This window comes from Paroedura picta, chromosome 5 (assembly GCF_049243985.1).
Source record: "Paroedura picta isolate Pp20150507F chromosome 5, Ppicta_v3.0, whole genome shotgun sequence".
Classification (NCBI taxonomy): Eukaryota; Metazoa; Chordata; class Lepidosauria; order Squamata; family Gekkonidae; genus Paroedura; species Paroedura picta.
This window is the reverse complement of record NC_135373.1, coordinates 63,230,086-63,374,264: the sequence shown is the minus strand read 5'-3', so window position 1 is coordinate 63,374,264 and position 144,179 is coordinate 63,230,086. Positions and strand designations below refer to the sequence as shown.

The 144,179-nt window shown below is 43.2% G+C and overlaps 3 long non-coding RNA genes across 4 annotated transcripts; 1 reads left to right on the top strand and 2 right to left on the bottom strand.

Annotated features, from left to right (window-relative positions):
- Positions 1-25,600: 25,600 nt before the first annotated feature.
- LOC143839064 (uncharacterized) lies at positions 25,601-88,914 on the bottom strand. The gene is made up of 3 exons (XR_013231571.1): positions 88,885-88,914; positions 55,748-55,809; positions 25,601-26,125 (listed from the first exon to the last, which is right to left on the bottom strand). It is a non-coding gene; the product is annotated as an uncharacterized LOC143839064 (long non-coding RNA).
- LOC143839063 (uncharacterized) lies at positions 69,422-123,512 on the top strand. The gene is made up of 3 exons (XR_013231570.1): positions 69,422-69,592; positions 120,732-120,819; positions 122,449-123,512. It is a non-coding gene; the product is annotated as an uncharacterized LOC143839063 (long non-coding RNA).
- LOC143839062 (uncharacterized) lies at positions 94,867-99,558 on the bottom strand. 2 transcript variants are annotated; one of them, XR_013231568.1, is made up of 2 exons: positions 99,518-99,558; positions 94,867-95,146 (listed from the first exon to the last, which is right to left on the bottom strand). It is a non-coding gene; the product is annotated as an uncharacterized LOC143839062 (long non-coding RNA). The 2 variants fall into 2 exon arrangements; XR_013231569.1 differs by lacking the exon at positions 99,518-99,558 and adding an exon at positions 98,254-98,347.
- Positions 123,513-144,179: the final 20,667 nt, after the last annotated feature.

Genomic DNA, 144,179 nt, shown 5'->3' with positions numbered 1-144,179 from the left:
AAGGCCGAGCGTCAAAGAATTGAGGCTTTTGAACTCTGGTGCTGGAGAAGACTCTTGCGAGTCCCTTGGACTGCAAGGCGAACAAACCGGTCAGTCCTAGAGGAGATCAACCCTGACTGCTCTTTAGAAGGCCAGATCCTGAAGATGAAACTCAAATACTTTGGCCACCTCATGAGAAGGAAGGACTCCCTGGAGAAGAGCCTAATGCTGGGAGCGATCGAGGGCAAAAGAAGAAGGGGACGACAGAGAATGAGGTGGCTGGATGGAGTCACTGAAGTAGTCGGTGCAAACTTAAATGGACTCCGGGGAATGGTAGAGGACAGGAAGGCCTGGAGGATCATTGTCCATGGGGTCGCAACGGGTCGGACCCGACTTCGCACATAACAACAACAACATTTAAAGATGGTAACATAATTAGTAATTATGAATGTTGAGTCATTTGATGATTAAATAGGCTTTCTTTTTTTAAAAAGTATATAATTTTTATTTCAAAAAGAAAAATGTACAACACAATACCATGTTACATCACTTTTGTTGTTGTTATTCCATTTTGAAATATATAGGCTTCTTATTTCACTTCTTTGGCCATTAACCTATAGAAACTAGCACGTATACTGGAGCCTCACGTTGCTGTTTAACTGTAGGACAGTTTATCCCCTTTCTGTATCCCTCCTAAAAACAGTTTTCATGGCCTCTCACTCTTCTCTATAACTCTGTATCTTCCAGTTCTTAATATTTGTATTAAAAGAAGTTTTGGAGCTCTGACCTAAGATGATCTCAATCAAACTAGGTACTGCTTCTAAGGCAGGGTTTTATAGAGGGAAAATGTTGTGGGAGTTTGATAAGAACACCATAGAGGGAAAAGTGTCTCCTTGGCATTCTGGTAAAGAATATTGGAGAAGACAGGCTCACAAGAGTACTGTGTGTTTGGATTAAATGTGTCTCAGCCATCATTGGCAGGTCAAACACCATTTAAAACTTGCTACAGTTTCAAGAGTATGCACTGTTTTTGCACCTGTGCAGCTGCCATCATATAAGAATTAGCAGCAATCATCGTAAGGTTGGACTAACAGGACAACAAGTATGGTAAAAAATGTACTCTGTCATAGGTTTTTTTGCCAAAATATCACAGCATTGCTCAGGCATCACAACTTGATGATGTCACTTCCTGTGTGCACGTGAAGTGACATCATCACATTTCTGGCAATGTATCCTGGGCCTTCCTCTCTCTCCTGGTAAGTATCCCACTCCAGCTAGCTTAATGTGGAAGGGCTGAAGTCAGGTGACCTCTGCTTCCACCAAGGGAATTGGCAATTCTAACATGGATGACCTTGTCCCCAGTATCCAGGGAAAACATCTAGTAGGATGCAGAAGCCAGGTCTCAAAGATAGGAAGGAGGCCAGATCAGCATAGTGGGATGGTTGCTGTCAACTACCAGCCAGTTTGGACTGAGATGGCCTGCGATTTGGCCAAAGGGAAGATCAAAGAGGAAACTCTAGGAGACTGCAGAGACAAGGAGAAGAAGGCCCAACTTACCTAGAGTAGGCATGCATACATGGCCGAGGTGGAACAGCAAGGTCAAGAGCTGGATGGGAGGTGTAGGAGCAAATAATGTAACTCAACAGAAGCTCAGCACAAAGGCAACTCTATAATTGCATCACCAACAGCAGGAAACTAATGATGAATTGACAGTGTTCTCAAAATGCTGTCTGTTTCTCTGAGGGTTTGTGTGTCAGCAAGGGCCTTCAGCCTGTGCCCTGCATTCTGCTAGTGCACAGGTCACAAGATGTCTGCTCAGAATGTGGTGAATGAAATTGAAGTTCACATATGGCAATGTGAGAATTCAGGATCCAGTTTAGAACACTGAATTGAATGAACCAAGCTTTAGGACTGAGTTGCTGCTGGGAGAAAGTGCTTCTACAATACAACTTAAAAACACTTTTGAGCATTCAAAAAAGCAATTTCCTGAGTGTTTGAAAGTGCTTTCTCTCATTTGCAACCAAATTGTGATTCTGATTGAGGAGTATTCTCTCCTTTTGTAGATGGGTTCATCTGGCAAAGAAGCCCTTCCAAACATAGAAAATGCAGCCCTGGAAGCTGAAGCCCAGAAGGGCATTTATTGCAAATAGTTGGAAGAAAGAAAGAGAGGAAGGAAGGGAGGAAGAAAGGAAAACACACACACACACCTGAAGTGATGAGTGGAAGGGAGGTCATTTGTCTTTTTGAAAACATTACTGTCCTACAAAGTCCAGCACAAAAATTCAACACAGCACTGTTAAAAACTGATATAAAGAGTCCACTACAGATCAAACTGCGAATCATCAGGGTTTTCCGCACATTGGGCATTGTAGCGTAAAGCCTGCTGTATCGCAAAGCATGAGAAATAATCATGACTCACTGGCACTCCACACTTTTCAAGCTGCCTTGCATATTTCTGGATGCTTTTTCCACTTTAGTCTTGTTGCGCTTTGGCCTGCCTCCCAGTGTCAATCACTTTGGCCAGCCAATCCCCTCCCGGCATGGCTGATTGACAGATGGACTTCCAGCGATCACTGTTAAAAAAAAATTAAATAGAATTATTCATTTAAATGCCTATCTGAATCTTCACAGAGGCACAAACAATCTCAACCGAGGTGCATATCCACCTATTTGTCGCTCCAGGCTGTTCTCCATTTTTAAAAATCACTTCCCATCCCCTGGAGGAAGGGAGAGGGAGGCAGGTGCAAGAGCAGGACATTGGAGGCGGATGTAGCGCTTCTTCACCTCCATACCTTTCTTTTGCTGGTGGCCTGCTGGTTGTCCACTGAGGGAAAGCACTTTAAGCTTGGTGAATCCACTTTATGTGATTCCCCAACTAGCACTTTAAAATGGCAGATTTAGTGAGCAGTTTGCTGGCCAGACACGGAAGGTTGGCGACATCATGCGGCGTGCCCAGAATATAGCATCTTCACAAGGTAAGCATTTCACTATATTTATCAAATGAAGAAAAGCCCATCATTTAGCAGTGGTGTCTGTTTGAACCCTGAAATAAGGTAAAGGAAAAGGTATCCCCTGTGCAAGCACTGGGTCATGTCTGACCCTTGGGGTGATGCCCTCTAGCGTTTTCATGGCAGACTCAATACGGGATGGTTTGCCAATGCCTTCCCTAGTCATTACTGTTTTCCCCCCAGCAAGCTGGGTACTCATTTTACCGACCTTGGAAGGATGGAAGGCTGTCAACCTTGAGCCGGCTGCTGGGATTGAACTCCCAGCCTCATGGGCAGAGCTTTCAGACAACATTTCTGTTGCCTTACCACTCTGCGCCACAAGAGACTCTTGAATCCTGAAATACCTGTGTTTTTTTCTGTGTTTTAACAGTTCAAAGCCAGATGATCCAGATCCTACCCTAAAAAGAACCTCAAAATGAAACCTGTTTTCAAAACCCATTTTCAACTTGTACAGATTTTAAAGTGGTACAGGACACGCTCCCAATTTCCCATTGTGTATTTGAAAGCAGGGTTTCTCTTTTTTTTACCCTTTAACTTAATGAGAACAGAGGTTAGGAATGATTTGTTATGAGTATATAAAATTTCCTTGTGTTCTGCAGATAGTAATTATCCTGAGGGACAAAATGGCTTGTTGAGAGGAATGTGCTGAAATGTGCGTGTATGTGGGGTACGCATGTGTGCATTAGGGCGGACACAAATCTCATCATATTTCTACTGCATTTAATCATTTCCATTGGACTGGTTTTTGCTTTTTAGTTAATTAATTCCCCCTCTAATACATGCCAAGTGATAAAACACCCACATGTCAGCAGTGTTGGTATCCAATTATCTTAATATCTACACTTATATTGTAGAAAATGTTCTGAGCATGTTAATTGTTGTCATGGGAGGGAGAGAAAATCAAGGGATGGAGATGAGGAAAAGTAAGGGATGAGAACAATGAAGTGAAGAGAGTGAAATGAAGTTAGAAAATGAGAGAAAATGGAACTGAACTAACAAACTGATAAGCATCTTCAATTAATCACAAAATCAAACAAGGCCGTATATCACTTGATGCTGACATACAAGCATCCCTACCGACTGTACCAGCCAAGATGATCTCTCGTGGCAGCCACACAGACACTTTCCAATAGCAGCAATGGATTACAAGGCCTAATTTCTCGAGTCCCAAGTGGGAGTTCGGAAGGACACCAGAACATCTGGCACCTTGTTAATCCTATTTGTTTGGAGACTGAGCAATATGCCAGCTCACTCCCTTGGCACAATTCACTCTATTACCTATATATAAAATGGCTGACATCTTCAAAATGCTAATGAGAGCTGTGGCGGTAAATTTTCTTGTTGGACTGCATTGTTGGACTGTAGCCAGCTACTGTTGAATGTACTTAACAGATTGTGAAATATAGTCAGTGCACAGCTATAAAGGCACTTACTGCTGTATGTTTGGCTCTCTGATCAGGAGAGAAGGGGATGAATGAGTGGGTGACTGGCAGGGGAGAAAGGGAGGGAGAAGAAATGGGCAAGAGAAAGGTAAGAATGCTTAAGGCCAAGTGACAGGAATGCTTGATTATGTGGTTCAGTCATTGATAAGGGGAAGTACAGATCTCCCTCTCACAGAATTGTGACTAATCCTGCTAAAAACAATAACACTTAGCCTCCTTCCCTAATCTCACATGGCTATTTCCTTTCTGCAGTGTAGCACAGATGGAAACCAGTAAGACAAAAAGACAAGTCAGGCAACAGTCCTTGACTAGGCTGCTGCCTTGCTCCATAGTTTACTTGGCATACTGTTTAGCCAAACCTGGGTACATGAAAAAATGAAAGGATTTGCACCAGCCTCTTGCCATGGTGATATTTGTCCTTTAAAGCAGGGATAGTCAGCCTGTGGTCCTCCAGATGTTCATGCTGTAGTCCACGAACATCTGGAGGACCACAGGTTGACTACCCCTGCTTTAAATGGAGGGAAAGACCTTCTTTCCATGTCTACAAAGCATGCCTGAAATACTTTTATCACAGAATGATAATCTGGAATCATTCTGTGGCAGGGTTGACACACAATTCAGCAAAGCAGATGCAATTCTTTCACTGGTATTTCCCTTTTGAAAAAAGAAAAAGAAAAGCAAGCATACCATGGCATTGATACTATGGTTATCCCAAAGGAAATGCCAGATCTTAGCACTGTTTGTTGTTGTTAGGTGTGAAGTTGTGTCCGACCCATCTCAACCCCATGGACAATGATCCTCCAGGCCTTCCTGTCCTCTACCATTCCCCGGAGTCCATTTAAGTTTGCACCGACTGCTTGAGTGACTCCATCCAGCCACCTCATTTTCTGTCGTCCCCTTCTTCTTTTGCCCTTGATTGCTCCCAGCATTAGGCTCTTCTCCAGGGAGTCCTTCCTTCTCCTGAGGTGGCCAAAGTATTTGAGTTTCATCTTCAGGATCTGGCCTTCTAAGGAGCAGTCAGGGCTGATCTCCTCTAGGACTGACCGGTTTGTTCGCCTTGCCGTCCAAGGGACTCGCAAGAGTCTTCTCCAGCACCAGAGTTCAAAAGCCTCAATTCTTTGACACTCGGCCTTCCTTATGGTCCAACTTAGCAGAGTTTAAATACACAAGAAATCAGCAGCACTAAGCTCCTTAAAAGAATAAAATAAAGAAACAAACTATGTAGAGAAATAGGTGAGAGAGACCTAGCTGTCTAATTGTAGCCTTCATGCAGTCTGCTGTGGTCTGGAGGTGTATGCCAATAAGGGTTTTCTGAGTCTGAGTCTGTTCTGGAGGCAAGCTGCAAGGAAGTGTGCTCAAAGGGAAGTCTCCAGGAGAGCCAGTCAGGATACAGGGGAGGGTATTTGAAAAGACATCAGGAAGTTCCTACATATCTCCTCCAATGCCCCCATTGGACATTACTCTCAAAATGCTGACTCATGCACACTATAGCTCTTGCATATTCCAACAAGCACTGCCCTTGAAAGAACACGTTAATAGTCTAAAGCAGGGGGGAGGCAAACCGTGGCTCTCCAGATGTCCATGGATGACAATTCCCATGAACCTGTGCCAGCCCCTGGGTTAGATGTATTCCTAGATCCAGGCCCCTTGCTGGATAAGGCTGTGACCAGAAGTGTCTTTTAACAACTTTGACAGGTTAACCATCTGCAGCCTTTCCTGGGATAAAAAATATCTGGTCACTGTGATGCATGCTAGATTAGATTACTTCAGTGTGTTCTATGTGAGGCTGTCTTTGAGAAGTGTTCAGAAACTACAAGTTGGTACAGAATGCTGCAGCCAGGATGCTGACTGGAATACATTAGAAAGATCATACTACTCCAGTCTTGGCCCATCTACACAGGTTCCCAATTCATTCCTGGGCACAAGTGCTGGCCTCCATGTTGAAGGCCTTATATAGTTTGGAAACAAGATACCTGAAGGACCACCTAAACCCTTTGTAGACCAACCTGCCAACTATGGTGGTCATTAGAGACACTGTTTTTCATATCTCCAGCTTCTAAGGTTAGATGGGCATATCTGAAGAAATGTACATGCACACCGAAGCTTCTAACGTGAATAAAAAATAGTTGGTTTTGAAGGTGCCAATGGACTCAAACTTCGTTCACCTGGGTGAAGATTTTCTTGGTCATGGCACAAAAGCTCTGGAACTGTCTTGCAAGGGCGATTTGTCTGTCCTGTTGTCATGTTCCACCAGTGTGTGAAGACTTCTTTGTTTCATTTCACACTGCCTCCTGCCTAACCAATGCTGTTTTTTATATTTTGTATGTATTTTAACTATGTTTTAAATAGTTTTAATAATGTGTGTTTTAGGGGAGCTGTTTTTGAGGGTTTTAAAATGTGATTTTATCATGTATGTTTTAAGTTGTTCTCCACCTTTGTGCCCCTTGTAAGGACAGAATGGTGGGATATAAATTTTGCAAATAAATAATATATTCAAGCACTTGATTTAAAGCATTGATGCTAATGATATAGAATTTGAGAACTAGCATATGCTTATCTTAGGAAATCAATTAATCAACGGTGGTAATTTTAAAGAGCAGCCGCCAGTAAGGGTGGCTGCCGATTGATGACACAGCCAGGCTGCCAAAGCAAGGCATGATGGCTCTGGAAGTGTCCATGCTGGTGGCGTGCATTGCATGGCGTGAGGGGAGGGGCCGGAGGGTGCTTTATAAGGTGCCATGTGGACCTGGCCTGGCCTCTCTGCCTAGACCAGCATCAGGACCGCTTCGCTGTTCTGTGGCATGGGAAGCAGGCCGAGGTGGTTCAGAGGAGCTCGCCTTGGGAGCCACGGGAGAGTTTTTCGTCCCCCCATCACCTAGTGGCACATCGTGGTGACACGGGATGGGCTTGGCCGGGGGCAGGAGAGCCGACGCCCAGATGACATGCCCTGCACGAGGCATGCTCAGGCTGCTCAGGGTGGGTCCAGGGAGGAGGAACACCAGGGCACCCTACAATGGCCTGTGGGAGGGGTGGCGCTGGAGAGCAGTGGCACTGACTAAAGGGCCAGTATCATGTGGACCTGTGCAAGATGGGCAGAGGCTGTTGTGCCAGCCCAGAGGGGCTCTTAGAGTATGGGACAGCAGCCTGTGGATGGTCGTAGGTCCAGACGGGGCAGTGGCAGGGCCAGATCACCTGGCAGCCAGTGGTGGGCCTCTGAGGGGAGAGGGTGATTCAGGGATGAGAAGAACCTCCAGGGGGGCCTAGCAGAGCAGAAGAAGTGAGAGAGGACCTTGATTCAGACAAAGCCTCCACAGGAGAGTCTGACCAGGCCAGCTCCCATGCCAGTGAAGGGAGGGGGCAGCTGGCAATAGCAAAAGGGTGTCTGAGGGGATCACTCCCTCCAATGGTCTTGAGGGGTAATGAGGCTGCTCACAGCAGTAGGGTGCAGCCTTAAGAATCCAAAGGGGAGGAGGCTGCCTAGTGGCCAGGCTATGCCAGGATGGTTGCCCAGCTTACAGGGACCAGTTCAGCAGTGAGCTCTGGCAGCAGCTTTGCCTCTGAGGATGCAGGAGGCACAGGAAGCAGTGCAGAGTCCAAGAGCCCTGGGTGGGTGGGAGTGCAGTGCAAAACACAGCAAATGTAAAAAAGAAAGAAGAAGTGGAAGTAGGCTCACTATAGCTTTTCTTCTTGTGAGTTGCCTTCATGGGAGGAAGAACCCAGGGATGGTTGGTACTGGATGGAAGGAGCATTTGTGCCCAAGCTTCCAGGCTGGCTGCACAAATGGAGGGAGGAGATAGCACACCTTTCAGATGAGGAAGGGGTGGTGCTGAAGGATAGGGAGACTCCGGGGTGCTACAGGGACAAGGAAGCACCTCCAGGCATTCACATGCTGCCAAGTTGCAGGAACATGTCCTTGACAGGTACTTTGTGGATGTCTTTGCTTTTGTGAGGGGTCAAGGCAGAGGGGGGGGGGTGACACTAGCTGCAGGTGGGACTTGAAGAAGAACAGGCCCCAGTATGAGAGAAATTTTTCTAATTGGCTGTGGGGATACGTGGAATATATGGCTTTAATCACCGTGGCGTACCCCCAAGCGGGAGTGGCATTTGACTCACTACCTTTCTCATGTTTTGGAAGCCAGGGAGATGGCATAGGATGAGGCAGCTTACAAATATGATTGGGAGTTTTGTGAGCTGGCCTTGCACAATGCTTTGGTAAGGTGGGACCTCAAACACCATGATTCATGGATTATGCAAGTGAGGTCCTGTGTCAGGCAGCAAAAGGAGAAAGCTAAGTGAAGCTGGATCCCCTGCTGGACTGGTTGGGACGTTATCCCGATGTGGGAGCCCAGGTATATTTAGCAAAGGGCTTCAGAATCCCTTTTCATGGTTAAAGGGTATCCACATCTTGCAGTAACCTACAGTCATCAAGGGAACTGCTTAGGATCATGGCCGATATGTTGGCCAAAGAATGCAAGGCAGGGCAGGTGGTTGGTCCCTTCAGGCACCCTCCGATTGAGGACCTGAGGTCCTCCCTATTAGGGGTGGTGCCTAAGAAGGCCCGGGATCAGTATAGGTTGATACACCACCTATCCTACCTGAAAGGGGCCTCTGTTAATGATGGAATTGCTCCTGAGCTGACTACTGTCAGGTATGCCTCTTTCGATGTGGCTGCGGACATCATGTGTAGCTGCAGTCTAGGTACCCTCCTTGCAAAGCAGTCAGCATTCTGACTCTTGCCTGTCCTTCCCATGGTTTTCTGCCTGCTCTAGTTCCAGAATCACTGGTACATAGATAAGGCGATGCTCAATTGCCTGTACAGCTTTTGAGGCCTTTAGTACATTTCTGGAATGGGCAGTGAAGGCTAAAGCAGGGTTTATGGAAATAATCCACTAACTCGATGATTTCTTGATTGTGGGTTCTGGGAGCACAGCAGCCTGCGCACTTAGGCTGCAAGAATTTCAGGATTTATTGGGGGACCTTGGGGGTACTGCTGGCTCATGGAAAAACTGAGGGCCCCACAACCTGTCTCACTTTTTTGGGCATTAAGCTGGACTCCATCAGAGGCACATCACGATTGCCTGTGGACAAGTTGTGGACCCTGCAGGCTTTAACTGGTACCATGAGGCTGCACGCTCAAGGAACTGCAGGTCATTTTGCAGCATTTGAACTTTTCCTTCTGGGCGGTAGCTCCTGGGAGGGGCTTCTGCACTATGATAGCCCACACAACCTGGGGTTTGGTTAAACCGCGTCACTACATCTGAATAACAGCAACCTTGAAGGCTGACCTTGGGGTATGGCTGGAGTTCCTCCAGGGTTTTAATGGGGTGTCCATTTGGCAGACCTCGTTGACACCGGGCAAGGCTCTGCAAGTCCACTGCAATGCAGCTGGCAGCCTGGGTTTTGGCCTATATTATGAGGGCCACTGGTATGCTCAGAGGTGGCCAGACTGTTGAGGCCCAGAGGTCAAGAGGGACCTAACCTTCCTTGAATTCTTCCTGATATTAGTTTCAGTAGTGATATGGAGGGAGATGTTTACCAACAGGATGGTGCTGTTCTGATGTGACAACCAGGTAGTGACGCACATCCTGAACAGACAGATAGCCAGAACAGAGAGGGTCATGCGGTTAGTGCAGTGCATGATCATCACTTGTTTGGCTAATATCATCTCCTTCAGGGCTCAGTACATCACCAGGGTGAACAATGAAATAGCCAATGCCCTCTCTCAATTACACCTTGAGAGATTTCACCAGTTGGTCCAGGGGCATGCCAGGACCCAGAGGAATTCCCAGAGGAGCTGTGGATGCTTGGGAGCAACTTATACTGGAGGGCTCCATGTCTGTGGCTACCTGAAGGGCCTATAAAGAAGCAGTCACCAGGTTTTTGGACTTTGCCCGCAAGGCAGGAGTAGTACATTTGTGGCCCCTCATGAGGATTGGGAGGTGGCAGTCTTGGGCATACAGGACGTATATCTGCATGGACACGGGTGACTAACCTATGGCTCATTCCAGGGCTAACTGTCACCATCACCAATGTATTCATAATGAGGCATAGTATCCTCTTCTGGGCAGGAGAATATGCGGCGAAGTCCAGATGCGGTCAGGACTTGGGGCTGGAAGATTGTTTGCATATCCAGTGGTTGTGCATGGCCTGACATGGCAGCCATTGCTGAGCATCATATTGGAGGCAGTTTTCTAGCAGGGAGCTCTGGTGGTTCTCATGATTCATCTGTGGGAGAATGACCTTCAGCGGATGTCTGGCCTGCAGCTTATCCCCATGATTGCTGCAGATCTTTGGGTGTTGGCAGAGCATTTGCCTCAGACACAGTTGGTCCAAATTGCTGGACAGGTGTATTTGGTATGATGCCATATGCCCAGAGAAAGTGAACTGAAAGTGAACTGAACAAAGTTAACAAGGCAGTTCAGAAGTTAATGGCGGAGATTGGGGGAAGATGGTCATTTGTCACTCAGATATAACTTTCTACTTGGCGCCATTGTTCAGATGGGATGGCGTACATTTATCCAGTTTGGGGGTGTGACCTCTGATTTCATAGGATTTGGAACACTCCTCTGGAATAGCACAAGGGCTACAGTGGGCTGGTGGGAACAGGTCCAGCAAAGCCCCATCCATTGGAGGATTAGGGAGCACAAGGAGGAGCCTGTTTGTCAGGTAGCCAGTCTGTACACTGGATTCTCTGAGGTGTTGCGGGTCTCATTAAGGGACCGACTGGTAAGAGCACAGCTGATCCTGCTGGGTGGCCAGGGGCTCGAAGCCAAGGAGCCAGATGTGATATGTGTCCATGACTCCTGGTAAGGTTGCTTCCCATATGAAGATCCTCAGAAGCAAGGGACTGGCCTTCCCAACTGGGAAAAGGCGGTCCCAGGGCACCTCGGGCTCCATGTTGAGTTCAGCCAAATGGCTGTGGGGTGCGGTTCTCCTCCCACGTGCCCCAAATTTGGGCAACCCTCTGCTATGGGTTGGATGGAATAAAAGGTTGTGGCCATGTTAATGCCATTCCTGAAAGTCATGTCTTGTTTGACATCAGCGCCAGCCTGCAAATCAATTATATTTATTGTCATATGCAATAAATTTAAAAGAGCACTTTTGTTGCTTCCCAATGTATCATTAACAAATTAAATAATAATGCAATACTCTCTCTTGCACTGTTGGAGAAATAACATAATGGATATCAATAAGCAAGAACTGTATCAAAGGATTTTCTTGTATAAATTAGTGAAAGCAATTCCAAGATAAAATTGTCATCCTGTGGTTCCAACAGTGGCACTTTAACCTTTAAAAATAGAAGCTATGTTTACTGAATGGAATCTAAAAATGCTTAGCTTTGCAATTAAGCAGCCGGGATTTAATTGAAAGAATCTCCCGGGAATTCTTAGTGGAAAATGAATAGACCAATGAGCAAAATAGACCATACAACTGAAGTAATGTAATATATATATATACTATCATTCATTGTGTGTGTAATTCCAGTCATGAATAGATTAGTAGTAACATGCATTCTAGTGCAATTTCTTGCTGTACATCTAACACAAATGACACACTAATAGCTGCCCATACTGCAGTGGGGCCGGCCTACAGATGACCTTGTTATGGTTGTGCTTTTGGAAATGATGCACTGGGCTATTTTGAACAGAAATACCCCCTTGTGAGTCCGTTGAATTCAATAACAAGATGGTGTAGCCCTGCTTAGGATCACAATGGTAGGGTAATCCCCCTCTGCCCAATATCATAACATTAAGAATGCCCCCTCTGCATGCCTGCTTGAAATGGTGGAAGAGAACAACGTGCTTTACACGCGACTCTCTTCCACCTGTCAATCAAGCCAGGCAACCAATCCCCTTTCTCAACCTTTTAAAGGACCCGTGATGCCCACTAATTTTAAAAAAAAATTCAAACCTCCAATGAAACGCCTATGCATCTAATCATAGATGCATAGTCATGGATGCTTTTGGAATGAAACCTACTATGGACTCATGAGTCTTGATACTGAAAAAAAAAAATCTAATTCCTGATTACAGGGGGGGGGGTTAGAGAGGTATGTGACTACTTGGGAAAACTTTTTTTTTTTTTTGCTTTGCCTGCATGCTTGTATACCTATTGATTGCTCCAGGCAGTTTGCTTAAAAACATTCCGGAGAGAAGGGATAGGGAGATGGGTGCGAGGGAAGGACATTGGAGGCAGAGATGTTGCTAGTGGGTGTGAGGGTGGGACATTGGAGGATGTTGCTAGTGGTTTGCTGCTTGGACACTGGATGTTGACAATGTCATGCAAAATGCCAAAAATGTAGCGTCTTCAGCAGGTAAGCTTTTCACTATATTTATGGCATGCTATGGAATTCCCATTCATGCTATGGAAAGTCACTGGCCCAATCATACTCTCTCATCCTATCTTACCTCATGAGGTTGTTGTTAGGATAAAATGGAGGAGAGGGAAATGATGTAAGCCATTTGGAGTTCCCATTGGGGAAAAATAACTTAAATGAATAATTTAAGCCTTGTAGCCCTGAATAGAAAGATAACCCTGTTCCTGAATCCATGTTTCCTGAAAGAAAATAATGCCATGAACTTGCAAAAACTTTAGAAAATCAGTGTCACAGAGCTTATTCTTCCACCCCCACCCTCCAAGATTCCAGAAACAAAATGCAGGCAAATATCTATAGCACCTTTTAAAAGCCTTCCTAAACGTCTCAAATGTAAATTTTGCTGAGCGTAGAGTTTTCCTGTATATGAAAATTGGGTGGGGAGGAGCATACATCAGGACCATCTCGAGACTCAGCCCACAATTTTCAGCATCTGACTTCTGTATCATTGAAATGGAAACCTGCTTCTCATCCCAGGGGCCCATGCTCCTAGGAACCTATTCAAACAGATCTGAAATGCATATCTGATAGTTCTTTTGACTATAAAACTCAGTATCTCTGAGCATCTGAAAGCCACATTCTATTCAAGTTAGTGTTCCAAGGGTATGCTGCTTCCTACTCTTTGATTCATTGTAGAGAATGCATGAAGAATGTGGTGTTCTTTTTAATACAGACAGCAGTGCAACTGAATAAAAAAGATTGACACTGAGCAACATAGCTCATCTATATGTTATTCCTACTACTTTTCCTTTCAGAAGATATAAATTGAATAGGAATACAAGAAAGCCTGCCTCATTGACTGCTGGGGATTTAGCTTTAAATCATAATCTGACAATTGTATTGAGAATAGATAAGCTTTATCCAATTGAGCACTCACAATAGGGCATATCCTTGTAAATATGAGATCACATTGCACCATTCATGAATGACATTTTGGCCATAAGGGCAACTATCAGGATTTCCCTTTTTGGCTCCTTATGAATTCAGTCAGGGATTGCTTGTGTTGAGTACAAGATTTGCAGATTTCATTTGGCATGTTATTTTCTCTCCTGCACTGAATTTATCAGCCCCCCCCCAAAAAAAAAGACAAAATACAAATATTTCAACAAGTCCAAAACAAAATAAATTGACATTTTAGAATTATGGCATAGTCTCTCTGTCACATACACACTTCCCCTTACCAGAATGAATGAACATAGAAATGTTTTTTTTTTAATTACCAACTCTGTAGCATATTCACTTGTCTTGCAATGGTCTTTATCATGAAATAGGGATGTTCAAACTGTGGGGAGGTGGTCATCGTACAAACAAATGCTCTGTGATCATGCTGAGTCAAAACTGTACCTTATGATCCCTGTAATGGAGGATGGATTGTCTGGGAAAACCCCTCCTTATACTATCTAGTTTCTAGTCTGTCTGTCTGTCTGTTAATCTAATTCACAGAGTTGTGGTGAAGATAAAATGTGGAAGGAGAAGCCATGTATTCTTCACTGAGCATTTTGAAGGGAGGGAGGTAAAAAAAATGTACTACATGGTTTCATATCCTCCAAGCTACAAAGACTGCTAAAGTACCCACATCTTGCATTTCCTGAGGGCCTTTTCGCACGGGGATCTTTGTTGCAAATTGTTTGCGGAATGAAAAATTGCCATTTAAAATAGTGGAATTCGTCGTTATGCATACCTGCCTTTGTAGTGGAATCAGTTGCGTTTTTTAGCGTTTCCCACAGGCTTCCGGTCTCGGCAGAAATCGCTAGAAAGGAAGCGCTATTGCCAAGCTCGTCCCGCCCCTGGCCGTCAAGCAGCCAATGGGCAGCCGTTAGCATGCTCCCAAACAGCCCCTTTCCCTTTAAGAAAGGTTTTTTTTAAAAAAACAGACCCATAGTAACGAATCTAGGTAGATTCGTTGCTACGGAGAGACCCATCCAGCTGCCTAACGTGAGCTGTCGTTTGATTGTATGATCGTTGGCACGCTGCCTCGAGTGATAAAAAAAAATCCCCCCCCCTCTCACGGGCCCGATTTTCGGCTGAATTTATGTGTAAAAAATAAAGGGACTTTATTTCAGCAAACGGGCTTTTATGTGGTTTGTGCTTAGTGACTAAAGGTGAAGGACTGAAGCCAGGGAAGCCTCTAAACAGAAAGAGGCTCGCTGGTGCGTTTATCCCCGCTCGCTCGGAGAAAAAAAAATGGCGATCGCTTCGCCGGAAGTTTGGAGGAGAGAGCCAGGGGAAGGGACTTTGAAGAACCAGCAACAATGGTAACGCACAAGTCTTTAGCGCTACTGTTGCAGATTGGTTGCAGGAGTGTATCGCTATCCGGAGGGTGAATCCACTTTTCTGGATTCCCCTGAAAGCGCTACAACGAAGCGCTTTTTGCGGGTCGGTTTCAGGATTGTTGCAGATTGTCTACGACGTCGTGGGTTATGGCAAATTAGTAGCGTTTCCAATTAGCAACCATTGTGCTATTTTGAAGCCGTGCGAAATGGCCCTGATTTTTCACGTGTAATTATTTATTTATTATTTAGATTTATAAACCATCCCAACCATACAACCATAGGTAGCTAATTTGTACAGCTTAAAGATGGATTCTATAAAAAAACAATAAGTCATCAATTTCTAATGAAATCAGGAGTTCAGAAATTCCATGGGAGCCCATCTCTACATATCTCAAAATCCATATGCTAAGACCCACTGTGATATAACAGAGACTGGGACAAGAGTTCAAATCCCCACACAACTATTAAGATCAGTAGGTGACTCTGACACAGTCATTTTCTCTCATCCTAACCTACCAGACACCATTGTTGCAAAGATTATAGGGAATGCCCATAAATTATTATTATTATCATCATCATCATCATCATCATCATCATCATCATCATCATCATCATCATCATCATCATCATCATCATCATCATCATCATCATCATCATCTTTCGATTTATTGCCCGCCACTCCCTTACGGCTCGTGGCGGGTTACAACATTTTAAAACCCCCAATAAAATCCATTAAAATCCCTCAACAACAATTACAATATAACATTATCGGTTAGCAAGCTAACCTGGCAAGATAGGCTAATCAACCTCCCCCTCCTACTACAAGCAGGTGGAGAGGGGATACTGATGGTACTAATCCCCAATCTCAATCCCAGGTCCCGGGTCCCGGGTCCCCAGGGGGGGGCATAGATGTTAGCCTCGGCCTCAACCGTAAACCTGGCGGAAGAGCTCCGTCTTGCAGGCCCTGTGGAATGATGGAAGATCTTGCAGGGCCCACAGCTCTCCCAGGAGCTCATTCCACCAGGTAGGGGCCAGGACCGAAAAGGCCCTGGCCCTGGTCGAGGCCAGGCGTGCTTCCCTGGGGCCGGGAATGACCAGCAGATTTTCTCTCGCAGAACGTAAGGCTCAGCGGGGGGCATAGGGCGATAGGCGGTCCCTCAGGTGTGTGGGTCCCAACTCGAGTAAAGCCTTGAAGGTTAAAACCAAAACCTTGAACCGGATCCGGGCAGCAATTGGCAACCAGTGCAGCTGCCTCAGCACTGGCTGAATGTGGGCCCTCCAAGGTGTACCAGTGAGGACCCTGGCAGCTGCGTTTTGCACTAGCTGGAGTTTCCGGACCAAGGACAAGGGAAGGCCCGCGTAGAGTGAGTTACAGAAATCTATTCTGGAGGTGACCGTTGCATGGATCACTGTGGCTAGGTGTTCGGGGGACAGGTAGGGCGCTAGTAGTCGGGCCTGGCGAAGCTGGAAAAATGCCTGGCCCGCTACTCTTTTGACCTGCGCCTCCAAGGTCAGGGAGGCGTCAATATTCACACCCAAATTCCTGGCCTGGGATGCGATGGTAAGGTGTGTCTCTCCCAGGGTGGGTAAACGCGCTTCCTGTTCCCGCCCCCTACGTCCCAACCACAGGACCTCCGTCTTGGAGGGGTTGAGTTTCAGGCGAACCATTCTGTCACCGCTTCCAAACATCTGGCAAATGGTTCCGGGGGAGAGTCCGGGCGGCCGTCCATGAGGAGATAGAGCTGGGTGTCATCAGCGTACTGGTGGCAACCCAGCCCAAAACTCCACACCAGCTGGGCCAGAGGGCGCATAAAGACGTTGAACAATGTGGGAGAGAGGACCACGCCCTGTGGGACTCCACAAGGAAGTCTGTAGGGGCGCGAGAGCTCATCTCCCACTGCTACCCTCTGGGTCCGGTCCTGGACAAAGGAGCGTATCCAGCGTAAAGCTGTGCCCCGTATCCCCGTTTCAGCGAGGCGGTGGACCAGTAGTTCATGGTCCATGGTGTCAAAAGCGGCCGACAGGTCCAGAAGAACCAGCACTGCCGACCCGCCTCTATCCAGCTGGCGACGGAGGTCATCCAACAGGGCGACCAACACCGTCTCTACCCCGTGGCCAGGTCGGAAGCCAGACTGATATGGATCGAGTGCCGAAGTTTCTTCCAAGAATACCAGGAGCTGGTCTGCCACGGCCCTTTCAACTACCTTGCCCAGGAATGCCAAATGCGACACTGGGCAGTAGCTGTCTGGGTCCAGCGTGGATCTTTTCAGGAGAGGGTGAACCACTGCCCCCTTCAGCTGCCCAGGGAACTCCCCGGAATCCAGGGAGAGATCGATGATATCCCTGAGCTGGCCTCCTATCCTCTGGCCACCTCCCTTGAGGAGCCAGGATGGACAGGGATCAAGGGGGCAAGTGGTCGCCCTAACCGATCCTAGCAACTTGTCCACTTCGGGTAAAGAGAGCCATCTGAAGCCATCGATATAATATATATAATATAATAGACAGATGCCTTAGCCTTAGGGCAATAGTTATTTATTTAAATGGATCTGAGATCCAAACACCTACAGGACCAACTTTCTTGCAGGTGATGATCTCAGCAAGGCCTTAGAAACATGCTATAAAGGAAGAAGGAAGCCAGAAAGTCACATTCTACAGATAGTTGAGTACTGAAATATCTGTGGATATCCCAATAGTTTTAAAATTGTATTTATTGTTAGTTTATTGTATTGGTTTTTTAGTTTCTGGAATTCATCTGTGAGGAAAGTAGAATATAAATGAAGTAAACAAAACATATGAGTCAAGCTAAACAACCAAATAACATGGGACCAAATACACATCCAATACATAAACTTTTCAGTTTCTCTTATATTGCTAAGAGCTAAGTCAGTAAAGGAGATTGGAAGCAGTTCACAATGTTAAAAGTAAGTCAGAATTACATCCCATTTTATTCAGTGGAGCAGACCAATTTGACCTTTTCAGAATTTAGAAGCTAAGCATGGTTAATACTTGGATGGGAGGCCCCCAAGAAAACCTGGCTGCTACACAAAACAAGGCAATGGCAAATCACTTCTGTTCATCTCTTGCCTTGAAAACTCTGTGAGGTGGAACTTCATGAGATCACCATGAGTTGGCTTGTAAGGCAATGGCACACACTACTCCCAGGAAAGTTCTGCAGTCTTCATCTATCTTCTTAATCCCTCAACACAAAATCAAATGCATCTTCCATAATCACCTATCATTGCACACAATTTTGTACACACATGGGCTGAGTCTATGAACTGAGGTACTAATCTGATCATTTCATAAGAATTTCCAGCAAATGCTTTTAAAATCATACACGAGGAACTACTATTTCAGTAAAATTATACTTTCGTTCCAGGGGCTATTCCACACACTTCCAATACACAGGAAAATCCAGCTAGAAAGCACATTGAAAGTGCATTATCCTACATGTGTGGAATGAGCCCAGAACTTCATTTACTATTTCAACTTGCATTGGACAGAGGAGAGCAGGAGAGACTAACATTAACAGACAGCCTCAGATACTTATGAAGAATGACAGCACTGGTGGGGAATTGAGCAGACACAAGATGGAGGATGAGAAACCAGAAACCAAAGAATAAGCATGTGTTGTAGAAGGAAGAAATCCATCAGCAACATAATAACATACACAAAGATGTTATTATTTGGTGGCTCAAGAGCTGCACAAGATTAGTATGTACTGTTCAAGAATTTGGAAATAAACACTCACCATTTTCTATAATCAAGCAGCTTAAATCTGAGGAGACAAGCATTTGGCTCCTGTCCTAGAATGACTACAATTTTTCAAAAGGTATAGAAGTTAGACAGCCTGTTGGATGATCCTGAAAACAGCTCCTGTAGACCTACTGGGGGTGGGACTGTTGAAAAAGGCAGATTCAGCATGTTGTGACACTCCTCCAAACTTAATGAAACATAAATGTGCTATCTTAAAGAAAGCACTTGCTAAAGTAGAGGAGAGACTTATGTCTAAAGACAGACAATTGGCAGCATTGTCTTTTCTGGCTTGCAGCTCTCTAGAATGTAAAGCCTTTCGCTCCCCTCTTCCTGTTTCACCAAATATGCGGGTTATTGAATCTCAGTCTTTTCTACATGCAAAGAGTATGCTCATCTAATTGAGTTATGGCCCCTCTCCTACGATACAGCAACCAAATGGAACAATTCAAGCCTGAGGCATGTTCACTTAATAATTATTTTCTCTCCCCAGAATGTTATGACAACATCAGTTCTCTGAGGGGGATACAAATATTGCATCCCAGGCATCCTTAGTACACTACAACTCCCAGGATTCTGTAGGAGATTGCCAGCTAAACACTAGCAAGTGGTGAGAGGCTTGGGTGAGTGGGCACATTTTAAAAGTTGTCATTTTACCATACAATTTTAGTGAAATCGTAGAGTGTCTCCCTGATGCAATGACATGACTTCTGGGGGTCATACTGGAAGTGACATCATACCATCAGAGTAATGATGATATTCACAGACTTCTACCATTGTAGTTCCACTTGCTGTGTTGCTTATACAACCTGAGCTCAGACAATTTGTTGTTTCATTTGGGTTTTAATTCTGCAATTCTAGTCATATTGCATTTTTTGTTGAATGTTCCATGGTGTCTGATCATACGGTTTTATATTTTGTAATCTGCCTTTAGTCTTAACAAGGAAGGCAATAAATAAATAATTTGCCAGTTCCCTAAAGTCAAGAGCCCCCGGCCGTATTAAACCCATGAGCAATTTTGAACAAGCAGCAAGCAACCATTGTTGCATGGTGGGGGTAGGAATTACTAACCACAAAATGACTGCCGTAGAGGTTGGGACCAATCAAAAAATATTATAATGTTAGCTCAAACATTCTCTTCTCATTGAGGTAGCTGTTTCTAAATGGGTACTTCTTCCAGAAGCACCCTTCTTCATTGAGATGGAGGAATGCCAGGAAAGGCTGTTAGTTTGGGGGAAAGAGATTTGCATGCACACTCACATCTCCTTTTCCTTTGGGGAAGATGGAAGTGAGCACCATTAGTGAGCACCATGTTAGGGATCACTGCCTTGCATCAACAAATGAAGCCATGTTCCATGTCTGCGGCTTTGCAAAGGTTAGAAATATAATTATAAGCATCCAAGTCTTTACAGTGCATACCATCTGGAATTCCCTCTCCTGAGAGGTTCAGCTAATCCCCTCATTACATTCTTTTCACCAGCACATGAAAACTTTTCTGTTTAATAAAGCAATTTAGAAATTATGCTGCTAATTATTTTGAACTAGTTTTAATGGAAATGTGGTGGTGGCTGCCAAAGGGATTTCAAACACATTTGCCTTTACAAATATTCATTTGGATTTGGGGAAGGGTATTTGAAGTGAGGAAGCAGTCCAGTAAAGAAAGTATTTGGTACTTCTTCCTCTGTCACTTAATTCCCCTCTCCTGAAAAAGCTTTAGTTTTTTTAAAAAGTATTTAGGCCATGTAATATACCTTAGTATAAGTTAAAATAGCTAATCCAGGCTATCCCAACCAGGATTTTGTGAAACCCTGGGCTTTCTTGATGGCCCTCGAAGGGTTTCCTGAATGGATGAGAGTTAATTTATATATATAAATTAACTCTCATCCATTCAGGAAACCCTTCGAGGGCCATCAAGAAAGCCCAGGGTTTATGACATTTATTGGGTGATACCACTATATATGGTCAAGTTGATCTACCTCCTCCTCCCAAAATGACCAATGATGGGCCTGGAGAGGGTGGGAAGAGGAGGACCATGTACACAACTATGCTTCCCAACCATATTCTGTATGATCACATCACTTCAGGGGTTTCTTGAAGCCTGAAGAACCAGATTTTTCTCAACATTAAAAAAGTTGAGAAAGGATGATTTAATCCCTTAAATATATATAAACTTAATATGCACTGTGATGTACTTATATGGCAATACAATTCTGCTGAATATTTGATATCAAAATCATCAGGGGGATTTGGGGGAATCAAATTTCAGCTTACTCTGCATATTACAAATTTAGATCAGTATAGTCTCTATATGTGTCCCAGATATGGAGGGGCTCAATGTGAATGGACAATTGTAAAGCAAATTTGGATTCTCCCAAATTTTTCAGCTTCACCATTTTGTGTAGGAACTCCTCATTTCTACTGTGTATATCTTTAGGAGTATTCATTTCCACAGTATTTTCTGTTCCCCTAGAGTGAATAGTTCCCATTTAAATCAATCTACTTTTAGCATTATTTCTATATTAGTTTACATATCAATGATGCTTAAAAGTGCATGAGAGCCAAATTGTAAACAGCCACATGAATTGACACATGAAAAGACACATGTTGTGACATACAAAAACAAAAAATAATAATGGAAAAGACATATTCATACATCTCTAAATTTGAGATGCAGCACACTCACACAGTGAACAAAGTTCTTGCTGCAGAACATTGGCTTTGATTTAAAGTCGTTGGTCCTCTTTGTTGTTTTCAAGAAAACAAATTTTGCCATGTTTAAAGCAGAACATACAAGCTTCCATATTATGCTTCCTAAGAACTTTAAATCTGGTGTAAAGGGCATGACCTTACCCAATGCGATCTCATGGCAAGGATGATATTGGAACACATCTTGCTGTTGATACTGGCTTCTTGAAATATTCATCTGCCCTCAGGCAAGGCCTGTAGGCAAAAGTCCTCAAGTGGATTGCAATCACTAATGATCACTTCCTGCTCATCCACTCTTCTTTGCCAAGGCCCTGTTTCGCGACAGCTTTTATGAGGTTTAACATTTGACAGACAGCTCCCTGATCTCTTGAGTTCAAGGATATTCCACATCAAATATTTCCTGGAATAGCAAATTAGGGAAATGGTAGTTCCTATACACAAACATGTATATGTATTTTTGTATGTGAGACCTATTTCACCAACCATGACATACCCTGTTAAGGAAGCGCTCACAACACGTGTGAGTATGCATCCATTTATACAGAGAAGTATTTAGTTCTACGTTATATGAAAATAATTAAACAGAGATACATTTCATTGAGTCCCTGGAGGATGTGCTTGGTTACAAAGGAGAAAGTGCACAGCACAGTTCTGCTGTAGCTAGTTTGGCAAGAAGCAACCACATACAAGCCAACAGTAGTAGGAGATGCCATTAAATCCTGTGCTCTTTTCTCAGATTTAAAAAGGGGCCTGCTCTGCAGTGAATAGCAATGAGGAAAGTATCAGCAGACACAACAACTCAAGCTTCTGCAACTTCCATAGCTATTGAGGAAGTCATGGCTGTGCCATGGCAGATGGCAACAACCTGTCACTTGAGAAACAGAAGATAGCAGGTTTCCAGTACTGCCTCAGCAAATGCCAGGAGTCTTGCATATGCTGCTAACACTCCCTTGAGCAAAGTTTGAAACCTTCTACAAGCCTAAGGAATTTTCCTTCATCTTAAGTGGTTCTTCCATTGGAGTAGGAGCCACTTAAAGTGAAGAAACCATAGGTTACAAGAAGGCCTCATGGAGTATGGTTAGATGGTTAGGGTGAAGGGCCATGTCCAAACTAACCCATCACTGGTTTGTGTGGTGGAGGGGGTGGAGAAGAGCTGTCTGTGGTGCTGAGCAGCATCAATCAAGCAATTCATTCTTGGAATGGTTTGAGAGCAGAGTGAGGGAAGGCTTAAATAATCTCTGCAGTGACCCATTATTCACGGGCTAGAATGCCCGCTGTGCTGCCCTAGCCTGGCACCCGCAGGGTTAGTGCAAGGGCAAGCACGGTTGCAAAGTCAAGCAAGTTCAAAGCACGTACCAGAGAGTAGTCAAAAGTCCAGTCCGGGTCTTATCAGGAATTGCTAGTGGATGAAGTCCGAAAGAGTTGTCGTTTATCTTTACCAAGGTCAAGCCGGGAATCTGTGGAGCATTCAATCAAAGTGTAGTCTAGTCGGGTGAAGCAGGGTCAAGCCGGGAATCAGTCAAGCAGAGCAGGAAACCAGTCAAGGCAACAGGTGGACATGTGCACAAAGTTGCAGCCACACTGGGAAGCTCTTCAGCTGTGCTTAAGAACAAGATGAGCTGTCACACCAAGTGGCTGCACCTGGCACTCAGCCTTCCTCCGAATGAGCGCCACCTGACCCCCTAGCCTGTTGCTGTAATCTAAGCCGAGCACTTTGCCTGCGTGTTGCCAACGTTGTCCTCCTGCATTCCCTCCTGCGCTCTGGAGATGAATCTGGGCTGTTCAGGGGTGTTGCTGCAGGCTGAGGTAATGCTGGTGCAGAGGGCATGGTGCTTGTCTGGCTGGGACCTGGTTGTGGCTTCCTATCAGGACTTGCCTCTCTAAGCAGCACCCTGCTGCTTTGCTCCAGCTCCTCCACTTCTTCCTCCAAGGGAGCTGGCAGAATGAGCTCAGGCAGTGGTGCAAAGGCACCCTCTGGAGACAGGGCCATGACACCCGCGCTGGCAGCAGCAGGACTTTGGGGGAAATCCCCCATAATGCCCACTGCCACCGCCAGCGCGGGCATGTCCCAGCCCTCGCTACAGAAGGCCCGTGTTAGGCAAACGCAGGAACTTCCACAGCTTCCTGGTTATGCCGGGTGGCGGCAGGGGCTGGGGTGGGCCAATGCTTTGCTTAATTGACAGCGCCGGGCCTTTTGGCCTGCCCGGGACTGACCTACAGTGTCCCTGTAGGGATACCACATGCCCCTGCGGGCTCCGCAGAGCTGGCAGGGGCAACCTCCTGCCCCGCCAGAGCATGTGGAGGGGGCCTGCCCCCCACTCCCTCCTGGCCCCTCACTACCTCCCCCCCCCAGCTGCTGCCACTTACCTTGGCTGGCAGTGTCCTGGGCCTCCTAGCCCCGGCTCAAAACGCGTGCGCGCTATGCGGGGACAACCCTGCATGCCCTGCCCCGTGGGTACATGGGGAATGGCATGGCGGCAGCATGTAGTAGCTGCCGCCGTGCATAAAGTGTCATATGGAGACTAGGATAAGTGACAGCCATGATAATGCTGGCTGGATGTGGAGCCAGGGTGGGTCATCCCCAAACAATGGTATTATTAGAAAACTGTTTGTTAGCAGCAATTCTTGTTAAATTTGATGTCTCTCTTGTGATTTGGTCTCATGTTTCTCTCACATTTGGTCTTTTGTGTTGATCAGGCCAGGTGCTAGTATAGTTCAAGATTCATGTTCATCAGACACATGATCACAAAACTTGTATATATGGAAGGAGAAATCCCAGGGCTGGTAGATCATATGATCATATGATGTGCAGGAAAATGTCGTAATCATTGTCCACAAAACTCCCCAAAGCAATTGTAGCACAAATTAAATGTACCTAAACTGCTCTCCAGTCATCATGAATGATAATCCAAGGTAGTTACGAAAGGCATCATCTGTTATTCTAAATTGTAATCTGTTAATATTATATCATTGGCTTCTACCAGCCCGCAAGATCTTTAACGTTTCATTTGGTGTTTACTTGCTGACCCTCTTTCTTTGTTATAATTTGTTTAATTATTGTTTTTAATTTGCGTGTGTGTACACATACACGCGTACACACACACACACATACACACATTGGGTAGAAGAGAGCCAATTTGGTGTAGTGGTTAGGAGTGCAGACTTCTAATCTGGCATGCCAGGTTCGATTCTGCGCTCCACCACATGCAACCAGCTGGGTGACCTTGGGCTCGCCACAGCACTGATAAAACTGTTCTGACCGAGCAGTGATATCAGGGCTCTCTCAGCCTCACCCACCCCACAGGGTGTCTGTTGTAGGGAGAGGAATGGGAAAGCGACTGTAAGCCGCTTTGAGCCTCCTTTGGATAGGGAAAAGCGGCATATAAGAACCAACTCTTCTTCTTCTTCTTCTAAATGGCCACCTTTATGATCCCTCCTCTTTTCCATGACAGAAAAGTGGGCTATTAGTTTAAATATGGTTTTAATACTTATCATTTATTGCATTTATTTTAAATATCTAGTTTATACACAATTTGATGTTTTTATCCTATTATAATTTATCCTGAGTCTCATGAGATATGGTGAAAAATAAATGTTTTAGTAGTAGTAGTAGTAGTAGTAGTAGTAGTAGTAGTAGTAGTAATAGTAGTAGTAGTAGTAAATACTATGAATAAAATAAATGAAAAAGCTACAGCTCAATTGGTATTAGATTTCAGAATGAATAAGATTCATTTCAAAATGTGGTTTTGTTGAAATTTATATCAGTTTGCCAAAATGGTTCACTTGCTCATTCACAAGTTTTTACCTGTTACCTAATGCTAACTAGCCACTTGGAAAAATAATCCAAGATAATTATTCATCTGGAAGACTGGAAATAAGCAAATATCAGGTGATTTGATGTATTTTTATTTATTTCAGTGATTATTCCTTGCTTTTCTCTCTTGTGAAGACCCGAAGGGGCTTATAATACCGTTCACCTTTCCCAAAAATGTCAAACAGCTGTCATTGTCCTTGCATGTTTCTAAATAGCATTATCTCTTTATTGAAGTTGGGGGGAACTGCAGCATAAAATAATCTGACCTGTTTGGTCAAGACCCTAGGTGATCCCCTATACTTTTATCAATTATCAGATGGACAAACTATATTAATCTACTCTCTCTGGATGCTTCTTCATATTATATCTGGGGTGGATTGTACTGTTGAGTTTGCATGCTTGTGGACTGCTGAGTCAATAGACCAAGCTGCATTGAAAATCTGTACCTGCTGCCATGTTTCCCCACTTGCTCATGTCTGTAACAGTTCATCATTCTGCATCATGTTCATTATGCTCCACTGAGCTATAAAGAAAACCCCCTGTACTGCAGCCAGCATTGACTGAATGGCTTTTAAAAATGATGAGCTCAACTAAATTGCTTGTTTGCCAAGATGAGACGTATTCACACAATCTTGCGAAAGTTCATCCTGATTGTGAAGCATCCTTACTCTCACGATGACGCAGATCTTGGCCTCTTCATTAGCACTTGGAGAACTGTTGATTCATGCTCTTGAATCTTCTCATGTGACCTGCTCACCAGAGCATCCTTAAAAATCCTAAACAGAGGTTAAAGGAAAAACAAAACCCATGCTTATGAAGTATAAAGGTAGGCATGACTTCAGTTCATTGTGTCCTCAGGAGAGAAAGGTGACATAATTACTGAAATGTTACTATGAAAAGTGATAACTCACAAAGCTGTTGCCCATATTTCTCATTAACACCATTCTGCTGTTAATATTTAAGCCCTGTTCACAAGATACAATGAACAAATATATAGTTCATGTGCAGTGTATACTTGATTTGTCTTTCTTTCTATGTGCATTGAGTCATTCTCATGTTGTATTCAATGCACATACAATTTAATATGTAATTGAAACTACACATTTATCCACGTGCTGGTTCCCAGTTTCATTAGCTATTTATTTATCACATGGCAGAGTTACAAATCAGAAGCAACTACTGTAAAACACATATCCAATTGATACAATGGATATATAGATTGATTGGGCAATCCCCTTAAATACTACTAGCTAAATTTTCACTCAGTAACAGCTGGGGAGAGCTAAGTGAACAAGCAGTGGCTGTTTCTTATAAATAAATTGTATGCATGTGCAGGCAGATGTGCATGGATTCACTGTAACAAGTGAAAAAATCTTCTGAGTTCCTGCAAGCATTATGCTGTACAGAGAGAAAAAAATAGGTACAATTTGTAAAATTCAATAGCAACCTTGGGATAATTGTTCTTTCCTTTTACCAAGAACAAGCAACTGATTCACCAGCTCTTTCATGGAAAGATCAAATAATTTTTTCTCTATGTGAAAGGAATTCCTTTCACTTAACAGAAAGAACAAAATAAATCAGAGACATGTTGCACTACTCACTAACTCAGTTTTGTGCAATGGCAAGAATGGCTAGACATAATTGTACTGCATAACTTTATTTAGACATAGCCACATCAACACATTGGTGGCTATTGTATTATTATTGTGCTATAGCCACCATTCATAACTGGATCATCTGAAGAAAATCCTTTTATAAATGGTTACTATTGTGAAACCATGACTGATTATGCACAGTGTTGACTGTGCTGGGCCGTCACCAATTTCTTGTGGTGGAGCAGCATGCCTCACTGCTTCCTATGTACGTACAGGGGGCGATTTCCCCCCAGCGCACATCCCAGAGTTGTGTATGTGCATGCAGAACTCCAGAGTGGAAAGGTTCCACAACACTTTGTGGGGGTGGGGTGGGGGTTACTTCCACACGGGTGGGATTGCATAAAGAATGCTCCGTTCAGCTCTGCAGCACTGTGAAGCCAAACGGGACATATTCTGTCCCTGCTAGGGCAACATAGCTCTTCCCTGTGTGCATGGGCCTGACCCAGCATGGCCATCAGTCACAGTCACGGAAAAAAAGGGAACATGAAAAAAAATCAGTGTTCCCTTGCCGTGGGGTATCAGCAGCCCTAAAGCAGCCCGGGGCTGGGAGGGGGCTGGGCCAGCATTGATGTTTTGCACAAGTGGGAATTTGCCATGCTGCCATACAAGCACTAGCCCTTTCCCACCTGTCCATAATTGGTCCATATGTGGATACAGCCACAATATGCTAAAATTGAACTCCAAACCATGATCTTTCATCTATCTTTCTTTATAGAATTCTTACTTTTAAAATATACAGATCCATTCCATCACAATAAACTGAGAAAAAGTTTTTAGGAACTTTGAACTGGATCAGAAATTGGCAGCTAATGGTACTGTAGGTAGGGTTACCACATCCACTGGTCTGGGCAGGGGTTCCCCACTTTCTGGATGCACCTCATCTCCCAACCCCTCCTAACTTACCATAAACTGGAATAATGCTGCATTTTAATGCAATGTGCTGATATCACCCAAAAGTAACACTGACATATTGAGGGGTGACACTCTGGTTTTGGGGCAAAACTATGGTTTGAAACAAATTCTACCATTGAGTTTTGTCCAAAAGCCAGAGGGGTACCACCCCTGAGGTCTCCATCATGCTGATATTACTTCCAGATAACGTTAGCATGTTACATCATTCCCAGAAAGAACCTTCATCTCCTGATTGCAACACCAGTAGACCTGGCAACCCTAATTGTAGGCCATTTTGGTTGATACCACTACAGAAACCAGGAACCCACCAACTGCTCATAATGGAAACACATGCTACCCATTTTCCTCTTTATATATGTAGTTGCCATGTTGCATCAAAGAACAGTAATATTCATGTCTACCATACGCAGAGAGCCTCAATACATGTAAATATGAAGCCCAAAAATCGATTGTATAATTTTAACTATACTGATGTTATTATATATTACAAATTCCCCTTACAACACCTGCTGGTGAAACACTTAGGAAATTTTTGGAAATTTAAATGAGTAATAAAAATATTTTTACCTGATTTTGTACCATCAGCTTTGGCCTTATGTTTTATCTCCAAATATACATTGCACCATCCAATTGGTTTGGGAGGAGATATTGTTTAGTGTGCCTGCAAAGCCATTGTGACCATCCCACTGCAGCCCTTTGAAGGTGTTTTGCAAATCGGCAGCAATGTTTCAACTATGAATCTTTATTAAGCCACACTGCCCCAACCATTGTAATTAGCAGTGATTAGTTTGACTTGGGAAATACAGTGTTGTGCCAAGCATGAAAATTATATGCGATTCAACTGCCTAGGGCATGGAGGAGACAGGAAATGAAAGTCCAATGGTGTCAACACAATTGCTGGAATGATGCCAACCAAGGTAGGGTTCATGCTTCAGGGAAGCTTAAAACACGAGGGAAATTATAGTGACTTGAACCATGATGCAATGGACGTGCCTGCAAGTAGACAGAATGCTTTTCTAGGGAATTTGGAAGAAATGTTGAAAACTGTCAAGATGCAACATGCGAAAATGTTAGTTATCTCAGAGGAAAATAAACCATCCTAGACCAAATCCCACTCATAACATTAACAGTGTTAGTGTTATGTTTCAGAGATGTCTTGCCAGATCCTCTTCCCAGTTACAGTTTAGACATCGATTGGTGCACAAGTTTACTCTACCGGGCATGCTGTCAGGCCAAAGTGAAGCTCGCTCTTCCTTTCTTCCTTTCTTCCTTTCTTCCTTTCTTCCTTCCTTTCTGCAGGAGTGCTAACTGGATTTTCAGTGCCTATTTACTCCAGTGGACTTAGAAAGGCATAACTCCGCTAAGAAAGGCCCTGACGATCATTTCCAGGGCTGATAACAAATGTATTTCCACCTACTGAGTTGGGAGAAATCACAAGGAAGCCAAAGGGAAGCCAAGGAAACAATGTTAAGCAGGTCTACTGAGAAGTGATCCCACAGTTGATACATAATTCACAAGCAGGCTTCAGTTTGGTTCTCAACAAATGGCCTGCCATTCCTTAGATTGAGATAATATTGAGCATTTGCATTATGTCATACTTAAAGTGTCAGACTAAGGCTCTACAAACAGAGATAGATAGAAGACATGCACTAAGAAAGAAGAAAGTTTTGCAATGTCTATGATATTCACACCCTCAAAATGGGTGCCGAAATGTAAGCCCTTTAAGAACGACTGAGCATGTGAATCAGCATGTTAGGATTGCTTTATGTGTTGCATACCCCTCAAATAAACCATCCCTGCATAACTGAACACTATGTCCATATTACAGCATGATTTGTACATATTGTTTATGGGGGGAATGATCCATGAAAACCGTCATCTATCACTTGCAATTTTCAAATCAGTGCACAAAAATAAAGGTAGCCTTAGACTTCATTGTATTAATACAGGTAGAGTTGAATAAAAATTAAACTATGTGGGTGTTTGTGGGGGGGGGGGGAGATCTTTCATTTGATTAACATGCTGGATCAGATGGCAGCCTGGATAGGAAAGCAGCAAGAGATAACTTTAGGGATCTTGCAGTGCAAATTTAAGCAAGGTATAAAACCGTTGACTTCACAGGAGGTAGGCAGGTATAATTCTTCTTAGAATGGCACCGGGTGGGGAATAGAAGAATGAAACTTTCAAGCAGCGTCCCTCCCAAAATAACTGATTTTCATCAATACCTCAAAGAAATTATGTGTACGTCTGAGTCTTTCTTTAAAAGTACTTGAGACTTGAAAAAAGTGCTGTATTCCCTGTAGTGTTCTACTCAGGTCTTATTCTAAGAGGAATTGGAGAACTTTAACGGTAGGAATTCTGGCCAAAAATGGCAAGCACTTGTATATGTCAATCAAGCCATGTTCTTTCATACAACTGGGAAGATTCTGAATGACAAGCAGTTACAGTATCAAACTTAGACCTGTAAGACCCATGTTCAAACCTCGACTAAGCTGTTGTACTTTAACCTTGGCCCTTGGCTGCTAGCCTGTAGCTGTATTGGATCGTCTCTGTGGAATCTAGACCAGCCCATGATGTTTAGTGTACTTTTTGTTTCACTTAAATTTGTTTACATTGCATTTTGTATGTTGTAAGCCACTTTGGGTCTCAATTGGGGAGAAAAACAGGATAACAAATACCCTAAAAGGGGGGGGGGCATCTGAGCCATGGGCGCAGGTTCCATTTGCTGCTCAGCTGTTTCCAGTTTAAACAGCTGAGCTGTGGGCTCCTGTGGCTCTGTTATTTATACTGGAAACAGTTGAGCCACAGGCAAAGGCTCCCCTATGGTGCAGCTGTTCAGGACACAAACCTGGGCAGAGTCTGCACTTACTTTGTTTATTCCATTGTCAATCCTGTTGAATTCAGATCGCTTTGAACTCGGATCTTCCTCTCCCCCACCATCCCCATTGAAACAGGAAAGTGTTCTGCATGTGGTTAGGGTAGTTCAGAAGGGGGGGGGGAGTCAAGCCTCTTTCTTTCTTTTCTTGGAGGGGGGGGGAGACAATAGAAAAAGGCAGAGAAGGGAGAAAAAATCCAGGACCGACAGAAGTTGAGAGAAATTAGGGGCTTCTCCTTTAAGGCAAGTCTGTCACATGACCACCTGTGGCCAATCACAGGCCCTCTACCATGGAGGAGAGCCCAGATTCAAAACAGCCTAGTTTCTCTAATCTGAATCTTGAAATCTTGGGCATTAAAAGCACTCTAAGATATCACACAATAAAGGTAGGGTCACTCGGGATCAATCCTTCTTGCTGCAGAAGGAAATTTTAAATCGCCCCAAATCCAAACGGAAATCGCATTCTGTGTAGAGGGCAGGGACTGACTCGACCTGGAGTTGGAATAAAAGCTCCGTACAGTTTACACCCTGGTTTGGTTTGCAAGCTGATGGGGTTTTTAGTTTGGTTTGTGACCCACATTTTTATGTTTCATGCTCATTCCAATTGAGATTATCAATTGAAGGTCCAAATTCTGTAAGATTAGAGTTTTCCCAAAAAGCTTTGTTGATAACGGTCATAGATATTTTTTTCAACTCTTACCCAGAGTTGCAAAAGGACCCATTGTCCTAGTTGTACAATCTAGACCAAGTTGACACCTTATGTTTGTCATGTCTTTGATGGTCAAATCTTCACATGCATTGAAACATTTCTCAACACTTATTGTGATCAAAGCATTTCTCAATTCATTTATTTGATCTTGTTGCTTCATTGACAAACTGGCATAACATATAATATAGGGTATGAACTTTGACACACTGATACATGAGTTAAGAGTTGCTTGGGAGGGCCTCCCAACTGCGAGATAACTAGAATCTAGTGTAAGGATTAAAAGTCCACATGGTGCCATAACTCATGTGACAGTCACCTTACTCAATAAGTATAAAATATTGTAAGAAACATAGATGAATGAAAAGAGGTTATGCAAAGGATGCCACAACAGAAAATAGGAGTTTCCAACAGAAATGATGTGAATCTTCAACTGGTTCCCCACACAGGATTAGGCATGTGTGCTTTGAATCGCTTTGGTCAAAAAATCTCCAAAGCAGGGCTGCTTCAGAGACAAATTGACTGAATACAGTCCGGAACGCAAAATCCCTTTAAAAGACAGAGTTGGAGTGGCTGAAGTGTGATTTGGTGCACTTCAAATGAGCCCTTTGACCAGCAGCCATTTAAAATTCAAAGGTACAGACAAGGACGGAAACACAGACAACTGGAGCCTGAACACTGCTGCTCCCTTTTTTCCACCAGCTGTGAAGGAGGTATAATGGGAAGGCACACCCGGTACCAAATCACAGAACTGCAAAGACAGTGGTGCTTGCAGCAAGCCGAGAGGAACCGTACCCTTCCCAGCTCCTGCGAGTCATGCAGACTACATGCCGACTCACTTGAGCAAGGTAAAGTCTCCTTCAGTCCGGCAAAGTTCCCAAACAGACAGCTTCTCACTGCTCCTGCAAGAGCTCTCTGGATTGGCCTCTCAACATTACAGCAGCTGAGGAATGGAAAGGTGATGCAGGCTGTGCTTGCACACACATATCCCACACTATGTTTTAATCAATTGCTGTTTTTTTTTTTTTTTTTTTTGCTGCTGTTGTGGTCTGGGTTGGCACTGCTTGTTGTGCCTGGTGCTGCTATTGTTAGAGTTATTCTTTTTAAATTCGTTGTTGTTGTTGTTTTCCCACTTTGGATACTGTGGTTCCCTGGGTGGGTGGCTTGCTGTTCTGCTCTGGTTTGCTACTGCTGTTGTGGCCTGAGGAGGGGGGAGTTGAGTTAGAGGCTCTAAACTTTCAGGGTTGCTCTGGAGGCCTCTTCTCTAAATTCCTCCAAAGCTTCAAGAAGATTGGGCCAGGGGGTCAAATTCTAGAGGCTCCCCATCCTACCTCCATTATATCCAATGTTAAGAAAAAACAGTGAGAAATTCTCACCACTAAAAGTAATGGCCCATTATGTCCTATGATGAGAGTCTGTGTTTCATCATGCCGAAGCAATCCAGGTTTTTTGCTTAGCACACATGCCTACTTAGCACACATGCCTACTCAGGATTAATTACAAAATCTTAGCATGATTTGCAAATGTGTTTGGAGAACAATGTTATTTCTTATGGTAGTTGGGTTTGGTTCAAACAACATATCTTTTGCAAAGATCTCCCAAAGAGTTGTATTGGGGAAAAGGAATCTATATTAACACAATCACAGTACATAAGGCTTTGAGGAAGATGTAGACCATGAATCAGAAAAGGCGATTCATTTTGATTTGGAGTGTGCCTAACTTATAAGTCACAAATGATCAGAAATTTTTAAGAGCTAGATGAACCAGTTTGGTTTGTGAGGTTCATGATGTGAAATAGCAGCCCTAACCAGCATGCCAAAGGCACCAAACTTTCAAGGGATCTTTTTGCTGACTCTCCTACACATGCTGTCCAAGTCTGGTGATGGTTGAATATACAGGGTCTAAGTTACAGCCCCCCAAAGAACATGCCATTGTTTCCAACTGGGGGGGGGATGAGCAAAAACAGCAAGGGCAATAGAAGCCCAGCAGAACAGAATCAAAGACCAAAACCTCTGCAGTAGAAACTGTGGGGGCATTTTTGAATGCCCATTAGAATCTGTGCCCCTCTGCTAGTCAAACCAAATGTGACTAAGGTCAAATCACAGAATCTCAGCAATAGAAACTAAAGGTGGTAGTGTGTGTGTGTGGGGGGGATTTTTGCAAGGCTAGCAGAACAAGTGTAATATAGGCCCATTATGCACGGCCGCCGAAACGGCGATTTTGGGTCACATGGAAAACGCGGAGGGGGAAGACGCGATACACACCGGTTATGCACAGGGCGGGGCGCGACGGCGGCAAAACCCAGAGTAACCGATTATGCATGCAGCGATCCCAGTGCCACTTCTGCTTGCGCCCCGGTCACCCGGAAGCTGCGCTTTCTTCCGCGTTTCGCGAACGCGACTTTTTTGGTGGCATGCACCGAAGCTGCGGCTGGTTGCAGCCAGCACCGTGCGTTATCGGTGATTTTAGTCGCCGCCATTCCACCCCGAATGTGCGCTAAACCCCCCATGCATAATGGGTCATAGTAGGGCACAGCAGAACCTAGTGCCATTGTGACAATGCCAGCTCAACATAACTGATATCTAGTTCAGAATCAATCCAAACTGGGGTGGGGATTTCAAACCCAGAAGAAACTCTGCAATATTCTAGTGCCTGGCAGAACCCAGTACCTACGTGGGAATGCCAGCTCAATCACAATCCAAGCAAGGGGGCATTTTTGCAAACCCAGCTGAACTAGTACAATGTACAGCCTAGCAAGAGCAGTGCAATCACAGAGTATCCAGCAGAATCCAGTGCCACTGGAACTGCAAGCTTAAAAGGACTGAACTCATAGCATAGAGTCACAAATCCAAGCAAGGTGCTGGGACTCCGCATTTTCTGTGCAAGAAAATAGGAAGTGAACACAAAAAATTCTGACAAGGTGTGTGTGGGGGGACCCTCTTAAAACTGATATGACTAGTTTGAAACTGAAAATAGTGTTTCCAAGGCTGGAGAATTCTGCCTCCCCCTGTTGCTTTGAAGTTTGGTAAACATTTTGAGTGGAAACTGAAAATATATCCATTTATGAATCAGCATAAACCTCCATGAACTGCTTGAGAGTTTGTGGAAAGTTTGTTCCAGTTGACCTGCTATAAACTTCAGTTTGCAAACCAAGCTGATCCTTGAACATGACCAATGCTGAAATTGTTCCTTGCTCTGTGAATATCTTGATGGCATTCCATAAAGTCAAGAATCATGAATTTTTTTCTTTTAAATTTAGCAACCTGGATCCAAACAACCAGTCAAGCCTTATTAAAACACAAAGTGAAGTCCCACCAAAATAATTTAACAAAATTTACCCCAAGAGTTCTTGTTTTAGGACAATATACATGATTGCATACCAGGAAGCCTATTATTATAATATTCAAATACTAGGGGCAAAGCCCGTTGTCTCCAAGAATACAACGGGCGCTAGAGCTTGGCAGTGGGAAGAGGAAGGGGAGGAGTTGTCCAGTCTGTAAGGGCATGGGGTTGTCATGTGTGTTGTGTGGGAGGTTGTGGTGGCGTGGTGTCAAATGAGGCCATGGGTGTGGAGATATGGGTGTCAAGAACCTGTGGTGTGGAATGTTCGTTGATTGTGGGAGAGGACTGACCTTTGGGAATTGTGGCATAGTGGTTACAGATGAGCTTTCCAGAGCCATGTCCTCAGATATGTGAAGGGAAAATCAGACTGGAGACTCTTCTTAGGGGAAGATTACATGGCAACCAATTCCCCCCAGTTCTGCGTCATTTCCCTTCTTGTGTGAATTAGGCCACATTCACTGAAATGCCCCTCTGCCCTAATACACATAGGGTAGTCACAGTACACAGGTGTCCACCCTGTTCCTTCTGCCTCCCATATTTTCACTGTTGGTAAAAGGTTATGTGCCCACATGCTTCTTTCATGGTTGCTCCTTAGAAGAACGGATTTTTGTACCCTATTGCTTACTACCCAAAGGAGTCTTAAAGCGGTTTACAAACACCTTTTCCATTTGTCTCTCCACAATAGTCAACCTGTGAGGTATGTAGGGTTGTGAGAGATCTGAGAGAACTGGGAATGGGCCGCAGTGACCCAGCAGGCCTCAGGTGTCTCAAAGCATTTTCCAATCGTCTTCCCCTTCTCTCCCCATAGCAGACTTCCCATGAGGGAGGTGGGGTAGCGAGCCTCACAGGGAAGCTGGCAACCCTAAGAGGAAGACTGTCTGTGCACAGCAGTCTTGACCTTAGTAAGGTTTTTAATACTGTTTTTTATTTGCCAGGCCAAGGTTATTTGCCAGTTACCATTTCAGTGACGATGTGTCTCCAGACATTTACTTGTTCTCTATTTAGTTTCAGGCTGTAAATATTTATTTAGATCTTCCTGCACTTTCCAGACTCACAGGACTGATGCTGGTCTGCCTGTCTGCGCCCCAGAATACAAACAGTTGCTGATAAGGGCTGGCCATAATCCATAGGCCAGGAGGGACACTCCTGCACCACTCCCTACCAACTGCAGGCAAAAATGGCTCATTTGAAGGCTGAACTCTGAGGCATTGTACGATTTTGAAGTCCCACCTCCAAACCTCCAGGAATATTTCCAACCCAGGGGTAGCCAACCTACAGGTGTGGCCTGGAGAGCTCCTGGAATTACAGCTCATCTGCAGAGTATAAAGATCAGCTTCCCAGGCAGAAAGGGCTACTTTGGACAGGGTTGTGGTAGAGAAGAAACATTTAAGGCTTCCCACACAGGTTGTTGTTGAATTGAAAGATTTGAGGCCTACTGCACAGGGTTGTTGTGCAGATGAAACAGGAGACAAAAGAGCCAGCTTCCTCTGCAGAATAACGCTGTGCAGTGGCCTCAAATCTGCAGAGAGTTGCAAAGAAGAAAGACACATGGCTTGGCTGTGTCTAACCCCCAGCCAGAGCAGTATTTTAAGTGAGAAGGGGCTTTTCTGTAGCCTCCCTGTCAGGCAACTGTTTGGCAGAAGGGGAAAGTCCCCCCCCCTCAAAAGGAAGGCCCTCAGGCTCCCCTGTGTTGCTCTTGGAAAGGCCTCCTTCCCTCAGTCCGGGCCTGTCAGAGGCTCCTTCACAGCAGGCCTGAAGGGGGGGGAGGGGGAGCACTCTGCCAGCTTTGTCAGGGTTCTGAGGCAATTTTCAGTTGGACATGACAGTTAGGTCAGCCTTGGGGCGAAAAGGGCTGGCTCAACCTGTCCAAGCCTCTGTTCTCATCCCCCTTGGCAGCCCTGCTGACCTCCTCTCCCTTTGGTGGTCAGGAGCAGACTGGCAGCCAGACTGGGCTGGGTGAATGGAATTTTGGTCTGTCCTGGTGAGGGGCCAATAGGAAGGCACTTTGCGCGCCTCCCCATTGGCTGCTTGGCCCTGGATGGACACTCGGAGGGCCCAATCAGGAGCCGCTTTGCGGCTCCTGATTGGGCCCTCTGAGTTTTTATCCTGGACAGGGCCCGCCCTAACTCCTCCCCAGGCGGCCTTACTCTTTTATTTAATAGGACCCTGTCCTATTTAAAGATGATTTCAGCATTGCATACCTGAGCAGGGCCTATACCTTTTTATCTCTGTAGATTGCTTATTAAATGATAATACACTAACAGACTTTGTAGGTGATGGGGAATGTAAACACACCCACAACAGGTGTTTTCACATTTGGAATCAACAGAGGTTCCGTAAAAAGTATGGTTGGTGGTATAATTACTGCAAAGAAGTTTGGATTCAGATACACTGATTCCCCAAACTTTGTCAAGTTAAACAGGACAATTTAAGAGGCCCAATAATATCATGACAAAGAAATGGTAATTTAGTGATTTTGGAGGTCTTTAAAAAAAATAAATAAAAGGCCTCTCAAAGAAGCACATTGGTCCTCAATGAGGGCCAGAACTTTTTCTGTCCTGGCCTCCACCTGGTGGAACGAACTCCCTGAAAAGATCAGGGTCCTGTCCGATCTCCCACAATTCTGCAGGGCCTGAAGAAAGGAGCTCCTCCACCAGGCATTTGCCGGAGACCCATCACGGGTCCCCCTCAGACATCCCCTCCCCACCTGAACCAGTATGACCTCCCTAAGGGCCTTAGCTAAGTTCCTGTTATATTGTTGTTTAATATCACTGAAATTTTGTTATTTAGATTGTTGTTGTTGAATTTGTTTATGTTATATATTAATTTGTTCCATGTATCCCCCACATTTTGTTGTATGTAAACGGCCCTGAGCTATATGGAAGGGTGGTATAGAAATCAAATAAATAAATAAATGTAAGCCACTGTTTACTGAGTTTATCCAGAAATCTAGTATTGTTGAGGAGTTAGTGTTAAACTCCAGTTCAGTCAATATTAAACTGAATTCTCCTTAGCACTCTGTTCTCAAGTCTTTCTGCTCAACCGATGCTAACCAATCAAATTCCTTTGAGTAGCCCGTCACTCAAAGGCATTTGTTGCTCTGTGAGGCATTAATCCTTCATAGTCCTTTACATGTTTATACAGCACTTATGAGCTTTTAAAGTGCAGTTCATCACTGGTGTCTTTTGTAATTTCTTCCTGAATTTTCTAAGTACTTATGTTTGGTAGTTTCCCACCAAGTCTTCCAATATGCAAGTTTGCCCTTTCATCTGAATAGGGCACTACACATATTTTCTGTTTCAGTATGTTCCATATAAATCTCATGTAGTGCATAGTAAGGATATTTCCGCACATTAGTAAAAATAGCATTACCCCAGCAGAATGGCAAAGTGCAAAATTTCATTGTGCTTCCCAGGCCTTCCTCATCTTTTGCCATCTCGCCTTTATCTGCTGCCTTTTCGCACATTTCACCCTCCACATCTGCTGCTGGAAATGGTGGAAGAGGGCAACACACCTTATGCACATCACACTTCCGCCTATCAATCAATTCAGGCAACCAATCCCCTTTCTCCATTTTTGATGCAGTTTAAAGTTCCCGCAAATGCCCGCTATTTTTTTTAAACAAAAAATCCATACTTATCCATTGCAATGCCTATACATAGAATCATAAATGCATAGTGCCTTTGAACGCCAACACTTATTTTATTTCTGGCACTGCCTAAATATGTGTCCACCTATTTATTGCTCCAGGCATGTCACAATCTTTAAAAAGAAAAGTAATTCCCTTTCCAGAAACAATGGAAAGGGTATAAGGGTAGAACGATGCGGATGACTGTAGCGCGTTTAAGCCTCTATATGTTCCTTTTGCTGGTTGCCTGCTGGTTGTGCACTGCTGGATCATGCTTTTTAGGTTGGTAAATCCACTTTATGTGATTCCCGAACTCATGCTCTAAAATGGATGGTGTAGCAATCTGTCAGCTGGCCAGAAACTGGATGTGGGCAACGTCATGTGGAGCAGCCAGAATATAACACCTATCCTCTGAAGCTTAAATGTATGTAGTGCCCTATTAAAATGAAATGATGACTGTCAGGATCAGGAGGATCATAGATAACATTAGGGACGGGAACAAACTGAACCACAAATGAACATTTGTGACAAATTTTGTCCTATTTGTAGTTCAGGAATGAAAGTCTTTGAAAGGTTCACAATCACAGTCTTCCATGAATAGTTAAGACAGTTCATAGGGATCATGTTTGTTGCTGACCACAGCAGAAATCAGGGTTTTTTAAAGGGACTTTGAGTCCCTTGAAAACCCTGCATTCTTCTTCCTTTTAAAGTTTAAAGTGACTTCACAAGAAAGTCAGAAATGGGGAGCAGCCTGTTCAGGGTCATGAACACTTCAACAAGAGAAACCACAGACATCACCTGATTATCTGGGAAAGCTCAGGCACTTAATTGCCCTCCTTCCATCACCTTAGGATGCCCCCTGGACCTCCCACTTGGAACTCACCCAGGAGCCTGGTAGTAGAGGAGGGAGGCAAACAAGGAAGGAGACAACTTCCATCTGGGAACCATATGAGATAGGCATCCTCTATGGTCAATTTACTTCCTGCTGGGCCCAACAACAAAAGATACCTGAGCTGGAGTGTCCTCCTTCTCTGCTGGCACCACCACTGCTGCTGCAGCCTGTGTTCATAATCTTGCTGCTGCTGTTAGGCTTGCCATAGTGATCTCCTCTGCTAACCACCTCACTTGACAACCCCATCTCCACCACCAGCCTCTTCCTCCATAGGGTGAGCTCCCAATGTGAGCATCTTAAGGTGACAAGGGGAGGGGAGGGGAGCACCTGGCTCTCCCAAATTGCCAAGTGATGGATGAGGTCTTCCCCTGTTGAAGTGATGCAAGGATCCCCATTTCTTGGTTTTCTTGTGTAGTCCCTTTGAATTTTAAAGGACTTGCACAAGAAGGCCTGAAACAACTGAGTGGCTGGGGGCATTTTCACTGCTTAGCTATTTTTGCTGCTTTCTGAAAACTACCCTTTAAAGGGATTGCAAAATATTTAAATGAGCTTTCCTGGTCCCACAAACCATGAACCAAAGCATTTTGTCAGAGAGTGAATTGGTTTGATTCATAATTTGGCCACGAAACATGAACCAAACTGCATTTTTGTGGTTTGTGCTCATCTCTAGGTAGCATATATGCCCACTATACATGGTTAGAGTTTTGCAAAGATAATAACTGAAAGGGCACCTTAGAGAGGGTCTGTCCTAAGTTTCCCTGCCAAACTTAATTGAAGAGTCAGCATCTGAACCAGAGTTTCTTAACTCTCAGCCCAGGACTTGAACCACTATTGGCTCCAGTCTCCTCCTCTGATCTCTATCCTAGAAATAAGGAACAGGGACAGTGTTCTAAGAAGTGCAATAAGCATTTCATTCAAATTAGACAAGGGAATGCAGCCATATAATGTATATATTTGATTCCACTTTGATCACAGGAAGAGAGGATGATACACAGTCCTAATCTGCTTCAGTCTTAATGCCCATGCTGAGATAAGAACACCAGCAATATACCAATGGGTAAGTAGTGCTGAAAATGGCTATGTTTATGAAGCTGTACATTCCTGTGGAATGGCACAGCTGAGAAGCTGCCTTAAATGACACCGTTGAATTGCTGCAAAAACTCACACATTTTTCCAAGGCTGCTAATAGGGCTAATGCCATTTGTGGGAGCTATAAGAACTCGTTTCTTGCAACAATCCAGGTGACAGATTGCTACATTCCTGGAGTGACTGTTGGAGTATCTTCTGCTGAGCAAAAATATAACTCTGGAAATTTAGAAGGAAAAGGAATGCAGGGAGCACATTATTTCCATTAGGAGAATTACAAGTATGACCTGTTTAAGAATGAAGGCTTTTAAACCAGACATTGTAGCAGGGCCTCTATCATTAAGATTTATTTCCCATTTAGAGAGTCCCCATGCAAAAGGAGAGCAAAGGAAGTGATGAAAACCAGCAGATTGACTGAACATAGAAAGCACATACTGCTTTCCTCCCAAGCTCAGTCTAACTTGAAAATTTGCTTTCAGTATAGCTCAGAAAATGAGTTGTTCCTATAAAAAATATTTTCTTAAATGGCAGAAATGTGCTGTATATATAAATGATTAGATCCCACTAGGTTTCCTCATCAGTCTTTTCTGATTTTCCTCCTCACTGAAACTATTTTATATAACTTTTGTCCATCTGAGGCACAAGATCCCAAACATAGCTTCCTGGCTAGTCAAAAGAGGTCCCTTGTAATTTGTTCACCAGTACAGAACCTGTGAAAGGGTTCAAGTTCTTATTCTGATGGCTGGTATTTCCAGTTACATGGTCCCTACTAACAGGGGTCCTTGACCTTTGGAGATCAAACTCCAGTCAGAGTCAAGACTACTGTGTCAGTAGTCTTATTCATATATGGTAGAGGTATTAATTAGAGCCTGCAAGCTTCTGGCTCATAAAAGGAGACAGGCATTTTCATAGAATCATAGAATCATAGAGTTGTAAGGGGCCATACAGGCCATCTAGTCCAACCCCCTGCTCAACGCAGGATAAGCCCAAAGCATCCTAAAGCACCCAGTTCCCTTTCTTTCCTTACACTATGTTATGCACCAAGCATCAGCATTCTGGGCATCATATTGCTTCTGTGGATCAGCAAGGATGGAGAAATATCTGTCTGCATGAAAGCTCACTGGATCCACTCCATAAGAGTCCTGTTCTCCTAGCCACATGCAGGAAATTGGGATCCAGTTCATGCACTCTTCTTCTCTCTTCTGTCCTCCTTTTTAAAATCTCCTATCCTAGTCATGATTCACTTTAACAGTTGTATAGCATGATATTTTTGTTGACCATAAAATCATTGTTAACATTATCTATAATCCTGTGTAACCAGTTTGCAAACCCATGACAAATTCTGCATGGAAACTGGAGTGGTATGGTTTGTTATTGCTAGGACTAATGAAGATGCAGTAGCACACCTGGAGTGGGCTGACTTCAATATTTCATATTAAACTTACCCACATGGTCCATGTTGTACTTACATATCAAGAATAAACACAAAGGATTTCTAGTAAGGTATAACTAATTTTTGTTACATGATCCAGAAAATATTCTTCCAAGATCCACCTGATCCAGCACTTTTTCTAGAGTACCACCATCCCAACAATAACTAGACCTCTATCTTTTGCTCGTCTCTATGCTGTATCATAGTTAAAAGATGAGAAACGTTAAATCTGCACTGGGTCTCATATGTGAGGTCTTTTCTTCACACCATTTTGTACAAATGTATTCCTAATGTACATATATATAGTTGTCTGTGAAAATATTAGAAAACTAGATATTAAGCCCGCTGTGGGCAAAATACAGCGGGCCCTAGCATGATGGATGGGTGGAGGGATGGGGTGAAGGAAGGAGGAAAAGGAGAAAGAGAGACAGAAAGACAGAAAGAAAGGGAGGAAGATAGAGACAGAAGAAGAGGGAGAGAAACAGGTAGCCAGAAAGAGGCAGATGGAAGAGAGGGAAGAAGGGAGAAAGGGAAAAACAAAAGGAATGCTGGGAGGAAGGGAAGGAAAGGGCAAAGGGAATGCTGGGAGGAAGGGAAGGAGAAAGGGAATGCTGGGAGGAAGGGAGGAACAGAGTAAGGTAGGTGGCCTTGGGACCTTCTGCTGGGCCCAGGGGCAGGCTTGGCTGCCCCAGGGCCCGGCAGAAGGCTCGGGACGGGGGCGGCGGGCTTTGCGGCCTACTGCCGGGCCCAGGGGCAGGCTGGGCTGCCCCAGGGCCCGGCAGAAGGCTCGGGACGGGGGCGGCGGGCTTTGCGGCCTACTGCCGGGCCCAGGGGCAGGCTGGGCTGCCCCAGGGCCCGGCAGAAGGCTCGGGACGGGGGCGGCGGGCTTTGCGGCCTACTGCCGGGCCCAGGGGCAGGCTGGGCTGCCCCAGGGCCCGGCAGAAGGCTCGGGACGGGGGCGGCGGGCTTTGCGGCCTACTGCCGGGCCCAGGGGCAGGCTGGGCTGCCCCAGGGCCCGGCAGAAGGCTCGGGACGGGGGCGGCGGGCTTTGCGGCCTACTGCCGGGCCCAGGGGCAGGCTGGGCTGCCCCAGGGACCGGCAGAAGGCTCGGGACGGGGGCGGCGGGCTTTGCGGCCTACTGCCGGGCCCAGGGGCAGGCTGGGCTGCCCCAGGGCCCGGCAGAAGGCTCGGGACGGGGGCGGCGGGCTTTGCGGCCTACTGCCCGGCCTAGGAGCAGGCTCGGCTGCCCCAGGGCCCGGCAGAAGGCTCGGGACTTTGGGAGTGGGCTTTGTGGCCTTCTGGCGGGCCCAAGGGCAGGTGAGCCTGCCCCAGGGCTCGGCAGAAGGCTCCCTGGGCGAGGGGAAGCCGGCCGGAGGACTTACCGCTGGGGAAGGCTTCTTCCTCTGAGCGGCAACTCCCCGGCCGGCTCAGGCGAGGCTGGGCCAACCAGCCAATGGGGAGCCGCGCTTTGCGCGGCTCCCCATTGGCTGCTTGGCCCTCGAGTGACACTCGGAGGGCCCAATCAGGAGCCGCTTCGCGGCTCCTGATTGGGCCCTCCGAGTTTTTATCCCGGACAGGGCCCGCCCTAACTCCTCCCCACTTGCCCTTACTCCTTTATTCCTCCCGCTCCTCCGGAGCGGGGGGAGGGTTAAAGATGTTTCAATTCCAATTTTGTATCTTGGAACAGATTCTTAAAAATTGAAGGTTTGTAGTGTATGTCCTGATAAATGCACTAAGGCAAGTGAACTATATATATGTGTATAATGAACATGAACAGACCAGTTTATGAAAAGAATTCTGTTAACTCCCAGAAGCTTTAACCAAGATATAGGATAAGCTCCTATTTAAAATGTGCCATAATACATGACTTTGCATTAAAATTGCTTTAAGTGCATTAAAAACCCTTGGAGCACATCACACTTCTGCCCATTGGGCCCAGATGCTCAGATGTATTGGTGTCATTAAACAATTTAAGGACTGCTTGCACAGTCTGTACCAACTTCATTTACCCTGACCTAAAAAGTAGAAGAACTTGAGAGTGGAAAAAGGAAAGCATTCATTAACAAACCACTGACCTTCGATGACTGAAGCTTTTCCAAAGGCTGTGTCTATCTTGCAATATATTCAAACAGCAAACTGTGTAGAATAAAAGTGATAAGGAAGTCTGATAATATATTGACAAAAGACGTCATAAGCACCTTGGCAGATATGTAGAGGGGATGGAATGGAATAGAAAGACACCATAAAAAGCAAATTCATGTACTAGACAAGTAAGGACTTTCAGAAGTTACAAAATTGGCCTTTAAGAGCTTTCTGCACCTAAAATTTAGGGATGGGCTGTGTCTTAGTGGTAGAGCACCTGATTTCCATGCAAAAGTTCTCAGGAACAATACCCGGCACCTCTAGTTAAAAGGATCAGGTACTAGGTAATATGAAAGGCCTGTACCTGAGACCCTAGGCCAGTGGTCCCCAACCCCCGGTCTGGAGACCAGTACCGGTACCCCAGGCAATGGCTTCCAGTCAGTGTAGACAGTAATAATCTTGAGAGCCCAATAGGCTGAGTCAGTAGACTTCATGAGTGTTTGAAATATGATGTTCTGCTAAAGTGACCAAAACTAGTAATAAGGCCTGTTCTGACAATGGGCTCTAGAAAACTGGAGTAAGGTCCTCTTGGGGATGCTGGCAAGCAGAAGGGAAAGCAGTCAGAGGAAACAGGAGACAGGAGACCGACTGGGGGGTGAAGTCTCTACTGAAAACAGAACATTTCTGGCCTGTGGGCAAGCCACAGAGGCTGCAAAGTCAGATGGTGGTAGTGACCTTCTCTCTGCCTTTCTGCTTTTCCGCTTTCATGGAGAACACATTCCCAGGGGGACCTGCAGTGTAGCAGCCCATTCTTGCTCTCTGCTAGGTTGGCAGGAGGAGACCTGGAGAAGGACCTGCCAAGCAACACTATATACTGTTCCCTCCTGATGCTGGCCCCAGGACAGGAGCCATCTCCTTAGGCTTGACAGTGAAGGCAAAGCCAGACCTTCCCCACCAGCAAGGGCTCTTTGTCTGTCTGTCTGAAGTAGGCCTAAGGGCTCAACAGCCTTCCCCCAGGTACCAGGCCAACCTTCAAGTGGCCTCCCTTTGCCAAGTAACAGTAGTGGCGGCAGCAGGGACTACAACTCCCAGGGATCTGTGGCTGAGCAGCACTGGGCCCCACCAACACAGCACAGCCTTTCTGCCTAACGACCCAGAGTGCAGAGGTGGTCAAGGGTACCCTCAGCTTGGGGACCAATCAGAGAAGACTGTAGTACTGCATGCCCACTCCATGCAGTGGCCGCCCCACCTCTGCAAGTCTGCTCCATTGAATTGCTGCCACTGCCCCAGGAGCCTGGTATGACTGGCCTGAGCCCAAAGGCATGGAGTTGTCTGATTTCCTGCCACTGGGACAGCTGGTGCTTAGTAGGTGATCCCGTTAAATTATTATTGTTATTACTGCTGTTATTGTTACCTGTTACCATGTGTTAATTGTATCCTCCCTGTTTTCTGTAAACTGCCCTGAGCCCTCGGGGAGGGCGGTATATAAATATAATAATAAAGAAAAATAAAATAAATAAATAAACTGGCTTGGCAATCTCTCATTTTCTTGATGTGCCAAGTCATTTCCATCACAACTTCTGTTGCATTTCCCACTAGGGCTCCCCTAAAGACATTTTCACATCAGTCAGTTTGGTGTAGTGGTTAGGAGTGCAGACTTCTAATTTGGCATGCTGGGTTAGATTCTGCACTCCCCCACATGCAGCCAGCTGGATGGCCTTGGGCTTGCCACAGCACTGATAAAACTGTTCTGACCGAGCAGTGATATCAGGGTGATATCAGTGATATCTTCCTCACCCACCTCATAGGGTGTCTGTTGTGGGGAGAGGAAAGGGAAGGCGACTGTAAGCCGCTTTGAGCCTCCTTCGGGTAGAGAAAAGCGGCATAAAAGGACCAACTCTTCTTCTTCTTCTTCTTCTTCTTCTTCTTCTTCTTCAGTCAACCAATTAATCAACAGATCACAGATTTGATTCACCAAATAAAAACAAAAACAAAAAAGAGGTTTTGCTGTTGAAACTACAGTGATAAGAAATATTAATTAATTCCCATTCCATAGTAATCCACATGGAGAACATTGTCTTCCTTTCCTTCATCTTCTTGCGAAATGTAGGAGTAGCCTCAGTTAGTGAGAATTTGAAAGGCCATTTCACCAACACTGTTACATTTTTGGCATACAGTTTCTCTCTCAGAAAGTAGGATCCAATGAGGAAAAATGTCAGATAGCAATCCCTTTACATCAGTTTCATAACTCTGCAGCACCTGCTTCTTCTGATTCACTGAAACGTACTCACCACTCAGAAACATGAGATAGCTTAAGAACCTGCCTAAGTTTGCTTGCCAAGTGAAGTGCTTTATCAGGCTCCATATAACAGGCTTTGACATGTTTTAGAATCACTGAGACATACCCAACATTTCTGCAATGTTTACATCACTAGTCATGCTGACAACAGCTTCTTCCCAAACTTCATGTGATCATTCTTAATAAAATGTTCGGTTGGGGGAAGCACTTTCACATCCTGTGCTGGAAAGCCCTTTTTTTAAAAGCTGATTTGCAATAGATAGTATCACCAACTTTATTATTTAAGATTCTCTTAAACAAAATTTAAACCACAAAAAAGGTGCAGAGTGTGCAAATTGTTTGAAATGTCTTTCGTAGTAATTGTATTTCTCATGTTATCTACTGATCTTTTGGCTTCTTTAATGTCCCCCACACCCATCAAAATAAAGAATCCTGACATGTTGGCTGCTCCATGTCAGCAACAGGCGTTATATTTTAGCACATTACAGATCTATGCATATTTTCAAGTTTTATGACCAAAAAGATGACACAGTGGAATGTTATTTGTTTTTGTGATAAACTCATACAAACAAATCTATGAGAAAGTAAAGGAGGGGGCAACTAAGCTCAGGTTAACATGCACCACCAGAATCTGTGGGATTTACAGTAGGATGCCCCTCCCAGGTGTATTTTTGCACATTCCCTAAGTGAAAATAATAGAGACGCGGGGCTGAAATGTAAGATGTTGCTGAAAATATTTAATTGCAGAATGTACATGAATGGGCTTCCATAGTTGTTCAAACTCTCAATGACAATGCAGCTACAAAACAGGCCCCAAAACTTTGAGGTGAAAAGAGCATAACGGTTTCATGAGTTGCTTTGCCAACAGAATTTTCCACTGGTACTACCAGTCTAATTGGTTGATTGTGTCTCTTCTTGTCCCCATTCTGGGCTGAAGTGAGGAAATATTTGTCTGTCCAGAATCTTGCCATTTTTCAGGAATGAAGAGGCCACTACCCTCTCAATGACAATAATTCCAGCAGGGCGTCTGTGTTAGTCTGTTGTTGCACAATTAAATAGGGATGGGCACAAAGAGGCTCATGAAGTAATGTTCATCATGAATTTTGGGTGGTTCGTGGAAGGACACTCAACAGAAACATTTCAAAAACATGGGTGCTGTTTGTGGAAGTTTATGGTGATTTGTGAATGATTATATTTCCAGACATACTGTCCTATTGGGTTTACAGTGCCACAGGAAAACTGGTTCTGCTGAGCTTGCATAAATGCTTCCCACCTTCAGTTTATACTGCAAAGATGTGCTGGGACTTTGATTCTGTTCTTCTGGGCTTCTATTGCCCTTGCTGCTGCTGCTCTTGCTTCTCCTCCTCCTTATTTGGCTTTTCCCCCCCCCCTCCATTGGAATCAATGGAGAAATGGAATCCCTTCTTGGGGAAGCATGACTTGGACCCTGTAAATCCAATAATCACAAAATTTTGTAGGCAGGTAATGAAGAGTCATCCAGAGGTCTGCTATGAGTTTGGTGTCTCTTGTTTGCACAGAATTGGTTATATACACCTCTGGATTTCCTGAACCTGTGCCTGCCATTTTCCCCCAAAATCACTTTCCTAGGGACACTTTCTTCTGAGCAGGGCATAACTCACGGTGTAAATAACTCATGGTGTAAACTCACAGAGATCCAGTTTGGTGTAGTGGTTAGGAGTGCGGACTTCTAATCTGGCATGCCAGGTTCAATTCTGCACTCCCCCACATGTATCCAGCTGGGTGACATTGGGCTCGCCACAGCACTGATAAAATTGTTCTGACTGAGCAGTGATATCAGGGCTCTCTCAGCCTCACCCACCTCACAGGGTGTCTGTTGTGGGGAGAGGAATGGGAAGGCGACTGTAAGCCGCTTTGAGCCTCCTTCGGGTAGGGAAAAGCGGCATATAAGAACCAACTCTTCTTCTTCTTCTAAATCCAGTCATCACCAAACTTGAGGAAAGGTAGAGAAGAGTCATCCAGAGATCCCTGCATGTTTGGTGTCTCTAGCATGCTGGTGGAGGGGCTGTTCTACCATATCACAGTCCTCATGAACCAATCTGTTTCATCTAGCATCAAAAAGCTCTTGACAGTCTTTGGTTTGTGAATTGTGCATACCATGAACCATGAACTGTTACAAGCCACACTTTTTCTAGTTTGTGCCTATCCATCAAATTAAATAGAAGACTGGTGGTGGAAAGTGATGCCAAATTGAAGCCAATTTATGGCCCTTTGGGGTTTTCAAGGCGAGAACTGAACAAAGGTAGTTTGCCATTGCCTGCTTTTTAATCACCATCTTGGAGTTCCTTGCAGGTCTTCTATCCAAGTACTATCTAAGACTGACTCTTCCCAATTTCCAAGACCTGACAAGATTTGGCTAGCCTAGGCCATCCAGGATTATCATGTTGAACATCAGATGTGATGTCATTACTTTACTCCGTCCACTCCACACATACCCTGTGTTTAGATATTCATAGGAAAACAGCAGAATAAGACACAGTGGCAACTATTTTTCCCCTATCCCAAGTTAAACCTTCAGCTATAAAGATTGCCTTAGGAAAGCTACTGTTCTCTTAGTCTCCTTCCACCCTTCCCAAATATGGTCATTATAATAGTCTATGTTACAATTATGTTGCAACCATCACTGCATATAAAATGCTATGAAGATGTGAAGCACGGTATATAAAGTGTGGGCATCATTTAAAATAGCATGTTACAGCAGCAAAATCATGTCTGTCTTGCCTGACAAGAATGGTGCTAGAAACCTGAAACTTGCACCTGGTTAAACAGGTTTGGGATGGCATGGCATAGCTGTGTGCCAATGCCACGCCCGACAGTGGAGAAACCACATGTTGCCCTGAAGATATTACTCAGAGAGAGCAGGCTGGGAAAGATTTAGCATATGTATTAGACAAACTGGATTCTTACACACAGAGAGATTTGGTACCTATTAAGTCTTAAGTGGGGGTTATAGTAAGTGGGGAGCGTATACATTCCATGGGGAGTTTTTAAAATGGGGGGAGGAGACATTAGTATTTTAAGCAGTCCCTTCTCTTTACTTACAATAGCCTGTGAAGGAGAGCTGTTTTATACCAAATCCTAGATTTTTCTTCCCAAGCCCTCAATAAAGTGAACCATAGTAATATATATATTATATATATTATATATATTATACACACACACAAACATGCATAGGCCTCTTGTGGTGCAGGGTGGTAACCGGCTCAAGATTGACTCAGCCTTCCATCCTTCCAAGGTCGATAAAATGAGTACCAACAGCGAATGAAGAGCCCCCGCTCCTCCCCGCTCCCCCCCTTCCTCCCAGAACTCCACCAGAGCGCTCTGGACCTGTTATGGTATTGCAATGTTGCATCGTTATACTATTTATTATATTGTTATACTGTTATATTGTTATACTGTTATACTGTTATTAATTACTGTATTTTTTTTAATGAAGACTGTTTCATGCATTGTTGATTAGTTTAATGTAAACTGCCTTGAGCCTTCGGGGAGGGCGGTATATAAATCTAAAAAATATAAATCTAAAAAATGAATGAATAAATAAATAAACAAACAAACAAACGGTAATGACTGCGAAAGGGAATGGCAAACCACCCTATATTGAGTCTGCTAAGAAAACACTAGAGGGCATCACCCCAAGGGTCAGACATGACTCAATGCTTGCACAGGGGATACCTTTACCTTTACCTTTACCTTTACCTTTACCTTTACCTTTACCTTTACCTTTACCTTTACCTTTACCTTTACCTTTACCTTTACCTTTACCTTTACCTTTATCTTTACCTTTACAGGCCATCTAGTCCAACTCCCTGCTCAACGCAGGATCAGCCCAAAGAATCCAAGAAAATTGTGTATCCAACCTTTGCTTGAAGACTGCCAATGAGGGGAGCTCACCACAGATCATCCTTGTCGCTCTCCTCTGTACCCTTTCAATTTTATCTACGTCCTTCTTGAAGTCAGGCCTCCAGAACTGCACATAGTACTCTAGGTGTGGTCTGACCAGCGCCGTATACAATGGGACTATAACATCTTGTGATTTTGATGTGATGCCACTGTTGATACAGCCCAAAATGGCATTTGCCTTTTTTACCACTGCATCACACTCATGTTTAGCTTACAATCCACAAGTACCCCAAGGTCTCGTTCACACAGTGTTACCTAGAAGCGTATCCCCCATCCAGTGGGCATGCTTTTCATTTTTCTGACCCAGATGCAGAACTTTACACTTATCTTTATTAAATTGCATCTTGTTCTCATTTGCCCATTTTTCCATTGTGTTCAGATGTCGTTGAACTCTGTCTCTCATTCTTCTGTCCATGAGAGCGAAAGCAGAAGGATGTAACCTAGCTGTAAACTGCACAGAGCTTTTATTCCAATCCCATGTCAATTCAGTCCCTGCCGTCTACACAGAATGCGATTACCATTTTGATTTTGGGCGATTTAAATTTTCCTTCTGCAGCAAGAAGGGTTGATCCAAAGTGATGCTACCTTTATTGTGTGATATCTTAGAGTGTTTTTAATGCTCACTATTTGGATTGAGAAAGCAGGCTGTTTTGAACCTCTGTGGTAGAGATACTCTGATTGGCCAAAGGTGGCCAGGTGACAAGCTTGCCTTAATGGAGAAGCTCCTAATTTCTCTCAACTTCTGTCAGTCTTGGATATTTTCTCCCTCCTCTACCTTCTTCCATCCTCCCCCCCCCCTCCAAGAAAAGAAAGAGGCTCCCTGCTTGGCTCCTCTCTCCCCACCTTCAAGAAAAGAAAGAAAGAGGCTTGGTTCCCCCCCCCCCTTCTGAACTACCCTAACCATGTGCAGAACACTTTCCTGCTTCAATGAGGGGGGGGGAGAAGAAAATCCGAGTTCAAATTGATCTGAATTCAACAGGATTGACAATGAAATAAACAAAGTAAGTGCAGACTCTGCCCTGATCTCATCAGATCTTGGATGCTGAGTATTTGGATGCAAGAGAGCAAGGGAGAATTTTCAGAAAAAACATATGGCAAACTACCTCTGCTTCACACATGCCTGGAAAGCCTCTTGCTGGGGTCTCTATAAAATGGTTGCAACTTGATGGCATGCACATAAGCATAAGGGATGAGCTAATGAAAAAAAATACTATGAAGAAGATATGGTAGTGACAACAAAGGCAAGGGAGAAAGAGAATGTGCCAGTCAGGTGCTCATCAAAATAGCCCTTTGGGGAGAACTTGTGTGAGCCAAACCTCCATCCATGAAAGCTCCTGTTCTCTTTAATGACTTCCTATATTCTCTTGCTGGTTCCAGTGCCTGGAACTCACCTATATTGGTGAAATCTAGTGGAAAATGTTGGACTAGAACTGGGAAGATTCAAGTTCAAATTCCTATGTTGCCATGGCTCCCAGTAGGCGATCCTAATAACTCAAACTCCCTCAGCCTAACCTCCATCACAGGGTTGTTGTGAGAAAAAAACATATAAGAGAGGATGGGCAAATTATATAAGACACCTTGAGGTCCTTGGAGGAAGGATGGGATAAAAATGTGATGGATGGATCATAAATATACCTACCAGAAGACAGTTGCTTGTCTGGAATGCTGGATTTCTTTCCTATTGCTTATTTGTTGCTTTGGTGGGAAGTTAGATGATACTGTTGTATATGTGATGGAGAAAGAACACAAGCTTCCTCCTACAGAACCAGGTTAAAGATACTGATTCTGACTAGTAGTTGCTCTTCAGCATCTGATTCACATCTCCTGCTATCAGATCTTTTAAACTATAGATGCTGGAAATTGAACCAGGGACCGTCTGTATGCAGTGCAGAAGTTCTACCATTATGCTACAGCCCTCTCCCCGTACAGGTTAATGGGAGATAATTAAACCTAGGCCAACATTTCATCAATTAGTGCTGCTGTGCCTAGTTTGTACCACTTAAACTAGGGCGTCCATAGAGTGTACCTTCAGATAGAAACTTTCTAAACTAGATGTTATCAGCATCAAAACCACCTTGAATCAAGAGGGAAGGCAGGGTACAGCTATTGTAATAATAAAAGTTTTATTTTATTTTATTTCTAACTAGCAAGAAAGCGAATTGCAACCAGGAATGCAATGGGCGCTAGGACCCAGAAAACACAGGCAGGCACAGATGTCTCTCTCCCTCTCACACACACACACAGCAGGAGCCCTAGCAGGGCTTGTTTGTAGCAGAGAATCAGGGCTCATTTACAGTTTGGGGTGGCTGTCTCTGTCTCTCTCTGTCCCTCGCAGCAAGATCCATTGCATGTAATCAGGGCTCGTTTGCAGTTTGGCAGGGCTCTCTCTATCTCTGTATCTCTCTCTCAGGTATCTGAGAGCAAAGTGGCTAGCATCCAGGGAAGGAGGGTGGGAGCTGTAGGGGCAGGACCAATCAGGCCTGATTGGCCCTATTCCAACACGGACACCCTGGACATGTTCCACCCCCCAGGCTGTTTCACAAATATTAAGAGGAACAATGGATAAGGATGTGTCTAAAATTATCAGGACCTCCCCAGTTATTTTTAAAGGCACGTCTTAATCCACAAACTCAAGCAGGAAAAGACAGGAAGAAAAGGAAAATGGGGCATGAGAAGCGATAAGATTCTAGTTGAGATGTTAGTTTTATAAGTGCAGAGATTCTTCTTTCTGGGCACAAACATGCAATTATGCTCTCTCCCTCCTGAAGTACTAAGAGGTAAGGTCCAGGAACCATGCATTTGTCTTGAGAGGCTCTATGTGCACCCATTTCCCAAAGTGAGCTGGCCAAATGCTCGAGTGCAGATTCAGTTGAGTAATTTCCCCTCAAACACATCTTCTATTCAGTCCATCAAAGCCCATCCCGGATGCATCACAATGCACTAATTGCTCCTAAGCTGTTCACAAAGAGCTCATGCAGCTTGTCGACACACTCTCCCGAGTGGCATTCTGGGACCGGGCTGCATTTGTCCTGGAATGAACCTCCATCAGCTGCTGCCACTGAGAATGTTGTCTTGATAATGTACCATAGCAGCTCATTGTGAATTATCTTCCAATAATTAGAACCAGGGGTTTTCCTGCAATGCTACAGTACTACGGTTGGCATGTACTACAGTCAACAAGGTGGCAGTGACTATAGCAGTGGTCAGGAAAAGTCATACTGGGAGTGAATATAATTTGAGGGGGATTCCTTTTTACCAATAAAAACCCAAAGAGAAATGCCATACCTGCCTGAGTTGGTTCAATCCATGACTTTTCCAGTTACAAGGATCTGGTTGAAGGTGTTGTGAAAGACCTCAGTCTGAGACCCTACAGAGTTATTGCCAATCGAAGTTGACAGCAAAACACTGACCTGGGTAGACTAGTAATTTGACTTAGCATATGACACCTTCCTGTGGATAAAAGCAGCATTTGAATAATTAAAAATAATAATTAAAAAGCAGCATTTCCGAATAAAATAAGGCTAAAAATGGAACAGACATGTGGACATGATGTGGTTTTCTAATCTTACACTCAACTAGGTTTTTATTTTGTCTCTTTTTGTTTTAAGACTGACATTGGGAAACTTTTCATGGGTTTAAAGGGGAGGGGAACCCTTTGAAGCTAAACTTTATTACAATGAAAGCCAGAGGGCTTAAAAGGCAAACATGAAAAATATTCAGAGAGAGAAAGAAAGGGGGAGATTTTAATATAAAGAATAAGTCTCAGAGACGCAGGACATAATTTCATTGGCAGGATTATTATTTAATGGCAAAGTAGAATAAAAGGACTTGGCTTTTATTTGGATGAGGTACTTCATATGAAAGGCTTGCTCAAGGCAAAACTTCAGGCTTCTCTATATGTGGGTGTGCCAGGGGAAGAAATCAAGGTAGACTATTCTTCAGTCTCATGCACCTGTAAGAAACCAAATGACGCCAGTGGTGTGTGTGTTTGTGTGTGTGTAAATGAATGACTGGTAGTCACACATTTATAGAGCCAAAACTCTTTCATCTTGATACATTGGTGAGTAGGAATAGAACCAGTCACACTTTATCCCTGCAGAAATTCACATCTTAACACAGCCGTGTGCACCGCGGACTAAATAAAGCCATAAGGGCTTAGGGGGAGGAGTTAGGGCATGCTCTGTCTGGGATGAGGAAGGGTGCCGATTGGCCCCCTCCTCTGGACAGACCATCGGCGGGGCCAATCGGCAGGCGCAAAGCGCCTGCCAATTGGCTTCGCTGATTCCCGGGGCGAAAAGGGAGCAACTGTGAGCCACGCATAGCAACTGTGAGCCACGCATCAGGCCGCCGGCCAGGGAGCCCGACTGCCGGGGGCTCCCTTGCCGGCGGCCTGACGCGGTGAGAGGCACAAAGCGCCTCTCGCCGTGTCAGGCTGCCGGCCAGGGAGCCCCCGACAGCCGCGCTGCGCGTGACTGCCAGGGACTCCCTTGCCTAGCGCCCGCTGTATTTTGATTACAACGCGCTTGATTACTAGAAAGTCATAATTTCTCACACTGGGTGATGGATGTCATGGTTTAATGTCCACTTTGTATGTGGAATGTTCCTGTTTGGTCCCTTCCATCTCTAGTTAAAAGGATCAAAGATATTTGGAAAGACTTTTCTCTACTTGAAATCCAGGGGGAAATACAGACAGCCCCCCCCCCTTAAAACCAGGAAAAGCTTCCCAATGTCAGTCTTAAAGTAAAAACAAACAAAGTTAAAACCTAGAAGAGCGTAAGATTATAAAACTCACATGCTTGTTCTATTTGTAGCCTTATGTTATTCAGAAATGCTGCTTCTTTATCAGATTGTAGGGAGGTGAGCAGTGGGGTGTCACAGGGCTCAGTGCCGGGTCTGGTACTTTTCAACATTTTTATCAATGATCTGGATGACTGTGTGGAGGGAGAGTGAGCAGAAGAGCTGGAGAAAGTGAAGCAAGGATTTCTCCCAATGCTCTGGGCATGGACAACACTCCATGGCTATGGCTAACCAACTGATAGTCCTCAGCTCCAAAGAAGTGTGACTGGCCTTGACCAGGGCTAGAGCTTTTTTGGCCCTTGCCTTGTGGAATAAGCACCCAGAGAGCATCAGGGCCCTGATGGAGCTAGCATAGTTCTGCAGGTCCTGTAAGGCAGATGATTGAGGAGACCAAGACGTATGAGGAAAGCTTGGTCTGTTTAGCCTGGAGAGGAGACAACTGAGAGGGGATCTGATAGCCATCTTCAAGTATTTAAAAGGGTGTCATATGGAGGATGTAGCAGAATTGTTCTCTCTTGCCCTGAAGGGACCGACCAGATCCAATGGGATGAAATTAATTCAAAAGAAATTCTGTCTAAATATCTGGAAGAAGTTCCTGACAGCGTTTTCTCATTTGAACAGGCTTCCTCGGGAAGGTCCCTTCCAACTCTATGATTCTATGAGGTTTTCATTAAGGCCCCTCCTAGCACTGCTTCTGCAGAAATAATTTATCTATTAATCTTTTGTTTTTCTGATCTGAGTTTTACTCACGTTATCTGAGGATTCCTTTAGTGCGAGGTTCTGCTTGTGATGACTCAGCTGGTAACATCATGCTGTTAAAAGGAGGGACCGCCTTTTGCCCTATATCCCCCGCAGGGCTTTACGCTCTGCGGGGGCTAACCTACTGGTCGTTCCCGGCCCCAAGGAAGCCCGCCTGGCCTCGACTAGGGCCAGGGCCTTTTCGGTCCTGGCCCCAACCTGGTGGAATGAGCTCCCGGAAGAGCTGAGGGCCCTGCGGGAATTACCAGCATTCCGCAGGGCCTGTAAGACGGAGCTCTTCCGCCAGGCTTATAACTGAGGCCGGGCGGAAAGAAGATCAGCCCCCCCCCTCACAAACTGGTGGTAGAGAGCGTCACCCCCCACCGTAGATGAGGATGCGGAGAGCAAATGAGTAGGCTACGCCATCGCTGTTACAATTATTGTAAATAATTGGTTTTTATTGTCATTTTATGGTTTTAGGGGACGGGTTTATGTAAGCCGCCTCGAGCCTTCGGGGGGAGGCGGGGTATAAATATAAATATAAATAAATAAATAAATAAATAAATAAAAGCAGAAGAGCTGTTTTTAGTAACCTGCATTTTAACTACCTGAAGTTCACCAACCCCTTCCTCTCCCCATAACAGATACCCTGTGTAGGTGAGGCTGAGAGATCTCTTGACAGAACTGTAACTGGCCCAAGGTCACAGTGGAAGAGTGGAGAATCAAATCTAATTCTTATGATTCACAAGCTCCCCATTTACCAGAAAGACTTTTCAAGGACAGGATTTACCTGGATTGTTTCCCTTATGGGGCTAGCTGCAGGTTATTGGTTTACCCAGGGATCCTGAAGAGTTCAGTGGAGACGTGTTCTCAATTTTTGGACTTTTCAGGTATATGTGGGATCTATTTGTTTTTGTACCCCAGGGTTGTATCATATGACCTACAGTCACTAGCAAAACATGGGATTTCAGAATATACCTCCTTGCTGAACCGGAGGATGTCTTTGGGGAAACTGTAACATGTACTTTGGTTCTCAGAGTAATGGCTTTTTTGTAATGCCAGTTTAAATCACAAATATGAATACCACCCTATATCTGATATCTCTTAACTGCTCCTGTTTGCTTGTCTGGCTGGATGAAACAATGGCTATTGTTGTGATGGTAGATAGTCAATTTATGGTGATCCTTTCAGAGTTTCATAGCAACAGACCAACAGTGATGGCTTGTCATTGCCTGCCTCTGGGTAGCAACCCCGGCCTTTCTTTATGGTCTTCCATCCAAGTTATAATCAGGGCTGACTGGCTTAGCTTCCAATATCCGATGATATGGGGACAGACTAAGACATCCAGGGTGGATTTCATTGCATTTTAGCAATAAGGAGTTTCTTATGTGGATAAGACCACCCAGGATGTGAATGACTGCTGCAGTGCAATGATAATCCCATAGGCAGCAATATGTGGATGTCACCTAAGGCTCTGAAAAGCTCAAAACTGTGCCATGCCCCCCACTTGCCTCCTCAGCTTGCCTTCTCAGCTGGGAGGGGTTGCCCACAAGGTAAGTAACTTTAGGCTGAGCCCATTGTGAGAGACCCATTTACGGTAATCACACAGCAAATTCACAATAATAAAATGACTACCAGATAGAACTTGCTCTGGAAGTGCTTCTCTTTAATGATTACCAGAAGAGTTAACATATTAATATGTTCCCATAAAGCCTGGGTGTGGCCAGAGGCTCTTAGATCACAAGGAGAACTCTTGGGGGAGTAGCTTGATAATGGCACAAAATCTCAGTGGTGTTTCTGTCAGCTCCTTTTAGTCTGCAGGTATAAAAGCCCAAGTGTAGCCAGAGGCATGAGCCTTTTGGCATGAACCAAAGGGAAAGAGCCAAAGCCCTCTTAGTCCTTGTTTTGCAGTCTGTTGCCATTGTGAAAACTGACCACTGGAAGCAGAACCTGACCCGAATATGGTTTTGTAGAGGGGTTTTTTTTGTTTTGTTTTAGTTACTATTTTTCTTGATAGATTATTGCTCGTTTAAGTTAAGTAGTCTGGTAAGCTGCTTGTTATGTCTGTCAGAGAGAAAACTGGAATTGTATGTTGCCTAAATAAATACATGTATGGCTCCATAACAGCATTTATTTCTCCCTTTTTGGTGGCAACTAGCTGCCTGGTGGCAAAACACTGGGCTGATTTTTAAAATTCCCTGATTACAGCTCTGGAGCATGAAAATATCTTAAGTTCTGATCTAGGATAAGCTCAGGGGCTGAATTGGAAGAGCCCAATGACTATAATTTCCAAAGAGTGCATGTCTACACTTGTTCTATGCATGAAAAACACATTCCCATGGGCTAGAGTTGAACCCACATTGTGGTTTAGCCGGATGACAATTCTGGTTTTTAACAAGTAGTATTTTACTCCCCCAATGTATCTATAGGGACATACATACAGTATTGCATATTGTACTATTGTTGTGCTACAACAGTCATTTACAAAGGGATTGAGTTGTCCGCAGAGGATAATCCAGTTGTGAATCAGAATATTTAGTCACCATTTATGAAAACCTCCAAAAAGAAACCTCTCTGCCGTCACCAAGGTACACTGTAATATGCAAGGCTTTAATTAATCCAAGGCTTCTTTGTGACTCTCATATACATATTCAGCTGCCATGAGGGTCATTCCCTCTCACTTGGCAAGTCTGGCACAGGCTGTATATTGAGAGTCCTGTTTGCAGGTGAGGAATTGAGACCTATTATGCACAAATGTTCCCCCCCCACACACACACCATTTTCACCAGGCATGTCCACTGGACTTTCTTTTTCATTCTTCATTTTCTATTGCTGTCACCATGCAGGTTTATTGAGTTTTCTTTTTCATTCTACATTAATTTTCCTCCCTTCCATTCTCAGTTCACTTTCTGGTTACAGCTTCCCTCATTTTCTGATGGTGTTTTTTATGCTGTTTTTCCCCATGCTTCAATTCCAAGTCAAAGGTAATTCAAAAGTACTCCCCACACACCTTTTTCTACTTCTTGGAGGCCACTCCACTGCCCACATTGAGGCTGTTCCACTCTGCACCTTTTGCCACCCTCTCCCATTCATTAGTGTACAAGCCCTTCTCTTCAGCCACAGACATGTGTTTAGTGATAGGGGAGAAAATATCTACATGTGTTCAGAGGCAATCTTTTTCATGTCTTAGCTGTGTTATTATGATCACCATGGTTTTTCTGATGGATCAGATGGTCTTTAGTTCAAAAAGAACCTTGCCTCTTTCATCCCTTACTGAAGCATGACAGAAAATCACTCAGCAAGTGCAGCCCATCTCCAAAGGGCAGTTAAAGCACAACTGCTTTGCAGGGTTAACATGTTGGCCTCATCTAGCCCAGTGAGGCACAAGCCACATGGTGCAAATGGGGACAGCAGCTGCTGCTCTTCCACCCACCTGATCTCATATCATGAATTTGGTTCCTGGATGAAGTACACCAATCATTCAGAAAGGGACAGTTTTACCAAAAGCCAAGGAAATGCAGCCGTGGCGTGGCTTTGAAGACATCCACCCTGTCCTATCCTAGGAATTTCCCGTTCCTTCCTCAAATGCACTATGCTCAGCAACAGAGGAGGCAGAAGGTGTGCCTCTCCTACTGGGATTGGATCCCCTTTACTGTCAGTTCAGGAGAGAACCTAATCTCTTGGCAAAAGCCACAGGGTCTGTGGCAAGGTCTGAGAAAGTTTTATTTCTAAGGCTGATTCTCCACCACCAACCCCCTGCATTGTCATACAACTGCCATTATCTTTTCCCTAGTTGTGTATTGGGGTTTTTGTTTTGTTTTGTTTTGTTTTTTTTTACAAGTGGCATAAATCTATCGAAGATCTGGGAATATCGCTAGTCTCAGTTTGCTGGGGGGGGGGGAAGCAACAGGGGGAAAACATAATAAAATCAGAGTCCAGTAGCACCTTCAAGACCAACAAAGATTTATTCAAGGCGTGAGCTTTCGAATTCAAGCACTCTTCCTCAGACTATGAACTGACCCTCATGACAGTTTTTCCCTAGGGGAAAAAACAGGCTTCTCTGGCAGCTCTCCAAGAAGCCTCTTTGCAAGCTCTGAAATGAGGGAGGGAGGGTAGGACTGGCAATGAATGAGGAAGATGGTACCTGGTGAGGATTCTTTTCCATTTTTCACAGTGGCTGAAAACACAACAGAGAATCCACTAGAGCTTGAAATTAAGAAAAGGGAGCTTTGCAGGTAGTTTCAAAAATAGTTTAGTTTCAGCATTCTTTAAAAAATTGCATGCATTTTTTTGTGTTCCCTTTCATTCAAGGAACTAAACCAGGAGGATTTAAATAGATGGTGCTTACTTTATGCTACTGCTCAGCTGCAACAGGGCAAAAACATGTCATAAGTGATGTTCCCACACCAATGAAGAAAAAAATGCATTTTTATTGTAGCTGCAGAATAAATCATGACAGCTGCTGAGTTACTCACCATTTTAAGTTTTGATGGAAATAGAAGTATCTTTTATCTCACATGAGTCACTTTTCGAGTCATCCTTTTTTTGTAGCACAATCTAGGATTTATTTGGGGGTACATATTTGTTTCACATAATATGTGACTGTTCTGAATCTGTATATTTATGTAAAGTCTCAAAAAGAGGATGACAAATTTTCATGCTTAACTCTGATCAACTAAGTTATCTCCCCCCCCCTCCCCAAAAAAATCTGGGTCTTCATTTCAAGGGAGACAAAAAATTCCAAAAATAATCTCCTGTCTAGATTGTGCCATTGTGCATTCCTCAATGTCGTAGACTGATTGCACAGGTAAATGCAGTGCCTATCATGCATCATTCATTAATTACATTAAATCATCATGGCTGATGAAGGATTTCCTGGCAAGAAGGTATGAGTCAGTCTTGAAACATGGCTAGTCTTCAGATGGAATTTTAGTGTGCATGATTCAAAAACATATAGAATATCCTACAGGGAGTATGTTATTTAGCATAGTTACAGGAACTTCCCAATGTTTTTCAAATAATCTCTAGTGTCCTGATTGGCACATTTGGAGACTTCCTGCTCCTTTGAGCACACCTACTCCTGAAATATGAAGCTGAATAACAGATATATTGTTATGACTCTCCTCCTCTTTCTCTCTGTGTACAAAGTTTTTTTTTCTCTTTTGAATAAAACTATTTATTCTTTAAGCAGGCAGTGCTGCCCGTTCTTATATATTTCTGTATATTTAAACTCTGCCAACAGTTGCCTGGGGAGGACAGGGTTTGTAGAAAAGAGGGACCTCAGCAGGAATGTACTTCCCTAGAGTGTATACTCTGTGACTTCTATTTTTTCCCCCAAAGGAACTGTTCTCTGTAGTCTGAAAATCTGTTGTAATTCCAGGAGAACTCCTAGTCCCACTTGGAAATTGACAATCCTATTAGGAGAGGGGAGGAGTTAAAATGAAACATTAAATAAGAATCAAAAAGAGGCCTTTGGGTATATTTAAATTACAATAAAGCATATATTTTGTGAGCTTTAACATGACTTCTTTTAATATCAATTTATTATAGGTATTATTATAGGTATTATTCACACATTTAATCTGAACTATGAGGGATGAGGGAGCTCTGCACATCCAGGAAAACTTCTGCAGGGATTTCCTCATATAAATGCTATGAGAGTTTATTAAATTGCTGTAGTAATAATTCCAACTCCCTATGGACTACTCATTCTGTAAGTAAGGCTAGGGTCTCCTATAGCAAATTCTCACCAAATTATGATTTCCAGGATGCATTGCAGAAAGCCATGGCAATTAAAACTGGCATGAACCACTCTAAGTTTGTAGCCCCAATATGCCTTTGATTCACCATGACTCAGTATGCCCCTATATGAAATCACGTGATAATTGAGTCTGCCATAGCTGGGTTGGGAAATTCCTAGGAATTTGGGGCTGAAGCAACATCTGGCAGGGGAAAGCTACCAGCCATACAGTCAGCCCTCCAAAGCAGCCATTTTATGTAGGGATATTCTGGGCATTCTCCAGGCCCCACCTGAAGGTTGGCAACCATGCTCTTCACAAGCCCAGCAAGGGCACTGCTTTTTCACATGCTTTTCATCTGAATTTTCTCATTGAAAAAAATCGTCATCAGAAGATAGCAAGGTTATGGCCTTGTGATACCTGGTTCAAATCAATCACCAATCTCTGTGTGGCAGGGGGTTTTGTATGATCCACCCATTCTTCTGTTTCCATGGAAGGGAGGGGGAGTCCTGGATAGGAGTTTAATGAGTCCATTAGGAAGGAAGAAAATGAGCACTATTATGCAACATTATTGTCCCAGGAGGCTCTAGCGTATCTTTAGAGCTGAAACGAAGTCTCTGGGATTCTTCGGAATGCCAGTTTCAACTATTCTGCTAAGCGTCTAAAGACCCAAGCCTTCTGAGAATGATTAATTCATATTTAATCTGCATAACAGATATAAAGGCAATGTAGTAATGCAATCAGATAATGTGTCCCACCTGCCTCGAAAACAAATGCCTTCAGTTCACCTCTTCTTTTAATGCAAACAGCAGGAGGCCTTTATGCTGTGAAGAATCTCCTAGACCTTTACAGGGATGGTTAGAAATATGTTCAGTTATTTCCCCTTGACAAAATGGGCAGCAACTTTTCTTTTATAATATATATATGCTATCTATCTAAACATGATAAAGGGTGTTTTTAACAACTTCTTCCAGCCGAATGGTGGAATAGAGCTCATTTTGAGACTTGTACCTGTCATTCATTCTCAATTTTATGTCTATTGGGGAGGGTGTACTTTGCCAATCAGAAAGTTTAATTACATAAAGTACATTAACTTGTGCATATTAATTCTTGGGTAATTCAACTTTGGGTCAGTTGCAATTCAAGTGAATCCATCCAAATACACACACACACACACATATCTTCTTAATGTCATGATTCGTTCCTAAATTGAATTACAATGGAAACTATTTATAAAAGAAACAATCTGTTTAGCCTTAATGTGTCTGATCTAAGTGCTGTTTATTAAATGTGCTGTGATAAATTACCTTGATGTTTGTGACTTGTCATTTTCTCCTACACAATGTGAAGAGCTTGTTGATAATAAGGGGTTCACTGGAGTGCTGATTGATTTCCCTCACTAACAAGCACTTCTCTAGTCTGCCAAAAGCCCAATTATTTATGAAGATACCAATGTAAACCAAGCACAAAAGAACACAGGAGAGTTTCAGTTGACCAACTGAAAAAATCCATGCAAGAATTCACTGGGGTTAGCTGGAGTCATTTTAGTTAAAGCAAATGAAAGTTTAATTAGGTTAGGATTTGTTTATTATTTTTAAACAATTATTTCTGGTTAGTAGTAGTGGACATATTTTTCATAAAAACAGCGGATGATCATTCCTTATTTTCCTCTGCATGTAACAGTTGCACAATCATGGTGTATACTTCAAATGGGCCCATTTAAAAAAATATTAAAATGTAGGCTGCTCGCATCTGACTTATGGCTCCAGGGCCTCTTCTGCATGATGGATAAGCTGATGAAAACTCACTAAATACATCATTGTTTTTCTGATATCTGCACAGAAGAGTGAATTTACTCTGCAAAACTGATTTTACTCTGCATAGTGAACTGCCTCTTTGGTGCTTTAAGCATCTTTTAAGCATTGTTTCTGAAAGATGCTTTTCACCAATTCATTTCTCTCCTGCCTGCCTGAGATGATCTATTAGTCATGCAGAGAAGCTCCTTAGTTATGCAGATTAGTGACTGCATTAGAGAACAGTCTAAAGAAGTCTGCCTGGTCTCGTCCAGGGCCAGAGCATTCTCCGTCCTGGCCCCCACCTGGTGGAATGAGCTCCCAGAAGAGATCAGGGCCCTGACGGAGCTTAAACAGTTCCGCAGGGCCTGCAAAAAGGAGCTCTTCCGCCAGGCATTTGGTTAAGACCAGACATAACCAACAATGAACAAAGGGCACCCGCTTTCCCTCCCCTTCCTCCCAGAACTCCACCAGAGTGCTCTGGACCTGTTGTGCCATTTGCACGGTTGCATTGTTATACTGTTATATTATTATTATTATTGTTATACTGTTTATTATACTGTTATTCTGTTACAACCACTGTTATTATTGTATGATTATTAATGAATACTGTTCTATGTATTGTTTATAAGTTTAATGTAAACCGCCCTGAGCCCCCGGGGAGGGCGGTATAGAAATATAATAAATAAATAAAAATAAAATAAATAAACAAAGCGGAGTTGGCAAAACTACAGAGGGCAGGGCTATGAACTGTTTCATGCAGAGAGCATTGCAGCATAGTTTTTCAACAGACTATATTCAATGCAGAATGATGATTGTAATATAATAAAGCGGTCTAAACTGGTTGTTTTTTAAACTGTTTTACTTGGCTCCTTGCAGAATACTTCCAGGACTCTCTTTGCTTAACTTCTCCCCTTCTAGATAAATATGAGGCAAATTATTTTTTTTCCTTTCTTTCTACTGCATCTGAAGAAGTAAGCTCAAACTCAAGAAAGTTCATGCTGGAATAAATGGTGCACGTCTTTATGGAGCCACTGGACGTTTGTTTTGTAAGACTGTGTGAAAACATCTGTATGCAAAATAACATCAATAAAGATTACACCCAAAGAAAGACTTTGAAAAGAGTGACTGTCCAGTTTGCTTGCTATTCAAACAAGTGGCTGTGGAGCACTGCACAAAAACAACAGGTCTATGAAGGAAGAGAAAGAAGAGAAGCTGGCAATGCACCTGCATGAAATGCAGTACTACCTTGTACAATACTGCCTGAGGTTGTAGAAAATAACTACTGAATTGGCTGAAACTGCTCACAAACAGACTAGCTTCTCCAAGACTGTCTCTCTGCTCATGCCTAGAGTAGAGGAGGAGGAGGAGGAAGTGGAAAGCTGGCTTTTTATACCCCACTTCTCTCTTCAGTCACCATGGCTGGTGGTCACTGAGGACCTCTCTTCTATGAATCTATACGGCCCGATGACAGTCACTAGTGATAACATATGGTCATCACTATTTCCACTGGCAGTGAATTGCAGATGGCAGTAAATAAGGGCGCTTTCTATCTCCATGGCAGATGCAAAGACCAAGTTGCTATGCTAGATTTTTTAATATTAGTTTTTTAGTAGCTTAGGTTCACAATCTGGATATTGCAAGACACTCTGTTCTGCTTCCACAAACATGGATATACTTGATGACAGTTATAATTTGGAATGGAGTTAGTGGGTAACAAACACCATCTTCATAAAATTTTAACACACCTCTTCCATTTTTGTCTTTTTCCCTGTATCAATTGCAATAGAGTCAATGAAAGCTTATGCAAGCATAAATCTGTCACACTTTAAAGTACCACAAAACTCATTTTGTCTTTTTCTGCACAGATTAACAGAGCCACCCTTCAGGAATTTCTCAGCTTTGAAAATAGCATAACCATTTAAAATGCTTTTATTACATCTTCATTTCAGACTTACGCTGGACCCTGACCAAGTGTCTCGGGGCTAATTCACATGACCCTTTTTAATGTGGTGAATTCCAAAATTTGCATTCCCTTTGAATTCTGGCATGCCAAGCTAGCTTGTTTGATGATATGAGATCACACATTCTGCAAAACTGAGCATCACTCCCATGCTCTCCCCCCCCCCCCAAAGGCTTTTCGCTGTATGCTGACATGATCCATGGCCCTTAATTCCAGCTCATCAAGTTCCTGCTTGTCTAGAGTCCAGCTGCTGTAGAGTTTGTATTCCTCATTCTTGGGCTATTCCAGCAGATTAAGGAATCTCCAGGGAAGAGATAACCTTCTCATTGGGCTGACTGCTCTGCCCTTAGCTTGTTGCTGGGCTCCATATTTTCCCCTTGAGCCTCTTTCTGCCTTTTCTTGTCAGGCTTTCCCATTTGAATCTTGCCAAGCCTCCAACCTTTCCCCAACCCATAAATCTCTCCTAGAAAAGAAAGCCCTTTTGATACTATACTCTTGGAGACTGTTTGGTGCCCTCCTGCTGCTTCATTTATAGTTGCTTTGGTTTGACCAGTGTGGATGAAGAGCTCCATTGAATGGTTCAGAATAATATTAGCTTTTTAGGGAATGCTTAGATTGGTTCTGAATTGCATCACAAATATTTTGTGCACAGTCATTTCTTCAATTGTTTCTCTCTTCATCCACATCCACTGCCCACCCAATCCACTCAAAAGAAGAAAAAGGTGGCACTTACCCAAATTCTCTTAATCCTTCTGGAGTAGAAGGATAGGGGAGAAGCTGGGTTACTTGCCTCTGTGGGATTCTAGCCCTGCCTGTTTTTTTTTCCTGTTATATTTCCCAAACTGCTCATGTTTGTGATTATTCATATTGTAAGCTGGGTCAGAAACATATCATGAATTCACACATTTCCCCCTGGAAGCTGCAGTTGGATCCGAGCATAAGCCAACATGATGAGCACTCTCAAGTATGTTATTCCAAAAGGGCTTCAAACGTCTCTGATTTTAGGGTAATATGTGACCTGTTCTTGATGAACCTCAGCCATATGGAATTCCATCAATGCACCAACAGTAGCTGTCCAGCAAGCTGCCAGACCAATTGCACCGATGCAAAAGTGTTGAAAATATCACTCCTTTCTTCATGAACAAATTATCTGTAAGATCATATGGAACACTTAACTTGAGCAAAAAACAAAGTGAAAATCATTTGATTTAATGGGTTTTGTGTTTAGAATATTGGCTTGGGATCTGGTAGACCAAGGTTCAAATCTCCACTCTGCCACGAAGTGTTCTGGGTGACCTTGGACCAATTGCACACGCTCAGTCTTGGGCCAATTACTACCTCTCAGAGTTCTTGCGATGATTAAATAGAGGAGAAGAGAATGGTGTACATCACTTTGAAATCCTTGAAGAAAGGGCTGTATCAACAGGGGCATCACATCAAAATCACAAGATGTCATAGTCCCATTGTATACGGCACTGGTCAGACCACACCTGGAGAACTGTGTGCAGTTCTGGAGGCCTCACTTCAAGAAGGACGTGGATAAAATTGAAAGGGTACAGAGGAGAGCGACGAGGATGATCCGGGGCCAAGGGACCAAGCCCTATGAAGATAGGTTGAGGGACTTGCGAATGTTCAGCCTGGAGAAAAGGAGATTGAGAGGGGACATGATAGCCCTCTTTAAGTATTTGAAAGGTTGTCATTGGGAGGAAGGCAGGATGCTGTTTCCATTGGCTGCAGAGGAAAGGACGCACAGTAATGGGTTTAAACTACAAGTACAATAATATAGGCTAGATATCAGAAAAAAATGTTCACAGTCAGAGTAGTTCAGCAGTGGAAAAGGCTGCCTAAGGAGGTGGTGAGCTCCCCCTCACTGGCAGTCTTCAAGGTTGGATACACACTTTTCTTGGATGCTTTAGGATGCTTTGGGCTGATCCTGCGTTGAGCAGGGGGTTGGACTTGATGGTCTGTATGGCCCCTTCCAACTCTTCTTCTTCTTCTTCTTCTTCTTCTTCTTCTTCTTCTTCTTCTTCTTCTTCTTCTATGATTCTTCTTCTTCATATGATCTGGGTCCAGCATATCTGAAGTATAACCTGTCTTCCTATGCCTCCCGGAGAGCTCTCCAAACACCAACAATTTGGTTACCTCTGACCCAAATCTGCCTGGCCTTGACCAGGACTAGTGCCTTTTTTAGTCCTGGCCTCTTCCTGGTGTAATGATCTCCCAAAGAGTTAAGGGTCCTGAGTTAGTCAGTTTCACAAGGCTTGTAAGACAGAGCTCTTCTGCCAGGTGTTTGGTTGAGGCCAGGACAGTGACATACTTCCTCTAGGGCCCCTCTTCAAAACTTTGATGTATCATGCTGTCAGAAGATCTCACCTGCAACTAGCTGCAATTAATATTGTATTTAAATTCTTTATTATGATGATACTGGGTTATTTTATGGGTTGTGTTAAGTTACAGATTTTATTTTTAAAAAATCTTGTAAGCTGCCATGAGCCAGTGACCCCAGGAGTGGTGGCATAGAAGTCCAAAGTCATACGTAAATAATAAGTGATAAGTGATGTGACACATGAATACATATAAAGCAGCTTTTGGTGTTGTAGCAGGAGGGGGAAGCAAGGAACATCCAATCCATTAATGAAAACCTTATGATCAGATGAAAGTTTTACTGGCTAAATAATTTGGATTCAGATCTTTGATTTCCCCGCTTGTTTGGAAATGGTAGTCTTGCTGCTCCCTTTCTGCTTAGTTTCCTCACCTTCTGCTCTGTTCTAAGTCAATATGTTCCATTCTTGACTCTGAAGGGACATTATAGATCAATATTTGAACTGGGATTTATGAACTCCGAATTGGGTTTCTGGGTCCTGAGGCTTAAGGCTGGACCCTTCTCCTCAGCCTTTGATGAACATTCAATTAATATCAATGGTGATCATTAAACTGGTCAGCAATTTGCCTCTTTAATTAAAAAGAAATGAGATCATTGAAAAGTAATGGAATATGGCTAATTTAATTAGATTTTGTTTTTTATCTTGTTCCTACCGTCCTAATAGCCATTAAGACTTTGCATATTTAGATGTCAAAAACCAATCTTCTCATTCAGATACCAAATGCACTTTGTAAGGATGGTGTTCTTCCCCCTCTTCTGTGCAGCATGGGATCAGAAAACAAATTGCCATTTTTTCTTCTGTTGTGACAGCTGGATAAGACAATTGCATAGCTTATGAGAATTTTGCCCTGCAGAAGCAAAGTTCTCTGCTGCCATACAAATAGCAATTGTGCAAAATGGTCTTTAGAACTCTTCAAGGCCAAATTTATACGTTGGGGAGATTTACTAATATTTAAAATGCTCTAAAGATGCCTCTGGAACACGGCTTTAAATCATCATTTTATTGAGCATTAACATTCTTATGTTCTGAACCTAGTAAAATCACTAGCAGATGCTAGAAGCTCCCTGCAAGCTAAAATAAATGAGATGAGGCCATTGCACTTTCGTCATATCTCAAGAAGACAAAACTCACTGGAAAAGACAATCATGCAAAGGAAAGTTGAAGGCTGCAGGAAAAGAGGCAGACCCAACATGAGATGGATTGAATCAGTCAAGGAAGTCACAGTCCTCCACATTTCCCACCGGACAGGCTGGATAGATAAGGCCCAAGGGCCATGTTGGGTGGGGAAGGCTGCTAGATCCCTCCATCCCCTCTGAGGAGAGGGAGGGTGGAGAAAAGGAAAGAACGCTAGATGCAAGGCATGGGAAGGTTTTGTGAGACCAGGTCCTGTTACTGAGGACTCCTCAGATGAAAAGCCTTGCCAGGAGTTCCCAGCTTCACCCAAGCCTCAGCTGGATGTTCAACAGGCAGAAATCTCTTATCAGCAGGAAGGAATGGAAATGCAGACAAACCAGGTCATAGATTCGAAAGTTGTTGCAGGAGCTCTTTATTTCTCAGCCCAACCTCCAGCTGCAGCTCCCTGCCTTGTCAGTCCACCTGGGTCATCTGAGCCAATTAATCAATGCTAGCTATGTGGTGGAAGAGAGCTACAGTCTAAAAGGCACCATGCCACATTAAGAAGACAGTAGCTGACTACAGAAAACTGTGAGTTATCACAGAGTGAGGCCTAAGAGACTGCTGACAGCCTATATTAGCTTGAGGCGGGAAGATCTGGGTTGTGGACCTGCTCCTTTTGCTGATTCCCTTGGACTGCCTGAATGAACCCTTGTTCTTGGTATTCTGTTTTTGAAAGACTGTTTCTCTTGCCTTCCTGTGTCAGCTCGTCTGTGCTTCATTCCAGCAAAGAGCTGAAACTTGAGACCAACACAGGATGCAAAGGAAGCAGCTGGCTTCCCTCCCTTGCCTGGGGGAGATAGAAGGTAGGTAGAGCCTGAGGATGGGGCAACTTATCAGCAGCAGGGCCTTTCAGAGAGGCTGGCACCTCTTCCACCAAACAAGCAGCAGTAAGATGAGAGGAGGACAGATAAGCCCTACAATTGGCTCTAATTGAGAGACTGCTCTCTCCCAGGGAGAGCCAATCAGGTAGCGTGTGAGTTATAATTTGAACTGATTTCCCCTCACTGGGACAGTGCTCTCTCCCTATCTGCACACAATTTGAACTGTTTGGCTCTCATTGGGACAGTACATATTCCCTGTCTGCACACAATTTGAACTGATTGGCCCTCATTTGGGAAAGTGCTCTCTCCCTGTTCTACTGCCTACAGAAGTTACATATGTCTGGGTACTGTTGACAATCTTTAGAATTCTTTCAGGATGCTTGTCATCTAAGTGGCCAGTGCTGATCATAGGATACAATGTTGTTTACTAGATGAGCTAGTACACTGCGAAATCAGTATGGGATGATCATCTTGGTCTTGGGGACTGCTTTTGTATTACTTGGCCCGGTCATTGTGGCATGAAATGGCCTGCACTCCTACATACTGTTGCAAGGGGGATTTTTCATGCAGGTCCATCATTGATCATCATCATCCAACTGGCAGAAAATGACTTACCTGCCACCAAGGGCTTGCATCTGCTTTGTTGCATCTCAACAGATTTGATTGTGCTGTGCCAGCATCTTCCAGGGGCACAGATCATATGGTCTGAATTCCTTCCACACTGCATATGTTAAGGGGCTTCATCCCCAGGCAGGATCAATTTGGCTAGATGTAGAGTCAACAAACTGTGGCAAAGTTGATTATAAGATGGGGCATTTTGTTCATCCATCATTCTGACATTTCTCATTGGCTTGAGGCACTTTATCTCAGAGCTGGGGTACATCTGTCACACTGGGGTTGTGACCTATGGTTGCACAGGATTGGTGATACCCATTTATTTATTTGTTGGTTTATTTGATTTATATACTGCCCCTTACTGTGATGCAGGGCTAGGATTGGGGCCTGGTAGGCACTCATTCTGAGGCAGTTTTGGCATGGGATGCAGCCTGTTGGGGGAGTCCAGTCTAAACAATGGACTCACCATCTTAGGGGCCTCTCTATGAGGTGTCATGGATGCAAGCTGGTGCCAGCCTGACTGGGGAGGCAGGTGGCTTGCATTGCCAGGTGGCCAGGGAACCAAACAGAAGCCTGTGCCAATTTAGGTCCCCCATGCTCTCCACTTTCCAAGAGGAATTCCAACAGGAAAGGGGAGTTGCATTCCAGGTTAAGATCTGGCGATGGTCTCCTAAGGACTCCACTTGGTTCTGGCAGTTGGCTGACTATCGGAAAAGGTTCTTTCATATCCTGTCAACACCCCTGCTGGAGTTCAATAAAGCTGTGGCCTGATTTAACCCAAAATCCTACGTTGCATCCACCTTACAGCCCCAAAATGCCATCCTGATAGGTAATTACTGGCTTACTAGTTGATTTGCTCTTTGTTTATATCATTGGCTGCAGATCTATACAATAACAAATGGACTATGAGGGAGGGAGGAGGAGGACTACCCCTAGGCTATGTGAGAATGCTTTGGTGTGACACACTACTGATTGCTTTGCATTAAACTGGACTGTAATATCACAATACGTGAAAAACAATCTGACAAACTGGAATCATATGTGCATCCATTCCTGTGAAGGCATAACATGCAATATTAGAATGTGTTTTGTATTTCTCAGTGCCTAAGTAGAATTGGGGCTAGTTCATATCCAGGTTTTTTTAAATTATTAATTCTACGATCTGACAGGATCAGGCTAACCTGGGCATCTAGATCAAGGCAACAGCTGTATCCATAGATTCACAATAGACTCAAAACTATCTCTGTGTTCATAACCAGTAATAGACAATAAGGAAAATCAAAGTGGGGATGAGCAATTGGGATGTGAGTGTCCTGCATAGTGGAGGGGATTGGACTAGATAACCCATGAGGTCCCTTCCAACTCTATGATTCTATGGGGAGAGTCAACCATTACTATCATACAGTAATGCCTTTACTTGTCATACAGTAATGCTTTATCATACAGTAATGCCATTACTATCATACAGTATTACCCTTTCAATCCACATTTGATGAGGTAAATGGTATAATTAGGCACAAACCGGGAAAATGCATTTCAGTTTGTGGTGTGCTCAGTTCACAAACCAGGAACTGTCATGAACTTTGTGACCTTGTAGAATGCCTCCCCAGCATGCTAGAGATGCCATACTCAAAAGGAATCCCATGCTGACTCTCTTCTACTTGTCATCCAAGTTTGGTGAAGGTTGAATTTACAGCATGTGAGCTATGATTCCCCAAATAAGTTGTCCCCAGGAAAATGTTTTATGGGGAAATGACCACCTGCCATAGCCCTGACCTGGCTAGCTCTGGCAAGCTATATCTTGTCAGATCTCAGGGCTAATCAGGATTGATCCTGGATATTATTTATATGGGAGACCTCCAAAAAACAGCTCAAAGAAAGACAAAGGAACAAATGATGGGTGGGCTCTCCTTAAACAAGAACTATTGCATGCTCAAACCATTACTATTCCAGCAAAATGGAAACATTGTAGGGGATCCAAGAATCCTATTTGAGTGAACAGAGAACTTCAGGAGGAGCTAAGGAAGAATAATGAAATGTTGAAGAAATGGAGAGAAGGACAAACCTCTAAAGAGAAGGATCTGCAAGTTACAAGGCACTACAAGTCAGCTATCAGAGAGGCCAAAACTGGGAGTAAGAGTAGTTCAGCTGCTTAGGGAAGTAGTGAGCTCCCCTTCACTGGCAGTCTTAAGCAGCAGCTGGATAGATATTTATCAGGGATGCTTTAGACTGCTCCTACATTGACCAGGGGGTGGGACTAGATGACCCCTTCCAACTCTATGATTCTAAGGAACACTAGGGTCATGATGTGGAGGCAGACAACGACAAATCAGCTCTGAACATCTTTTGCCTGGCTTCCAGACAATTCTAGGATCCTGGCTATGTTGGCTATACTACATACATGCCAGTGAGTGAGTGAGTGCGTGACCACCTGTCATTTCCACAGAAAGCACTTTCCTGGAGCGACCTTCTTTGGGGAGCTATAACACGGACCTTGTAAATCCAATCAATAAACTTGGAGGGTAGGTAGAGGAGAATCAGCTAGAAATCCTCTGAATTTTGTTTCTCTAACTTGCACAGGATCTATTCTATACACTGCTGAACATCCTGAACCTGTGCCTGTCAAAATGACTGACATTGATAGGGGGGCAAAACTTTAGGTGCATGTATAGGAGCATCAGGGACTGGTCCCCTGTAGCTTTGATGTCTTTAGCTTGCACAGGATCCATTCGATATATTTTTGAACTTCTTGGACCTGTGCCTGTCAAAATGATTGCCTATCACTGACAGGCAGTCATTTTGATAGTTGTGTGTTCAGGAGCATATAGAATTGACCCAGTGCAAGCTAAGATGTCAAAGCTACAGGGTACCTATCTCAGATGTGCCTCTATGCTCTCCAAGTTATGCTCCCCCCTCAACAATTGCTTTGAAGTTGGGTAAACATTTAGATTGGGTGGAGACAGCCTGTCTGGAAATGTATCTGTTCACAAACTGACATGAACAACCACAAACAGATCAAAAGTTCATAAAACTTTCATGCCAGTTGACCTGCTACATACTTCACAACCACAAACCACAAACCAACCAAAATTCATCACTAACTTTAGTTCATGATCTGGTTTATGCCCATCCCAAGTAAATGAATCATCAGCAGAATGTTGAGCTGAGCACATTTGGTGCATGGGCTCATATGGACAGAAACAGCTCTATGAGTGCTTGGCTGTGAATGGCTTTCAGAGTTCAGACTGCCCCTTACAATGAGCACAGAAACAAATTGGTACCTTGTTCTGCTGGTGTAGAATTCTGTCATTTTACAGTATCTGATAAAAGATGAGCTATGACTTCTCCACAAGCAGGAGCACCAAAGTTGTCTTCGAGAGTGGATTCATTACATCATCAAGCATGGAAGATATTAAACCATGAATGGACAGGACAAAGTCAGACTGAAGGAAGGAGGGACTGTGCAGGAGATGCCAATGAAAAGACATTTCTAAAACAAGTCCAATCTGATTTTTTTTCAGTAGGATCCCAAAGGTTTTCTACCCAGTCAGAGAAAATAACTTTATCACAGGTAAAACATTCCCTTCCAGAACTTTCCAACTAGCATTCCCAGCTAGCATCACTTGAATCTTGTCTTAATTCAGTATCAGTTTCTTTTTCCTCTTCTACATGACTTTAACTTCCCGGAGCTTTCAAGACAATTCCAGGCAATGGATGACAGATTAAAGAATGACCATCAGAGCTGTACATTTCAATAACTACACATCCTCAAACTTGGTTATGCAAGTATATATCTGATCTTTCAGATTTGTCAGTGGATATGTGTGTGTGAAGTACTGTCAAGTTTGCAGATCACTTATAGTAATCCTATAAGGTTTTCAAGGTGAGAGACGGACAATGGTGGTTTGCCAATGCCTTCCCCTGGAATTTCTTGGTAGTTTCCCATGCCAATATTAATCAGATGAGGTCAGGATCCATGTCAGCATCCAGGTCAGGATGTTACCAATTGATAGGTTAAAAATAGGAAATCAAAAGTCAGCCTTCTACATCAGCTTCCAAATTGGCTGGGAGCCTTCCCAGAAATTTCTACAGGATTCTGATCTGGTTGATGAATTTGTTTACTGGATGAACATCTTGTAGAACAGGCTGATCAGTCATGAAATTCAAGTAACAGCTGCCAAAATACTTCAATAGGAAAGGGAACCACCATTTACCGAAACAGTGTGAGAAGCATGAGCAAATTCCCCGTTGGCAAATGTATACACACAAGGTGGAGTAGGACAATTCCTTTACATAAGTTTCTGTTGGGATTTTTTAAAGGCAAGGCTAGGCAAGTAGCTAGGCATGGCTAATTTCTTTCATGGTTTACACCAGTAATTCCCCCTTACCTGCAGGGTGCAGCCAGACACAAAATGGTTGTCATGAGGTCTTTGACCTATCTTTAAACCGCCCGTGGCGCCACGGGCGCCACGGACTAAATAATTCGTTAAGGGATCTTGAGATGGGATTTGTCCATGATGAGGAAGGGTCCGGATTGGACCCTTCCTCAGGACAGACAATCGGAGGGACCAATCGGCAGGTGCGAAGCGCCTGCCGATTGGTCCCTCCGATTCCCAGCCCCAGTAATTGTGAACCGCGCGCAGCGCGGCTCGCAGTTGCTCCTGGCCTGACGCGCCGAGAGGCGCAAAGCGCCTCTCGCCGCGTCAGCCAGCTACCTGAGGGTGCCCCCGGCAGCCGTGCAGGGCGCGGCTGCCGGGGGCCCCCTGCCCGGCGGCCTGACGCCCGGCGGCCCAGTGGCCTTCCGGGGCCTCCCTGCCCTCCTGGCTGCAGAAGAAAACAAAGAAGAACAAAAGAAAACTTGGAGGAGCAACTGAAAGGGAAAAAAAAAAGCTGCTGAAAAGCCCCCAAGAACCGCATGAGAAGCCGCCGAGGAGCGCCCCTCCTCCGACGCGTGCGCACAGCGCGCCTTCCGGGGCCTCCCTGCCCTCCGGGCTGCAGAAGAAAACAAACCTCTGAGTAGCCACGGAGAGAGAGAAAAAAAACCAGCCGAAAAACCCCGACGAGCCGCCCTCCTGGCTGAAGAACAAAACTTGGAGGAGGAACTAAAAGAAAAAAACAACGCAGCTGGAAAGCCCCCAAGAACCGCATGAGAAGCCGCCGAGGAGCGCTCCTCCTCCGACGCGTGCACACGGCGCGCCTTCCGGGGCCTCCCTGCCCTCCTGGCTACAGAAGAAAAAAAACCTCTGAGTAGCCACGGAGAGAGAAAAAAAAAACCAGCTGAAAAGCCCCCAAGAACCGCATGAGAAGCCGCCGAGGAGCGCCCCTCCTCCGACGCGTGCGCACAGCGCGCCTTCCGGGGCCTCCCTGCCCTCCTGGCTGCAGAACAAAAGAAAACTTGGAGGAGGAACTGAAAGAAAAAAACAAAGCAGCCGAAAAGCCCCCAAGAACCGCATGAGAAGCCGCCGAGGAGCGCCCCTCCTCCGACGCGTGCGCACAGCGCGCCTTCCGGGGCCTCCCTGCCCTCCTGGCTGCAGAAGAAAAAAAACCTTTGAGGAGCCACCAAAAGAAAGAGAAAAAAAACCGCCGACAAGCGCCACCGAGCTGCGTCAGCAGCCGCCGAGGAGCACCCGTGAAGAGCTGCGGAGGCGCCACCAGCCTCCTCTTACAGGTAGCTTCAGCCCCTCGCCTGTGCCTCGCTCTGTCCCCGCTTGCTAGAGCCCATTGTATTCTTTATACAATGGGCTTTTTTTACTAGTAATAAAATAACACTAGAAGAGCTGCTGCTGAAACAGACCAGTGGTGCATCCAGCCAAGGAACCTTTATCTATTTTAAATAAATAAACCTGTTTCACACAGCTGCCTTGAAGGACCAACAAACGGCACGAAAGCCAAGGCTTTCTCCTGGTGTTACCTTCTACTATTGGTATTGAGTGATTTGCCATCCCTGAGAATATATATTCTGTCTAGTGGCTGCAGTTAGTAGTCAATGCATATCGCTTAGGAATCTGTCTAGCCACCTTTTAAAGTAATCAATACTCATGGCCATCACTATATCCATTGGTCATGAATTCCACAATTTAATTACTCATGGAGTAAAGAAGCATTTTCTTTTTTCTATCACCCCCCCCCCAGCCTTTTCTAAATTTATCATCTTCTGAGTGCAAACATTATGGAAGAAAGAAAAAAAATGTTTTCTCGATTTACTTTCTATACCCTGTGCATAATTTTACAAACCCCTTATCACGAATCCCTTTAGCTGCCTTTCTTCTAAACTGAAATATTTCAGACTCTTTAAATCTTTCCTCACCAAATATTTGCTCCAAGTTCCTAATCACCTTTATCTCCCTATTCGGTGCTTTTTTAAAGATTGGTGACCAGAACTTCATGCTGCACTTCAAAAGAGGATTCATCATAGATCTATGCAAAGACATTACATTGCTGTCTGCTTTATGTTCCTTTCCTCATAACCCTCAGTATGGACTGCTGCCACATGCTGAATCAATATTTTAATCTACCTATATATAAGAATATCAGAAGAACCCTGTAGTCCTGTAGTCCAGCATCCTGTCTCATATAGTGGTCAACCAGTTCTTCTGGAAGGCCAATAACAGAAGATAGAGGTTGATGCCTTCTCCTAATGTGGAATTCTGGCTTTGATATTCAGAGGTTTGCTGCCCCTGAATATAGAGGTTCTCTTTAATCACAATGGTTAGTAGCCATTACAAGACCTATCAGCCATGAATCAGTCTCCTCCTCCTTTAAAGCCATCTATGCCTCTGACTATCACTACATCCTTTGGCAGTGAATTCCATATTTTAATCAATTGTGTAAAGATTTAGTTTAATAAGTTTATTGTATTGGCCATCAGCCATCACAATTATATGAAAACAGGGTCATACAAAATTGATATAACCAAACAAATGGTATGTAACAGTATGCATAAAATGGACAAATCTAAAAATAGTGTGATCAATAAAATACAGAAATAAAATTGGCATTTTAAGAGACCATCAAGCACTAGAGGTACTGTTTGCATCAATTGGCCCTAGTTTTCCTGACAGCCAGTGTAAAAAGTGCCACTCTAGTGGAGACATCAGGATCTTTGTCTGACAGCAAAAAGGTCAAGTTCTCAATTTTTGTGGTGCCCCAGGGCAGTAGTTTCCTAATAAGTTTGTTTCTCAGGTCATCATAGAGAGGACAGTCCAGGACATAATATATGGGGTCCTCAATTACCATATTGCCACAGATACAAAGCCAGACTGAAACAGGGGAGTAAAGAAATCTACCCCTGCCGACTGCAGTCGGCATTGCTTGGAACCTCAGATAGGTGAATGCCATCCTTAAGGTTTGAGCTGATATTTTGGCTAGATAAGCAGATCTGAGGTGGTCCTTTTTAAATAATTTTTAGAAAGGTGCTACTTTAGATTGAGCAATTGCCCCACTATCAATTGCTGCATCCATATGATAGATCCAGTCCCTTAAGTAATTTCCTGATCCAGTAGTTCTTATTAGGTCATCAAGGACAGAGTATTGTGATCAAATTATGCTTACTCAAAGCAGGCCTTATCTCGTTCCAGTAATAGAAGCAAACTCTGTCCACTAAGGCAGTGGTCCCCAACCCCCGGTCTGGGGACCGGTACCGGTCTGCTGATCAGTCGGTACTGGGCTGCGGCTCCTCCTCGTCCTCCTCCCCAGCTGCTGCCTCAGAGGCTGCCCTGCTACTCTGCTCACCTTTGGTCCTCTCCAGCGGCCACCATGGCTGGGGCTCCCACTCGGCATGGCACTGCGCAGCTGCTGCTGGCAGGGTCGCCCGCAGGAAACTCAGCCCTCATAAGGGCTGCTGGAGAACCCATTGGAAGAGTAAGGATTCTTCTCATGGAGAGTTTTTGAGCTCTTTCTAGGTTAGTCAGAATTTGGTTCCCCTCAGCCCCAGATTTCAACAGACAGGGAATCACTTTTCTGGCAAAGTGGCTGGATCCACCAGGCAACCCCCTTTGAAAAAAATAACTATAGCCCCCAAGTTCTCAGGGCTTTCCAAGAGAACATCTCACTGAATTTTATACCTAAATATTTATAGGTACTACATTGTTCAATTGGTGTGCCCAAGATGTTCCAAGAAGTGTTTTTTGGTCGCTTCCTAAACACCATCATCTTGGTTTTCTAATAGTTTATATTTAACCTGTCCTCCTTACAGCATAATCCCAAATTTCTTCAAACAAACTCTATGTAAAGAAGTTTTTCCTTTTGTCTGTCCTGAATCTACTGTCCATCAGCTTCATTGGTGGCCCTCATGTTCTCATACTTTGAGAGGGAGAATAAGTTTTGTCAACTCTCTCTAACCCAGGCATAATTTATAAACCTTATCTAAACTGAAAAGTCACATACTCTTTGGTCTTTCCTGACAGAAAAGCTGCTCAAACTTCCTGATCATTTGGGTTGCTGTCTTCTGTACTTCTCCCAGCTCTGAGATGCCCCATTAAGATATGATGACCAGAACTGCATACTGTACTCCACACCATAGATCTATACAAAGACATAATATTAGCATTTTTATTTTCACTCCATTTCCTAATAATGTTAAACACAGGGTTTGCCATTTTCAATGCTGCAGCACACTGGACTGACACTTTTTTTAGCTACTATGATGGTGTGGTGTGGTGGTTAGGAGTACGGACTTCTAATCTGGCATGCCGGGTTCGATTCTGCACTCCCCCATATGCAGCCAGCTGTGTGACCTTGGGCTTGCCTCAGCATTGATAAAAATGATCTGACTGAGCAGTGATATCAGGGCACTCTCAGCCTCACCCAGATCACAGGGTGTCTGTTGTGGGGAAAGGAAAGGGAAGGTGACTATAAACCACTTTGAGCCTCCTTCAGTAGAGAAAAGTGGCATATAAGAACCAACTCTTCTTCTTCTTCTGAGATCTACTATGACCTCTTTGAGAAGAGGTCTCACTATTAGCATATAGACCCTATTTGCATATATTAGAAGTTGGGATTTCTTTTCTTTCAGTCCATGTCACTTTACACTTACCAACTGACCTTCATTTGGCACATTTTTGCCCACTCATCCCATCTGTGGAGATCTTCCTGGAGTTCTTCACCATCATCCTTGGTTTACATCATCAATAATTTTGTGTCATCTTCAATCTTGATCACTACACTGCTCCTCTTTAGTTCCAGACTATTATGAATAAATCCTTGTGGGATCCCACAGCTTACTTCCCTCCATTGTGAAAATTGTTTATTTGTTTCTACTCTTTGTTCCCTATAATTTAACCAGTTTTTGATCTACAAGAGAACTCACACTTTTACTCCATAAAATCAGAGTCCAGTAGCACCTTTAAGACCAACAACGATTTATTCAGGGCGTGAGCTTTCGAGTGCAAGCTCTCTTCATCAGACTGCACTCAGAAGCTCACTCGCTGAATAAATCTTTATTGGTCTTAAAGGTGCTACTGGACTCTGATTTTATTGTGCTACTTCAGACCAACCCAGCTACCCATTTGAATCTATCTTTTTACTCCATGTTTGCTCACAGATATCATGAGTGAGGTGATTTGTTAGAAGCCTTTTGAAAGTCCAAGTATATAATGTCTACTGGGTTACCATTATTTACATTGTTCATTTATCAAAAAACTCCCAAAGATTGGTGAGGCAGAACTTCCTTTCACAGCTTCTATTAATTTGCTCTGAAACGGACATTAGACTAACTGACCTGTAATGTTCTGTTTTACCTCTCGACCCTTTTTTAAAAATCAGTGTAATATATGCTACTCTTTGATCACTATCCAGTACAGTCTCTGAGTTGTAAGTTACACATACTAGTTACCAGATCATCTCACATTTGAGCTCCTTAAGCTCTCTGACATCCACCCCTTATTTAGATAACAGGGTCAGCCCTAGCTAGAATTTGGATGGGAGACCTCCAAGGAATACCAGAGTTGTAACATAGTGGTAAAGGTAAAGGTATCTCCTGTTTTTCTGACCCTTGTCATGTCTGACCCTTGGGATGACGCCCTCTAGCGTTTTCTTGGCGTACTCAATACGGGGTGGTTTGCCAGTGCCTTCCCCAGTCATTACCGTTTTACCTCCCAACAAGCTGGGTACTCATTTTACCAACCTCAGAAGAATGGAAGGCTGAGTCAACCTTGAGCCGGTCAGAGCTTCAGACAGCATATCGGCTGCCTTACCTCCCTTCAAAGGCAGACAACCTCTCAATGATACATCTCTTCTCAACTCAATTTGATGCCATTTTTCAGATTCTCTTCCTGAATATAGTGGCTGTGGAATGGATACATGTCCCACACTTTCCATAGTGAAGACAGATGCAAAATTCCATTGAACTTCTCTGCCATCTCTTCATTATCCACTAGCAATCAATTTACTTTTTGTTTACACCAAGGCCCAATTGTTTATCTGGCTAGTTTCCTGCTCTGACTATAGATAAAGAATGTTTTATTGTTTATCTTAGTGCTTTTAGCAATACGCTCCCCATATTTTATTTTTACATGCCTTCATATTAACTTACACTTAACTTACAGCCAGTGGTCCCTTCTGTTCAGTTCATGGGTGCTGACCTTCTGCTTTTTAAAGGAAGCCATTTTGCTTTTATAGCCTCTTTGATCTGCATTGTTAACCATACACTGTACAACGTATACATTGTGATCCCAAGTTCATTTTGCTGGAAAAGGCAATGTCGGTTGTACAAGCAGAAAAGGAAGGGCCTGCAGCAGCAAGTAGACAATTAGATAGGATAGTGAGGTAAGCAGGGTGTGGTGATAAAGAACAGTGGTCTCTAGTCTCCTCCACTCCTCCACATGCTGTCAGCTGGCTGACTTTGGGCCAGTCACAGTTCTCTCAGCCTCACCTACCTCACAGAGTGTCTGTTGTGAGGAGCAGAAGGGAAGGTGATTGTAAGTTACTTTGAGACTCCTTTGGGCATTAAAAATGGGGGTATAAATATCAGCTTGTCTTCTCTCCTGTTAAGTGTCATCCCTTGTCTTTCTCCAGATTGCTAGTCTCCTGGTAATTTGCTCTTTCTCCTTGGAAGTGCCACCCTCAGTTTTACCCTCTCTCCCAGCTATTGGAACCTATCTCTATCTCTTGTCTTTCCTATCAAGTATATTCATTCTTAAGTAAATCTTTATCTACTGTTTAATCCAGCGGTGCATCATTGCTGTGTGCACTTTTTCCTACCTAGTTCAAATCCTATCAGCAAATATTTAAAATGTTCTCTTTTTCTTCCCCTTCCCCTTGCCTTCATTGAATTTCACTTGACACATCCAATGTAGAGGGATCCTTTTTGAGCTCTTCAAACTCTGCTAATGTTGAATGAACACATTCAATAGCACCCATCACTTTGTGGGACCTTACTGCTCCTTTCCCTCTGATGAGAGAACTGTTCATTTATCTCTACCCTCCCTAACAGCCTCATATTCCATGACTGCTAAGCTTACACAGGAATCTTTGGTGATGTTCTATGCAAAGCATCCTCCTATGATGGAGATAACAATTGCCAAATATGTGTTCCCTGCAAACACAAAGGTGATGTGATGTTTATACTGCTCTCCTGAATTACCTCCTTCTCCCTTAAAGTTGGAAGGAGGCAGCCATGTTTCTTTGCTTTGGAGAAGAGGTGCTTCAGGGAAGAAGGACATGAGCAACAGAAAACACATATACGGTACCACATGCGGGGGTTACAATGCTTTATATTCACAGATATGAAGAAAACTTCAGTTAAGTTTCCTAGAATTCTGTTCTTTATGTCAGACATGCTAACACAAATAATTCCAAGAGCTAAATCCACAGAGATGGGTAATCAGCCTATCAACTGGGTCACCAACCAAGAATTAGGGGAAACCTATTCAGGAGTGACTGGTCATACTGGGCAATCATAAAGCTAGATATGGGATTTATTTTCATATCTTTGGGTTCCATTTCAATAACTCTGCTTATCTGATACTGTGATCCCATTCAGAATACTTACTTGTCCCCTTAAAGTTTTTTTTTTAATTCAGAATGCTGAATTTAGTCCAGCAAGGTTCTGCATGCCATTATTTACGACACAATGTAAGCCACTCCACATAGATCTTATGAACAGATTTACCATCTGTTTAGAAGATGGAGAGAACAAGCTGAAAAAGAAAAATGAGCTCCATCTGTCTAGAAGTGCTGCAGGGTGGCCATGTTAGAATATTTGGCAGAGGATATGTTTAGAATTAAGCACTCTGAGTTTATATTTCTGAAATCTGTTTGCAGCCCTATTTCACTCCATACCATACTCTTGAGATTCATTGAGTGGAAACTTTATGCAACACTCTTTTGTCACAGGCATGGACTACAGCAGACAGCATCTCATCATGTATCTAAGCTGGTTTAACCCTGCAACTATTCCTGCAAACGGTAGCACATAAACAGAAATAGCCATCATCAGAACTCCTCTGGAAAGCATTAAGTTAGATTCCACCTGTCCAACTGGGTGCCACAGAAGTGAATACACCCCACCTACCTTGTAATTTGGCCTGTCAATTTTCTGGGACTGATTTCAAATAAGGAAAGAATGGAGTGTTTCTAGGTGTGTCTGAGACAGGTGTTGGCTGAGCAGAAGTGTGAGGATAGGTAAGAAATGGAAATACTGAGACTAACCCAAGGCAGACAATGAAACAGAGGTTTACCAAGTATAGGAATGGATCCTGCATTTAGATCATGGAAATTTTAATGGCAACCAGTTCATCCAGTACCAAACAGCCCATAGAGTAATTAGTGGAGGTCCTTGATTAATGGTCTGAATGCCTGCAACAGGGTGAGGTGAGTGTCCTTCCAGATGGGTGGTTCTGGGGACACCTAATACATTCCATTTACTGTAATTGATTAGACACTATCCTGTTTCTTCTGTTCATTCAGTTTCTTCTGTCTCAGTAATAGCAAGAGATCTGTTTATTTGCCCAGATATACTGAAATTGGCATTGATATTGAGATGGGTGAAACATGAACAAAATGGCCTGTCTGAATTCTAAAGCCAAGGTGGTCCACCAGATATTCCAATTCTGGATCATGAATGCTTTGAACATACATGTTTTCGCTGCTGCCTGGGAGCTGTAATTTGATCCAAGAATTCCACCAACTGGAAAATGCACATCAAAACACTGGCCAGACAAAAGAAAAACATTAATATGAGATGTAAAATGATGATACTGGATTGGCTCTTTAGTATCACACAACTCCCTTGGTCAGGAGGATTATGGGCTGTTGTATCCTCCAAGTAGTTTCTGATCAGCAGTCCAGGTACTGTGTAGTTCTATGGACCTCTAAACTTCCAGTTTGATCCTTGTGATTCCTGACAGATTCCAGTTGACCAGTGCAACTAACTTGAATCCCATGGGGTGATAGCAGAGCAACATCTTCACAAAATTTAATTTTGAAACAGCATGCATCAGATTTATTATGGATCTGTGCATCCATATGATAATATGTGTGTTTACTAGCAATAGCATTTGTGGGTTACTCCTCTACTATGATAATTGTGAAATACTACCCCCATGGCATAGTTTGTTATTTATAAATTTATTATGGTATCTCATGATGTACAATGGTTTACTGGCCATACTAGGTGTCACATCATTGGGCCAACTGGAGACACAGACGTGGTCGTACAATGAGAGTACAGGAAATGTGCACCATCCACACATCATTGGATAATGTGTTACCATTAAGCTGTAGCAATCATTCCCAACTGGATTACCCTGTGTGGTCAAGCCAATCTGGGTGCAAATGATAGCTATAAGATGATGATAATACAATGTCCAATCATAGGAAAGGTTGTTTTGTTGAGTGCTGGTGCTAGTTATGGAATCAGAACATATTAGGACATGAGCTGCTTCAAATCAACTCAACATAGTGTCTAATACCATGATTCAGTATCACTGGACCACATAGCAAAAACAAGTTATTCTCTGCCATATTTAAAATATTAGAATTTTAATTATCATTTTGAGGGGACGTTCCCCCCTCATCTAAATAAAAGTTTTGTTGTGTGACTTGAGTGAAAAGTGTAGAAATCTAACACACATGCTTCACTGATTTTAATTCTAAAAGTTTTACACAAATATCAGCTAATTTATCATCATGACATCTTTGTCAAAGAATTATGGATTCATTAATTGTCTTTTACAGATTAGGGATTTGATTTTTTTTAAGTGTCTGTGCTTGATTCTGCTCCAAATGGACAGTGACTGTAACTTCATTCAAACATCCTAAGAGGATGAAAGTAAACTTCAGCTGTGCCACAAACACCATTCCTAATTTTACTATCCCTCCTCTTCCTCCTCCTGCCTCACTTCACTTTTGTGTAGTAACTGAGCTCCAGTTCACTGAGGTGCCTGCATTCAGTGTTTGATCAGATTTCTTGAGTTAGAGATGAACATAGAAGGAAGGACGTGATGGAACAGAGCAAAATGCTGGGTTCATGCCCAGTTGGAATTTAGTGGCAGCTTACCATGATGTTAAATGCAGTCTGAAACTCTAGCTCCATTAAATATATAGCAAAACTGCTGTAGTCTACATAAAAGATATATCCCTGAGGTTTTATCTAGTTGAACGGATTGGTCTTTGGAATGATCAATGGTAAGACTTTCTGCTGATGAATGCCTAAGTTCCACTTCTATATTTAGACCAAAAATGCCAAGATTATGGCAGAATTGATTATAGAGGATTGGAAATAATTTTTTTTCCCACCCTGAGTTAAAAAGTATGTCAACCTTCAGGAGCTATTTGTCTTTCCCCGGTTATTTCTTTAGCATGCTTGAACAAAAAGTCATCATTTCACAAGAAGGTGATTGGTTCAGTATAAATGTTTGTGGCTATTTGTTGTATGATTAAATAAGGCACCCTTTACAAGATTATGTTATGAAGAGGATGAAATAGAAAAAGTGTATGTTATGAAGAGAATAAAATATAAGAAGTGTGTTGGAATTTCACCATCCAAGAACATTATGGATATGAAACAATCTCTTAATCAACAATTATTGTTACAGTAGTAAAACATACTGGATTGGAAGCAGTGCAGCATTTCCATGGACACAAGGCCTGCCTGAAGTGCATGATTTTCTCAGCTCCTCCCTCCTACAGCGAATCCTTCCTCACCTGGATGGGGAAACAATTTGGGATGGAAATAATTTGGCGTGGGGGAGTATTTAGTCAGGAAGGAGGAGCCAAGAAAGAAATTGAGCTGGATTAACCATTGTTCTTTTAACTGACAATCTTTAGGCTGAACATAGAACTACAAGGCTTGTTGCAACCTCTAAATGAAGCCACTGTCATTGCCCTTTTCCCCCACCATCATGTTGTACATTGCCTTGCATTAAAAGCTTCAAATGATACCATTTTTAGAAACCATTTAGAGTTATTAGAACCTTGGGTGGGATCCAGCCTGCTTTTTTGCTTCAATCAATTCCGCTCCTTGATCCACAGGGCCTTTGTTGTTAAGGCCCCATGATCCCCAGCATGGTCAATTTATTTGTCAAATGGTTCTATTTTGTGCATCATCTGGAAACCTGGATCCAATCTGTTGTCTTAAAAAGCATTTCACACTTTTCAAATGAGAATATACTTTATCTTGCAATATTCACCCCCCCCCTTTTCTAATCTTTCCACTGAAAAATAATAGAAGGAAGTCATTGGCATAAACCATGGTTTCAAGGGTTTGTACAGCCTTCATTCAACATTCTACCCAAAGTTAAATCTCTCCAGTCTAGTCATTAAGCATTATTTTGCATTGTCCAAAATAATTAGTATTTCAGCTCAACCTTGCCTGTGTGGAGATCATGAGTCTCATCCTATCCTATCTTTAACCGCTCCTGAGGGCAGGCCCTGTCCGGGATGAGGAAGGGTGCCAATTGGCCCCTTCCCCTGGACTGACAAGCGGAGGACCCAATTGCACCTCCCGAATGGGCCCTCCACTTGTCAGTCCAGCCCAGAACCGCCAATCACCAGCCGCGTGGCTGCTGATTGGCTGTTTGCCCGGCAAGAACCAATTGGGAGGCGCAAAGCGTCTCCCAAACTGCCCCACCCCCCACAAGGGCAAATATTCACTCCACGGTGGCCATTCCTCTGCTGGCCGCCAAGAGCGAAGGTAGGCCCGCTGGCCCCCGGCGCCTAGTGGAAAAAGGCTCCCCAGGCCCCGGGGAGGCTGCTGGCTGGCTCACAGAGCCGGCCAGAACCCTCCCCGGGGCCTGGGGAGCCTTTCCCCTTTGAGGTTAACAGAGAAAAAATGCTCCCCAGGCCCCGGGGAGAACAATCCATGACTCAGTGAGATACGGATCGTCGTCCCCAGGGCCTGAGGAACATTTTCGCTTGGCCGGGGGGGGGGAGGAAAAACGCTCCCCAGGCCCCGGGGAGGACGATCCACGGCTCAGCGAGCCACCAATCATCCTCGCTGGGCCTCAGAAGCGTTTTCCTTCCCTCCCAAGTACAAACCCTCCCAAAACCCCAGGTAGCCTTTTCCCTTTGGGGAGGTTATGACTTCACAGCCCCCTGGGAGTCAGATCACCAGCTCGCAGAGCCAGCCCTGGTCCCTGGGGAGCCTTTTACCCAAGGGAGGGGAAATTCAGGGGGGGCAGCCCTTCCTACCCACCCAGGTAGCGCTGCCATGGCAGTTCAGAACAGCGAGGGCCTACTGTAATTTTTTTACAGAGGGCTTTATTACTAGTATAGAATAAAAATGTTTTAGGGGATAATTTCTCAGTTACAACATAATATTAATTTATATAATAATAATTTCAAAAATCAACAATTTTTTCTTGAAAATAGGCAAAGATGAGGGGAGAAATAGAGAGAGATGCATAAACTGAAGCAAACAGAACCTGCCTTCCAAGAACAACATGTGCACTCTGCAATATCAAATTGTTTGAGACAAGAGAGGGTATATGAGGACAGCTGGCTGCTTTATGAAGTCTGAACACAGAAATAAGAGCCTCCACCAGCAGCTGTTCTTCTGGGGTTATCCTTAGGGCAATGTAAACCCACCCTCTATATTATAGATGTGAACTTCTTTAACACTGTGCATTCTATAAATTCTTAATTGTTTGTTTATATATGTCCCACTTTTCTCCCCAATAAGAATTCAAAACATTTTGCAACATTATTCTCCTCTCCTTAGTGGTGCCAGGTCCCCTCTGTCCACCAGTAGAAGGATGAGAATAGGATTGCCAAATGCAGTTTGGAAAACTCCTGAAGATTTGGGGGTGGAGCCTGGAAAGGACAGGGAACTCAGAGGGACACAATGTGATGGTCCACTCTCCAAAGCATCCATTTTCTCCAAGGGAACTGATCTCTGTTGTCTGGAGATGAATTTTCCCACCTGGAGGCTGGCATTCCTACCCCTCCATTTTGTCCTCCCAACGGCAAGCTTGGGGGACAGAATAATACTAATTCTGACATAATAGAAAGTGTGGTTAAATTTCTGCAAGGTACCATGGAGTTGCATCCAGATAAGTGTTAGGTGCAACTTGCATGAATACTTCCCTTTGGGCTTTCTGCATCTATTCAGTCAATGTATCCAATTTTGTCTTTGACATCAGTTTACCCAAATAATTATTCTGATATTGTTTTATACACCAAGAAGGGATTTCTGATTCTGTTAAGGTTGAAAGAGTGTGTCACTACTCCAACCAGTGAACCATATTGGCTCAAATGTCAGTGCAGTATCTAAGGCAATGTGCAAATGAGAATCAAGATGAGGGTCCTCAAAGCCTGTGGCCATATATGGCGGAGTTACCAAGAGGTGACTCTTGGTGCTTGGGCTAGGTCTACTGTACAAGAAGGAACCACAGTCTGCAGACTGCTTGGGACAATTCAACAGCCCATAGCTTGGGTATGGCCTGGGGCCAGTACCCTGGGATGTGGGTGGTTTGCCATATTGGCAGCCCTTAAGGATGAAGAAGTACCACTTGGTTACCACTTGTCCAACCTCAGATGGTGGGAGCAATCAGATCAGGGTGTTCCCAGAAGACTGGGGTGTATGGATAGGTTTATATGATAGAAGGATGCTTAAGATATGTTGGTCTGAGACCATGCAGGACTTTCATGGTCAGTAAAAAGTGTCAGTAAAAGCAATACCACCTGCAAACTCATTGGGGGTCATTTTATGCCAGTGTTTAGCTGGGTTTCAAGCCTCTTTCAAGTTGCCTGGCAGATATGACAATGCTGATCCCCTCAGTTTCTTTTATCTGCCGAGTATTTAAGTCACAGCATTGTGCCGTTTTCTTTCCGCTATGTTCTGCGGTAGGAAAGCAGGCTTTAGCAAATCTGGCTTTGATATATTTTAAAACATGTTTTTCCCTGGATCTTGCTCTTAGGACAGACATTTTCAAGATGAGAGTGGGTGGAAAAATCCTTTACACCTGCAGGTACCCTGGATCTCTAACTGGGGATTCCTTTTTCCAACTACCTGCACTGTTATTACTGACCAGGTTGCCATAGCAATGTGTGCTCAATTTGAAGCGAACATTCTCACCTCCAATTACTACTGCTGATGAACACAGTAATTATCAGCACTTCCTAAGGTATACCCAAAATAGCAAAGACGACGGAAGGTATTCGTAGAATATAGAACAAGCTCTTTATAGACTGCCTTAGAAAATATGCACATGCATACTCACATTTGTCAGGAAAGCTCAGCTTGTCTTCTGTTGTTATGGATGAGATTGCTCAGGAGAAAGGTTATATTGGGACAGCATGCAGCAGTCGACTGCAAAAACACTCCTGTGCTGATGCACGTTGTGATTGATATTATTGAGGGGAAAATCTCATTAATGATGCTCGCTTCTTCCTTTAGCAGATGCTGGAAGAGCAGGTTCCAGCAGCTGTTCTTGCTTTGCCAATAACACAGAAATAGGGTTGGTCTACAGCACTAGGGACGGGGAGCTGATCTTCCCCCAGGCAAATAAACTGGGCAAATAAACGCTTTTTACAGCTCACCGCAAGTTGCACTTTCTGCCCTTCACACAGCTCTCAGTAGCCATGGAATGAGATGTAGTCTACCTAAAACAGTTGTTAAGGCCTTATTACTTTATGCCAATAAGAGTATTCTGAATCTGAATCTGAGGCCTTATTTCAAAGTTCAACATCTCTCTGAGAAAAGTCAAATGAGGTGTGCCAACATTAATAGAAATTCAGCAATAACTGATAGCCCAAGGGTACTTTGTTGTTGTTGTTAGGTGCAAAGTCGTGTCTGACCCATCGGGACTCCATGGACAATGATCCTCCAGGCCTTCCTGTCCTCTTCCATTCCCCGGAGTCCATTTAAGTTTGCACCTACTGCTTCAGTTACTCCATCCAGCCACCTCATTCTCTGTCATCCCCTTCTTCTTTTGCCCTCAATCGCTCCCAGCATTAGGCTTCTCCAGGGAGTCTTTCCTTCTCATGAGGCGGCCAAAGTATTTGAGTTTCATCTTCAGGATCTGGCCTTCTAAGGAGCAGTCTGGGCTGATCTCCTCTAGGACTGACCAGTTTGTTTGCCTTGCAGTCCAAGGGACTCGCAAGAGTCTTCTCCAGCACCACAGTTCAAAAGCCTCAATTCTTTGAAGCTCAGTGTTCCTTAGGGTCCAACTTTCCCAGCCATACATTGCAACTGGCTATACCATAGCCTTAACTAAATGCACTTTTGTTGGCAGGGTGATGTCTCTGCTTTTTAGGATGCTGTCTGGATTTGCCATAGCTTTCTTCCCCAGGAGCAAGCGTCTTTTACTTTCTTTGCTTCAGTCCCCATCTGCAGTGATCTTGGAGCCCAGGAAAATAAAATCTGTCACTATCTCCATTTCTTCCCCATCTATTTGCCAGGAATTGAGAGGGTCGGATGCCATGATCTTTGTTTTCTTGATGTTGAGTTTCAAGCCAACTTTTGCACTCTCCTCCTTCACTCGCATCAACAGGCTCTTTAGTTCCTCTTCACTTTCTGCCATTAGAGTGGTATCATCTGCATATCTGAGATTGTTGATATTTCTCCCTGCAATCTTGATCCCAATTTGTGACTTCTCTAATCCCGCCTTTCTCATGATGTGCTCTGCATACAAGTTAAATAGGCAAGGCGACAGTATACACCCTTGCCGAACTCCTTTCTCAATTTTGAACCAATCAGTGATTCCATGTTCAGTTCTCACTGTTGCTTCTTGACCTGCATATAAGTTTCTCAAGAGACAAATAAGATGCTCTGGTATTTAAGAACTTGCCACAATTTGTTGTGCTCCACACAATCAAAGGCTTTAGCATAGTCAATGAAGCAGAAGTAGATGTTCTTCTGGAACTCCCTAGCTTTCTCCATGATCCAGCGTATGTTGGCAATTTGATCTCTAGTTCCTCTGCCTCTTCGAAATCCTGCCTGTACTTCTGGAAGTTCTCGGTCCACATATTGCTGGAGCCTAGCTTGTAAAATTTGAGCATAACTTTGCTAGCATGAAAAATGAGTGCAATGGTGCGGTAGTTTGAACATTCTTTGGCATTGCCCTTCTTTGGGATTGGAATGTAAACTGTCCTTTTCCAATCCTGTGGCCATTGTGGAGTTTTCCAAATTTGCTGGCATATTGAGTGTAGCACTTTTACTGCATCGTCTTTTAAGATTTTGAATAGTTCAACTGGAATGCTGTCACCACCACTATCTTTATTGTTGCTCAGACTTCCAAAGGCCCATTTGACTTCACATTCCAGGATGTCTGGCTCCAGGTCAGTAACTACCCCATTGTGGTTATCAGGGATGTTAAGCTCGCTCTTGTATAGTTCTTCTGTATAATTTTGCCACCTTTTTAAATCTCTTATGCTTCTGTGAAGTCCCTAACGTTTTGGTCCCTTATCATACCCATCTTTGCATAAAACGTTCTCTTCATATCTCCAATTTTCTTGAAAAGATCTCTGGTCCTCCCCATTCTATTGTTTTCTTCTATTTGTTTGCACTGTTCAAAGGGTACTAGGTAACTCCCAAATTATCAGGAATGTTTATGCCTATTACCTCCAGCATCCAATACAAGTAATGGGCTATAGTTTGTTAATTCACCTTCTAGAAATCAGTTGACTAAGTAAAATGGAGTTTAACATTTCATGTATAATTGATGCTTTGCCTACTCTTCTGAAAAATAAAAAGCTCCCACCCCCACCCCCTCAAAATAAGCATGTATTCAAAGTACAGTGATGTTCAAAATGGACTACTTTGGTACTTCAGGATGCATTTAGAATCTCCAAGAAAAATGTTCTTGCTGTTATTCTCCATTAATATAATGGTATAATTAAACTGTTTGAGTTTGTTGCACTATTAGATTGATCAAGTGTAAGTTCTTCCCTTTCTAAATAGCCTCAGACCTCAGGGTTCTCAAGCACATGCAAGTCTGGAATCAGACTCACAGTTTTATGCTGTTGTCCCTGGTGGTAGCGTGGTAGTTCTTCTGCTTCTAAAGTCTGATGGCTGAGCATCCAACCAAGTCTCTTACTGAACAGGAGCTAGAGTGTTCAGTGAGCCAGTTAGGCCTTAATGGAGTATCTGAGGTAATGTGGAATGAAAAGTGGCACATCTAGGTAATATTTTATGTCCTACATGTGTATAGGGTTTGACAATGACATGTCTACTGACGAATCAAGTAGACATAGAATGATTCTTTCATAATTTTAGTTATTTCAAATTAGAGGCATTTGTATTGCTGGGAGAGACATGAGCAATGGGGGCAAGGACCAAGCATGCTGCCAGTGTGATGGTCTGACGCATGAGTAGGCACTGGATTTAATTGCGGTGTGACAGTCTGACCTTTGTAATGTGTTCAGAGAGAACATATGATCACTGTCATCACTTCAGAGCTGCCTCTCTCTACTAAAGTGAAGCTAAAGTACCCCCCCCCCTTGAATTCATATTAACTTATAGCTGCTCAGCGGGTTTGAACATATGTTCTGATTTTACTTGTTCCTTCAGAGATTCTCTTAAAAAAAAACTTTTTCCTTATTTTAAGCAAATTACAAATTCCGTGATAGGGTGGTATCACTCATTGGGGTGAACATTTTTAGCCACAGCCTCAGGCAAGAGTTGGTTATTCGAAATGAAAGGCTGTGATGTTGGTAGAACCATTAGACATGGGCTTGTCAGATTGTATTTGGTATAATCTGTGATACATCCCAGTGTCAGTCTTCAAGTAACAACATTAGAAATAATTACCTGAATTAGATTAACCGCATCCTTTTCCTATTTCTCTGTACTATTCTTTCAAACTTGGCAATATATTCTCCTTCCTTTGTTTTTATCAGAAGTTCATTCAAGACTCTGCTAGTTGAATGAGATGGAATAATTCACTAATAAAACTTGGTTGACTGGAGGGCAATTTATTTTAACCCTTATGTTAGACATGGTAACCAAAGCCTCTGCATCTCCCCATCATGGTTTTAATGTGTTCTAAGTTATTTTGGAAAATGTATGCCTCAGTTGTACTATGTTGTCATGAATTATAGATTTTGGAACTCATAGCATAAAGTGCATTTTGAAGTAGTATTAGAATGAGGCCCAATTCACATGAGATGAAGTTAACATGAGGTACCCTATATACTCGCATATAAGCCTAGTTTTTCAGCACCTTTTTCACACTGAAAAAGGCCTTCTCAGTTTATACGCGGGTATATAAGGTAATTAAAATAACAGCCTGCTCCAGCCAGCCAGTCATTACATTTTGCAAATCGGTACTGCAAACTGAGCTTGTTCTGGCAGCTTGTAGGACATCAACAGTTTGACTGAGGAACTCTGATCTTTTTTTCCTGTTCCCTTCAATGGCAAAAGGAATGGCAATGCTGGATGGGAGAGCCTGTGATGATTGAGCATTTCCCACCCTCAGCTTATAAATTTGCCCAGACTTTGTGGTTAAATTAGGTTCCTTGGCTTATATGTGGGTCGGCTTATATGCGAATATATATGGTAAGTTTTCTCGACCATTTGTGTGTGTGTGAAATGGATCAGTTTTGACTGAACTCCTATGGATTTACTATATATCCCATCATACAAAATGTTATTCAGTAAACTTTTCCAAGATATATTAAATTTTCACACATTCATACACATTCATGCACATTAGTTCCACATGATGATAATGTGAAGTTGCTAGTTATTTCCCCAACCCAGCTGGTTATTTTCCCAACTAAAAAAAAACCCCAAATACTGGGTAAACTGAGTTTCATTCAAACTTTTTTGAAGTAATAGTCACTCAAAGTACTACCCCTAGATATACTATGAGTGATATTTTGCATCCTTCATTGTTATGCTGTTTGTGTATAGCAGATTTCCAGCAAAATATTATCAAAAAGCAATCGAAGTGTTCTGGGAAGAGCACAGTACTGGGAGAATTTTTTGTTTTAAATACAGCTTTGTAAGTATTTACTAGAAATTGATACAGGAAGTACCAATCTGTCCTGGGGCCTGTGTTGTTCAACATATTTGTAAATGATTTGGATGAGGGATTAGAGGGAATACTTATTAAATTTGCAGATGATACTAAACTGGGAAGGGTAGCAAACACAACTGAAGGCAGTAACAGAATACAGGATGATCTTGATAGGCTCAAGAAGTGGGCTAAACTGAATAAAATGAAGTTCAATTGGGACAAATGTTAAGTTCTGCATTTAGGTAGGAAAAACCAAATGCACCAATATAGGATGGGGGAGATTTGTCTTGGCAGTAGCATGTGTGAAAAGGATCTAGGAGTCTTAGTAGACCATAAATTGAACATGAGTCAGCAGTGTGACTCAGTAGCTAAAAAGGCAAAGGGGATTTTGGGCTGTATCAAATGGAGTATCGTGTCCAGATCACAGGAGGTGACGGTACAGCTGTACTCTGCTCCAGTTCAGCCTCACTTGGAGTACTGTGTTCAGTTTTGGGCACCCCAGTTGAAGAGGGATGTAGACAAACTGGAGCATGTCCAGAGGAGGGCAACAAAGATGGTGAGAGGTTTGGAGACCAAGACGTATGAAGAAAGGTTGGTGGAGCTTGATCTGTTTAGCCTGGAGAGGAGACGACTGAGAGGGGATCTGATAACCATCTTAAAGTATTTTAAAGGGCACCATATAGAGGATGAAGCAGAGTTGTTCTCTCTTGCCCCAGAGGGATGGACCAGAACCAATGGGATGAAATTAATTCAAAAGATATTCTGTCTAAACATCAGGAAGAAGTTCCTGACAGAGCGGTTTCTCACTGGAACAGGCTTCCTCGGGAGTTGGTGGGTTCTCCATCTTCGGAAATTTTAAAACAGAGGCTAAATAACCATCTGACAGAGAGGATGATTCTGTGAAGGCTCAAGGGGGTGGCAGGTTACAGTGGATGAGCGATAGGGTTGTGAGTGTCCTAAGTGACAGCAATTGTTCTAGGAATCACCTGAAGCTGTATAGTAAAGCCATAAAGTTTCCAGCAATTCCTTGAGCTACTCTTTGTCACTTCCTGTATTAACTTCTGGAAATAAACAAGGTTGTTTTTTTTTCTCCTTAATTTTTAACCTGCCACTAGTCAGAACAGCGGCAGGCAATAGGACTTGGGGGCAAGAGCTTGGCAGCCTTAACTAGAGGGGCCAAAATATTCAGGAAACAGAAAGAATGCAATGCATACAGCCTCTTAATTCCACCCTTTATACTCATTTTCATGTTCACATGTTAAAGTAAGTATACTGTCCTGCCTGTGACATCCGGATACGTAGAGCAGGACTGGAAAAACATGTTGATTTGTTTCCATGTGAAGGAATTTTGAAAGTACTGCAGAAGCATCTGTGGTAAAGCTTCCAAAGCCCAAAATTCAGGTTTAGGGGCTCATTCAAGCTGAAATCTCAAGGCTGTAAGATTTGATGGCTTCCTTTGATGGTTTCTTTTAAGACTTCTGTGAATTCTGCCTTGTGACAGAATTCCATATTTGCGTGGAGTCTATAAAATAATGAAGGAAGTAAAGAAAGAAGTGTTCACTTATGCTTTGTAGCACAAGACAGAATTTTTTTTAAAGATCACAAATAAAAAATACAATGTATGTATATTTACTGTTGAGGACAGCACTACAATTTAGTCAATGGCATTGTATAAATATATTCAAAATGGGTTGACTCACCAGTGGTCCTATACAGATTCATACATGGAACAAAGGCTTGAGGAGTGGAAATTGGCCACTGGATAAAGCCCATTTTACCCCATATCATTCCTCTCATTTGCAAGTTATTATTATCCGCCAAGTGACAGATGTGACCATTTCCAAAACACTGACTAAAAGCCAAATCTCATGTGACATTGGGAGTCATAAGGGATATAATTGATATTCAAAAAAGGAATCCTAGGATACTTCTTTCAAAACTGTTTTCTGAATAAAATCCCACCCTAAAAAAAACTACGTTTTGTTTTGTCCCAGAGAGCAGCCAAGGGAAACAGGTGAGTTAAAAGTTAAACTCTTTATTCCCCTGTACTATGTCTGTGAACCATTTCAGAGTCCTTGCAGATACCTTTTGCAGCTTTATTGCATAGCTTGAGATCCAGTAATGAATCGTGGCATTACATGTCTTTCAGACAGAAGGCAGATGATTTCATCAAGATTCTGTTTTGTGCAGTGCTCCACTGGGGCGTACATGTGAGCCTGTGATTTGGTAAACACTGCATAGAAAGAATCTTGATAGAACTGTACCTGCAGTCCCATTAACATGACACTTTGTAATGTTTTATTGTTCATACAATAACTGAAAGAGTGGAAAGGACCATTTTAAGAGAAGGAACTGGCAGCTGTGGGAAATTACGTTTGCACCGGGTTCTATACAACATTTATAAACAACAGAACAATGGAGAATTTCTAATGAACCAGTTCCACTCCAGAAACAAAATCAGGCAATTTAGAACTTTAAAAAGTGTCAGCAACCAGATTCTCAGCGATTATGTGGAAACATCCCACATAATGGACGGAGTGACAGCTGGTGAGTCCGGGTGCAAGGTTCCAGCTACCAAACTGCCTCTGCCACTGACTCCTCCACCTGGCCGTGCTCTCCTGAGGGCAAGGGCAAGGGCAAGCTCAGAGGGCAGGCAGTGGTGGGGCAGCAAATGAAGCTGGGCTCAGGGCTCACCAGCTGCCAGCCAAGCCCCATTCACCACTACCACTCACCCTCCGAGGCCACCCACCCTCTCCTGAGGGTGTGGGCAGTGATGGAGGACAGGCGGCAGCAGTGCAGCGAATGGGGCTCAGCTCTGAGCCTCACTAGCCACCACCACCACTGCTTGCTTCCGAGGCTGCCCATGCTCTCCTGAAGGTGGGGGTGGCCTCAGAGGACAAGTGGCTGCGGTGGCTGGTGAAGCTCACAGCTGAGCCCCATTCACTGCTGCTGCTTGCTCTTCAACACTGCTGCACTCTCCTGAGGGTGGGGGTGGGCTTGGAGAACAAGCAGCAGTGGCAGGTGGTGAGGCAGGAGGGTGTGCGCAGCCTCAGAAGATAGGCAACAGCAGTGCGATGAACAGGGCTTGGCTCCGAGTCTTGCCAGCCGCTGCTGCCACTTGTTCTTTGAGGCCGCCCATGGTCTCTATCTTCTAGCATGGTCTCTGAGGGCGGAACTATGGATGTCATGTCCGTAGACTTCTGTTAGAGGGGCTTTGCCAGTAGATGTTTCCACAGGCTTCCCTAGGAACAGGCTTCCTCAGGAGGTGGTGGGTTCACCATCTTTGGACATTTTTAAAAAGAGGCTAGATAGCCATCTGATGGAGAGGCTGATTCCGTGAAGATTCAAGGGGGCGGCAGGTTACAGTGGATGAGCGATAGGTTTGTGAGTATCTTGCATAGTGCAGGGGGTTGGACTAGATGACCCAGGAGGTCCCTTCCAACTCTATGGTTCTATGATTCTAACAAAAATCCATGAAGAAAAACCAGTAAATGGTAATGATGGTTATACCAGTTCCCTTTATGTACAAGGTTGCCAACTTCCATTTGATAAATACTTGAAGATTTTGGGGGTAGGATCTAGGAAGGACAGAATTTTGGGGAGAGGGACCTCAGAGGTATAGAATGTCATAGAGGACACTCTCAAATCGGCCATTTTCTTCAGGATAACTCATATAAGCTGTCTGGAAGCTGGTTGTAAGGAGATTTCCAGCTACCACCCAGAGGTTGACAACCCCTCATCTAGAATGTTTTTTTTTAACACACACACACCCTCCAAAGAGCTCAGTAGTTCATAGACCTTTCTTACCTGTTTTATCATCACAACAAACAAGTAGTCTGGTTTTATAGTAGACCGATCATTTGAACCCAGATCTTAGTGTAACACAAATATTGTTCTACCACCTGAGCTGAAAAGATGACAGGTCTCTGTAGTCTGAGCTGTTGCTAACTAGACCTTTCTCTAGTTCTACAATAAAACTGAATTTTATGGTGTACTTGAACTGCAATCTTGGAAAATCTTATTACCAATGCTGAAAAACGTCAATGACAGTCCGTTTAGCTCTGGAAGGACATTTTGTTTTGTTTGCTAGGGTCACTTTTCACACACCATCACAATATTTCCTGGGAAACACTTGATCCTTGCATTCCTAGAAAATGTGTGCCAACTCAATCAAAGCCTCTTAATTCCCCCCCCCCCCCCATTTTATTCAGGTAAAGGATTGAGTAATATTAATTCCTTTTTGGCTGATATGTGAGAGGAAAAAACATTTGAGAGGAATTTCTTATTATATTTGACAATAAGGAAGTTGTTTTTTCCCCTGGATTTCAACATAGGTTTTAGCCACTGAGATTAAATGGCTAAAGAGATCTTGAAATGGCATTGAATAAGGAAACTCCAGTAAGAAAAACAAGATAAAAAAGGGAAAATGTTTCTGAAAATGTTTCTCAAAAGAGGGAAATAACAGAGCTTGGCTACTAATGGACAAACTACTTGCCCCCCCCCCAAAAAAAAAGCTAGATTTCAGAATAATTTAATGTAAGATTAGAAGGTTTAGGGTGTGAAGCTGAGTGGGAAAGTATCAGGTAACCACCTTGATCAGCAAAATGCAGGTATTATTCTTCAACTTACCTGCCGTGGACAAAGAGAGTGACCAATTCTACATCCATTTTCTGGTTCTGACTATGTTACTTTTCGGGAGGTGCAAAATATTGTTCACTTTTTCTGATGAAAAGGAATAACTTTGGTGAATTTTTTTTAAAATTCCAAATAGTGCAAGTTCAACACTGCCTTTATATACTTGGGGGGGGGGGGGGGCAAAGGAAGACTTCAGCATGAATTTTAATACAAAAGTAGTCTCAGAGTGGCTTATAATAACTTTCCCTTTCCTCTCCCCACCCAGTGTGGAAGGTGAGGCTGAGATATTACTGCTCAGTCAGAACAGCTTTATCAGTGCTATGGTTGAGCCCAAAGTCACCCAGCTGGCTTCATGTGGAGGAGAAACAGGGAATTAAACCTGGGTGGCCAGATTAGAAGTTGGTGTTCCTGACCACTATACCAAGCTGGCTCTTGGTGGAATGGTAAAGTGTCTTCTTAATTTTAGGTAATTCCTCAGTGGGTCTGAAGTGTCAGGAAGTATTGGGAAATCAAGACTTGAAAGAGGTAATTCCCTATGCAGTGAATGTTTCACACAAAGTCAGTAGTTTAGATTCTGGAAGAGACAGAGAAAGCAGATGGGCAAAGTTTGAAGTTGCCTGAAGGTCCTGGATAGTTTTTAGGGATGTCAGTCCCCACGTGGGACCTGGGGATCCACCGGAATTATACCTCACCTCCAGACTAAAGAGATCTGCTTCCCTGGAAGAAAAGGCTGCTTTGGAGAATGGACTCCATAGCATTAAATTCCCTGACCCAAATCCTGACAATTCTCAATGTTTTAGGTACCAGAGCCCTCAGCCCTATGCAGGATCTTTCTCTCTCTCTCTCTCTCTCTCTCTAGCTATATATCTATAAATGAATTAAATTCTACAAAAGCAGCATAGGTCTCCAGTGCTCTCTCCTCTAACAAGAACCAACCTAACAATCCACTGGCCTGGTACCTCTCACTGCTTGCAGAAGTGGGGAGCCTATACCAATACATCCCTGCTAATGGTGAATTGCACCTGATGAAGTACACAACAGGCTCACAAAACTTCTGCCACAGAATATTGTTATTCTTAAGGTGCCCCTGCCCCAAGATTCTTTGTTGTTTCAAAACACTTGTTTTTCTCTGCTACTGATGAATCTGTAGATTTGAATCTATCTGCTACTGATGGTTTGATACTACTCATTTTCACAACAGCATTTTTTAAATTCTGATTTTGGCCCTTTGTTTGAATTTGTCACATGGCAACCTTACCTAATCAGGGATCACACTATGAACCAGATGTTTTCATGAATGCTATGCCTGATGGTGTCATAGCCAGGTTAACATAGTCATTTGGATTTGAATGCATTATGACATCTTTGAGGTAACTGAAAGAGCAAAGGGGAAGCCAATGTAAATGTGTGTATGAACATTTTGTAATAATGGCTGAACATTTTCCAAACAGGGTGTTTTGTTCCCCAGCATTGTCCAAAATAATCATAAAAAGTGAGTGAGGAGTTTTCCATCATCCCTGCTTAAAAGTTTGCCATTACAAGAAATGCTTCTGTAACATTTACTCTTTGGCAGGCATGAAAGGATCTGTTTGGCAACTGATTATGTGCAAACAAAGGCAACCACGAATTATGGATACACTAGAGGCTGCTTGGTGAACACCATAGGAGATGAGCTTCCTCCTTACCATTCATCCCCATATCCTAAAGGGCAGGGCAGGCAGGGAATTCTGGGTGGGGCTGCCTCCTTCCTGCCCCATTCTCCACATCTTCCAAAGGCCAAGCATGGTAAAGAAGGCCACAGGGGATAGGCTGCCTCCTTCCCACCTCCCACATCTCCCAAAGAACAGGCAGGACAGATAAGGCTTGAGGGGCTGCCTGCTTCTGATTTTCCCACATCTCCCAAGGGCCTGGCTGGGTGGAGAAGGCTGCTGGATATCCCCAGCCTCTCTGACAAAAGGGAGGGTGGTAAAAAGCAAAGAGCACTCCTATTGCCATGGTGATGTGTTGTGAGCCCAGTTCCTATGTCCAGCTGAAGGGCCATAGGGAAGCATTGTGAGTCCAGGTCCTATTAGGAAGGACTCCTCAGAGAAAAAGCCTTGCCTTGAACTCCCAGCTTCACCTGAGCCTCAGCTGGATAAGAGTATAGGTCAGCCAGATGTTCAACAGGCAGGGAGCTCTGACCAGCAGGAAAGAATGGAGCTACAGAAAAAAACAGGACTTAGATCCCAAAGTTGTTGCAGAAACTCCTCTTTCCTCTGTCCATCCTCCAGCTGCAGCTCCCTGACTTGTCAGGCCAACTGTCTCACCTGAGCTAATTAAGCAATGCCAGTTATGTGCTGGAAGACAGCTCCAGTCTAAAAGGCACCATGCCTTGTTAGCAAGACAGCTGATGACTGCAGTATACTGTGAGTTATCACAGAGTGAGGACTGAGAGACTGCTGAAAGTCTATATTAACAAAGACCTACGTGATTACCAACAGAAAAATGTATACCTGTGGCTAACATCAAAAAACCCAAGATGCAAATCAAAAAGCCTGTCCTGGGGCCCTGAAACTGTCTCCAGTTTAGACAGAGGTTCATACAGCTTCACTGGTGAGGAACCACAGCCCCAGAGACTGAGCTTTAGACCCTCTAGAGTCTAGACAACTCAGGAGACCTGACCGGTACCAATGGGTGTGGCAGGAATGTAAGGAAGAGGTAGTTTTCAACTTGTCTAATAGAACCTTACCTAACACAGAAATTTCTGATAAGGGGGCAGAGTGGTGGCTATGAACCGGGAGAATTACGACATGGAAATAAAAAGGCAACTGGGTAATGAAAAGCATAAACGGTTATAACCAAATCGATGACTTAATGAAGAACATCCGTGTGGTCGTACATGAGGGGTGATTTTCATTACAAAGATGGAAACCCAATTTTTAATCCATAAATATCCACATACAGCATGAATATACATCACCCAACATTCATAAAAATGAATGACCCCCTCCTGGTCATCCAATCATACCTCAGCAGAAGTCCCTTTTGGAATCTTTGGCTTTACTACTGGATTTCCATTTATAGAAGCATATATACAAATCAGACTCAGTGCTGAACGATACTACCCTCTTTATTAACATTGTGGAACTGTTGGTGGTCCCTTTAAATTCTATACTGGTCACAATGGATTTACAGGCCCTTTATACCAATATTCCATAAGATGAAGCCAGATACACTATTGGAGAACATCTTAAATGCATGATCTAACACACACTCTCTGACTTATTTTTTGAGTATGAACAGAAATTATTTCTACAAATCTATGGGGTAGCCATGGGAAGCCCCATCACATCTTCCATGGCTAATATTTTTATGAAAGATATGGTTATGTAACCCACTGGTTAATCTATATTACAAACATGTGTTTTTTTTATACTCAGTTCCTGGCTGACATTTTTAAAATTTAATCTGATGTTAATAGGCACCAGGAATATTGATGCTTATTGTACTGCCCACTTGCCCTTCTCTAGCATTGCTAGGCAGCACATGCAGCTAGGAGCACCAGTGACAAAGCAGTCACAAGCAGTCTGCCCCCAAATCTCCAGGAATTTCCCAGCCCAGAGTTGGCAACCCTAGAAGACTTCCCAACCCCCCCCCCCCCATGCTGGATGATGTGCAGGTTTCTGCTGTCCCATCCGTCAGAGGTTTGGGAGTGACTCTGGACCCCTCCTTATTAGTGGAGGCCCAGGTCATGAGACTAGCTCATCTGGCATTTTACCAACTCCACCAAGGCAAGCTACTAACACCCAACTTGGTCCCTAACCAAATGGCCACTATGATCTATGAGATGGTCCCCTTTAGGCTGGATTACTGTAACTCACTCTACGCAGGTCTTCCCTTATACCTTCTATGGTAACAAAACTGATGGAGAATGTGGCTGCCTCTTTTAAACATCTTGGAAGACCCATATAAAACCTATTCTTCAGCAGCTGCATTGGCTTCCAGTTGAATTCTGGATTAGATTTAAGGTGTTAGTATTGACCTTTAAGGTCATAAGCAGTCTGGGTCCAGTGTAAGGGATCAACTATTGGAGTATGCCCCCTGATTAACATTATGTTCAACCAGTGCCAACATGCTTTTGGCCCCTGGCCCCAAAGAGGTGCACTTGGCCTTGACCAGGGCCAGGACTTTTTCGGTCTTGGCCCTAGCTTGGTGGAATGAGCTCCCAAGTGAGATTAGGGCCCTGCTTGGATTCCAGCATTTCTACAAAGCATGTATAATGGAGCTATTCTGCCAAGCCTTTGGTTGAAACCAATGCACACCTTCTGGGGGTAGCAGTTATTATCGGGTTTTCCCCTACAAGCATACATACATATGCATATATACATCTATGTGTATTGATGTATATGTACTGACCTCTCTCTTTCCAGGGTAGAAATTTAACATCTTTCTCCCTAGTTGCCCAATTATACCCACTCTGGGACCAATGAGGTGGGGTTTCAATTATTGATTTTATGGAGGAGTTTATCATTCTTTATTCTAAGTTGCAAGTTTTATTGTAAACCCTACTTTGTTAGCCACCCTGAGACTCTGTGTGGGGCAGGATACAAATCAAATCAAAGAAAGCAAGCAAGCAAGCAGAAACCTGCACACCATTGTTCTATAATGGCCAAAAAGATAAGACTGAACATTTAAAAATTAATCTTTGTTAAGTTCCCTGCAAAAGTGTGATTTCCAGAAGAGGAAGTTTCTCCAAGTAAAAATTGAAGTTGTATAGCCCTGCCCCTCCCCCAATAAGATTATATAATTGCATCTATGAAATAATTCAAACAATATAACAGCTTCAGTATTGCTGTCATATAACACACTGCTCTTCTTTTAATGAAAAAGGTGGGTGTTGTTAATGGCCCCAAAGTTACTTTTAATTTGTAGTACATTGACTTTTTCCACAGGGAGAAGTGAAACATGCATGGCCTCCTGCTTGCAAACATGGGATGGCAAACCTTGCATTTGCAGCCCTCCTCATGGGAGACCCCTCCCACGTTTTCCCCCTGCCCCATTGCAGCTTTTTTGCTTCCTGGCAAGGCTGCAAGGGAAAACAAGCCAAACTTTCCCCCTGTCTCCTTGGCTTGTCAATCACAGCAAGCCACCAATCACAGCACAGCAGTTCTCTCATGGACTGAAACTTTCTTTCCCCCTAGACCCTAAATTATTTTTTTAAAGACACTTCTGCATCACTATGAGGTAATGCCATAACACAGATGCATTTTTTAATTTTAAAACTCAACACTGCCACGTTGCTATGGAGAAAAGTCAGAATGATACTGCATCCCCACCCCCACCCCCCTTGGGGATTTATGTTTATTAATGATCTAGATGAGGGGGTGGAAGGACTACTCATCAAGTTTGCAGATGACACCAAATTAGGAGGACTGGCAAATACTCCGGAAGATAGAGACAGAGTTCAACGAGATCTGAACACAATGGAAAAATGGGCAAATGAGAACAAGATGCAGTTTAATAAAGGTAAGTGTAAAGTTCTGCATCTGGGTCAGAAAAATGAAAAGCATGCCTACTGGATGGGGGATATGCTTCTAGGTAACACTGTGTGTGAACGAGACCTTGGGGTACTTGTGGATTGTAAACTGAACATGAGCAGGCAGTGTGATGCAGCGGCAAAAAAGGTGAATGCCATTTTGGGCTGTATCAACAGGGGCATCACATCAGAATCACAAGATGTCATAGTCCCATTGTATACAGCACTGGTCAGACCACACCTGGAGTACTGTGTGCAGTTCTGGAGGCCTCACTTCAAGAAGGACGTAGATAAAATTGAAAGGGTACAGAGGAGAGCGACGAAGATGATCTGGGGCCAAGGGACCAAGCCCTATGAAGATAGGTTGAGGGACTGGGGAATGTTCATCCTGGAGAAAAGGAGGCTGAGAGGGGACATAATAGCCCTCTTTAAGTATTTGAAAGGTTGTCATTTGGAGGAGGGTAGGATGCTGTTCCCATTGGCTGCAGAGGAAAGGACGTGCAGTAATGGGTTTAAACTTCAAGTACAACGATATAGGCTAGATATCAGGAAAAAAATTTTCACAGTCAAGAGTAGTTCAGCAGTGGAATAGGCTGCCTAAGGAGGTGGTGAGCTCCCCCTCACTGGCAGTCTTCAAGCAAAGGTTGGATACACACTTTTCTTGGATGCTTTAGGATGCTTTGGGTTGATCCTGCGTTGAGCAGGGGGTTGGACTAGATGGCCTGTATGGCCCTTTCCAACTCTATGATTCTATGTTGTTTTGGACTTTATGTGTGGTGGATTTTTTTTTACACAAAAAGTAATTTTGTGTAAATGGTTGGCTTAAAATCAAAGTGTTCAAACCCCTGAATGATTGGAAGAAGGCTGCTGGATCACCCACCCCTCTCTTCCCCAGTTCATTTCCCACTTCCAGAAAACACAAACAGGACTGTTTCTGCCTGCCCGAGTTGTGAGAAGACTGGACATTGAAACTGAAGCCCAAAAAGACATTTGTGTAAATGGCTGGCTTAAAAACAAAGTGCTCAGATCCCTGTATGATCAGGAGAAAGCTGCTCGATCACCCACCCACCTTCTTTCCCAGCTCATTCCCCACCTCCAGAAAACAGAAACAGGGCTGCGTTTTGCCTGCCTGATCCCAAAATGACTGTGGACACTTTGCAGAAGATTTTATTTTACCTTTGACAATGTCACGCTGCAATGTGGACCGCACCATTTAAAAAATAAATTAGAGGAGGAAATGGAGAGGGAAGGGCAGGTGCGAGGGTGGGACAATGCTGCAGAGACTATTGCACCTTTCCCCTTCCATACGGGCTTGCCTCTGGTTGCTCACCAATGGGATGTGAAATAAAAAGTGGCAAATTCACTTTTTGTGATTTCCTTCACCCAGAGGCAAATCTGGGCAAGCCAGCCCCTGGACAGCCTCAGGATGCAGGTGATGTCATGAAGAGGGGGCTCTAAAACCCACCAGCAACCAGAGGCTGTCCAGGGAAAGATTCCTTGTGCAGAATCAGTCATTGTATTTACTCACATTTAAAATCTTAGGTTGTTAGCTGTGTCCTCGGATGACATTTGGCTCAAGCAAAATTAACTCCAGAAATGAAGGATATGCCTGCTGAGATCACTTCCTGCTCCAGTCTGTTTCTTGGCTGGGAAACTAGCTTCTCTTGTTCATGCTGGAAAACATTTACAATGGAGAGGCTGTAGTGTACTGGCAATGTGATTCCAGGACATGTACACAAATATAAATAGACATTTGAACAATGTTAGGTTGTAGAATCTGATGGGCAATAGTAGGCCAGCAAAGAGGCAAAGGAAACCCAGATCACACTACAGTTTGTATCTCACTCCCCCATTCCCATTCATAAATTCATGTTAGGATTACTGTTAAAGTAATTAGTATTGTTGGTCATACATATACTAAGAAGGGAATTCCACTCTTTGCCTGTGAATTTTAGAAAAATGCCCATTTTATTTTGTTAGGCACTGAAACATTGGCTATGCAAACACAATCCTAAATCTCTGAAGAAACACATTCACTATTGATGGGACAATACTAATTCTAATAACTTTAGACTCTTTTCTGAATATATATTTTATATTTAATTGATTATCTGGTATCTCATAATGTAACAGCCCATTAGGATTTGTTGTGGAATATATTCTCGGTTTTCAAGCTTTATTTAATCAGTGGGCCAATCTGTGAATATATTTTTGTTAAAGAGTCAGATTTCCTCAAACTTACTTGCATTCCCTGCAGTCAGGCAGCAGCTGCAGGCAACTAATTATTCACGTGTTGCAGGCTCATGTCTTCTATAGCCACTCTGAAATCTTGAGAACAAGTAGTCGGTATTTCAACAAAATAGCAGATATGGGAGGGGTTGATCAGTCACAAAATGGCTTCCATTGATGTTCCATTACAAGAGCTCTCCCATAGTAAAAGAAGCAGCTTCTGAATCAGTGTTCTCTGCCATTGCATAGGCCATAGTTACTAGGCTCTCCTGAAGCACCTCCTACTGAAAGGAAGTAGGGGAAAAGCACAACTGGCCCATTGCTTTGAGGAAGAGATGATCTGAGGAAGAAACAGGTGGACACTATGAAATACATGGGCAAGCAATATGGAACTCATGAACCCCATACTGGTATTGCTAGTACTTTATTTGAATGTTGTCCTGATTTTACATACAGTGGGATTTGTAAGTAGAATGTATATATATATATGTAACATATTTGCAATTTAACTTACAACACTGTCAAAACCTGCACTTAAGAGCAGCAGCCTCTAACATGGAGAACCAGGTTTGATTCCCCATTCCTCCTCCTGCAAGCCAGCTGGGTGACCTTGGACCAGACAACATTCTCTCAGAGGTCTCTCAGCCCTATCTATCTCCCAGGGTGTCTGTTGTGAGGAGAGGAAGGGCTGTGTTTTGCCTGCCTGATCCCAAAAAGACCATGGACAGTTTGCAGAAGATTTTATTTTGTAGATGCTAAAGGAGGAGATGGTTTATCCCTTACTGGAAAAAAAAAACATTGATGGACCTGTGAGACCCTGCCAGCTATCACCCAGTGTGCCATCTTGCATCCCTGGGCAAGGTGGTTGAAAAGTCCATGGTGGACCAGCTCCTGGCATACTTGGATGAAACTCCAAGGTTCGACCCATACTAATCAGGCTTCTGTCCTGACCACAGCATGGAGACGGTGTTGGTTGCCTTGATGGATGAACTCCCCCATCAGTTAGACTGAGGCAGGTCGGCCATACTCGTATTACTCAATCTGTCAGCTGCCTTTGATGTCAATCATGAGTTGTTGGCTCACCGCCCCACCGGGGCTGGGATACACAACAGGAGAATTCCCAGAGAGATTGAAAAAGGCAATTGTATATCCACTGCGAAAAAAATATCTCTAGATCCACGAGAGCCTGATAACTACCGATTTGTCTCGCACCTGGCATTTCTGGGGAAGATGATAGAAAGGGCTGTTGCAAACCAACTAATGGCATTCCTGGGAGAAGCTTCGTTCCTAGAAGCTTCGGTCCCAGTCAGATTCCTGGCCTGGCCATGAGGTAGAGACAGCACTAATCACCCTGATGGATGACCTCCACTGCCTGTTGGACCGAGGCAGGTCAGCACTGCTGATATTACTAGACCTCTCAGCAGCGTCGATCATGAGCTTCTAGCTCGCCGCCTCATTGATGCTGGAATAAGCTCACCAGATGTTTGGAAGTGGTCACTTGATGGTTGGAACAGAGTCACCTGAAACTCAAACCCTCCAAGACAGAGGTCCTGTGGCTAGGTAGAAAGGTGGCTGGACAGAAATTGCAACTACCCTGGCTGAGAGGCAGCTCAACATCACTCGGCAAGAAATCTGGGGGTGATCCTAGATGCCTCCCTTTCAGGTGTAGCACACACAGCATTTTACCACCATTACCAGATGAGGCTATTAGCACCCTACCTGCCTTTGGACTGCCTAGATACAGTGATCCATACAACAGTCACCTCCAGATTAGACTTCTATAACTCACTTTATGCAGGCCTGCCCTTGTCTTTGACCTGGAAATTACAGTTGGTGCAAAGTACAACTGCTAGGGTCCTCACAAACACACCTTGGAGGGATTATGTCCAGCCTGTGCTGAGGCAGGTGCATTGGTTGCCAGTTGTGGCGCAGATTAGATTCAAGGTTTTGCTATTAACCTTTAAGGCCAAACCTGGCTATCTGAGGGACCACTTGTCTCCTTATACCTCTCTCAAGGTTCTTCGTTCTGTGGCTGCTAATCTCCTTGCGGTCCCTGGCCCCCAGAGAAGCACCCCTGGTCTCCACCCAGGCTGGGGCCTTTTCAGTCCTGGCCCTGACCTGGTAGAATGAGCTCCTGGAGAGCTTAGGACCCTGACATTATGTAAAACCCATAAAAGCCCGTAAAACAGTGCTTTTCCACCAGGTCTTTGGTTGATGTGAGTGTTAGGAACAATTGGAGCCCCTCCTCTGGCCGATGCAGTACCATTATGTGAACCACTCATCCTGTGACAATCAGCTGATAATAGTGGTGGAAGAGGGCCTATACTGTCTTTCTGTGGTTTATGTTTTTAAGGGGGTTGGTTTTATTGGGGGGTTGTATCTGTTTAATGTAACCTGCCATGAGTCAGCAGAAAGTGGCAGGATAGAATAAATGAATAAATGAACAGGCAATTGTAAACTGTATTAAGATTCCTTCAGGAAGTAAAAAGCATGGAACAAACCAGCTCTTCTTCTAAAGTGAAACTGAGAACAGATTAAAGATAGTCTATATCTAATAGGATATGTTCTTCCCAAACCAAAGTTAAAAACTGCATTGTAGTGCCACATGGTCAGGTTGACCTGACTAGTTTTTCAGCTTTAGATGTATATTGAAATCCTAAACAGATCTACTAAAAATTCTGCTTAAGTATACTCAGTGGCAGTTGTTTCCAAGAAAGTGTTTGTAGGATTGCACTGTTAACTGCATAAGAGTTAGCAAAGACCCCCAAACATGACTACTCCACTTGGACTCCAACATTTGGCAAGAACAGTACTGAAGATCCCACATACACAAAGCTGCCTTACATTGAATCAGACTCTTCATCCATTAAAGTCAGTATTGTCTACTCAGAATGACAGCATCTCTCCAAGGTCTCAGGTAGAGGCCATTCATATCAACTACCACTTATCTGTTCTGATCTGAGACACTGGGAATAGAACCTGGGACCTTCTGTATGCCAAGAAGATGATCTACTACTGAGTCACAGCTTCCTCCCTAGGATGTCTATTACCACTGTCTTAGATATGTAGAGCCAAGGTCTAATATTCTTTCTCAGCTGCTCTGACTTGATATCTTGGTCAGCTCAAAGAAAAATTGTGTTTTTACTTGCACTCAGAAAAGAGTGTCTTTTGCTCTTCTCACAGAAAGGCCAACACAAATCTGTACAGAAGTCCGAGTTTTAATTACTGCCTCCATATCTGCTTTTGATACACATCTCAAAAAATAACCTAAAATGTGAGAGTGGAAAATATTCAAATAAGTTGATCTAGCAACGCAGAAGAAATGTAGAATGAAATTGCAGTTGAAAAACCAAGACAATTTCAGTCTAGATACTAGCTGTGGAAGTATTTCCACAGAAATGACACAAGCATAAAGTATAGAGGCTGACTCAAAGGTGAATCAGGGACATGAGGGAGGTGCTGGGATTCTGGCCATTCCAGCTAGCATCGTTCTAAACCAACACACTTTGGAGCTGGTGCCTTCCCACTTATTTCAGTAAGCTTGGATCACTCCTCTGGCATAAAAACTCAAGTTTCATTTGCAGCTACAGTATCTGTGAAGTCACTGGTGAGCAAAATGCCAAGCCATGTTCTGCCCAAATACACATTTGCTATTGGTTGGTTGCTTTTTATTTTTGAAATCTATTCCCTCAGCACAGCTCTACAGGATATGTTGCGGCATAACACCAAGATCCTGTGACAGCACAATGAAACAATCTCATTTAAGAATTGCAGCCCTGACAAAAGAACATCACCACAAGCATCTGATGCCACAACTTCAAATAATTAACAGCAGATCTTTCTTCAAGCCAACATATTGTTCAAAGAGACCCAATGTGGTGTGGCTGCCAGTGCTGGACTAGGATCTGAGAGTTGTAGATTTCAATCCACACTCTGCTATAGAAGTTTGCCCGGTGACCCCAGGCCAGTCATATACTCTCAGCCTAACCTACCTTACAGGATAGTTGTGAGGATCAAAATGGAGGGGCATGGAACAATGGAATATGATTTGGGTCCACCTCAGAAATAAAAGGTGGTAAAGGCGAGAATTGTTTTTTTTAAGAAATGGAAAGCAGCAAAAATGAAACATAAGTAACTCAACTTTTTATCAAAGAAAGTAGTTCTCCATGCAAAGGAAAAATAAAAGGAATGGAGGCATGACCAATGTTAAAGACACCTAAAGAATTATGCATGGTGGATTTCAGTGCATACACTGTACGCTCTATAACAGGGATCTTCAGTGCAGTGCCCATGGACATCATGACAGCTGTCAACACTTCTCTTGGTGCCCACCAAGCATTATCAGAATGGGGGTGGCGCCAATTGGGGCTGTTGCCCAGCAGGGGTTTTGATTAGCCACTGAAGTTTCAGTAGCCAATACAGATTTTTTAAAAATGATTCAGCAGCAGTTGCCACATAGTATTGGTTATATTGTCTCTCGTTCTTCTACCCCAGTGTTGCTGTTTCTTAGGGCCATTTCCCACGGCGATCTTTGTTGCAAATTGTTTGCGGAATGAAAAATCGCCATTTAAAATAGTGGAATTCGTCGTTTTGCACACCTGGCTTTGTAGTGGAATCAGTTGCGTTTTTTAGCGTTTCCCACAGGCTTCCGGTCTCGGCAGAAATCGCTAGAAAGGAAGCGCTATTGCCAAGCTTGTCCCGCCCCTGGCCGTCAAGCAGCCAATGGGCAGCCGTTAGCATGCTCCCAAACAGCCCCTTTCCCTTTAAGAAAGCTTTTTTAAAAAAAAAAACAGACCCATAGCAACGAATCTACGTAGATTCCTTGCACTGGAGAGACCCATCCAGCTGCCTAATGTGATCTATCGTTTGATTGTATGATCGTTGGCACGCTGGCTCGAGTGATAAAAAAAAATTCCCCCCCCCCCTTCTCACGGGCTCGATTTTCGGCTGAATTTATGTGTAAAAAATAAAGGGACTTTATTTCAGCAAACGGGCTTTTATGTGGTTTGTGCTTAGTGACTAAAGGTGAAGGACTGAAGCCAGGGAAGCCTCTAAACAGAAAGAGGCTCGCCGGTGCGTTTATCCCCGCTCGCTCCGAGAAAAAAAAATGGCGATCGCTTCGCCGGAAGTTTGGAGGAGAGATCCAGGGGGAGGGACTTTGAAGAACCAGCTACAATGGTAACGCACAGGTCTTTAGCGCTACTGTTGCAGATTGGTTGCAGGAGTGTATCGCTATCCGGAGGGTGAATCCAGTTTTCTGGATTCCCCTGAAAGCGCCACAACGAAGCGCTTATTGCTGATCGGTTTCAGGATTGTTGCAGATTGTTGACGACGTCGTGCGTTATGGCAAATTAGTAGCGTTTTCAATCGGCAACCATTGTGCTATTTTTAAGCCGTGGGAAATGCCCCTTAATTATCCCTCTCCTTGCAGGCAGAGGTCTTTTACATTACCTACTCACTTGATCTGAAGATGCTGGGAATTGAACCTGAGTCCTTCTGCATGCCAAGCAGATGATTGCTACCGAGCCACACTCTAAATTGTGTAGATATAGGCAATTTTTTCATTTCTTTATTTTAGGTTTTTAGGTTTATTTTAGGTTTCGTTTTCATATTACCATGAACACTTGTGAATACTTTGAAATATATCTAGATCTCATAAATTTCTACCATCATTCTTGTGAAGTCATGAGATGCCTGGCTGGCCAATCACTATTTTGAACATTCCTCTCACGCGCAAAAATGAGCTTCTAGGGTTGCCTTGATGGGTTCTTCAGGCATTCAGTGTACACTATTCACATACTAGTGGCTATTCTCAATCAGCGATAAATCTCAGTGCTTTAGTTCTTGCCTGTGCACTTGAATTATAGAGGCACTGCTGTCAGTTCCTTTTGAGTGGCATGTAATCAAATGGTTGCAAATCCTTCATGCTCAATGCTCTGGACATGCCACCGCTGAACAAACACTGATTTGACCCAAAAAGCAGTGTTCACTAGCTAAATCACTCCAAAGAGGGGAGGGGGAACATACTAGCCCCAGGGTGTGCTGAGGCTGTGACTCAACTTGTCATAGTATATGAAGCTCTCACTTTCCTTTTAACCCACTGCTGGGCCACTTAGTTTTGATTTGAAAACTAGCCTACCTCATGTGCTAATCTTAAATGTGCTTCCACAGCACACAGAAGCAGTAAGGATTCAACAAAATATTGTTCTTTCTGGAGTTTGCATAAAAATCTGGATCTTACATCTATTAAAGATCTTGCTCTGGATTTTTCTGATCTGGATTTTGTTTCTATTACAAGAAAACAAATTCTCCAACTATGTCAGAAAAGAGAGGAACATGAGGATTTCCAGGGAAGGGAAAGGAAAACAAGAATATTGCCACTTAGGAGTTAAGGTATTTGTGAAAATAACTTATGCATCTTTATTACTAGGTAAGAGAACTCCCCCTCTTATTAATGGAAGAGAGAATATAGAAAATTTCATAGAGCAAAGAAAATAATTTCATTGGAAATGGTCAGAGGAACCAATGAGCCAATCACAGTTTCATAAGGTCTATGAGTGGGAATCACAAACTGGAATAGGTAAATTGACCTGTCTCATGGCAAAATGCTGCTTGAAAATACACTGAGGTAGATTCCGCACCAATGGCACCACCCCAGGGCACCACCAGTGCCTTGCAGCAGAGCAACATGCCCTGCCATTTCTTGCATCCCCCATGGGGTAGAACTGGGCTGCCACTTCCTGTGTCCCTGAAAGGAACACATTTCAGTGGGGCAGCTGATACACTGTTGAAATGTGCTCCCCCAAGGGATGCTAGTCCAAAGTCGAAATCTGAAGGCCAAAGTTATAACTCTATCATTCCACTTTTATTGGATATATTAATCAATCAACTTTGGTTAACTACAGATACTGTGAAATCAACGGTGCATCCTTTCCCCCAAGGGATGCAGCTGAGGCAGAATGGTGATGACATGAGAGGGGGGGGGCGGTGGAGGGGTTGTTCAGGAAGGTGGGATTGCACAAGAACACAATCCAACCTTCCTGCACAAATACCCAATAATGCCCCAGAGCCAAGGTGGAACATTTGGTGTTTCCCCAAAGTCTGTGTAGGACAGGGTGGACTCTTCCCATCCATATGGGCCTCTACCGGGCTAGCCCCCACTGGCCCACAGAATGTTTAAGGGAATGCGGAAAATATCCATGTTCACTTAGTGGGGCAATGGCAGCCTAATGTGCACCAGGCTTGGGAGGGGGCTGGCCCAGTGGTGGCATCATGTGGAAGCAGGGATTAGCCCTGTTTCCATATGAGCACTCTCTTGGCCTTTCTTCCCATGTGGAATTAGCCTAAGAAATATTTTGAGATGTTATTCTAAGTAATAGGGAGCATGAAATAAGCTTATTATGGCCCACCTTGTATCCCTCTGACTTTCAGTGTTTCAAAGGCTTCAAAGAACCAAGTTTTCACAGGTCACCATTAGGGGAAGCTTCTCATTCCAAACTTATGATATTGCAGACCTCATGGGAAACATGTTCAGCTCGCAAGCACACCATGTATGACAGCCATGCTGCAACCTGCCTCAAGAAACTGCAAAACAGCTTTTCTAACTCACAGTAGATGCAGGGTTTCAATTTCCTTCTGTCTTGCAAATTACTTTTGCATCTGTGCAACAAGGTGAAATCAGTTATCTCCTGGGGGTCATCAAAGGTTTGGTCACATCAGCTAATGAATTCATATCGTGAAGGATGACCCAAGTTCAAGTCTCCACTCTTTCAGGGAAACTCACTGGGTGACCTTGTGGGAGGATGGGAGAGCAATATAAACTGTCTTAGATCTCCTCTGATGAAAAAAGAAGCCAAAATGGGTTATTGAAGCATCTCCAATCTATATAGGCTCTCTCCAGACTCCTTTTTCCATTTACTACAACTCACTCAAGTTGATACAATCTTACATTAAACATATCTAGCACAGTTCCTATAATACACCAGTTTAATATATTTATTGCAGTGACTTTGACTTACTAGGATTTATTCTGGGTCAACCCCCAAAGTGGTCAGCATGACACTGGCTTCTCACTGACTGGGAGCCAGCCCAGGATACTGCAAACATAGAAGTGGTGTGAAAAGTTCTGGTACAAACAAACTCTGAGAAATCAGCATGTTAAGGTACAGGTCAAGTTGGCCTGACACAGGTTGAACATAAGGAAAGCATCCTACAATCAAACCACATAAAACTAATTTTCCTTTGAAGACCTTCAGGCAAAATTTACTTATTGTGTCTTTGGAAAAACTTTTGCTTATCCTTTCCAAGAACCTGATACAAAAAGTGTATATAAAATGTATTACAAGGTTAAAATAGAATGAACCTAAAATTTGGATATAAAAGTATAAAAATGGGAATTTGAATAATAGTTTTATTACTGATTTTCTTTTTTATGGTGAGGTATATAGTGGATTTTTAAATCTGATAGAAGATGAAGAAGAAGATTGGTTCTTATATGCTGCTTTTCTTTACCAGGAGTCTCAAAGCAGCTTACATTCGCCTTCCCCTTCCTCTCCCCACAACAGACACCCTGTGAGGTAGGTGAGGCTGAGACAGACCTGAGATTACTGCTTGGTCAGAACAGTTTTATCAGTGCTGTGGTGAGCCCAAGGTCATCCAGCTGGCTGCATGTGAAGGAGGAGCGGGGAATCAAACCCAGCTCGCCAGATTAGAAGTCTGCACTCTTGACACCAAGCTGGATTTCAGAGTTCATACGGTACACTTGACATGTAGAGGTAATGAAGTGTGTAATAAGGAATATTTATTAATGATGAAGGGGAGAATGGCAAAATAGACTAGTTATAATATTTAGAAGTTTGAATATCAGAAGTAAGGACTACAGATGGGCACATACCAGTTCATGAGTCAAAATGCATCACAAAATTGATGCATTTCATGCCCTCTGAGATTTAGAGGAGGTGCCCCCTCCTATTTTTGTCTAGTTTGAAGGTTCAAGCCATTAGTTAGTTGCTAATTATTCTGCCAGTGTAATATTGTAGAGTTTGGGCGATATTTTATGATATTGATAGTGTTGTTTAATTGTTGTGGACAGGATTCTGTATTTTACATGCTTATAAACTGCTGCAAGACTGTTTGATGAGCGTGACGGTCATACAAATCCAAATGATTAATACATACCGTACATACACACACACACACACACACACAAATAAAAATAAATAAAACCTAGAAGCTGAGCAGGGGGATCTACCGTTCAGATGTTAGATTTAAATGGCTGGCAGCCAAACTGTTAGGTTTAAATGGTTCACAGCCTTTAAAGTGAGGTTTTGTTTCCCCCCCCCCACCTCTAAGTGGTTTGTTTTGGGGTGTTCAGTTAGGTCTGGCAGGTTGGTTGGGTAACTCTGAACCCCAAGCCAGGAGTTTCCAATTTTTCTGCATCTCTAGTAAGAATTATTGTAAAGATTATGATAAGGAGGATGTTGAGATTTTTTATATACCCTACAATGTATAGTAATTTTTGAATAATATGATTAATTTAATGTAACCCCTTTTCTCTTTTGCATCCCTCATTTCTTAATTTTTTTCTTACAATTAAAAAATTAACAAGTGTACCTAAATCTGAGTTGATTATGTACTTGCCTTTTTTGGGGGGGGATACTTCTTCATAGAATAGATGCTTCTTCATTACCCCTCCTTCCATTGGTGGTTGGGTGAACCTTTGCAGACTGAAGCTGCTGATTCCCAGATCCTCAAAATCACAACCCTTTCAATGAGTGTTCAGCACTAAGTACAGAGTGGTGAAATAAAAAGGTGTAGAAATATTAGGTGCACCCCTGAGATCTGAACCATTGAGGTTTTAATGTTAACCTGTTGCCCTGTCTACTGTGCCACCAGCTACATGGGCTACTCCTCAGAAACAGAGCTATTCAGTTTAGTTCTTCTAGCTCCCTGCTGCAGTTCCTGCTGGAGAAATAGTGTACTGGCACTGGAAGGAGGTATACAACTGGTGTTCCCATGGACGGAGTGGAACAAAGGGCTGGCTGTCATCCCATTGGTGGGTGAAAACCTAGGGGGATGTTTCTGCATTCAAAAACTCTTTCACAAAATCACCCAGGGACCAAAAAAATGAAAAAAAGTTGTGAAACAATTTTTAAATACTGCTAGGAAACTGTGAAGGAGGTAATGCAGAATTTTTTTAAAAAAATTCTGCTTGGAAAGTAAGGTCAAATTAAGGTGACCAGATTGTCCCACTTTTGGAGGGACATCTGGGGGTACCTGGCAAATTGTACTTATATTGAAATGTAAAAATATATATTACAATACTATTTTTACATTCTATACGTTCTATAAAACTTTTTGTTGCTCCATATAGACCAAATTTTTAATCAAGAACCCCCCCCCCCAGTCAATAAAGCGGTAAAGCGGTAAAGCTCCGCTTTACCAATGTTAAAATCTGGTCACCTTAGGTCAAATGTAGAAACAAAACAAAACCCAAGGGGACTTCAGAGTGGAAATAGAGGAAACTTCTCATGCATAATCAACCCTGACTGTTTTTCATGCTCTCTGCAGCTGAACATTGTGCTAGGAAGAGATTTGTCACCCTTTGATCCTGTTTAGCCAGGACTCAATGTGCCTGGAAATCCAAGATCTTTCCAGAGCAAATCTAATTCTTTACCCTGTAAATGATACAAATAGAGCAATTTTGTGTAGCATATTATAAACTGACTAATATATTTGAGCCCTGACCGTGATGTCCCAGGCTAACCTGATTAGATCTCAGAAGCTGAGTAAAGTGAGTGCTGGGTAGTACTTGGCTGGGAGTCTACCAAAGGCATACATGGTTGCTATGCAGAGGTGGGTAATTGTAAACCACCCTGTCTATTGCGTTGAACAACCTGTGGGTTTTGCTACTGAATATTAGTTCAGGGTAGCCAAAGTTTTCAGTCCAAGTACTAAAAATTGTTACCGAGATGTTGCCATGCAAGCACATAAAAAGTGGGACAGCACTGTACTTTGTCAGATTATGTTAGAACATGTGGCACCACTAGTACCTCAGGATTTGGCTAGTGGGTGTGCAGGTGTGGGAAGCATGAACCTTGTCTGAGTTCGTTGTTTCTGTACTTCTCACCATAGTAGAGCTGCCAGTGTCCTAGTTGCATGGGTGATCATCTTGTCCCGACTGCCCAGCAAAGGAGTATGGTATATTGCTGTTGGTCCACTTACCAGGGATTGCCTACCCCCTGAATAGATAATATTTTTCTGAAATTGTCAGGCTTTCTATTTTGTAAATTAATTCTGTGAAAATGAATAATGTATATTATGTTATTCTGTAATGGGTGGCTCCCAAGTGGATTGGAATATCCACACAGTGGAACCCAGTCACAGATATGGCTGAGGAGTCTAAAACCTCAAATAAGGGATAGATGAAGATGGGAGAGAGGCAGGTAAAGGTGCATTGGCTATTGGGTGGGAAGTAGTGAAAGATGCAGGAAAGGGGGAGCAGCTATGGGGATCTTCAGAAAAAGAGAAGAGCAAACAGGGGAGGGAGGGGAAAAAGAGATCTCCCCAAAAAGTCCTTTTTGGTCTCAGTGTCGGGGGAAATTAGGGAAGTATGGTCATTGTTTTGTTTCTTTTTGCTTTCTGCATTTCTCTGTTAGTGTTTGAAGATTAATTTGTAATTGGAGAAGAATTTGTTATTTATTTAGCTATTCCTACTCTGCTTTTCTCCCCAAGACAGCTTCCATCATTCACTTCTCCCATTTGACCTGTAAAGTAGCCCAACTAGCAACTAGCCCAACATCATCCACTGAACTTCCTTGGAGATTCCAACTTGAGTCTTCCAGATCTTCATCTGGCACTTTAACCATTATGCCATGGTGGCTTATATTATAAATTTATGTTAAGTAAAAATGCTACTTTATTTTTCAGCTGAGGAAGCCAAAATTGCAAAACCAATATTTATACTGATATATCGGTTCTGGAAATCATTGAGCTGTATATATCAATCAATTAAGAAAAGGAATATAGCAAGAAGATGTGGCCAAAAAATTTCATTGACCTTACATGGGTTATTTTCCCTTCAATATATTGTTACCATCTACTCCTTTTTCTTCTTTCTTTTTGGCTTCTCTGAAAGGCCACAGAATCTATGCACATTTCATGTGAGAGTAAGATCTTTTCTGCCCTAGAGATTAAAAGACTGCTCTTTTAATCTGCATTTTCAGTTCCCATTTATAGCTTGAATTTGTGCCTGGCATTCTGCAATACAGCTTTCCACCTAACTCTACCCATAAAGTAACCCACTGAATATCTTCCACATCTCACTCACTATGAGACTACCTCCTGCCATGACCCTTTTCCTCCTTCTCCGCCTTTCCTTTTTGTTTTTTTGCTTTGCACATACTTACTAACACAATTACATAATTCTACTGTCACTCCATTTAAATGGTCCCCAGTGTCTCCTTGTTTTCTGTGTTGCACTTCCTGGTTTTCATCCTGTCCACCAACTTCCTTTTCCCCATGTAAACATAGCAGCCCCTTAAAAAAAAAAACATTTTTACTGCAATACTATGCAGTTACAAAATACTCAGTAAGACATCATGTTTGTTTTTCATAGGTACAACTGCAACTGCAAAAGCACCTTCCCATATGTGAGTCGTTAGTGCGGAAGTGTTTATTTGCAGCTTTGATTCATTCTGATAATTACAGACTGAGAACACATATGCCTCCATTTATACACAGTACTTCAAAGTCTCATGACGCTGTTCCATTTGCACAAAGGTTCAGCTGCATGCACACAACAGCTGATGGTGTGAAATTCATTACAGGTTGTAAGATCAGTGATACACAGTTACTCAAATTGAGCACTTCCGGAACCATATTGCTTCAAATTACTGTAAATTCAAATGCACATTCAGGAGATTTTTTTCAAGCAGTCATGTACTTGAAGATCAAGTAGGCAGCCATTGTCTCTGCACTTGTTTTGCATTGTGAATCCACGCTTCCCTTTGTTTTCATCTTGGAGCATGTGTTGCTGAGTTTAACTGTAACTACCTGCCCCACTTTCTATTTACAGTAGCTTGTGTGTGTGTGAAAGATGAGCACCGGAAAACGTAAGAAAACTTAAGAAAATTTAAGCAGGGGCCATTGGAGTGGGTGTGGACACCCACTGCAACTTACAATAACATGACAGTTACATCCCTACAATTTGACATAACAAGTGTAAAAAAATCAAAAGCAACAATTCTGCACTTGAAAATGGTAAGTTTCAACCCAGAATGGGAGAAAGATTGCTGTATTGGAACTTTTGGAAACTGTGGGGTAAATTAGCCTGAAATTTGGGTCTTCTGGAAAAGCAAAATCTGGTGCAGAAATTATTGCATTTTTTGAGACTTTAAGAATGTGGGAGTTTAATCTATTGCAGAAATGGTCTTAGTTCCAATGAATTTGAGTGGAAATTACTCCTAAATCAGGAGTGGTTTAAGGATGAGTGGGACCTGTAGCACTAGTGCTAGTTTAAAGATTTGTGGGGCCCTAGTAGAGTACAATTGTGGTGGGAGCTGCCAGATTGGGGCAGAGGGGCCTTCCCCCTAGTGGAAGGGGGTATCACTCCAAATGTTCTTAAAGAGGGAAAAGGGAGGAGGAGAGAGGATGCAGCCTTGATCCATGGGGGGAAGTCACTGCGCAGGGCTATTGGAAGTACGGGTCTAGAAGCATGTGCTACATGTGCTATATGGATAAACTAACCCTGTCCTAAATAAATATACATCAAACATATAAGGTTATAGGCAACTTACAGTACAATCAGAAATAAGACCCATTATCTTCAGCATTCTAGTGTGTATAGGATTGAAACCTTCACATTTTTGGTTTTTCTTTTCTTTACTTTGATGGGATAAAACTGAAGTTACTGGCCTTTCAACAAAGGAAAGAAATGTTCCATTTCACCCCCTGCTATGTACTACCTGAAGTCAACACAAAGCTGAAAAGTACTAAGTGATCACAGGTGTGCTGTTATATTCTTTCCAATAGCTTTTTGCTCCCAAATGGTAATCTTGTTTTTGTTTTGTTTTTAAAAAAGCTTTGAAGTTAGGATTCTTGCATGTAATATATACATATCCACATTGAGATTATGGATAACAATGTAAGCTTGATTTTAAAGAATCCCAGATGACTATCCAAAGTACATTAGTGGCATCACCCCTGCATGTCATATGGAAGCACTGGGTCAGGCATGTGTGCCTATCTCAAAAACTATGTCACTTGCACATGACTTTATGCAGTGAATTAAAACATCTGTCTGGTATTTCTGAGGTTCTGGAAACCAAATGGAAATAAGATACAGTGCGCCAAGCTTTTGATCTTCCTTTTATTAATTGCAGATCAGAAAGCAAAGTCAAAATCCAGGTGGGTTGTCACTTCCTGCTTTTCACAGCACACATTTCGAACCACAGCAAAGGCACTTTGTGAACAAAAAAGAAATTCCAGGATGTAAAGCACATCCCTGGAGAATTTAGAATGTAGACCACATTTGACTGTGGAGACAGGAAAATGAACTGAGAACCAGGATTCAATCCACAGATTCATATCCTGGTTTGCCTGACCTTCTGTTTGTTACTGGGGAAGTAGTTTTGGGGAAACAATCAGGACTATATCGACCAATAGCTATATCCATAGGAATAGTATAATTGCATTTTAAAATAGACTTTTGTTGTGGTTGTTGAATCAGAAACACACAAAGCTGGAAGAAACCACAACGTACCATCCAGCCCAGCCCTCCCACCTTCTTGGGGACAAGAATCATGCACTCCTGACAGGTGCGTATCTGATCTGGCTGTGAGCTGCTGCCCAAAACTACCTTAAACTGCCTGGCCGGGGGCCAGGGGAGGGGACCCTTTCAAGGCCCATTTTTAGGAATGGGCTTTGAAGCTAGCTTGGAATAATTTGAAATTCTTATAGAATCCTGGTCATCATTGTAGCTTAAGGGCCTCAGAAATTCATGCTAAGACACTTTCAAGTTTCCTTTCAGCTACTTAAGCAGATGACCAAGGTCACCCCTATTTGTTCAGGCTGAAAGTGAGATCCAAGCAGATCAGCCAATGACATCAATATAAGCTTGAGGCCAGTTAGAGAAGGCTGAGGTAGGAGAGGACAAGAAGGACAAGGAAGAGATTCTCAGTGGGAATGAAAATAGTCTATTGTACAGCTAGGCTTTTTGCAAGAATTTAACAAAACCCTTATTCATCAGGCTTAGGGGAAGTTTTCACTGAAGGCTCCTCTCAACTTCTGCCAAGACTCAATGCTTCAGTGTAAGATCACTATCATAGAACAGTCCAAAAACAGGGTCATGCCACATCAGAGTTGAAACTGGGATCTTAGAGGTCATATCAGGACATGAAAAAGAAGTGATTACCCTAGAGTGTAGGTGTGAGTTCAGCCATTAAGCAAAGTTTGATTACCAAACTCTGTGAAAAAATGGTATAGCTAGGTTTCTTACTACATCTCCAGATTATCAGCTTTATCTTTCTTTGTACTAGAAACGGATTGCTTTATAAACATCTGCAAACCACTAGAGATCATTCTAATCACCCATGTCAGCATTGTGTTTAGTAGCTCAAATGCCAACATTATTTCAACACATATGATTGTTCTGTGAAGAGATAAGACATTGACTCTATTGATCTGATCTGATCAATGTTTATTTCATACATCATTGCAAATCCCACAAATTGGGTTGTTTCATCTCAATAGGATTGTGCCACCAATGAAAGTTTAAAACTGATGGCTTGCCAACTCTTATTTATTTTGTTATTGTTATTGTTGTTGTTGTTGTTATTGTTATTGTTATTGTTTAATTTATTGCCTGCCACTCCCAGAATGGCTTGTGTCAGATCACAAATATGTCCAGTAAGTATTGCCACAAGGGCAAGCTCTCTGTCTCTGTCCCACACCAACCCACAAGCTGTGAGTAATTACAGATACAATTTGAACAATCAACCTCCAAAAATAATTTAAAAAAACCACATGTAACCAAATATGGCCAGAAAACACACCCAGCCAACCCCTATACCACCTTCACCCATAGGGAGGGCAGGTGGGAAGCTTCCCCGTCCTCAATGCCCAGCAAAGAAGCCAAGCGCCGCACATGGCACCCTTAAATAGGGGGCAGCTGCTTGCTCTGCCCCCTGACCAATCCTGGGATGCCACACTTGCGATGGTGATCTGTCGCACGTGCGTCCACCCTGGGGCTCCTCTCTGGCACATTCTTCTCCCCCTACACCCTTGCTGCATCAATGGAGGCCTTGGATGAGTCCATGCTACTTTTTATCATTTTCTTGCAAGAAGTCTGGCCATATGGCTTTCTTTAACTGTGAAGCAGCATGCCTCTGTTCCAGTGAGGCACTACAAAAGCTTTGTTCTCTATGAATTTTATGATTGTTATACAGGACAAGGAAGGACATGTGGTTTACAGTGAGAATTGGAAGCTGACATTACAGCCTTGAGAGGTGGATGAAGAAATGGCTTGCAAGATCAACAGGAGCCTAGATGATATACAGAAACACACACCATATTTGTGATGAAGACTGGAAACCAAATAGATGCAAGGTATGGACATCTGCATTTGTGGAGGCTAATCAAGATTTCCTAAGGAAAAGGACATAAAGTGGGATTTTTCTTGGCATGTATCCCTCTACTCCAATGAGACCTTCCTCCCAAATGAGAAGCCTTTCTCCAATATGAGTGGAGAACTTCCTCCAGTTTAAAAAGAGTAGTTTTCTGCAATGCACTTTAGATGGGGCTGCCCTTGAAAAGTATCAAGAAACTTCAGTTGGTACAGAATGCTGCAGCCAGAATTTTAACTGAAGTGGGTCGTAGGGACTATATCTCTTCGGGCTTGGCCCACCTCCACTGGTTTCCAATTGTTTATGGACACAGTTCAGTCTTGACCTACAAAACCCTATATGGTTTGGGACTAACACACCTGAAGGAATGCTTAAACCCTTATGATCCTGTTCAGTTGTTACGGTCATCTTCAGAGATCCTCCTTTGAATGCCCCCACCTTCTGAGATTAGATAGGTGGCAACCCAAGACAGGGCCTTCTTGTGTATTACATGGAAGCATGACATGAAAACCCATCTGTCCCCTTCTGCTGCCATCTTCTGCCAGTGGGTGAAGATTTTTTGTTTTGTTTGACATTCCCTCAATGATCCATCCTTTCTAACCAATGTTTTTTAAATGTTTTGTATGCATTTTAACTCTGTAACTCTTGCTTGTTCTAGTTCAAGTCATTTCACGACAGTTACATGATGAAGAATACCTATTACAAGACAAGTTCAAAAGAGGCTATAGCAGAAAACCACTAGTAGCCACATACAGCTCTCACCTCAAAACAGTTCAACACAGACAGCCCCCCCCCAATTTTAAACAACTCTTCACCCACAATAGTACAACAACATCATACTTGAACAGGGACATTGGCACCAGAACAATGGCTTATCTAGACTTTTTGGCTCCTGGGGAAGGTGGATGAGTGGGGCTTGGTGACATGGGGGTGGGCAGTAAGGGGGGAACTAAACCCTCTTGAAAAGACAGGTGGTGACTGGATTAAGTTTGCCTCATGCCATCTTCTCCACTGTGGAGCTGTTGTCTGTTTTCCACCACAAAGGCTGCAGCAGCCAGGCTTAAAGGGCAGCCAAGCTCTGCCTGCTTAATGTCCAAAGGAGATGCTCAACTGGGAATGCCTCATAGGGCTGGCACTTTCTACCTCCCTTGGGGAAATCATGGTCACCACAGATTCCCCCAGCTATGGCCCAGGACTAGGCAGGCTGCTAAATGGGAGTGAAGCCACAGAACACCTGGGCCGGGCTTGGCTCAGCTTGCTTGGTGGAGGTATTTAAAAAAAACAACTCTTCTTCTTCTTCCATAATAATGTGATGTGCTTTAAAATATTTCACTGCTCTACTGCTTGTAAGATATTATTTTAATAAATTATTATTGTCACCAGATTTCATCATAATTTTTTTTGTTGCTGCTGTTAAAGGACACTGTAACTTTAATTTAAAATTATATCATTTTGAGAACATTACTGTTTTTAAGTATTCAAAGAACCTTTGGGTGGTCTTTTATAATTAACTTTTGCATTTCTTAGTTTTATTGACCTACTGTGCTGTTTCAGTCCATTGCCTCAACAGCCATAAATGACTGAGAAGGAAGGATGTGAAGGCTTGAATCCAGTGCTAATTTGCTTGGCCAGAAGAGATTTCTTAATACCTACTCCTTCATGCTGATACCCTAAAATACCCACAAAAACTCCCCCCAAAATAGCATGTTTGATGTCTGTAGAGGGGGAATCTGCAAAATTAACTCCTTATATCTATGATAATCTTTTGTTAGATTCAAGCCAATATTTTAATAATAATTTTAAAAAATGAACCCCCTTGTATAGCTGGTCTGGGGATATGGGCTAGGGAGCCACCCTGACACTCATCTCTATCTGTTCATGGGTGACCAGCCAGATATCCCCACAGATTTGTTGGTCAGATGTCTGGAGGTCATGGCAAGATGGCTTCAGCAGAGCCACTAGAAACTTAAGCCCTCAAAGATGGAAGTTCTGTAGCTAGAGAAGAAGGGGTCAAAAGAGGAAGTGTGCCTCCCGTGAATTGGTGGAGTGCAATTAATAGTTCTGCACATTGTCAAGTGTCTGGAGGTGACTTTCAACACCTCCCTATCAATGGAGGTGCAGGTCACAAATGTAGCTTTCCAGGCTCTTTACCATCTGCACCAGACAAAGCTATAAATACCCTTCTCAGCCTTGGCTCCAACCAGGTGGAATGAGTAGCCAGTTGATGCAAACATTCCACAGGATCTTAAAAATGGCATTGTTCCACCCATTTTACAGTTGAAGCCATGTCTGGCTCGCTGGCTGGCACCTATAAGGACCTACCTCCTTGTCCTTGGCTCTCTCACCTATTTTAGAAACAATTATTTTTCCAAAGAACCTAACCCATTTATGGTTATGTTGGAATTTGCACTATAGGTATCCGGGCTCATTTACTGAACTTTTTAAAACTTCATAGTTTTCAACAGCTTCCCAATAAATAAACCATCTCCTCAATTTGAATACCTGTTTTCAGCATACACCCACCCCTGATTCACCTTCAAACAGGGGTCAATATTTTATCATCATGAAGTTCTGATCAGCCTTTATCTATGGGTTTCAGATAAAACCTCAAATACTTTTTAAAAATCTGGAAGTAGGCCTTGCGTTTTCATGCCAAACGATTCAAGTCCAAAGCACTAAACACACATCAACATTTTTATATATTGGTTTGCCAGATAATACGTATTATAACTAAGAACACCTGTTCTTCATGTCATGGTAGTTTCCTAGAAAGACATATAATATAATCAATCAGTTTATTATATCAGTTTCCTGAACTCATTGGTGTTTCCAGCTTCAGTTCTTACATCAATTAGGCCATTCATGATGTTGAAAGTTAGATCCCGTATTGCTTAAGGACGTTGGTTTCTCAATAGGTTATTGGAGGCAAACAGGACATAGTTCACACTTAATGGTATACATGGAGTTTGTTTCCTGCACAGCTAACATCATCATGTGTAATAAAACCATAGCATCATAGTTCAGTAGGTATTCCACAATTGCATCTGTATTAACTGCACCTACAGAACTCTCTGGTGTGTCACAGTTAGAAACTGAGAAGAAGAGTTGATTCTTTTCTCTATCAGGAGATTAAAAACAGCTTACAGTCACCTTCCCTTTCCTCTCCCCACAACAGACACCCCATGAGGTAGGTGAGGCTGAGACAGCACTGATATTGCTGCTTGGTCAGAATAGCTTTATCAGTGCTGTGGTGAGTCCAAGGTCACCCAGCTGGCTGCATGTGGGGGAGCGAGGAATCAAACCCCACTTGCCAGATTAGATTAGAAGTCCATGCTCCTAACCACTATACCAATGGCTCTGGAGCAGCTCCCACCATGTCCCTGGTGAAGAAGGTGAAACCCACACACAATGGGTCCCACCCTGCCCTTAACACTGCATGCTGCATTCTGGCAGCATGCACACTGGAGGGCCTCTGGGTGGGTGCCTCTACCTCCCAGCAAGCCCTCCGCCACATCAATGTTCAGCCGAGGTAAGTCTCGGCCAGGTTTTTGTTATTGCTTTTGAAGACTTGATTCATATTCTGTGGCTTTTTAGGATTAAAGTAAGACTGGATTATCACACAAAGTGGAACAACTTCTGCTTGCATTAGTGGAACAACTTCTGCTTGCAAATTATGCAGTTGGGCCAGGGAATTATCAGCCTCCAGCCTGAATTTCCCACCCTTGAGGAAGTAAAGGAGAAAAGAAAATGGCTTCTTCATAGTGAAAGAACATATCATCAAGTAGCAACAACCCGTTACAAGTGCATCCACAGAGAATTCCAGGCAACAGACAAGCAGAGGTGGTTTGTGCCTTCCTTTCCATAACAACCTTTGTGGTGCCCCACACAGATATGGAGCTGGACCAACCCTGCTTTTAGTCTTCAAGCTCTAACAAGCTAAGTCTGCAGTTCTAGGATTTTCCTCTGGTCTCCATGGTAAATACCAAAGAGACTAAAAGACAGCCCAAAGCAAACCCCAGGCATAATAAAACATCTCCTCTCACTCTCCCCAATGTGTGTGTGATTCCTAGATCACTGAGCAATTTTCCATGACAGAACAGGAACTTGAACCTGAGTCTCTCAGATCCTGGTCTGACAGGATTATATCATACTGGCCCTCAAACTGGTGAGTGCTTGTAGGACAAAAGTAGAAGGGTTTACCTTGAAACAAATGATCTGGCCATAATTGTGCACATTCTGAGGTACAGTGGCAGCCTATGCAAGAAGAAACCAAAGTGTAACACAGGCCATTGGCAGATCTAGGCCACAAAACAATTTCCTTCAGGGCTTAAGGTCGCCAGCACTGCCTCTGCAAATGTCAGATTTTGAGGGAAATACCCTGGAAGGGTGAACTTTGGGGGAGATGTGATGACATTTCCAAGTGATGCTCTAGAAATTTCCCCAAATCTCAGTGGTACACCTTAGAGACATGGGAAGATTTCTTATGTGTCACTATTTTCTAGGCCATTTGTTTTGTCCTGCTCCTCAATTTTCTAGAGGGCAGGAGATTGGAGCCAAGAGATGGGATTTAACTACCACAAGTAGAGAAATGTGAAAAAAATAGCTTCAGATGTGATTCTGGGGTCAAATTAGGATGCCTTTTGTGACAATTTCTGAATGTGAACTGATCCCGAATGTGTTAAAAGGTCTTTCTTACACAAGGATAAAAGATATTTTAGAAAGAATGATAGGAATCAGAACTAAAACTATCAGTTGTTAGGGATCAGATACTGCTCTATGTGCTTGAAGAAAGATATGGAGGATTGAAAGCCCTGCTTCAGCATAAACCACTCACACAAAACAATGATCTTGTTGATAGCCAGCAAGAAATGCCAAACAAATGAATAGGCATTTTGTGGGGAAAACCTTGAAAGCTTTGCATTTTGTTGGCTGGCATGCAGATTGCAAAACAGGGATGGTCTGTCCAGTGAGAGCTGAAGCAAAAATAGTGTGGTTGTTGCTTTGTATAGGTAAAAAACATTAATACCACCCACAACGACTTCATAAGAAAAACAGAATCACAGAGGAAAACCTTTAAATCCTTGTCTTGCTACCACCTGAACATATACATTCTCTTCAGTGTCCCACCAACACCTAAGTGAATGGGCTGCCTGAGAAGATCAGGAAGGCTCCATCCTACTGTCATTCAACAAACTAATATAGAATTGTTCAGTTGGGTATTTTTTGCTTGCAGGAGGGCAGTTGTATAACATAAGATGTGTATACATTCCTTTTTACTTAGCAAATCAAGGCCACAGTTTTATTTAACCTTTAGTGGGAGTATTAGCATGGCAGGGGATATAGAAATATAGTCCCTATGACCCACTTCAGTTAAAATTCTGGCTGCAGCATTCTGTACCAACTGTGATTTCTTAAAGCTTTTCAAGGGCAGCCCCATCTACAGTGCACTGCAGAAATCTACTCTTGTTATGTATGCTATTTTAAACTGGAGGAAGTTTAAAGTCTTCTCAGTTTGGAGGAAAATCTCAAACTTAGTTCAGTGGAGTAGAAGGATGCATGCCAAGACAAGTCCCACTTTATGTCCTGTTCCTTAGGTTAGAAAACCTTGATTAGCCTCCACAAATGCAGATGTCCACAGGCAGCCTCAGTGTGTCCAAGATGCACTTGACATGCGTGCCCCGGGCCCCCACATCTTTGTCCCCACTTGCTCCCCCACTTTGTCATTGGTGGCTCTGGGTAAGTCTGAGCCGCTTTTATAAATGAAATGGTGCTATTCTTTAACAAAATGGACAATGAAGATACTTCTATAAAGGAAACAGAACTCTGGACTATACCACTAAGTATTATCTGTTTGTTGTGCTCATTAGGGATAGACATGAACCACCTTTTTGCAGTTTGGTTGGGTTTGACGTTCATGGCTGAATATTCCTTTGAGGGGTCAATGTTTCATCAATGCCTTTTTCTGCACTAGCAATATTGTTCATATTTGAATTTTTAAAGGGTTGGCTTTTCCTTTCGTTTCCTGATTAAAATTTGCCTGTCCTGGCACAGTCTTAAATTTCCATCTGATATACCACACATTTTGTGAATTCCCAGTTACAGCAATTTCACCAGTGAAAGCAGAATCGAATTGGGGGCTGCCTTGGGGGCTGTGTATATTTGGGTTTTTTCCTGTGCCTGCCATTTTGAGTTATTTGGGCACATCCTTTTCCTCTTTGCCATCCTCCCCCCCCCCCTCACCCCATTCTGAAAAATCTTCCTTAAAAAAAAGGAGTCATCACATTACAATGTTGTTTCTAAGTTTTAAGAAAGCAGTCTTGTACAGCTGGGTTGTTGTTTTTCATTACATTCGGGACAGTTTGGTGAGAAAGTGGGGAGGTGATCATGGGTGCATAATGGTGGGGAACAAAAACAAAGGTGCAAGTAGGCACCATTTTGCAAAAAAAAAAATTAAGGTGAAGGGAGCAAAGCATGATGGGAGGCTGTCTGTGCAGAAACCATTTAATGAAATATGGTATGTCTCCTAATTAATAAATGGTCAATGTGTGCATTCTCATCAATAAAATGCATGGGAAACATGAATTCAAAGAAATGAAAGCTATGGCCATCTTGCCTTTAGAAAATCCAGATTAAAAAATAGACCAGTGGCCAATTCTAAATACACTGGTTCTTCTTAAGAAACAAGACTAAATAGTTTACAACTAGATTTGGAGAGAAGTTCAGACCCAGCATACTTCAAAGTATCTCTGCCTGAAGGTTGTTTAAAACCACTGGACAAGATAAAATGTATACCACAGATTAGGAAAGATATGACAATATGGTTAGTAAGTAGAATCTAAGAAGTAATGACAGGCAAGAACACATTATTTTATAAACAGAAGTCTTGCTCAAAGAAGGAACATTTAAAAAAAGAAATACAAGGTTTGGCATGGAAGCAGTAAAGGTCCACAAAAAGTGAAGAAGAAGAAGAAGAAGAAGAAGAAGAAGAAGAAGAAGAAAAGTTGGTTTTAAAGGAATCTCAAAGCAGTTTACAATTTTCTTCCCTTCCTCTCCCCACAACAGACTCCCTGCATGATAGATGAGGCTGAGAGAGTTCTGAGAGAAATTGCTCTTTGAGAATAGCTTTTAACAGGACTGTGACTAGTTGGCTGCATGTGGAAGGATGGGAAATCAAATCCACAGCTCACCGGATTAGAAGCTTTCGCTTTTTATCACTACACCACCAAACTGGCTTTGCAACTCTATATTCCGTCCTTCCGCAGTACTGCAAACATAGTTCTCACTTCTACATTTTATCCTCACAATAATTCCATGAGACATTGGGGGGGGGGGAAGAGGAAGAGAGAGAGAGAGAGCGCAGCTGGCCCAAGGCGAGTTTCATGGTGGAGGGATAAATCTCAAAATGAACAAGGGATTAACACAACCACCACATAAGAAAAAGTGAAAGTGAGGCCTTTAAATTGAGATATATAAATGAAAGGAGATGCAGTAAAGGTTTCTACCATCAACCATGGTACAGTGAAAGCAGATGCAGAGAAATATTTATCTCTATTATAAAACTGGAAGGACCACCCAATGAAACTGACTGGCAAACATGCAATAAACCCAAAGAGGACACTTCGACTAATGCAGTCACTGTACAGGATTTGTTCCACAGCCTTTGGTGATGATAGAAGTTTAGAGGGTTTTAAAATGGCATCATGAACCTTCATGGATGTTAGATGTATTTCTATTCTAGCTTGGTGAATTCTTATAGATTGGAGGTAGAATGGTGGAGTTTGGGGAGGGGAGGGAGCTCAGCAGGGATTTAATACCACACAGCCCCCACTCCAAAGCTGCCCTTTCCTCCAGAGGAACTGTTCTCTGTAGTCTGGACATCAATTGTATCTCCAGGAGATCTTCATGCTCCCCTTGGGCAAGTCTATCAATGCCCAGTAATCAGGATAACTGATTTTTGTATCTTTAGACCTTCCCATAGATAAAATGTGGTCAATTAGTATGTTCCGGGGGGAGGGGGGGATTTCTCCAGGATTTTTTAAAAGAACACTCTCCATCTCAGATATGCAATTTATATTATGATGGTAGCTTCTATAATCACTTATGTGACAAAAATGCATGGGCAGAGAATTTTCAGGCTCCCAGAAGAAGAGTTTTGCAAGAATAAATTTATATGAGCTGGCATGAACCATGGTTTACTCATTTGGATTAATTTTTAAATAGTTGCTATGCTAACTCAAAATTGCCAATTAATTTGACGTGTGAGCAAAGGAAGGAGGGGGATCAGACAAGTGAGCCTCAGGGTCCAGCAAGTCTCCTTCAACCTTTGCCACTGCATCTTAACTGAGCCAATATGTGGCAATTCTTACATTTCTTGTGAGAGCACTGAGGTGTAATTTCAGTTTCTCAGATCTCAGACTAGCTCAACTTCACAGGCAGGTGTTATATAGTGATCAAACATACAATCATCAAAATATAGTGTATTTGATTTAGGAGTCTATTATTTGAGGCTTACAGTTCAACACAATAATCCATGCTTGTACAATTTGGGACCTATCAAGGCCAAATGCAGGCTGTCAGCCATGGGCCACAACCTGCCTGCCTCCCCCCCTCCTGTTTTTCAGCCCTGGGCAGTCAGCATAAACACAAGCTTTACTGAATCCCCAGTGAGCCTCTATGCATGATTGGTGGCCTGCATTCATTTTCACAGAGACCAGCCTATGCCAGCCTGCTTGGATCCAAGAAATAAAGCCAAGTGGAATTTTCTCTGAAGCTGTTTATTTCAGGTGGGGGTTTGGGGTGTTTGGTGTATTAAGTACCATACTTCAACCAGATAAAATTTATTGATAAATACAAGTGCAAAATATTTCACAGTAGAATAAAATACATTTCACTGTATGCTAGGAATGAACAGCAGAGAATAAACTTAACAATGTTAACACTTTATAACAATAGATATACAAGACAGAAATCTGACAATGTGTGTGCAAAATTAAAAGTTGACATTTAAAGAATATATTATTTATTCTCCTTTTGTAGATCCTGAACTGAGTATACACGTATGCTTGGGTGCAATATTTGGCAATTTGTGTAATAGATGAGATTTTGCCTTTCCATAGGGAGGAGTTTAATTTTGGCCTCTTCCATACACCTGAGGGTATTTTCAAGTAGGGGGAAGATTAGCCTACTTCTGGTAGCTATATAGAGGAGGCGTCTGAGGATCGCATGGGCAGGAGACTCTACCTCCCTGTACTTGCAAGGGCACCGTCTTTCTGTTCTTGGGGGAAGGGGACGTGTTTTTTGCTTCCAGAGAGATTGATTTATTGAAATGTCGCTACAGTTGTTTCCATTGCCAAAGAAGCAAACCAACTATTCCAAAATACATCTCTGGACACTGAAGTGGCTGCAATAGCGGTGCTGTTGTTGTTGTTTTTAAGCCCTATCTGTCAACATGTTCTTAAGTAGCTTCTGTAGATCAAAAGGCAAGTATCTGCTCTATCGTTGGCACTTTTCAGAAGGAATTTTTCAAAAAGAATACTATTAACTTTCATCTGCTTTTTAAATGTTTTTACACTAGGTAATATGTGTTTTGAGCGTATCAAAATTGGATGTGCTTTAAGATTTCTATGGGATACAGTGTACCAAACAGATTTCAGTCCATCAATATATTTTTATTTCTTTTCTTGCTTTGTTTACACCCCACCTTTCTCCCCAATGGACCATCAAATCGACTTATATAGTTCTCCTCTCCCCATTTTATCCTCATACCAGCCCTGTGAGGTAGCTTAGGCCAAGAGTGTACGACTGGCCCAAGGTCAGACTTCAAGCTTCAGTGGTAGACTAGGGATTCAAACCCTGGTCTTCAGGAGTGGTTTAAGTATTTGAGGGTCCTATAGCACCAGACCCATTTTAAGGATTTGTGGTGCCCTAGCAGAGTATAGTTGTGGCGGGAACAGCCACACTGAGGACAGAGGGGCCCCCAAAGTGGGAAAGGGTGTCACTCTGAGTATCCTTTAAGACAGAAAAGGCAAGAGGAGAGAGGCTATGGTCATGATCCATGGGGGGAGGCACCGCAATGGGCCCCTGGAAGTGTGGGGCCCATAGCAGGATAAACCAGTTCTGCTCAGCTTCTTCCAATACTCTGAGGACGGTTTTTAGGCTAAGAATGTTTAGAACTACTGTTTTAAGTGCTTTATATTTACTTTGTATATATGCCCTTATTGATTTGAGTGAGGGGTGGCCATTACATCAAATAAATAAAATAAAATAACCATTACACAACACTGCCAGGGAAAGAAAGCCAATATATGCACCATTCATTTGAACTACATAATTCATCTAAAGGGAGACTCTTAGCCAGATAACCCAGGGGTCCCCATTGTGGGGCTGATGGGCACCAGGGTGACCACTGACAGTTTTCTTGGAGGCCACCAAGTGTTTTCAGAAGGTGAATGAGGCAAGGTAGGGCTTCTGGATGGTCCAGTGAAAATCCAATTGGGTATTCAGATTAAAATAAAATTATTTTGGTGGGGGCTGCCACCATATTATTTGTTTTATTCTGTCTCACTCTCGTCAGACAAAGATCCTTATATCTTCACTAGAGAGGCACCTTTTGCACTGACTGCCAGGAAAACTAGGGCCAATTGATGCAAATAGCACTTTTAAGGTTTGATGGTTTTATCTTAAAATGCCAGTCTTATTTCTGTATTTTATTGATCAAATTATTTTAGATTTGATCATTTTAGGCATACATACCACTTTTGGGTCATATCTTTTTTGTACAACCTGGTTTTAATATGATTGTGATCGCCAATGACTAATACAATGAACTTTCAACTACTACTGTCTCATTCCTCTTTCCCAGTTTAATTTAAAAAGTGTTGGCCACTGTCCTCTGTATTATTTGGGCTTGCTTTGTTTGGTTCTGCCTCCTGTAGCAGCCATGTTGGGGTTGCACCCACCACCTGTCAGAATTCCAAAGATCCCTGCAGGCTTATAAAGGTCAGAAACCCATGAGATAAGCGGAATTTGAATTGTCTTTTATAGCTGTCTCAACTGTATCTGGGTAGTCAGTAGTAAAATGCTGAATCTTAAGAGTGGACTGTGCCATTCAGACTGCAGGTGAGGATACCATTTTTTAAAATGACTTACTTGCATGCTACTTTTTCTAATTTCACAGATAAGTTTTTAAATGACAAGAAGAATTCAAAGACATTCAATCCCTTCCACATCTCAAGCTGTATTCATTCTCCACTCAACTGTACTCCCTCAGAGTTCTGACACTCTATTCTGCCACATATGTAGAGAGACGAAGCCTCAATGGAAGATTCCTCCACTTCTGCTTTTCTTCAGGACTCAAATATATAGCAGGGATCGATGCTTCGTGTCAGACTCTAGAAATACAAGGAGGCTCAGAAAGGTTTGTTGCTATGAGATCATCTGACTTCAAAAAGAAAATTAACATTTTAGACAGGCGGACGTATGTACGTACGTACGTACGTACGAACAGACGGACGGACGGACGGATGGACGGACAGACAGACAGATAGGCACGTAGGCAGGCATACAAACACAGGAAGAGTAGGAGGGGAGAGAACTAGAATAAACTTTATTACACTAGGCCATAGAGAGGGAACTATAGAGAGGACCCATGCTACTATTTTCTACCAAAACCTGGGAAAAGATGGTTGGATTCTGTTTTTATCTATAAAGGTAAAGGTATCCCCTGTGCAAGCACCGAGTCATGTCTGACCCTTGGGGGTGATATTCTCTAGCATTTTCTTGGCAGACTCAATACGGGGTGGTTTGCCATTTCCTTCCCCAGTCATTACCGTTTTGCCCCCCAGCAGCAAGCTGGGTACTCATTTTACCAACCTCGGAAGGATGGAAGGCTGAGTCAACCTTGAGCTGGCTGCTGGTATTGAACTCCCAACCTCATGGTCAGAGCTTCAGACAGCATGTTGGCTGCCTTAGCAACCTGCGCCACAAGAGGCTTTTGTTTCTATCTATACAGACTTTTAAAAAATCTGTACAGACACTCTTGTAAAGCTGAGGTGCATCCTAGCTGTTAACACAATTTTGACTTCCTCTTGAAAAGAATTGAAACATTAGCACAAATAGAGGATTTACGCAGTTTTTAAAATACCTGCCATTTGGTTTATATTACTTTCCCATTCAGATGACTCTACCTATGAGCCAGTAAATTTGATTTAATTAATTTTTCCCAAATACCACATGGCTATTCTTAGACTGTGTATACCCTTGGGTGGCCAGAGAATTTATAAACTCAAACATTTAAAAAGAAATAGGAAAATGGGCATGAGATAGATTGTATAAGGATACCAAAAGAATAATTCCTCTGATTGTCTTAGAGTAAATAGTGAGGTTTTAACAATTCTAGAGCTTACTTAAGAGTTTCATTAAATATTTTCTCATTACAACATTCTCTTCTAAAAAAATACATTCTACTTCACCAGATATTTCACCCTGTTAACCCTAACTGTTGCTACTTTATCCCTACATTGTTTACTTTCTTTTCCTGAATGAGAGTCTCATTTGTTCACACAGCCATTTAGTCCACTTGGCTGCTATGACCTATTTGATTTTTGCTTATAAGTGCCCTTGACATCTTCTAATCAATCATCACATCATGACATCATAGACAAAAATTACATAAATGAGCACAGCCAGTAGAATTTAATAGAAGTATGGGGAAAGGAAGCCAAGAGCTGTGAGGGCAAAAAAGCAGAAGGCAAATGCTGCAAATAACAATAGCACTGAATTATTACAAATGTATTTGCAACAAATGTTACCTTTCATGAAAAATGGATGCTGCTGTTGAGAGTAGGGATTCCAAGACCATTTCCGCACAAGGAATTTGCCCCTGCCCAGCCTCTCCTTGTTCGTATGTTTTAATGCGGCTTCCTCATGATTTTGGCAGCAACCCATAGCTCTCCAGTGGGTGGCGTGAGTGTTCATCCCTGTTGCTCTGCGATGAGGGAAAATGATAGAATCTGCTTCCCCTTTCTTGTCGCGGTGCACAAAAAAGTGCAAACAGGGGCAAGCCTGTCTAAAAGAAGAAACGTGCAACAGTCTCACTAGCATTTTTCTGCCTATGCACCTGCCCTCCCCTCTCCATTTCTGCATCACTAAAAAAAAAAATTAATGGCACGGTCCATGTTGCTATGGGACCGCAAAGTGATGTGTGTCAGTGGAAATAAAATGTATTGCTATGTTCAGTGTGCACAGTAATATTGGGAGTGGGCAGCAACCCTATCTAAAACACATTCATGTTTTTGTTTTCTGGCGGTAAGGCATGAACGTGGAAAGAGGGGGGCCATGTGATGAAGCAGACCTCTCCCAATTAGCATGGCATCAGTGTTCTGTATTTTAAATCTTTATTGTGAACACACAATCATTGGGGTCCAATTACCATGGCCAGCCTATCAGAAATGTACCCGAACATAAATCGAGACCATTATACAAAGATTCCCAAAAAGAAATCTTGCAAAATGTTTTACTGTTGTGTCACGATCCCGTAGCAATGCAAAAGTGTATTTTTTTAAAATTGGGATTTGGTGGAAGAAAGTTTGAGTCCTCAAAACCACCGCTGTGAGGGTGGTTGCATTGATTGAGGAGCAGGGGGGGGAACCTGCAGGTTATTCATGATTCTGTCTTCTCCGCTGCCTTGTTAGGAAGAGAAAAGCCATGATCAGATGGTGGGATAACATGGGAGCGATCTCCCATCAGGAAGTGGCCAAACACACAGTTTACAATCATACCTTTGCAAGCAGGAGGCAGCATGCATTGTCCTCTTCTATGCAGAAATGGTCCAAGAGAGCTCCTCAGGGGTTCCCTGACCTTTCTCGTATTTCCTGCCTTAATGGACTTGACCACAAGCTATGCCCTGCACTGCCATGAAAGCAGGGAACTGGCCACTTCCATTTGCCTAGTTGCCTCACCTGGGAAAGGGGGCAGAGCCTGAATGAGAGTCTCACTTGTCCACACAGTCATTGTCCACACAGTCTTTATATCTGCCTCAAAATACCACTCTATCCTCCCCAGTCCTCCTTGGGTGTGGCAGGGAGACTTGGCCAGTTTACATCATTTCTGGCCCAGTTTCAGGGCTCTTCAAACCCTGAACCAAATTACTCAGGGGATCCTCCTTGGTCAAAAGTCTGGGAAAGGATGGTTTAGAGGAATGATGGTAAATTTATTTTGGCTCTACTCTCTTCATAAGCAACCCTTGAGTTCCAATCCTAGGAAAAGGCAAAGTTAATGATTTTATCCAAGCAGACACTCAAATTTTTCCAAACACTTTGTTCACCAAGTACAATTGAAGGATGAGCAAAGAGGTGGTGGTGACTATTGAAACCTTTAGATCTGGTGCAGAGGTGAAAGGAATGAATGTTCCATTAAGTTCTAGCCTCAAAGAAAATTGGTAAAACCATACGTAGAATTTGACAGAACCATGGTCTGATTCAGTAGAATCTAGCTTTTATTTGTTTGAGTTCACAAGAGAGTCATCCAGCCCAGAGAATATATGGTGAAATGGCTTTGAATGTGAAGCACTTCATAATATCAAATGGAACACTCTTTCTTTGCTATAAACTGTCCCATAGTGTTACTCCTTTGCAGGCATGGCTGTGATTGCTATGCTACATAGGGTTGCCAGCTCAAGATTGTGAAATTCCTGGAAAATACTGAGTTTGAGAAGGTAAGAAACCTTAGTGGTGTATAATGCCATAGAGTTTATTCTCTGAAACTGCCATTTTCTCTGAGGGAAATGGTCCTTGTAGTCTGGAGATCAGTTGTAATTCTAGAAGACCACCAGGCCATATCTGGAGATTGGAAACCCACTGTCAAGGCTCTTTCAGCTGAAAAGGAAGACAGGTCTGTTAAAAGCTTTGTAAAGCAGATGCAGGTTTGATGGCTCTTCTGATGATGGTCAGGAGATGAAATCTCTACACTAAGAATCATTCCCAGTCTTGCCTCTGGGCTTGGCCCTCTTCCCTTCTGTGATCATAATTGTGTTTGTCATTTTAGATGAATACCAAATATTATCTTCCTCAAAGGGAACAACAATTTCAGATTCTGACCTGGTGGTTTTTTAATGTGATATCCAGTCAGCTATGCTCTTTACTGGCATATTCACTCAATTCTGTTATAGCTGAACTGAATGTCATCTACCCATTTCCAGATGCTGCTTGTGCTTCCTTGCCCGAGGCCTACATGTCTCAAAGAACCTTCCTCCCTCACTTCACCCAGTGCCACTGACAGTTTCCCAGCTGCCACTTGCTGAGACTTCCTTCATTAAAAGCAATGAGAAGAACATCTGCAGTTCAGGTTGCCAACCTCAAGGCAGGGCTGGAAATTTTCCTGGAATTACAACTATCGAGATCAATTACCGTGGAAGAAATGGTATCTTCAAGGGTAGACATCCCCACAAAGCTCCCTTCCTTACTCATCCTCCACCCTTTCCAGGCACTGCCCCAATTCTCCTAGAATTTCCCAAGACGGAGCTGGCATCCCTGTCTACAGTATGATAAATAGCAAGTACAGTGGTTTTACCAAAACAATGGGATGATTTCATAGATTATGTTCTTTCATGGCTCTCCTCCAAAGTATTCACAGTGCTTAGCAATAAAATGACGGGATACAATATAATCACTAACAAAATGTAACTCTCCAAAACTGTTATTAAGAAAAATGCAACATATTTTTCAGGCAGATCTTTAAAACAAGCACAATATTAATAAAGCTGAAAACAGCAACAGACTAAAAACTATATAATCAATAAAACAATGGGGGACAGAGTTAAAAACAACACTAAATTAAAATCCTACTTGGCTAGGTGCTGAAAGATGCCCAATGATTATATCAGATGCAGGAAAACTGAAGACATTTCAGAATGTTGAGGTATTGTCAGTGAAAAGTGTATATCCCTCCTGCCCCCCTGTCCCCCTGCCTTTCCCTCTCAAGAGGGGCCTGGAATGAAGAATATAGGGTCTAGGAAGGATTTATGGGGACAGTTAGTCCTTTAAGTTTCCAACCGTATAGCCACATTGGCTCAATAGGTCAAAATTAGCACTTTGAATCACCCTTCTACAAAGACTAAATTGAGTTTCTTCTGGAACAGCCAGTTTGGTGCAGTGGCCAGGACTGTGGACCTCTAATTTGGCATGCTGGGTTCGATTCTGCACTCCCCCACATGCAGCCAGCTGGGTGACCTTGGGCTCACCAGGTTGCTGATAAAGCAATGATATCAGGGTTTTCTTAGCCTCACCCACCTCACAGGGTGTCTGTTGTGGGGAGAGGAAAGGGAAGGTGAATGTAAGCCACTTTGAGACTCCTTCAGGTAGAGAAAAGCAGCATATAAGAACCAACTCTTCTTCTTCTTCTCATATAGCACATTACAGTAATGAGGTCTGGAGATGATGAGAGCAATAGATGGTTAGTTCGCCATGTAAATCTTATTCGGGTTGGCATTTGCAACCCAGGCAAATAAGACTAATTGGTTCGGACCCATGAATGTGTTCTGCTATGATCTAACTAATCTACATTTGATAGTAAGGCTTATGTCCTTGCTTTTCCGTATTTAGTTCAAGTTCATAATTGCTGAGTGACCCAGAGCAATTTGACATTTTATTTCCATACTGCAGTTGCCACTCACATCAATTTGTGATTCAAGAAAAATGAATTTTTGAATGTATTCAGTCTCTTCCCCATCTTGGATCTTATTGGGCATTTTATGACCTTGAGGCCAAGGGGGGATTATGTATGTAAGCTGCCGTGAATCTTTGGAAAGTAGCGGGATATAAATCAAATAAACAATAATAATAAATTGTTATTGTGACATGTCTCCTTTTTGCAGTAATCATTATTTTTGTCTTTTAGCGTTTAAGAAAAGGCCATATTTTGTACTTATTTCATTGACCTTTATAATCAGCTGATAGGAAACTAAGCCTACCGAAGATTATTTATATTCCTTCCTCCAATCTTAATTTCAGCGCTTGATTCTTTGATTTCAATCTCTCTCATAATACAAGTTAAACAGCATACACGCTGAACAGGAAAAGAGAAAGAATACAACCTTGGCACACTCCTTTCTCTAGTTTGAACCAATCAGTGTCACCACATGGTGTGCGTACAATGGCTTCTTGGTTTCCATAGACTGACTGCATCAGTTTTATCAAATGCACTGGCACCTCCAAATTTTGTAGGGCTTCCCACAATTTGTTGTGATCCACACAATAAAAAGTTTTCTCGTAGACAATAAAGCAGATGTAGACATCCTTCTGATATTCCCATGACTTTTCCAAAATCCAGTGCAGGTTTTTTATGTGATCACAAGTGCCATATCCCCGTTCAAAGCCAGCTTGAATATCTGGTATTTCCCTTTCAGTGGTTGTTGCTATGTACTGTAGTATGATATCATCAAAAGTCGGACTCAACTGAATGGTTGACAACAACAGAAATGTTAATACCATCCTCTGGCACAAGACACTTATTCCTAACACAAGATGGTCTTCTGCTAGGGAAAGCACCACCATTAATGGAATAGATCCTTGAGATTAGGATGCTCTATAGGTATTCATCAAGGCACAGGCATTTGACAGGGTGGTCTATACATTTATATAATCGCAACAATAACTATACATTGATGATGAATATATCAAAATTTATATCCATTATAAAAGCTCCCTTTTAATCAGGTTTGGTCCATATTACAAGCTATTTGTATAAGATCATTTGTATTGTTTTTGAAGCATTCTGATATATTTTATCTATTGTCCTTCTGGAGATACCACTTCTGGGGTTTCTTGAAGCCTGAAGAATGTTTAATGGGGTTCTAAATAATAAATAACTTGAAAATAGCTGGCATAGAGGCAGTAACCGAGAAACCCACTTTAAGTTCTTTTCCAACCAATGTTTTCATGTTTGATTGTAACATACACGTGTTTTGGATTTACTCTGATAATGAACTGAAGTGAAGAACTTACTGACTGAAGGGTTTTCAGTTCTTTAAGCAAAGGTTGCTATCAGTTAAATTTTTTCATTAAAGGAAGAAATTTTTACAAGTTTCTGAATTATTTGATGTTTATTATTATTAGCAATTACTGCCACTCAGCATTTCTTTGTTTCCCATGTGGAGTCTGGCATCCCTGCACCTCCATGGGATCTAAAGCCAGGACTTTTCTCTGTAGCCTAGAAGTGACCTGCAATTCCAGCAAATCCCCAGGTCACAAACTCTCCCATTTTGCAACCTCTCTGCCAGAGTTCCCCCCTCCTAAGTAAGCCCTTTCTTCTCCTGGCGATGAGTTGTTGCTGTAGATTCCTGAAATTTTTTCCTCATATCTAGCCTATATCGTTGTACTTGGAGTAATGGGTTTAAACTACAAGTACAACGATATAGGCTAGATATCAGTCAGAGTAGTTCAGCAGTGGAACAGGCTGCCTAAGGAGGTGGTGAGCTCCCCCTCACTGGCAGTCTTCAAGCAAAGGTTGGATACACATTTTTCTTGGATGCTTTGGGCTGATCCTACGTTGAGCAGGGAGTTGGACTTGTTGGCCTCTATGGCCCCTTCCAACCCTATGATTCTATGATTCCCACCTCCTTAAACAGCCATGTTTCCCTGGGGAGCTGATCTGTATAGTCCAATTCCAGGAGATTTCCAGGCTGCAGCTTGGAGGTTGTTAACACCTGGGTGAGGAATATTTCTTGTGATTTGGAAGCCTCAAGAGTCCAAGGGTGGGCAGGAGCTTTTGCCATGTAGCCAGCCCCTAGGAAGGCCACAGTGCAGGTGCGTATGCTAGCACCTGTTGTATTCCTGGATACCACGGGCTTTGTCTTTAGCTGAATATAAGAGCAGAACTAAGCAAACATGTAAGGGATGCCCATAAATTGTGGTGAGATCTATAAGGTTTTCTTCAGAGTTCAGGAAGAAACTTTTCAGATTTCTGCCTTTGTTCATCATGAGTTATGTAAGAGTTGGTACACAGCTTAGATTTTTTTAAAAGAAAAAATTGATTTAACTTTTCTGGACAAACCTATTTTGCACATTCCCCCCCCCCCACTTCTAACTGTTGCAAATAAGTACCAAAAGAGCAAAATCAATATCCATCATTAATTTAGGAGCCTTGTAATAACATCCAAGCAGCAGCATTTGTTTTGCTGGACAATGCCAGCATTCTTGGGTATCTGATCCCATCTCACTGCCTGACACAACCCCTAGTCAGATTGCACAAAAACGTGCTGTCTTCTTTTCAGAATGCTATCCTTCAGAGGCACCCATCGAAGTGAGGAGTTACTGATGAATGGAAGACTCTCTTGGCTTATTTGTGGGTTGAAGGGAAGTATTTCAGAAATTAACAGAGTAATCATTGTTTGGGGGGAAGATTCATTGGATCTATTATAAATGTGAGGAAATGGTCCACATTTGAAATATTGATCTGTTTCGATGGGATTTCTAATAACATTTCACATTTCTGGTAGCTTGTTGCTAATTTATATCAAGGAACTCTGAGACCTGCCTATTAGGGAAGCCCAATAGACTTAGAGAGTTTTTGCAGGTTGAGCCTTGGAAAGTAACAGCAGAAATTTCATCTGCATCAAAACTATTGAGAATCACTGAAGATAGGATAGGATATAGTGTGTATTCTGTTGATATGCAATCCCCAATTCTCCAATTGATGTGGAGTTCCATAGTCAAGGATTCATTTCCTTTGGATTTCTTTGTTATCTTTGTTTTATTTAGAGATGTACAAGTACAGCAAATTGGAGGCAAATGCTCAGAAAATGGCATTAAGTCTCCAAAGAGAGCAAATATTCACAAAGGATACAAGTTCAACTGGCTCACAGTTCATACATTCATTCATATTGTCTCCCTCTCCCTCTCCACTTCCCCTTTCCCCTCTCCTTCCCCTTTTCTTCAATCAAATTGCAAAAGGCTTCAAATTGTTGCTTTTCTCCCTTCCAACTACTAACTCACAGATTGCCTTCAATCAATGAAGGCAAATTATGTTTGCAAGTGATACAGTTCAGTAAAAGAGATGAAATTCCATTAGCTATGCCTAAGGTTGTTTAATTTGCATGCTTTATTCTGATCCCAAGCTTTGAATTTTCGCTGAATCTGAGATTCCTTCCAAGGGACAGTTCCAGTACAAATAAGCAAGGTAAATTAACACTTCATGCAACTAGTTCTCAGTGCTTTCATCTGTCACAGTGCTTTGTAATCTTGTTATGGATCCCTGATCTATAAGGAAGAAGGTTACTGCCATTCCCTATATACATGGGGCACTGGAGGCGCGGCTACTGAAGCTGGCTGCAACCTGACTGGGCTGTCTCCTGGAGGAACCACCCTCCCTAGCTGGCTGTTAGCCTCTCCTCAGCCATTGCCCCACACAAGCCTTGCTACTATGGCCGATATGCCTGCAGCACCCCGCTGCTCCACCTGGCCAGTGGCGGCAGGCAGGAGGATCTGGGGGTGCCAGTGCCAGTGAGGAGGTAGTGGTGGTGGAGGCGCTGCTGAGGAGGCATCCATGCCAGAGACCACCAAGATGTGGCTGAGAGCACAGTGGAGTCTGTGACAGCAGCAACAAAGGGTCGGCAACGGTGGTGGCCAGACCTGTGAGGAGCCGCTGGTGGGGAGGAGGTCACAGCCATCGCTGCGCTGCCTCACAAGTTGGGGACTAGGCAGCAGCATAAGCTGCTGACAGCCCCATGGGCGATGTGCACTCACCCCTCCACCTTGGGAGGGGGAGGTGGGCAAGGGTAAGATCGGCTCCTCTGCACCTTGCCAGAGCTGCCTCCCTCCACCTTTTTCCCACTAGCGCCTGCTGCATTTAGGGCTGCAGTGGGCTTTCTCGCTTGTGTGTGTGTATATGAATTTTATTGGAAGAATTTTAGAAATATTATTGCAGCAAATATATTAGGTACAGGACAAAACTCTAAAACAAGCAACACAAAAATAATAACTGTTAGCCTACCTAACACCTTGAGAATAGGATTAGGCCACAGTTAAGCATCCTTCCTACATAGCTGCAGCAGTCCTCTGAAAATCCAAGCTAGCCAGTCTCTCTGGGTTTGTAAGGCTAATTATAATTTTTGGTCTTCTGAATCAGGGAATGCCAATGAACCAACAAGAAAATTACCTCATCTCTCTGTCTTTCCCTCTCATCCTGAAACACTCTGGTTCTCAGGTAACCACTTATCCCATACCATGCATTGGTGTTCAAAGTAAGAAATCCATAGGCAGCCAGGCCCCAGTAGGCACCCCTGCAAGATGGAACCAGCTTGACTTAGCACACATTAACCCTTGAGAGAAGGGACTGGGGCTGCTCTGTCTGACATGTCATCTGCTTTCACTCCATAGAGATGTAATGTGGCAGGTAGGGTGGTAGAGGAAAGAGCTAATGGTCACGGGTAACAACCTCAGACTGCAACCTTTTGTTGAACTACCACTGAGAAAAACTACACACTCTTTTCTTTCCCCCTTATGTCCAACAGAAACCAAAGCAGGCCTATACATACTATGTGATTTGACAAGCTGAACATA